At 34.0% G+C, this 119,164-nt stretch overlaps 6 protein-coding genes and 1 non-coding gene across 10 annotated transcripts; 3 read left to right on the plus strand and 4 right to left on the minus strand.

Moving 5' to 3' along the window:
• The first annotated feature begins 756 nt into the window (after nucleotides 1-756).
• Nucleotides 757-22,211, plus strand: LOC149481886 (uncharacterized). Its single transcript, XM_089705100.1, has 3 exons — nucleotides 757-892; nucleotides 17,581-21,092; nucleotides 21,723-22,211. The coding sequence occupies exons 1-3, from the start codon at nucleotides 875-877 to the stop codon at nucleotides 22,060-22,062; spliced, it is 3,870 nt and encodes a 1,289-aa protein (XP_089561226.1). The 5' UTR covers nucleotides 757-874; the 3' UTR covers nucleotides 22,063-22,211.
• Nucleotides 22,212-23,021: 810 nt separating this feature from the next.
• LOC149481887 (oxysterol-binding protein-related protein 9) lies at nucleotides 23,022-91,720 on the plus strand. Of its 3 annotated transcripts, XM_089705063.1 has the most exons (18): nucleotides 23,022-23,233; nucleotides 40,934-41,062; nucleotides 45,176-45,355; nucleotides 45,743-45,820; nucleotides 46,580-46,630; nucleotides 47,804-47,873; nucleotides 48,579-48,665; nucleotides 49,754-49,865; nucleotides 78,099-78,193; nucleotides 80,337-80,443; nucleotides 83,900-83,985; nucleotides 84,384-84,564; nucleotides 85,028-85,287; nucleotides 85,534-85,753; nucleotides 86,503-86,734; nucleotides 86,857-86,976; nucleotides 87,099-87,214; nucleotides 88,653-91,720. In XM_089705063.1, exons 1-18 carry the CDS (start codon nucleotides 23,132-23,134, stop codon nucleotides 88,764-88,766), a joined length of 2,340 nt encoding a protein of 779 aa, XP_089561189.1. In that variant the 5' UTR covers nucleotides 23,022-23,131; the 3' UTR covers nucleotides 88,767-91,720. The 3 variants fall into 3 exon arrangements, with proteins under 3 accessions (XP_089561189.1, XP_089561187.1, XP_089561188.1); XM_089705061.1 differs by lacking the exons at nucleotides 87,099-87,214; nucleotides 88,653-91,720 and having other exon boundaries at nucleotides 78,099-78,220; nucleotides 86,503-86,883; XM_089705062.1 differs by lacking the exons at nucleotides 87,099-87,214; nucleotides 88,653-91,720 and having other exon boundaries at nucleotides 48,597-48,665; nucleotides 78,099-78,220; nucleotides 86,503-86,883.
• On the minus strand, nucleotides 23,550-38,711 carry LOC149481888 (very long chain fatty acid elongase 7-like). Its single transcript, XM_089705082.1, has 5 exons — nucleotides 38,663-38,711; nucleotides 35,072-35,262; nucleotides 30,433-30,676; nucleotides 24,624-24,766; nucleotides 23,550-23,758 (listed from the first exon to the last, which is right to left on the minus strand). The coding sequence occupies exons 1-5, from the start codon at nucleotides 38,709-38,711 to the stop codon at nucleotides 23,576-23,578; spliced, it is 810 nt and encodes a 269-aa protein (XP_089561208.1). The 3' UTR covers nucleotides 23,550-23,575.
• On the minus strand, nucleotides 40,127-40,203 carry TRNAP-CGG (transfer RNA proline (anticodon CGG)). The gene is given in 2 exon segments: nucleotides 40,127-40,162; nucleotides 40,167-40,203. It is a non-coding gene; the product is annotated as a tRNA-Pro (tRNA).
• Nucleotides 91,721-91,985: 265 nt separating the features above from the next.
• On the minus strand, nucleotides 91,986-97,077 carry LOC149481890 (dopaminechrome tautomerase-like). The gene is made up of 8 exons (XM_089705190.1): nucleotides 96,849-97,077; nucleotides 96,419-96,622; nucleotides 95,798-95,919; nucleotides 93,950-94,179; nucleotides 93,483-93,594; nucleotides 92,900-92,980; nucleotides 92,475-92,585; nucleotides 91,986-92,216 (listed from the first exon to the last, which is right to left on the minus strand). Exons 1-8 carry the CDS (start codon nucleotides 97,075-97,077, stop codon nucleotides 92,019-92,021), a joined length of 1,287 nt encoding a protein of 428 aa, XP_089561316.1. The 3' UTR covers nucleotides 91,986-92,018.
• Nucleotides 97,078-97,479: 402 nt separating this feature from the next.
• Nucleotides 97,480-105,755, plus strand: Rchy1 (Ring finger and CHY zinc finger domain containing 1). Of its 2 annotated transcripts, none has more exons than XM_089705077.1 (7): nucleotides 97,480-97,766; nucleotides 100,827-100,988; nucleotides 101,446-101,604; nucleotides 102,181-102,363; nucleotides 102,791-102,886; nucleotides 104,565-104,650; nucleotides 105,531-105,755. In XM_089705077.1, the coding sequence occupies exons 1-7, from the start codon at nucleotides 97,644-97,646 to the stop codon at nucleotides 105,697-105,699; spliced, it is 978 nt and encodes a 325-aa protein (XP_089561203.1). In that variant the 5' UTR covers nucleotides 97,480-97,643; the 3' UTR covers nucleotides 105,700-105,755. The 2 variants fall into 2 exon arrangements, with proteins under 2 accessions (XP_089561203.1, XP_089561204.1); XM_089705078.1 differs by having other exon boundaries at nucleotides 105,543-105,755.
• A 7,219-nt stretch (nucleotides 105,756-112,974) lies between these two features.
• Nucleotides 112,975-117,421, minus strand: LOC149481892 (ceramide-1-phosphate transfer protein). The gene is made up of 4 exons (XM_089705085.1): nucleotides 117,220-117,421; nucleotides 116,936-117,147; nucleotides 116,141-116,316; nucleotides 112,975-113,462 (listed from the first exon to the last, which is right to left on the minus strand). The coding sequence occupies exons 1-4, from the start codon at nucleotides 117,336-117,338 to the stop codon at nucleotides 113,334-113,336; spliced, it is 636 nt and encodes a 211-aa protein (XP_089561211.1). The 5' UTR covers nucleotides 117,339-117,421; the 3' UTR covers nucleotides 112,975-113,333.
• Nucleotides 117,422-119,164: the final 1,743 nt, after the last annotated feature.

The raw sequence follows: 119,164 nt of genomic DNA on the forward strand, positions 1-119,164 counted from the left end.
GGTCAAATAGAAGGTTGTATTGCCTCATAAGGTTTTGAAGCAGTTTATTTTTAAATTTTTAAATTTAATTATTGGCTATTGCTGTTAGAAAAAAGTTTATATATTGATGATTCAATTGAATGTGTTGCCATTTCGTAAAAACTCTATATTTTATGATAGAGTTATTTTTAATTTTTTGTACAATTTGTTATTTCGTTAATACACCAAGTCGGTATGTACTGTACCTATTCGTAAGTTGCCGAAAGTTTATAAGATGTATCTTATATTAATGTAAAATCATTAAAAGAGAATATCCTTTCAAAATTAATGAAATATTCTATTCACCTTTTTCCCATTAATAAAATTGATCAATAAGAATCACTTCTCTAATCTCGATGTCATTAATTTTTATGTAGATTGGTTTGAAACCAATGCATATTGCGATGTAAAAAGAAATTAATTACTATTAGCAAACATCATGTCAAATCCAACGCATTTGAAAGGCAATTTCTTCATTTCCACCAATTGCAAACAAATCTATTCTCACGCGAAAAACGAAGTGTCAGAAGGCATTTCTTATCTTTTTCCCGATCGACATTAATTATCCAAAGTTTTCGTAAGATGCAATTGTGAGAACGTTTTTAATCTCTTTTTACAATCGATTTTAAAACTGTTTGTATTCAAAACGACCTTATCCTATTTCCCTCTCGTTCATAATGTTCATTTTTTAAGCTTTACATAATCCGAATGTGAAGGTTGGATGGAACTTTCTTTGGGGGGGAGGCTGTATGCCGTGAGCCTTTGCCTCAGTTGTGAAGAAAGCGCGCGCGATCGCGCCAGTGTAGTGACAGTTATTTTTTTTTAATCCTCAACCCCGAAGTGCGTTTTGGATACAATGAGGCTTATATTTTGGGTACGTTCGATTTGTTTTTTTGTTTAATTTGTATTTTATCTGTGGAAGCTGAGCGTGTGTGGCTTTCTAGTAAAAGTTGACCGTGCTTAGGGCTTGTTTGTGACTTGTTTATTGGATTTGGAATTTATTATACTATTAATATTTATATGCATATATGATACGTCCGTAGGTTACCTACTTTCATTTTAATACTAGTGGTCTGCCCCGGCTTCGCCCGTGGTACATAATATTTACGTTTTCTCTACATAAGAACCATCCTCGTACTTCAAGGAATATAATAAAAAAAGAAGTATCGAAATCGGTTCAGCCGTTCTCGAGTTATGCGCTTACCAACACATTTTGCGATTCATTTTTATATATAAGATTATCACGCAAAATAACATACTTAACTTTTATTTTGGGTATTAGTTAATAAGTTTATAGGATATTATTGAAAGCTCTCCTTGATTATTTTTCTATAAAAAATTAATAAAGTCCATTATATAATATTTTATCATCATGATATCAATATTAATATCATTAAGGTTATAACTGATGCGGAGAAATAACAGATAATATAGTACAAAGTATCATGAAGAAATTAATTAACGCATGGTCGAAAGTTAATATTCAAGAGAACAATCAGCTTGACCGTTACTAAAAATGAATGTCAATTTTCTACAGTGACGTTTATTTTTATTTATTACTAGGTTTCCGCCCGCGGCTTCGCCCGCGCAGTCAAAGAAAAACCCGCAGTTCACGTTCCCGTGGGATTTCCGGAATTGCGTCATTTTCCCGGGATAAAAAGTAGCCTATGTCCTTTCTCGGGTATCAAAATATCTCCATACCAAATTTCATGAAAATTGGTTCAGTAGTTTAGGCGTGATTGAGTAACAGACAGACAGACAGAGTTACTTTCGCATTTATAATATTAGTAAAAGAATCCATTTCTTTATTTAAAATTTATTATTAAGTATAGCTAATACAACGATTCTTTTGAATAATATTTCACGCTTATCAAATTGAATAAAACGTAATTAAAATTAAATACAAAAATAAATTACATTATCTTTTTATTGTAAATATAAATCGTAGTTAATCAATCAAGATGCTATACATACTTATCTAATCTTATGTATAAAAATGAATCGCAAAATGTGTTGGTAGGCGCATAACTCGAGAACGGCTGAACCGATTTCAATAATTCTTTTTTTATTATATTCCTTGAAGTACGAGGATGGTTCTTATGTAGAGAATACGTAAACATGTACCACGGGCGAAGCCGGGGCGGACCGCTAGTTAAATATAAAATTTGAAAATATATAGAGGCTCTACGCACATGCAACTGAAAAAAAACATGATTCATGCTTCAATCAAAAGTTGAAATAATAATTATCACTGGCCAGTTGAAAGTTTGCATAAACGTGGATAATAATATGAGAAAAAAAATAGTTACCCAACGCGTCCTTTCTACATTGCGTCACGCAAGGAAGTGTGTCAAACTGTGATGAAGAATTCGCGACCGGAACTGCAGCACTGAGCACACCGGTTGATATGCTATACAAGATATTATAATATATATAATGTAATATACTAGCTTTTTATACTGGTTTCAAATTTATCATGACTTAATAATGATGTTTTGGAAGAATTATGTGGGTGTTTGAGTGAAAAAGTATATAAAATCGGTCAAATTAATGCTATAAATTGAGAATCATCAGAAAGGTCAGGGATTTTAAAATATCGGAAATATATAGCTAGCTACTTTTTTTATATATATTTTTCATTTCGTATCTTCTGTAATAAAATAACTCTCAAGCATGACTCTTAATAATAGACTTCATTGAACTGACCAGTCGTATGAAAGAGAGACCAAAGAAAGAAACCGTAGACTGATCTGAAATTATATTGTTTACGTTTATGTTAATCTTTATCAATACTTCATAGATACAATTTAATTATACCTACTCTGTGAAAATAAAAGCTAAAGTTGCATACACACGATAATCATAATAAAAAGAAAATACTACAATATAAATTAGTATTCCACACTGGACGACACGCTTTACAACTCGCCAAGAGACAACTTGCGAATCGTTTTCTCCAGCGTAAAGCCATAACAACACAAACATGTCTAAAACACAACATTTTATTGCATACAAAATGTAGAATCAGAACTTTATGAGTGATATTCTCATAAAGTCATAAATAACTTTTTTCTTTTTTTAATCGTGGTGTTAATGGCCAGCTTTATGTTTTGTGTAGGTAATTTTCCGCGATTCTATATTTTTGACAGATGTTATTACAAAATTATGGAAAGTTTTTTGAAAGTGCTACACGCAAAAGCTGCTTCATAGATTTTCATTTTGTTTTCAACAATATATAGCATGGTTCTCGACCAAAGGTTTAATATATAATTTTAAGTCCAAATCTAGTCTATCATAAAGAGACCAGCTGGGTTATCAACACCCACCCATAAAAAGACCGCATCTTGTGTTGTGAGCTATACCTACTCATTCATTGTGATGTGACATGTTAAATTGAACCCTAATTTTTTTTTAATTTTAATTGGAGCTTTGATCATTTACCTGTGTATCTAATAGCTTAATTGTCTATATACTAATCATCCTAATTGAAAAGGGACGGGCATAACATTTATTCATGAAGTAAGATATTATTACCTACTAAAGCCACATTACAGAGATGGGGCATCTTAGATCATTGCAAGTGCTAAATGCACGTAATACAGTCCGTTCCAACATGTCATAATAAGCTCATGCAACATCAATTTCGTTACTTCATCTCAAATTATACTCATTATTGTTACATCAGTGAATGTAAAGCTGCCCGGAAGAGGTTTTGTTTTACTTTTAATGTAGGAGACGTTAACCTAACTTGACCTTTGAAATCTGTGGTATTATATTATGCATTGTCGTTGAAATATATTTTTTTTTACTTTTTGAACTTAACGTGTGTTTTAAAATCGTCCAAATTACAATTTAACCTAATTTTGCTAAATTTTAATCGGATATTGTGTGTCAATCGTATAAATGTCTTGTAAATATTAAGAGAAAATATAAAAGAAAAATCGAAATAATACCTATTTAAATTTTATATAGCGATATGTAGACACAGTTTAAAATACAAAAATATAAAATAATTTACACTAACAAAATTATTTTGTCTTAATTATTCTTTGAACGGTAAATATTCATGACAACCAACTGAAAAGTAAATGTACAGAATTGCATAGCTTCGGGTCAAAAAGGTTAAGACTTCTGACACAAGTTTTATGTAATACAATCCATGTCACAATCTCTAGAATGGAGTTGAAATAACAACAGGTTTTCTTTCCTTTTTGTTATTATTTTTTAACATGTAGACTAATGTGAGATAATATGTATTAAAGTAAGTGAGTAATTGAAACTATAACTTAGTTTATTGATCCATAAATTATAGCAATATCCGACTTGAAAAAAATGTAGTTTCATGATGGGATGACGATAAAATTTGTAAAACGTGTTACCACAGAATATATAATATAATAGTGCTGTTACAATGTTTGTAGAAATATTATAATTATGACGATTTATGAATGTAATAATAAAATATTATATCAACAAAACGATAGGGTAGGTATGTTTTAGAACGATGGTTAAACTTAATAATAATATGATATAAATTAAAAAATCTCCAAAAAATCTGAAATATTTGTGGACAATTGAAATAAAACAATGGTTGTAAAATAAAAAATATTTATTTATCACTCACTCTTCTAATACTTACAGTAATATACATATTAAAGAGGTTTTACACGTATAGTAAAAAAAACAATACTGTGATGCCTTTTCCGTTTTAAAATGACGAAGATATAAGGACTACCTGTGGCAGGAAGCCGACAGGTGCGTGATAGGCATCCTTGATTCAATTTAACATGTTTTTGTGCTACTTTTTTGTAGAACAATTCTGTTTTTTAGAAATCGACCACCCGCGGTGTTTTAATTTTAATACTATAATTTTTTTTACAGTAATCCAAAATTGTTACTCGTTAATCTGATTGGTTACTCTTTGTTTTCTGTAAAGCTCCCCATGTCCTATTTTATAAGCACACGATAAATCAGTCACCTAGATATTCAATACTAATCTTTTCAAAACCCTTTACTTCCAAAGTAACCTTAACCCCAAAAATATCCAGTAGGTATGCAGTATATCAAATTTTAACACCATATACAAACCGCTTCAGTAAATATTATTCTATTTATCAGTAACCCATATTTATTGCTTCCCCATAGGTAACAAAATACTCTATGTATCTAGGCGAAAAGTGAAACAGTGTATTCCGAGTAGGTTACTGGTACCGTTAAATTGTCATTACATCGGTTATTGGCGATCCGCTCCACTTGGCACAAAGTCAAGGCCGAGAAGTTCAATGTAACAGTTTGCTGAGTTGACTATTGTTTGGGACCTTCTTTCTAGTATAGTTTATTATCTGTGCTTCTATGTGCATCTTAAGGTTCTCTCTTCTTAATGAATTATCACTATCTATACTAATATTATAAAGCTGAAAAGTGTTTGTTTGAACGCGCTAATCTCAGTAAATACTGGTCTGATTTGAAAAATTATTTTGGTGTTAGATAGCCCATTTATCGAGGAAGGCTATTAATAGGCTATATAATATCATCACGCTAAGACTAACAGTAACGAAGCTACGCGGGTGAAACCGCGGGGCGCAGCTAGTAAAGAATAAAACAAAGTCACAGTTCCCTGTCCCTATGTCCTCACGTATGCTAAAATCTTTAAAACTACGCAACGGATTTTGATGCGCTTTTTTTAATAGAAGGTTTCAGTATATAATTTATTAGGTTTGAACTTTGAGATAAAGCGGGCGAAGCCGAGGTGGAAAGCTAGTGAAAAATATTGCGTTAAATTGTAAACAGTACCCAAATATGTCCAACAGTTTGTCACTAGTTAAAATCCCTATGCATATAACATTCTCGTGTCACAATTACTTACCATACTCCTCCGAGACCTTTTAGTTCATAAAAAACGCACCTTTTTCACACAAACCCGTTGAAAAGCCTACTTTTAATATTATATTCCTCTATAATATGTTGTATAACACACAACATTAAACATTAACTGCTTGTAAATTAATTTAATATTACGAAATACTCCAATTTATTAGTTAATAGAAAATCGTGTCAAAGTATTAAAATCTCTTAATCACTAAATTAGCATTTTTTATTGAGATAGAAAGTGATTTGGCAAAAACCAGTCCACTTAATTAATTACTTCGAATCAAATTATGTTAGATAAGTTTTATCAAAGCCTACAATTTCTAATTACTTATAATGTTTATAATTCTACTAATATATAATGCGAAAGTTTGTGAGGACGGGTGTATGTGTATGTTTGTTACTCTTTCACGCAAATACTACAGAACCAATTACAATGAAATTAAGCACACATATAGAGGGTAACTTGGATTAACACATAGGATAGGTTTTATCCCGGATATCCCACGGGAACGGGAACTATGCGGGATTTTATTTGAAAACGCGGGCGAAGCGACGGGCGCGGCGGACGGCTAGTAATTACATAAGGTTTTAAATATTCAAAGCTATTGACAAAATAATATACATTTGTACAAAAAAATCACTGTTACCACTTTTTTACACCGTTTCACGATTCTTGATACCAAGATTTTTCAAAAGTTTTCGAATAAAAAAAGTGAATTAATGACCTAATGTTATAATAATACAGTTATTAATCTTTTAACTTTTATATGAATTAATTTGTACACATGGTTATTCTCATAATTAGGTAGAGATTACTGACTAGATAGAGCCCGTCGAGATATAGGTAGATATCTTATATGTTAAAATCAAACTAAAATTATACATAAAAAAAAAACATACCGGCCGAATTGATAACCTCCTCCTTTTTTTGAAGTCGGTTAAAAAACGTAATATTGAATAGGTACCATAACCACTTATCAGCCTAAGCTTGGCCTACACAATCAGCCCACCGCATCGTTAAGAAAGTTGTCAACTCACACCCTTATTGAATTTAAAATTCCTCATGAAAGTAACAATTAATTACTCAAATTACCACACACATAAACGCTCTATGACGTCACTACATACGATATAATCCCACTCATAATTATCACACATTAAGATAATCGCCATAATTATAAGACAATTATACAATTTTAATGTCACGTAAACGATACAAGAAAGCTTCAAGATGGCAAGACATCACACATTATTGTGAATTAGACGAAATTTAGCACACCATTATATGCCTTATGTAATTGGTAATACGATCCATGTTATCCTCTATGGTACCTACTTTTACTTTTTTAAGCGCTAACGAATAATATTCACTTTCCTTGGAATTCAATTTGTCTATTTGTTATGGTTCAATATGCTTGTATAATTCTTACGTAAGATGAACCTTTCTTTTTCTATTCGTGGGTAAATGAAATTTACGTATCGTCCATTCAATTGCTTAAAATAATAATTCGTTTCGCCTACAAGCTATTTGAATGCTTAGCAAAATATTAATTACGCTGTACCCAAAAATTGTTTTGTTCTAAACGATGGTTCACATATCGGAAGTACTAGTACGTAATGATAAAAATATAATATAATATTATATAAGAATGAAAATCAAAATCGGGATCATGGGTGGCCGAAAGGTCAGGCGGCAAGGCGAAAGACGCGGATTCGAATTCCGCTGTGATCGATATTTTTTATTCTTTCAAAATTAAAACAAAGTTAAAATTAAGTAAGTATTTTTTCATACTTAATTAAAAATAAAAATAAACTTTATTTAATAGATAATTATTATTCTTCACAAATGTCTTAGCCGTAGAAAGTAGATATTAAATGTAGATTATTTCTGAGAATATATTTTATGGATTTTTAGACGAATGCATAATCGGGACTGCATTAAAATCAATCCTATTACGTTCTACAGATTATAATAATAAGCATAAAAAGTGACAGTAATGTATCCCCAGTAAATTATAGGTTCAAGGTAGAAAGTTCATTAATTCAATGACTTTGTATGCATAATAAGATTTCGAGAGATATTCAAAACTGGCATGGCTAATGCTATTACACAATCCATATGGATTACTTGCAGTGGAATATTAATATAGTAATATAGGATCTCCATATTCATGCTGTATCTATTTAATCTGTGATTCGGAACTGTCATATTATATTCATAACTGATAATACAATAGATAATACATAGATAATACAATAATACTATACTAATTACTATTACAAGTGAGAACTTTTCATACTAAATTATGGACCTCATATACAATACTAGCTTTCGCGGTTTTACCCGCATTTCTCCGCTCCTGTTGGTCTTAGCGTGATGAAATATAGCCTTCCTCGATAAATGGGCTATCTAACATTGAAAGAATTTATCAAATATAACCAGTAGTTCCTGAGATTAGCGCGTTCAAACAAACAAACAAACTCTTCAGCTTTATATTATTAGTATAGATATGATTCAACATATGAATTATCCTAGTATTTTCGTAAAATAACAACCAAAATCTTTATAATATAAATTCTACGCCATACTAAATTTCCTATTACCTATTTACAATAGCTTAGACATAAACATTTCCTAAGCACAAGAAATAAAACTTTTGCAACTATTAGCCTTGTTTCTAAATGATTAGCAAACGTTTTACTGTTCTTAATTAGAATGTATGCTTTGTGAAATATGTTTAACCTATTCATTTCAAATTATCTTTTAAAGTAAATTGTACTATAATGTACTAGCTGCGCACCGCGGTTTCACCCGCGTGGCTCCAATTCTGTTGGTCTTAGCGATATATAAATAGCCTATAACCTTCCTCGATAAATGGGCTATCTAACACGGAAAGAATTTTTCAAATCGGACCAGTAGTTCCTGAGATTAGCGCGTTGAAACAAACAAACTCTTCAGCTTTATAATATTAGTATAGATTAGGTTTTAGACAAAGCGGGCGAAGCCGCGGGTGGTAAGCTAGTAATCTATAGAAAGGAGGTCAGTCATCTCAAATGAATTCCAATTTCCGCAGTTATTATGAAAATTATGATATGGAAAACTATGTCGGCTCTTCATTTTAATAATTGTTTTATTATGACGGAAGTGGCTCATGAGATCTTATTTAAATCCATACTAATATTATAAATGCGAAAGTAACTCTGTCTGTCCGTCTGTTACTCAATCACGCCATAGCTACTGAACCAATATGCATGAAATTTGGTATAGAGATATTTTGATACCCGAGAAAGGACATAGGCTACTTTTTACCCCGGGAAATAGGATAAGTTTTATCCCGGAAATCCCACGGGAACGGGAACTATGCGGGTTTTTCTTTGACTGCGCGGGTGAAGCTGCGGGTGGAAAGCTAGTATATAATATAATAAGGTTGTTAACCTGTGATTATTACGTACGAGGAGGCTCAGCAGATAACTAGTTGTCTTTCTAATTTCTATACAGTTTATTAAAGACCATCATTTTGAAAAATATTTTGTACTAGCTGTGCTCTGCGGTTACCCACATTGCTCCACTCCTGTTGGTCTTAGCGTGATGATAATATACCTATAGCCTTCATCGATAAATGGGCTATCTAACACCGAAATAATTTTTCAAATCGGACCAGTTAAATCGCAGTTCCTGAGATTAGCGCGTTCAAACAAACAAACAATTAACTCTTCAGCTTTATAATATTATAGCATAGATTTACCAAAGTGAATGTATTAAAAAGTAAGTATGTAAATAATCAATCAGTAAATAAATAAAATATAATGCATTGGCATTATATTTTATTTGCAAGTTAATCCTAATACAAAATTTCTCTTTTCCTGTTCCTATTTAAAAATCATAATTCGCCTTATGCTGAATTTCTTCGAAACCAGTTTAGATTTTCAATCAAAACACACTGACACACAAATCACAATGAACAATGAACATAGACAAAATTAAAATTAAAAATTACTTTTATCCCCCCAAAACTGGTGTCACATCTTCATACAGATGATCCATATGTCCAAAATTGCCCTGACCCATCACTGTGTTAGTATCAAAGTATAAATAAGTCAGCAGAGACGTAAGCGCGTAACTGTTGACCATTTTCACTCTCACTCCAAATCAGAACGGACTGGTCTGGCCGGAATGTAGTAGAAAGCACCGCATCTTAATGAATAAAGGCGTGTTTCGGCCAGACGGAAAGACGCGCGAAATTGTTGTAGATTAAAAAAAAATACCATAGATAAAAAAGTTGCATAGATTAAAAAAGTTTGGATAAGAGTGCGGTTCGTGAGAGGAACGTATAAAAAAAAAGAATAAAAATCAGTTATGATGTTAATTAATAGCGTTAATTTGGCGTTAATATGAGCGCCATAGATAATCGACAAAAGCTATATTGTATAAATAAGAAAAAATTGACAATTACGAAGCACCTTTGCAAAAGTAGCTAACTATTTATAGCTAAGCTTCCGCCCGCGGCTTCACCCGCGTGTTGTTTTGATAAAAGGTAGCCAGTAGCCTATGTTCTTTCTCAGGGTCTAAAGATTGTCTGTGCCAAATTTCATCAAAATCGGTTGAGAGGTTTAAGCGGGAAAGCGTAACAGACAGACAGACAGACAGAGTTACTTTCGCATTTATAATATTAGGTATATAGTAGGGTCTAGGGATTCCTTCTCGCTAATTTTCCGAATTAGCATATGTATCAATATTACTTGTTTATTTATTTCTTACCATAGGCTTATCAAGCTTTAAGAATACGCTAACTCTGATTATGATCTTACCGGATTATGTTTGTCGGTTGTTATTTTTTACTCTAACCGGATCGAACTTTCGATCAAGTCTTTCGAAAAACCTTGTAATGACAGACAGGCAATGGCCTGTCACCCTTGAAAAGCCGAAAAAAATACATTTGAATGTACATTAATATATGAATTGGGTCACAATGTCAGTAATAAATTAACAATATCAAGACAATTGTATATTATCAGCTAAATACAATAAAATTATACTTACATTCATTTTTCCACTATAAACATTGTATTTTTACATTATGTATAATATTCCGCTAACCCGCACTTGGCCAGCGTGGTGAATTATGGCCTGTACCCTCATAGGAGGCCCGTGTCCCAGCAGTGGGAACTTATATGGGCTAATGATGATGATACTGAATCTTATTAGTTATTTATTCTGATAACACCAATTTTAACAACTGCTGTCTAACCGCAATAAGAGCGAAAGCTCCATAACAATTAGCACGAAGGTTCCACCTATTATATCAGTGGTCACCCATCAAAAAACAGACCGCGCACTTAGCTGCTTAACCCACAGATTCAATCGAGCTAGTCACGATCGATGATCGCTCCTAACAAACCAATTTAACGAAACCCTGTTCTTAGAAGCATACATTTTAGATTCACTGGTCATTTTTTCAAGCAAATTAAACTAGTGATGAGGCTTTACCTTTTCGGTAGACACTAATAAAAAATGTAACCTTTTGATAGCGACTCTCACAGATACCATATAAGTTAGTCTATCATTAAATCCTCTAACAGCATTCCATAAATGTTTATCGATGTTTGGTTGCAATTTGGTTGCATATTTTCGAAGCAGGTGCTTATGTAGAGTAATTACTGATTACGCTTTCAACCATAGATAAAAAAAATTTTTCTTTAAAAAAATAAATCGCGTAATATTATTCTTTAAATGTGTAACTGTAACATAGGTACTAAAGAAATGTAACAATTGTGTTTTAATTGCTTTCCCACCTATTTGAAATATATACATTCCTTACTTATTGATCTAGGGGGGCGTCCATAAATTGAGGTATTTTTTTTTTATTTTTTGAAATTGTAAATACTCTATCAGTAGATATATTATTTTCTATTGTATCTAAATAATAAATATTTACTTCACCATATTATTTTCGTCTCACGTCGCGTCGTTAGAAAGCCATCCCTTAGTCACGATTTCCGATGCCTCCACATGATACTCTTTGAATTCAAAATGGCTGACATGCATGTAGACGCAATTGTTGCAAGGTGAAAGCCTAGATGATGTGTGGTTTAATGTAATTACGTACAATCTTTCACAATTTGCTAAATGACTAGCGATTCTGGTAGAAACATCATGAATCACGAAGCTTCTTTCCTTCTTTACTTAGTTTCCTAATCAATGTACTGAAAGCTATATTTTTATGACAAGTAAGTATACTATAATTTCATTGAATACAAACGACACTCATGTAGAATACTCATGATATAGGTACATATAGTGTTCATATACCATTGAATCAGATTTTTTACTAAAAGATTAATTGAATCTATTATATTCAAACTCTGTAGAAAAAAAAGCAGTAACATTTAATAAAACAATAAGTATGTATCTATCTGGGTTTAAACAAAAAAATAATGAAAGTTCTGAATCACAAATCCTTGAAAATATTGCATTATGTTGTAATAACTACAAAATGTGTTAAGTGAAGATGCCAAAATGTTACTCAATTATTTCAACCGCTGAAATAAACTTTTAAATAACTTGTAGAGAAGCGGCTCAAGGTCATGATTGATTAAACTATTTATGAAAAAGCTCTATAAACTTGATAGCTACGGAATATCTACACTAATAATAATTATTCTACTTCTATAGTTCTGTAATATATCTAACTACATACTATCAAAACATGAACATTTGTGAGGCTGTAAGGATGGATTATTAATTATTCGATGAATGTATTTTTTTGAATAGGAAAAAAGGCACCTCAGTTTTGAATAACTTTGTCTCACAGATAGTTAGATTATTATCATCCACATTAGCAAATAGCATAAAGACTACAAAGACTAGGTACCTACTTATAAACTGCATATCAGAAGGTGAAGTGCGTAAAGAAGCTTGTTTAATAATTCTATGATAAGATCATCGACTTATTTTCGAAGAGACAAAATATGGGGAAGTCTTATGCAGGCTACTCACATACCTGTCGTAGGCGCAATTTAGAGAACAGCTGAAATTGCTCCGACCTCAGTGCAACCGAGATTGTCCCTGCGGCAGGAGTGTGAGTAGCCCGCTTTACAGGACTTTTTAATTTTTTATACGTAAAAAAGCAGTTTTCTACACTTTAACCTTAAACTTGAAAGTAAATAATAAACATTAACGTCAGATAAAGCACGATATGATACACGCGAGAGTGTAATGGCATGCAATAATACTTTCATTACTGCTCATTATGTTTTTATGTGAGATAATAGGCCTATACGAAACATTCTTGAGAAATTTGACACTTGAAATCGTTTTGGAAAGTACCCAAAATAACTTGCATGTTTATATTTGGAAACTAGCGGTCCGCCCCGGCTTCGCCCGTGGTACATATTTCGCAATAAAAAGTAGCCTATGTTCTTTCTCAGGGTCTAAAGATTATCTGTGCCAAATTTCATCAAAATCGGTCCAGTAGTTTATGCGTGAAAACCATACATACATACATACAAACCTTTCCTCTTTATAATATTAGTATAGTTAAAGAAGGATGATAATAACATTTTTTCTACCTTTGTTCCGAAGATATTAAGTAAGTACTTACCTGCGCAAGCCCATTTTGGTAGTAGGTACTAAAAATGACATTGTACATAATATTATTAATTATTATTAATAGTACCTATAGGGTCACAAATCACAATTTCATCAAACAATTTTGGTCCAATAACACTCCTTAGGTACTCTAAACAATCTTTACAATGTTCCTAATTTCTTCTATTTTGCCTCTCTTTACAGTTTAATATGTTAAGTTTTACACCTCGTAGCTAAAAACGTATAACATATTTTACATAGCATAACATTAACTATCATTAATTTTATAACAAAACATGGAAAGACGCAGCCGTTTCCGCGGTTCGCACCTATTGTTACAGTTGTATAATTACCGCAAATCATCTTAACGTTCACTTTTAAGATGGGAATAGTTTTAGATTTAAAGAAACATTTGAAATAATACGATTCGCATATCAAGGGGCACGAAGTGGCCTTGAATATACGTATTTTTTTTGCATTATAATAAGCTATTTAGTCGGATTTAGAACTGATTGAACCATTTATATGAGTTCTTATTTTAATGAAATAAATGTACATTTATAAGAAACTAGAGGTCCGCCCCGGCTTCGCCCGTGGTACATATTTCGCAATAAAAGGTAGCCTATGTCCTTTCTCGGGCTTAGTTCTCGGGTATCAAAATATCTCCATACCAAATTTCATGCAAATTGGTTCAGTAGTTTAGGCGTGATTGAGAAACAGACAGACAGACAGAGTTACTTTCGCATTTATAAAATTAGTATGGATTTGATATTAGTACAAATCCGATTTGTATATTCACACATAGTCAGTAGGTACTTATATAATATAATTTCTACGCCAACTAAAAATAATAACAGAACGCACATTTTAATTTTTAACGTAACTAACTGAGTCACTTATTTCTTAATTTTGAATATTTTATTCTATAAATACGTCATATTTTTATTAAATATAGAGCCATTCTACAGCATAAATTTTTTTTATCTTTAAACCATAAAAGACACAGCATTAATATTGTAAATTAAAAACACCCCATTGCTCAAGAATAACGCAAAAGTGACGATATTTATTCTGAATTTCAATACACAACCTTGTATTAAAAATAACATTTTACGTTCTCTACATTTGATACTTTGAGGCTGTTCGAATGATGAATAAAAAGGTCTAATTATATGAAATTTGACAAGATTACCAAGGTCTACAGTGTCACATTCCATTCTGTATAAAAACTAACTACCTACATATACTAAGCCTAAGAAAAAAGGTGGTGAAGATAATAATTTCAACGTAACAAATAGTTAGTTACAACGCATCTTACATTTTATTTGCCATTCAAATCTTTACAGCAATTTTTCCTTATAAAAAGGCTAAAATTTAATTATTTTTTAACTAACGCAATTCCACGGAAGCAATAAACGCATTTGATAATTTCTACATCATAGGTACTTATATTTCAATCCATACTTAATATTATAAATGCGAAAGTAACTCTGTCTGTCTGTCTGTCTGTTACTCAATCACGCCTAAACTACTGAACCAATTTGCATGAAATTTGGTATGGAGATATTTTGATACCCGAGAAAGGACATAGGCTACCTTTTATTGCGAAATATGTACCACGGGCGAAGCCGGGGCGGACCTCTAGTACATAATATATTAACAAAAACCGCATGGAATTAACAATAACCTCATTCTGAAAGCTCTCATTACGTAGCTATAAATACACAAATAAGTAGTTATAATTTGTCATTAACTCAACATGCAAACCATGCTACCAAGCCGTGGGAACAAGGAAATTGATTGAGGTAGCTAATTAGCTATCACTTACACAGTTATCTGAAATTATAGCTTTCTAGAATTATCTAGACTACATTGAGACTAAAGATGGGTACTGAGATAATCTTTGAATCGATATTTATTTGATCTGATTTTAAAACTAAGAAGTACCTACTAAAATGTTTCGAATGAGCCATGAATTTTCACGAAAGTATCTGTGAAAAACCAGACCATTATTTAAAAAGACGTACACAGAGAATCAAACAATAAGTTAGCAAATGCATATTACATAACATTTAAATATTATTATTTGGGCTGTTATTTAAAATAACTAAGAGTAATATAAATTGCGTAAAATTATAATTAAAATATTTCAGTTATTCAGGTCAAACTGGAATTCCTTTTATATTGAACAGTTTTTAAAACATACCTTTCACAATAGCTTTTAAATACTTTTTATCAGTCGGATCGAATAAAAATAATTTATACAAACTTAAACTGTTTCGTTTAATCCAATATAATTTATTGGATTTATTTAATAAAGTGATAAATTGCACGTTTTTTTAGTCTGAGAATGTAATACCATTTATTGTTTATTGAAAAAAGAAACAATAGGCTTCACATAAATCATTTCTCAATTAGTCTCAACTAAGTGTTACTCTCATAATGTTTATGTAATAAGTTTGAAAGTATACGTAGTCCGCACAATTTTTTTTACGAGTAACCCTGATTACCAAAATATTTTTTGTTACGTGCAACCAGGGACCTATTAAAAAATATTATTATCCGCTTATTTTTAAAATCGAACCAGAGTAAATTAGCGGGAATAAATCTGCAGCATTTAATCAAAATCAAACAGTTTCTTTTTTGGATTTTCAGCTAAAGTCCCTTAACTTTAGACTTTAGGGAACTGAGAACTATTTTCATACCTTGTATAAAACTTATTCGTCGTATATCGTATTAGACATCTAGATACATATTTTAAAATTGTAATAAGTGCCCGTCTTTTATCATTTATATATAACATATAACTAGGTACAAGCACCTCGAAGCCGAAACTTACATAAAAACTTAACTAGGTAGTAGGTACCTAGGTACTTAAAAAGATCGTAAACTATAGATAACCATCTACTTTTCTCTCGTTACGCATACAGTTTTTTGCAATCATGTGTGAATAAACATAGTATTATATTAGCTGTGGTGAGACACTGTGAGACCTCCGAATGATTAGATAATGAAGTGAAATTAAATATTCGTGTAGATGATACTTGAAAAGCCTGAGAAATGTAAGAAATTGACAGGCGTTTACTGACGGTATAGTATGGTTAATTATCTTAAATTAGTAATAGCACAGACTAATAATAATATACTACGTATGTAATAGTAATTACGAAATAATCTAAAACTTCAGAGGACATAGGTATTAATTATATTAATATATGAAATTTAAAGATGTTTCGTTTTATAATTAAAACATTTTTTTTATATAGAGTAGGTACCTATTGATATTTAATTACTTAAGTATATTTAAATTACCAAACTTTAATAGTGGAGAGTAGTAAAAATAAATTAAACATAGGTACGGCAATCGATAACAAATCATCAATCAATCAAATATGTAATATAAAAAGTTTTTTAAGGCTCATAAAAACTATTCTTAAAAAAAAGAAAGTGATGGCGTATGGATTCCCGCCACCGGCTCAGCTATTGACCTCTCGTCAAATACCAAACTTAAACACGGTCTACTTTTATTTTTATTGGAATGCTGACGAACAGGTTTCCCATAAATATTTCGAGTGATTCAAGGAACAATATTTGGGATGGGAATATTTTTTAAAATAATATACCTACTCCAAATCACTTTTATTTGTTAATTAACAAACGTCAAAATAATATTATCAATTATCAATTGCCGTAAATATAAAAAAATACAGATAACGAAAAAAACAAATTTTCTACGACTTCCTGTCCGAAATGCACCTGCATATTTTGACATATTACGTCACACACCATTCCTCATCGTCTTTAGCTTTTACGACGTGTACCGAAACATATGTGCAAACATTACGATTTTCACAAACACTTTCACTTGCTTCGGTCACGTCGTATGTTAATGTAATAGTCACAAATATTGAACACTATTTTATAGTACCTATCGTTCAAGGGAGTTAACAAATGGAGAAGAGAATGACACCCAATAATATTACCTACAAGCTAACGTATTGTTATAGTTTTGTTTAGCAGTAACTACTCCTACTACGTGTCATGTTGTAATTATATGACATTTAAAGTTCGTACAAATCTAATTTGAGTTTTCTTTATTTCAGGTTACAGCCTTGGCTGTGCTCACCATATCACAAGCAAAGAACTCGACAGCGAAATCGAAGCCGAAAAGACAACTAGACAACATTCGAACGCCACAAAACCTGCAGTACTCCCTAGTTCTACCCCATTCAAGAGTAGCCCATTTCAGAGCTCTCTCCAGCAGCAGCCGTAAAATATCCAATGTCTCACCAAGAGGAGGAAAATTACCACCGTACGCAGTACAGATGGAACCGGTCGTTCAGTACTCGCAAAAAGATCCACTATATGACCCTAAGCAAGATCACTACGAAAATACCGGTTTAAACAAAAACGATATTGCACAATCAAAGATTTTGAATGTCAATGACCAAAGTGCTGAAGGCTCATATGGACTTTCTTACGGCAGCCTTCCAACTGCTCCTTTGTACAGCGATGATCATCAACACTATTACGAGGCTCCAGAACCGATTATTGAAATTATCATCAAGGAGTCCAATGAATCTTTACCCGCTCCACCACCTCAACCAATTCAAAAGAAGAAAAAGGAACCAGTACAAGTTTTTTACGTTAAATACAGCAAAGACCCGCATTCTAAAGACAAAGTGATCTATGAAAAACCTGTACCAGCCATAACACCTCCATCGAATGATGAAGATGATCACCATGAACACTACGTTACAGTAACACCTGAGCCTTATTATGTGCCAGCTCAAACAACTACTCTTAGAGCCATTATTAAACCTGAATCGGAAATTTATCATACTGATAGTAACGTTAAAGTAACTTTCGGAAATGAAGGTCGTCATTATGGTAATAGGCGTGAAGAAAGCCCTTCAGAAAATCATGAAGAAACTGCACCAAGACCAGTCATTGCTTTACCCAATTCGCAACCAACTCAAATTCCTCATGAAAGATCAGTGTCTCCAAATTCTCATTATCAGGACCAAAGACAAGTAGCGTCAGCACAACACAATTATCAAGCAGGGCATAATGCTCAGAACCGTATTCAATTCCAGCCACCGTATTTAAGCCAAGAACCGCAATTGCCAAGACAAAGACCACCATTGGTCCAATTCAAACAGGAATCACAAATACATAGACAAAGTCAGCAGTCCTTTGGATCCTCTCCGCCGAACCGCCCACCATCATTCTCAAGCTCATCGGCACCAGCTGGTCATTTTACGGGCTCTGGACCAACAATTCCAGGGCCAATAGGCCCTCTTCTTCCAACGATATCGAGACCTAACAATCCACCAGCATTCCAACCAAGGCCCAACAATGCTCCACCTTTTCCACCAAGGCAACATTTTAGTAATCCTTCCAGAACTAATTTCCGACCCACACAACAGAGACCATTCCACCCGCAGCCTCCAACATATTTTGACGAAGCTAAATATCTTCAAGAAAATTATCACACGATAACAACTGACCAAGTAGAAGCTCAAAAAACACAACCACAATCACAGTCTTTCAATATAGGTACTCAACAAGGCAATTCCAATCCAATAGTCTTCAATGATCGCCCACAACAACTCATTCCTTACAATCAGCAATTACCACAACAACGCCCACCTCAACATTTTGATACTTCAAGTAAACCAGGCTTTGCTGCTACTCCGACAAGATCTCCATTCTTCAACTTAAAGCCAGCTCCTCCACAGATTGAAAGTCATCGTCCCCCATTCCAACGTCAACCGCAACAACATTTCAGCTTCCATCAAGGTCCACAAACATTAAGACCATCACCACCGGGACCTTCTATTGATAATCAAAACACATTTTCTAGTCATAACGCCATTTCACCTTCCCCATCATCGATACCTCAAACTCAATTCCTTCCCCAACCATCATCTCCACCTCTATTTAGTTTCCACCCGCAACCATCTCCAAACCCTCAACAGGCTAGCTTTTCAGAGAGACCACAAGGATTACAAACTATCCACGATCAAAATGTAGCCCAATTTGTTCCGAAAGATAGCGAATTAGTTCCAGCTATATCTAAATACGAACAGCATATAACTGTGAATGATCCTACTACCCAACCTAACTACGGTGGATTTGTAGGAATAAATCAACCATCGCCGACATCAAACTATCCTCAACAACAATATTCTCAGCAACAAGTACATCAACAGGTACAAGTCCAGGAACAAAGCCATTTACAACAACAACAGCATGATCGACAACAATATCAGCAGCAACAGCAACAGCAAGAGCTGCGCCAACAACACGAGCAGCAAAGACAACAACTTCAGCACCAGCATCAACAAGAACAACAGCGACAGCATCAACAAGAACAACAGCACCAACAACAGCTTCAACATCAGCATCAACAGGAACAGCAGCATCAACAACAACAGGAACGCAACCAACAACAACAAGAACGCAACCAACAACAATACCTAAATGCTGAGCAAGAACAAGTGCGACAACAATTGGCTCAAAATGTGCGTAAGCAACAAGAGGAGATCCAACGTCTTCAAAATCAATTAGTATACCAACAACAACATCTGCAACAACAACAACAACAAGAACAGCAACAGAGAAATCAATATGAAAATAATTATAATCAATATAGTCAACAGCAACCTAGTTCCCCATCCCCTCAATATGTTCAAGAGAGAGCGCGGCCACAGCCATCATATGTTTCGAGTACATCTTCACCACCTTACTATCAATCAACTTCTAGAACCGTAGAGATTAAACCAACTACACAAAAATACGTATCAACCACAGCTAACAGTATAAGCCATGCCCATGAATCAAAGAAAGAAGAGAAGAAGAAGCCTGCTATAGAACTCCCTGATGAAGTTCCCGACGATCTACGTCAACAACTGCTATCATCCGGCATTTTAGATAATGCTGATATCAGTGTACTTGATTATGACAAAGTCGGAGAAACACCTTTAGAGTCTCTGCCACCAGACCAATTGGCTAACTTCTTTAGTGCCGGTGGTGGCCAACAACTTGCTGGCAGTGAACATAGACCAATAGTTGTAGCACCGAACGGAGATAAAATTGAATCAAGAATAGATGACTCCGAATTTGATGATGACCAAGATATAGCAGCATCTGAAAACGTAGAAACGATTGTCGCCGCACCATCCTCCAAAAGTCAAGTTGAAATGAAAGTTGTTCATTTCAATCCCAATACACCAGAGGGTCAAGAAATCGCCAATCAATATGTTAAAGAAGATGCGACTCAAGTTGATCCCGTTGCTTTAAATGACAAAAAATACAACAGATATTTGCCTTTAAAAGTGAGCGGAAATCAATTCCCATTACCAGATGTAATAAAAGGAAGAAAAGTAACCTCCGTGGTTGTACTAGCTCCGGTCGAAACTAAAGCTATTAACGATGACCACAGTCGAGCTGAACGTGCTGCAGGAGACAGCTTGAAAGGAATTCAATTTGTTGCTGGGGATAGTCTTCACAATCTTTTGAAACGACCAACAAGAGCCAATTTTGAAAAGTGGCTTGATGTGGAAAAGAAAACTGAAACCGACCAGCAGTCCGTCGTTCTTCTCGTAACTGAGTAAGTAAAACTTTGTAATGATGTGAGTATGTAGTTACTTTTCTGTTAAGCAGAATGTCACAATATTTTTTTACATATTATATAATATTACTAGCGGTCCGCCCCGGCTTCGCCCGTGGTACATATGAAAAATAGATGTTGGCCGATTCTCAGACTTACCCGATATGCACAGAAAATTTCATGAGAATCGGTCCACCCGTTTCGGAGGAGTATGCAGACTAACATTGTGACACGAGAATTTTATATATAAGATGTAGTTTATGGTTTATTTCTCTATTAACGGCTGCAGCATGTTTCTAGTATTTTGAAATTAACTTTTTATGTGACATGAATGAGCTTGAACAACAAGTTTTAATATTATTTAAGTTTTAAGCAACCTTTCAATGTTTTATTAATTATACTCAATCTTAACCTTACCAAAATTAGCCCTAATAAACCCCCTCAATATTTTAAAACAAGTCTAAACAAAATCGAAAAAGATATCTACAAAAACAGGGACATCCTTCAATTATACAAAAATTGAAGCAAAAAAAAAATTCCTCCATAGATTTTCCATGCCCATTCATGTAAAGATAAAAAGATAGGCATTTTGTTCTGAAAACACTCAATTATATTTTTCTTTAATTACAGGAGCGAAGACCCAAAAGAAGAGAAGGAAATCTTCATGTACGATATAGCATCAGGCAACATCAACAAGCTAAGTGGCGAGCTCTCCAACGCTTTCGTCGAAGCCGCAGAGAACAACTCTCTTAGCAAGGACATCGAAAAACTAGCCATCGAAGGGGAAGGCACACCCGAAGACTTCAAGAAAGATTCTAAAAGTGAATTAGTCGCTGAAGGTTCTGAAAATGTGCCATTGTTTGTAGATATTTCAGGGTTAAGTTTAGATCAAAAGAGAAACCAACTATCCATCTCATCTGGGTACAGCAAAACGAAAAGAGGAAGAGAATTGAGAAGACAAAGAACCTAACGCGTTACAGTCGAAGGGACTGATATTTGTAAATAGTATAGTGTTAGTATTACTAAATTATAACGACGTGATGTTTTGTACTTAGTCGTAACTTTTTTTTTACAAAAGTGATAATCGAGTTGTATTATATTAAAACAAACTTAATGACACTTTGGTTTTTATTTCCTATCTATATGATATTATGAACTGCTGCTACCTGATGACTACGTTAATTCATTAATTGACTTGACTATTAATTAACCACTCAAGTGCGGGACGCCATTTTGCAAGGCATCCCAAGGGTCGTCCCGCACTTGAGTGGTTAATTATTATTATGGAAATGGAAAAACAAAACACCTACCTGTCATTTTCTTTTAGAAAACCGTTTTTCCAAGATGGTGTATGGTGAAATTTATGAGTAATATTTTTCCATAATGCGTAGCGATTCAATTTAAAAAAATTAAAGCACATAATGTAATCAGTGTTAAATAATTATTAATAAGACAAAGCGTTGGACGATAAAGAATTTGATTTAAGTATTTAGGATGAATAAGGTAAAACTGTTATTGCACGAGAATACTTTTTATGCTAAAAGTGAAAAAACAACTTGCACAAATAATAATTTCATTTAATCTAGTAAGGATTTCAAAGCTACCGCCACTTCACATCCACATTCACATCACATCACTTCATAGTATTATATTATCTGTATCACTTCCCTCACAACAGCTGTGCTCACAACACAGGTTATCATTATGTTCTGTGAATCACAGAATAAAGTTTGTTGTATAAACAAATAGTTATAATTATTGATTAATTTATATTTTATAACCCTCTTTCTAGATGGTAATTTAAACGCATTTTGTATCATAAATATTACAAACAATCGTATCGAATCATTTTAATTATCTGTGCCCATAACAATGACAGATTGTGCCATGTTTATTTTTATTGTTATTTTTACACATTGGAACACTGACAGTAAACGTCAAACATATGGATTATTGTGGTGGTGGTGGGACAGTTGTCGCAGTGTAAAATTCTTCGTCTTTATTTTTCATGATTTTATAAGTTTATTTTTGTGTTAAACATGATGGAGGGATCATTGAGCAAATGGACAAATGTGATGAAGGGGTGGCAGTACCGGTGGTTTGTGCTGGACGAGAATGCTGGGTTGCTTTCATATTATACGGTTAGTGACGTTTATAGTATTATCTTTAGACGATTCGTATTACGAGCTATAAACCGATTTGATTCCAATAGCAAATATATTCCGATTTACACACCTCTGTCTTTGGACTGGAAAACGCTTATTTCTTTATTTGGTTTTGTTTACATAGGTGTGTGATAATCAAAAGGTTACATCTACAAGTTGTTAAAAACTTGTTCAAACTTATTTTAAGTTTTTATATCTTATTAATTTTATTCTTCTATGCTAAAAATTATTCTCGTTTTTTAAAATATTGAATAAATAAAACTCCCAAGTTGTTTTATAAATACATCCAATTAAAAATAACAATTTCTTCAATATTTATTAATTCACTATCTTATTATCATTATGCTTTTGTTTCTTGTTGTAGTTCTCTTTAAAGAACTTCAAGAACATGTAATATACAAAGAATACATTAGGGAAATACATAAGAGGGACTCCAAGGGACGCAGGACAACTTGGTAGAAATACTTGGGCGCTGTAGATCAGCATTATTGTGAATTGTACCTGTAATAAATACATAAATATTATAATTCAATCTTAATCTTCATATCTCATATAAACTTGAGATTAATTTCTGCATCAAATATAGAATCACAGAACTGGTTTCTAAGTGCCAAAATTATTAGAAATTTTAGTGATTTCCTTGTAAGTTTGTATTAATTCATATTTGAAAACATATCAAAGCAATCATTGGACATTAGAAAAATTCTGCAGCTTATAATTTTATTTGCAGAAACTATTTTAAGCCTGCTTGGTGTTCAGATAAAAATAGCCTTTGTGGCTTTGCAGTACTTATGTAGCACATCATTATTGAAATAATGATACATTATCTATATCTCCAGTTATGAGGCAAAATAACGTTGAATTATTTCGTTTTGTTTCTAACTAGCTAACCATAACAGATGTTATTCAGTTTTTCTGCTTGTACTTAGTTAAAATTTTTGTTAAATTTTTCTAAATCTAAATGTAAACTTAAATTACATTAACCAACAAATATTGTTCAGTGGCACATGTTTGATGCCTTGACAAAGTAAGAAAGACGTAAATGTATGGCTGAGTAATTTATTTATAGTGCTACCACTAATTAATTACCAATACATTAATTTGTCTTGTAAAATTAAAGATACACGGTTGGACGGTTCTTAAATTTTGACATTATTTAACAGTAGCATGCACTACAGTTACACACTTCTCAACACTGAATTAGGTATATAAGTGAAAAAACGTTGAGCAACAGCTAAGAAGAGTTCTTAAATTTAACAGACTGTATGCAGCATATAATTATATGCTGTATGTTTAAGTAAGGCTTTAAGTGTATCACCAAAATTAATAAGACACAACACTAAAAAGATTATAGTTCAATACTCACCATTTGCATTATGGTAATCCATTTTTTATACTTAATAAGATAAGCCTTGACTGTGTGGCTTCCCTCCAGCGAGAGTAAATAATATGTGTACATTACTACATGTACTGCGTTGTTGAGCATCGGAGAGAATGATGTTATACCACCTGTAACAAAATATAATATTATAAAACTGGAAGAGTTTGTTTGTTTGAACACGCTAATCTCAGGAACTACTGGTCCGATTTGAAAAATTATTTCGTTGTTAGATAGCCCATTCATCAAGGAAGGCTATTTATAGGCTATATATCATCACGCTAAGACCAAAAGGAGCGGAGCCACGCGGGTGAAACCGCGGAGCGCAGCTAGTAATATAATATAAGGCGAGAATCTATGAAACAAAGTTGCTTCCCACTGTCCGTCTGTATGTCTTTAAAGGTATACAGCAGATTTTGAAGCAGATTTTTTAATATAGAAGAATCGGGCTGAAATTTGGCATGCAGGTAGATGTTAGGAAGTAGGTATCCACAAAAGATTTTGTTCAATACTACCCCCAAGGCTATAAAATAGGGAATGAAAGTTTGTACTTTGTACCATGAAAATTTTAACTTTTCCATGTAGGCGAACAGGCGGCAGGAAGCTGCGGGCAACAGCTAGTACATACATAATATATTATCAACATATACACATGCAAATGTATAGTACAAAATAAGTCCCATCCCTCTTAGTGAAAGAGCATCACACATCTTCACAACCAACATTAATAGGATACACTATACAGCCTCTAACACAAACCTTTGTAGATGAGGCTCTTTCACATCTTTCTTTATAGATTGATTTACAAATAGCGATAGAACACGTTATGCAAGCCTGTTATTAATGCCGTTAATTAGCCGGCATTTGTGCATAGACTTTGTATGCGACATGATGTCGTCATAATGCACTAGCGGCCCGCCCCGGTTTCGTCTCTGGTACATGTATAGTCTATAGCACGCGACATGATAACTTTAAATACTAGTAGGTGAACCCTGGCTTCGCTTTTGGTACTTATATAGCCTATAACATTTAAGCAACACGTACTTATCCAACGGTGAAATAATTTTTCAAATTGGTGAATTTGTTCCTTAGAATTACGCATTCAAACTCTTCAGCTTTATGTTATTTGTATAGAAGTATAGCAAAAGCTTTATGAACTTGATGCGACATATTTGTAGCTTAATAGGGCTGTCAATAGCTGACCAAAATGGAACTGGGCCAACTATATCCATTAGTTACCAGCAGGCCGATATCTGACATGTATTGACTAGCCGTCGTATAGCAGTTAATTTAGTAGACCGAAACAATGGACCGAAATGCTCGATTGTATGAAAAGTTTTGTTTTATCGTGTTATATAGGTTTATTGTAATAAATATTACGTGGATAATACATAGATAATATGAAATATCGAGCTTAAGTACTTAGGGATAGTAAAAAATGAATTTATTATGAAAGTTTGAAAAGTTCAGAACAGGCGAAGCTATAGATCCAATGTTGATGCATAATTTTTTTTGAGATGAACGTGTCGATTGCATCGTGTCGGTGATAAATTGCTTATGTTGTGTGATGTGTCATACTGATGAAACTGATTAATGTCACTTTTTTACATAAAATTAACCCGGGATAAAAAATAACCTGTATTTTCCTCCGTAAAGAAATAGTTTCATAATGATAGATTTCATAATAATTGTATACTAGGTACTCATATTATATGTATGTGTCGTGGTCATATCGTAGATTTGCTCATTTCATGAAATGGCCAATTTAGTTTGGCCAGATCGTTTAATCGTCAACGTTTCACGATTTGGTGAAGATCTGGCCAAACGTGGATGGCATAATTTAATAACTTATACCGCACCCAAATACCACGGAAATAATATTATAACCATATGAATTCAGTATGAACTGATTCTTTAATAAAGATCAAGGAAAAGTAAGGTGTTTTATACTTATAATTAACCTTTCGTTTACAATGTACGTGATACAATGATTAAACTAATGAAATATCATGTTTATGGCTCATAAAGTGATAAATATGAACAGCTTTATGACTAGTCTCGTCTTCGATAATGGATAGTGTGAGATTTTTGCTTGTAAATTCTTTGAAAATAGCCGTTTTTTCTTCCTTTCCAAATTGTAGATTGCTGGCTGAATTGCTTTTAAATGCATAATTAGGATTCAAATATATCAATGTACATAAAAAAAAGACGTGTGGCACTCGGGGACTGCCGCGGTAAAGCTATTGCATAGCATGCCTTCAAGTCACACCTCCGTGTCCGTCGGAGTGGGGAGCGTGAGGTTTTTTCGTTACGAAATTTCTGGATTCGTTCCCCGCGCTCAAGGCCCGCGATAGAAGCTATGCAATAGCTTAATAAATCCAGTAGCAAATTATTGTTAAACATTTCGTCTGTAATAACAAAAATTAGTAAACAACTTTCCTTTTAATAGTTTTTTCAATGCATTCACGACGTTGTGGTTTACAAGTAATCGTAGCGAAACTAACGTATGCTAGACGTAATTATGTTAATGGCTGATTTATTTCCGTTTATAATGTTTCATATAAATGTTATGTACGTGAATACTTACAGGATGTTATATCTTGTAATGCTTAATGTTGAATAAACTTAATTTATGAGCAATTCTGAATAATTACTATCTGTATAGCATAGCTAGGTAGTAACTGGTATACTTAAATTCATAATTAAACTGATTTTTAACATTTTCAGCTAACTCTATTCAGTTGTTTTGACGTGATGAAATAACGAACACCCAGCTTTGCTACCTTTTGAATCATTGAAAAGATAATAATTAATTTATTCCGTCTTTAAAACAATTTTACCTAATACTAACAAATCATCTAAAATGCAGTTTATCATCCCGTTCATTAAAAAAAAATACTTAATAAAAAATAAATATGACAAAAGATACTCCACAGTTTTTTGTGTCTATCGAATAATTCAGTAAGTCTTTCTTTTATTGCGAACAAAGGGGATAATCTATCATTTTAATCTAGCCGAGACCACCTGTCTAGCCTTTATCGAAGAACTATTGTTAGACTAATAGTTGCATTGTACAAGAGTTATTACGTAGCTGTAGTGAGTACAGTAAAGTTCCGTATGCAGTATTATTGGTGATTATAAAATATGCAATTTAGTCAATTTTTGTACGATTAAACTATGGAGTTTAGGTTTTACGAAATAGGTATATAGTTTGTTGGAGACAAATGAAATCTTATATTTACACTAGAGGTCCGCCCCGGCTTCGCCCGTGGTACATATTTCGCAATAAAAGGTAGCCTATGTCCTTTCTCGGGTATCAAAATATCTCCATACCAAATTTCATGCAAATTGGTTCAGTAGTTTAGGCGTGATTCAGTAACAGACAGACAGACAGAGTTACTTTCGCATTTATAATATTAGTATGGATTTACTAATACTAATCTACTAATCTTATATTTATATTTACATTTTAAAGAACAAAAGTTTTGTGAGAAATGATAGCTATACCCGATTTAATTTTTATGCTTCTATTCGAGAAATGATAAAAAATCAAACTTACTACTAAAGTATTTCTTTCCACGGCTCCATATTAATAGTTTCTTTTTTGTTAGATACTTTTTTAACTTTTTCCTTTCAGAAAAATGGCAAATAAAAATACATCGTCCAGTTTTATTACCAAAGAATACATAATGACTCTATTTCTAAACTTGTTGAAACTTTTCAACGATTTTATTTTAAAACATTCCAGAAGGTTGGATTTAGAGGCATACAATTCTGAAGTCTTATATGTTGCACCTACCTAAATAAACAAACGTTCCCCAAATTGTTCAATCAATGCAATCTAAACCTAATAATCGAAAAAATTTAGCAAAAAATCTACCAAAATGTATAGGATTTACAAGACATCTACAGGATTTCTAGCAGTCTCGAGTCTCGACTTAAGGAACTTGTTCTAGACCTTCCAAACTGATGGTACTTTCTATTTAAAAAAATTCTTCTTCTAAATGAAATGGTCCGTGGTCGTATGGACTGCAGTTATTTATTCATCGTGCTCCATATGAAACGCCGTTGAATAGGCGTTTGTTTCTGACGTCACGGCTTTATTTGCTAACGCGTATTGTACACCTACGTCATTCGTGTAAAAGTACTGGAAGAAATGGACTTTCCGAATTCAATGGGACGAGGAAATGTTGGTTTTTCTGAATTTAGGGTACGGTGGTGTCGATGTGGCGTATAGGAACTGTACCTTATGCTGTTTATTGTTGTATATATTACGAGGAGATAAAAATAATGTAGGGGTTCGATGTTGTATTGATTTAGTAGAAACGGATGACTTATGTTGTGTTACTAATTTAATATTTATCCTATATGTTAATCTTCTTGGATACATTAGATTTATTTAAATATTTTTTTCACTTATTTCGATGACATTTTAATGATTTTGAAATAAAAAGTTGCGTCTGGCACCTATTTAACAACTAAAAAAACGTCTTGCAATAAAAAATTTATGTCTGATGGATCTATCTAAAGGCAAAATTACGCGTTAATAAATGACTTTAAATTACGGATATTTTCCTGTGCAGATAAGATGCGCACTAATAAACGCAACCACTGCGGTCAGCCAGACAGCCCGGACTCTAACCGAAATAGGAAGAGAAACAGTATATCAAAGAACCAACTATACTAAAATTCTCTCTTGTCAACGTTGGTAGCTCCTTTACGATTAAATCAAGTGCTATGAAAGAAAAAGTTGTTACATTTTAAAATCTGAAAACGTCAAATTTCTTTTATATCCGAGCCAAGATGCCAAAGTTCAAACGCTGTAATTAATTTGTAAAAACAGCTCTATTTAGCGTTTAATTAAAAGTACTCCATTAAGCCAAAGTTGAATATAAAAACACGAACAAAATTTAACTTATATAAAATACAGTTTGTCTTTTAATTTTGCTAAAATTATACACTGTAACAACTCTCATGCTGTTTTGAATGTACTCAAAGGTGCCATTATTTCAATTAATTTTTAACATTATCTTTGAATGATTTTTTTATACAGGTGACCTTTTCGTTCCGACATTATTAATGGATTGCGCCGTGACCTGTACGTAAAGAAATATTTTTTTGTCGGGATTTATATTTGGATTAAAATTTTCCCGTCAACGGTTTGACGCAGTGGTATGGGAATGGGATAGGTTCGGTCAAAATGTTCCTGAAATACAATTAATTACCCATATAATTACCTAAATTAATTACTTATAGTTACACGGTGTACAAATTTTGCGTATCATTATGAAAGAATTGTTGCTGCAAGTCATTTTCATTTCAAGACATATGAAATACATATATGGGGAAATACTAGTTAAAATGTGTACCATTATTTTCAAGAATTGGCACCTGACTCTAAGAATTCAACTTTACTTCGAGATGTGACAGAAAATTACACAATGCATCATAATATTGACTGACTTATGGAGTAATAGCGGTCAGTACTCCCGGCGTTCAATAAACATTAAACATTAACATGTTTCTTACTATGACTAGACGCTTCATTCATTTATTACTGTGTCTATTAGCTTGAGGAGAAAGACAAAGACACTGACTCAAGTATAAAATGAAGAAGGAAAAGTACAATATGTAATTGTACAATGTAATTCTCATAAAGACCCCCTTAACGAAGGGATTCTTAGATTTCTCAATTAGATGGCAATAATGTTGTCTGCGCAATTTTTAGGACATAATAAGAAACCACGTAGAACCTTAAAAATTCAGTTATTAATGAAAATAAAAGTAAAATCCTTACCTCCCACATACTTCACACCGGACCATATGATGATGAGCGTGCTGACATGATGGTACACATGCAAGAAGGACGCCTGACGTTCCCTCTTCCTCAGTATAAAGAACACAGTGTCGAACAGCTCTATTATCTTCAAGATGATCGTCCACCACAGATAGCGGAGCATCCGCACGGCCTCCGGATTCATGGAGTAGTCGGGTAACATGCACCCGAAGTGATTGGTAGTGGTCCAGCCTGATGTCATTATCTGGGAAAATGGAAAATCAAGTTAAACAAAATTCCTTGTTGGTTTGAATGATCAAGAATCTTAGTAGGTAACAAACAACTCGAACTCCCTTGTGCATCACTGTTTATCTGTGAAAATCTGATGAAAATCTGTTTAGTCGATTTAAGTGTATCGCAAGCAGACAGAGGTTGACTATATTATATGAATAGCTTACAATTCCAATCCATACTTCCATACTAATATTATAAATGCGAAAGTAACTCTGTCTGTCTGTCTGTTACTCAATCACGCCTGAACTACTGAACCAATTTGCATGAAATTTGGTATAGATATATTTTGATACCCGAGAAAGGACATAGGATAGGTTTTATCCCGGAAATCCTACGGGAACAGGTTTTTCTCTGAAAACGCGGGCGAAGCTGCGGGCGGAAAGCTAGTAATATATATATCCTTCTTATGAAACGATTTGGTTTTTGTTTTTCCTTGAAAATATAGGTCATTTATGCCATTTCATCGATATATTGGTCACCAGATATTGGTCACAATATCAATTCCTCGTAGCAAATGCGTAATGATTGGCATGTCAAGCAGCATGACATGTCGTGTCCATAACTCAATAAATATTCAAAAAGACAATAGGGAAAATCTAATAGAATCCCTTCGAGATATCCTTCAAGATATTATAGGACAAATATTATCAAGGGACCCTTACGATATAGAAATGAAATTTCCTTGTTTTCTACGTTGATGTTTTATGACTTAAAAATATTTTTGCCTCATCGTCAGTATTATGAATTATCTTCCTTAAAATAATTTGTAGGTAAGACTTAAACAAATACACTCAATAGTGATACCACTTAATCTCAGTGTAATAATGAATGATAATGAAAAAACAAAAAAGAACACGAGGAAAAAAAACTGGAAAATAGAACGTCCTCTTTCCTTAAATCGGTTAAAAGGACATGAAATTAAATCAATCGGAAAGCACTAAAATGGTTCTTATGCGTCATAAAAACCAGATCTTATTTGGGAAATGTATAACAGGCATATGACACAGAAGTTCAACTGAAATTGTGCCCATTGGAGCATCCCGAATAGAGAATCCAATCCCGCATCAAAATCGCGATCCCGCAAGCCTGCGGGATTAAGATCATCAATCCCGCGGATCCCGCGGGATTTGCGGGATTGATTTTAATTATTATTATTTTTGTTTCATGTAACTAATTTAAAGAAAGAAAATACACACAAATATTTTTTTATGATTATTCTTATCAACATGAAGCAAAGTTATCACTTATATTATAAATTAAATATAATGATGATGTTTAAGACTAGAGATGCACTGAATATTCGGTTGCTATCCGGTATCCGGCTTATCCGGCCCTTTTTAACTATCCGGCCGGATACCGGATGGTAATGTATTATCAGGCCTGATACCGGATAGTAAACTTGGTAGATTTTATAAATAGAATCTAAATAAAGACACAGTTGTAATTGAAGCTTTTTATTATTTTTAACGAAATTGTTTCGTGCTGACTGACACGATAAAAGTGTCTCTACCAAGAACTGTGACCGCGCGAACGTTCACTACGAAACAAGTCAAAACCTGCACGGCGCGGGCGGCCGCGGCGTGCCGGTGCGCGACACGCACCTACGAAACTCAAAATGCCGCCGGCCGAATATTCGGCGGCCGGATACCGAACATTCGGCTGGTGGTCAGGCCGAACATCCGGTATCCGGCCAAACAACTATTCGTTGCATCTCTATTTAAGACAATACAATATTCACAATATTTCACGATTCATATTTAGATTTTTATTTGAAATAGAACATATTCATTGGTTTTAGAGGCATTTTAAATCAGCTTATTTTTTTTTGAAAATACTTTCGAAGAAATGATAAAGTATCTAACGTTTCATCATTTAGATATTTTGATCTTATGTTGTTGCATAAATAACCAGCGGCGGAAAAAGCACGCTCGGCTTCCACACTTGTAGGCGGAATTGACTTTACATAAGTATAAACAGCTTCCAAATACTTCCCCCTATTCCCTCCACATTCAAAAAGTGTCAATATGAAATCAGTTGAATTATCTCGAGTGGGTACACGCACAGCAGCTCTAGACTCTGCCACCCATTCAGTACGCGCAAAGTTAAATCCCCGTGCGCCGTAGGGGAATCCCCAGTCATAGAGTACCTACTGGAACTGACATTGATTACGTTCCGTTCCGTCCGATAATAGTTCAGATCATCGTCTGAGCCTATTTTTCTTACTTTTTTTCAATCCCGCGAACGTGCGGGATCCCGCATTTTTGATCCCGCAAAAAAGGTGCGGGATCCCGCATTAGCGGGATCCCGCGTTTGCGGGATTGGATTCCCTAATCCCGAATAATAACTCTCAACTCAGATACGATTTTTACGTACTGTCTGCCCTAATATTTGTCTGAGTATAATAAAAAAAAACTATGCCAGTCTAATCAAATAGCTGAAAATAACAGTAAAATCTGTTGTCATTTTCGAGAGCAAAGAGAAACATGTTGACAAAATTAAAGAAAATGTTATGTAAACAAAAACTACAATTACAATAATTATATTAAACGTGTTTATTAGTTATTACATTTTAGTATCTCCATATCCGAGTTCGTCATTACATTTTGCATGCCCATATCCGTATTCGTATCTCTCATCTAACGGTGCTTTTACATCAAACGAACATAGAGCTAGAGCAAGAGCATTCTTTCGTGATCTTTTAGTGTAAACGAAAACTCGTATTCAGTGTTGTTCAGTATTAGAACATTGCAGAATCTTTTCAAACGCACTAAGAACAAGGAAATAATGCTTTACGCCTGTTTAGACTATTTTTTTTTTTTTTTTTTTTTTATCGCTTAAGCAGGCACACGAGCTGGCGGGTCACCTGATGGAAAGTGATGCCCGCCGCCCATAAGAATTCGCGATGTTAGGGCCACCGCGAATGTGTTGCCGGCCTTTGAGGTGTAAATATGCCCTTTTTTTGAAGGTCTCCGTGTCGAATCCGTTTGGGAACACTGAGGATGGTAAGTCGTTCCACAAGGTTGTCGTTCTTGGTAGAAAGTGTCGAGAAAAGCGCACTGTGGTGGACCGCCATGCATCCAGATGGTGGGGGTGAAACTTTAATTTGTGGCGAGAGGTGCGATTGTGAAATTCAGCAGCTGGAATGAGTTCAAAAAGTTCCACAGAACAATCCCCGCTATAAATCCGGTAGAACACGCATAGAGACTAAAACAATTTGACATGGTGAGGTTAGAATGAGCATTAGCTCGGTTGATGTAAATGCACCGTAACAGCTTACGATAATCATCTAACATAAAGTGCGTAAAACTTTTCTAAAGTATCAATTAACGCAAATTAACGCAGGCCCAGTTATCAGCGATCGTGTGAACTGCAAACAAGTGGGCTGTGACGTAACTAAATGTTTTACAGCCCATTTCCTCTAGAGAGACGAAAGTTTAATGTCCCATTGAGAAAGCCTTGAGTTTTTATCTGATGATGATTTTGGAAGGTATAGTGAACTAAATAGATCAAGGATAAGAGATAATTAATCTTATTAATATATATAAATCTCGTGTCACAATGTTTGTCCTCAATGGACTCCTAAACCACTTAACCGATTATAATAAAATTCGCACACCATGTGCAGTTTGATCCAACTTGAGAGATAGGATAGTTTAAACATGTAGGTACCACGGGCGAAGCCGGGGCGGACCACTAGTTGAATTTTAAATTCGTACGACGCGTGCTCAAAATGTGAATGTACGTGAGGTACAGTTTGTTAATTTAAAGTGGAAAATAATTCTGAAAATATTTGAGAATTTTCTACAAAATAAATTTTCGCGTAAGGGACTTATGACTAGTTAATTGGCTACGTAGAATATTATGACGTGGGAACCAACAAGAAAGTAAAAATAGTGCTGAAAATTTAAGCATCGAGAATTTCGAGGAAATGAATTTTACGTTGGTAGGTATAGGAGACTTATCATGAGTTGTTTGGCTTCGTAGAATATTAAGTGTGAACCAACAAGTCTCCAAAGCTGTAATAATATAGATATAAGTCTTTTTTTTACAAGGGGTAGGTTTGTGGCATTAAAATATAAAGAATCTGCAAGTAATACAGCAAAACAAATGAAAATTAATTTATTAATACAATTCACGACCAAATGACGAAAAATGTGCGGTGACAATGATGAATAACAAATACTTAAGTATAAAAATGTTAACGACTTTTTTCGTACATTCCTAATTATTCATTCAGTTTTGGTTTTTTCCAAAAAAAAGTAGGAGTCATCGACTTTTTTCGATTGCCTTGATATAAAATCACATGTATCGGTGACGATTAAAGAAAAAAATGTTCCTAATAATATAGTATAGGTTTAAGACTTACCCCCCAAGTGACAATAGCATTAGCAACGATCTGTAGCACGTTATACCACTTTATGACCGTCCGAAGTTCGAATGCCTTCCTATTCTTCATGTAAATAGGCAGGATCAGCTTCACTATCAGCAAGTACGTACTGATAATGAAGAACACCGGCCATGGTGAGGTCATAAGCAGCCAGTCTTTGACGCGTGGATCTGGGAAAATGAATCGTTTTTTAACTATTTTTTTCAGTTTTAACTGATGAAACTATCTCCAGTATTAGGTTTAACGCCTGCGAAGGTGATATATGTATATTTTGTAATTTTTAATAACCGACATTTACATTATGTTTAGGCCTGGCGATTGTATTGTGCAATGGTTATCAGACTCAAATAAGTTTAACATTTTTTCGATTTATATGACCCATATTTTACCATTTATTATTATTATTTAACCAGGATTTGGAAACAAATACATATCTACAAAAGTTCCCACATCAAGAAGGTCTCTGTTACAAACTCGATCATGCACCATTGTTCCTCGTTAACCAACGATCCGCACCCTTAACGAGAGATTGTTTATCAACAGAATCGATACCGACGGTCAGCCTACGTTCCGGTACGCGTGATCGCACATAACTTATCGTCAATATACTATACGGACCAGTTCCAAACGTGACTGATCATGTCCGGTATAATGGGTATTGTTGACAATGGTTACATGTTTGAAAGTAAGACGTACTATCTAACAAGATGAAGATTTGATTAGTTAGTTCGGCCATAAGGTATAATGACATAATTGTCAAATTTATTGATAGGTCTGAAATTGGTCTGGATTAAAAAGCTTAAAAAAGGCAACAAATTCTTTATCTACCCTGATTTTTTATCTTGTGTTTGGTATAGTGTACGATTTAAGATCTCCAAACATGAGAGAATTTATTCATCGCACGTTTTTACACGTGTTCAATTTAGCTAGCAGTGTATTGCAGTGTATTGGGAATTCATTGTGTGTCATTTGACATGAGTAGCTTCCATATAAGTGTACCTACATAGGCACCCTATTCAGATCGATACTCCATATAGTGGCTGACTGATTTGCAACATTGATCGTCGTAGGAAAGTATTTTATGAGACGGCTAAGTATTTTTAAGTATCTAGTATCTGTATGATCTGACAAATAACGTTAGAAATAAAAATAGGGGGTTGCAGGTTAAATTTTTGAGCTAATTAAGCACAGAAAATGTATCTTCAAAGCTTCGTCAATCTTAAAAATTTATCGGATTGGTTCAAACTTAGGAAGAGGTTTGCTTGACAATATTATTAACAACACATCTTTTATCCTAAAACAAATTGAATTATAAATCTGCTACATTTTCTAGTAGCACATAGAGCCAGGATTACCTTTGAAGGTACATAGATGCCTCTCAAACGAGTACCTCGTTGAAATACGAGATACTATTTGAAAGGACTCGGAAGTGCTCGTTAGCGCTGGCTCAGAAAATGGCATTGAATTTTGATTCCGAACTCAGCTAAGGCTTAGAACGAGGTAAAAGGTGTAGCTTTAGAGAGGGTCATTTAAATCATCTTTAATGATCAAACTTTTAGAGGCTTTTGACCTTCATTAGTTGGAATGATAGGCAAAATTTAATTGTCAGATTTTGTAATGATTTTACGAATTGCGATATTAATATTCACCTAAATTTACCTATATAAATTGTTCTTTGTGTATTAACGCGAAATTTTACATGAGCACTTAAATATTTGGCACCTATTTGAACTAGGAAAAATCTGATCAAAGAGAACATATCTACGTAAATAGAAGCAGCCATGTACAACCAGGTACTTCATCATTATAATAATATCTAGTAGGTAAATAATATTTGGTTTCAACTACATATAATGCGAGAGACGTCGCGGAAAAGTAGGTAATTCACTTTGTTTTGATACTATCTCGAAGTTTTTTTTTTCTTTTTCTAAGCGTGTTTCTGTACGTAATCTAATTTTTATTTAACCGATAGTTAATCCTGTATCCAAAAAACTTATTTTCCACTAGTCAAGCAAACTCACGGGTCTCAACTAGTATTCCACATAACAAAGGTCACTCGTCTTCGCCATTAGCATATTCAATGACGGTATAGTGCAAGCAAGAGTGCAAGTATTGACGGCCTCCAGACAGCGTACATTTTAATTTTAATACGACATTTCGCCATATACGTATTATTTTAAGTAAATAAATTGCAACTCATCTATGCGTCTATGGTATTAGGTTTGTGTCTAATAGAAGAACATATATCTGGATATGGTCTAACCATCTGAACTAGCATTGTCTTCTGGCTTCACTTTGATTAAGTATATTTTCTGGTTTCAGTTATCTTTGAATCAAATTACTTCTAAATATCGTCTGTTTTGGCATCAATGAATACAAAAGTCCAAACTGTTTTATGTTAGTGTTAAATTACACATTCAATTTATAAAAAAATTGTAAATAAAATAAAATTCTTGTTGCTACAGAAGAAGTATTTCCTTTTAGGTCTGATCAAAAATTTGATATATTTCTTAATATAGAAAAGCACGCAGAGATGATCTCTGCGTTCTTTACATAGAATATAGACTGCCTTTAGATTCCACTAATTTCAGCAACATTTCTTATTAAAATTTTGCTGGAAAATGTTTAACTCCAAACAAAGAACTTCATTGTTATTAAATTTGACACATTGTAAATGAAAATTTAGTTTGAAATTTAACGACTTGTTGCTTAAATCCAGGCTGGCTTAATAAATAAGCGATAAATTTGTGCCGAAAATATTGCGTAAATTGCCAATTTTCTATAAATTTTTCACTCCGACAAAGTGACCTGAATATTCTAGGGCCTATAATTTAATCACAAAGATGAAAATCAATGATGGAATTATTCGTGGTAATTTCGTGTTTACCAATTTTATCATAACAAAAATACCACCACGATATTTAAAAGTTATTATTTATATTTAGCACATGGAACATGAAATGTTTTCAAGCTGGGAAATCTTTAGAACTTGGAAAAATGTTTCGCTTAAATAAGCTAATTTAGTTTAAAAGGTCCAAATGTAGAGTTTAGAAATACTTTGTCACGCGTGAGACCTTTGAAAATGTCAAATAGTCTCCGAAACCAGCGCTGTGTGATAGAATTCCCTTACTCAATACATTTGAAATGATTTAATCTATACTAAGAGTATTTTATTTGTCGTATCTCTGAAACTTTTCAAAGACTATCAGCCATGTCTAGAACATGTGGCGTGGCATTTTGAGCTCATTTTGAATTGGTGTTATAATAAAAGGAGTATAACATTAATAATATCTTCTAAAATACAATGATAACTTAATAGGTAGTTTCTGATTTCATTATAATTAGATATCTGTTTTAAGACAGGCACTCAATTTATTCTGAAAATATTTGTTTTAGTTTGTTTTCAATAGTAGGCAAGGCACACACTATCTAACACAAAATCAAAAAGGCTTCTAAATATATGGGAAAGAGCTAAATAACTAAATACAATACCGAAAGTTCACTTCGATCCGCAACACACTGAACTTCGACATTTTCGCAACACAAGCAATCACACCAATATTTTATTACCTGCTTTTTCAAAGAACAGAACATGGTAGGCTCTACTTATCGCTTCCATTATGTAACTATCACACTACCACACTAGCACACAATGCTTAAAATTTGTTAATATTTATGCCTGATGTTAACCCGCGTACACACTGTCTTCAAAGAATATAAACTATGAATAAAACTCTATATAATTTATAGGTCATATAGAAGCGTTTCATGTAACATTTTTGGATATTTCTCGTTTTATTTTTAAAAAGTTATTTATTTTCATTTTACTTCTTAGGTATAGTACTTTCAATATCAGTTTAAAGTTTTTTGATATCTGTTATAGTTACGGAATAATCGCCTGTGCACACTTAACGATTACACCCTGTACAAATTATTTTAGTGTTTAAGACATAATGCTACATACAGAATACAGATAGACATAAAGATAAACTCTCTATACTTTTTATTTATTATTATAATATTTTGATCGACAAGGATATCGAAGGGATTATTTAGCAAGCAAAGCAAAACAAAAAGTGTTCTGTTGTATTTTTACGAAACAATAAAATTGTCCAAATTCACATTAATAGATACAAATATCTATCTCTAATATAACTGATTTTAAATAGTTAATTTGAAAATTTAAATTGCTGAATTTGATATTGCACGCCTCATAAGCGAAGCGTTGAGGTGGGTACTACTGTCACTTCGCGCAAAACATCTGATTTTTCAAACTTAAAATGTCTTTATGTATCATACATTGCACTTGTAAGATAATACATACACACACATATTAAGAAAAAACACTATTTTTAACGTTCATGATATTTTTGATGTCATTTTTGTTATTTAAACTAGTTAAAAAACAGTTTAAAAAAGTTCTGTCTTGGACGTCCGTGTGTCTGTATGTGCGGATCCTTTTTCTTGTTAACACGATAGCGACCGAAATACTTTACTAATCGAGTCTTTTTTTTTCTCTTACGCTTGAGTATGCTCAGGAATAGAACCCTTTCATTTTTCAGGGTCTGATTCGATGTGGTTTAATTGTTATTAAATAAACAAAAATAATAATTAATAAATATTTATTAAAAAAAAATTATGAGGCGTGCACTTTTGGATTTTCCAAATTATTTCTTTATTTTTGGTTCTAAGGCATTCAAATGCTTTTTATAAATATAAATTTACAATTTCAATTGTGTACAACGTCCTTACTTATTTAAATATTAATCCACATTATAAATTATAAACAGTTCATCGCAAATTCAAGTATATTGGTGTGTAACTGAAAATAAATGCTGAAACTCTAATTTTAAAATGAAAATCGCGTTTATCTTTTTATAAGTATTATTTATCGTTTATTTATAAAATCATTGATATATATATATTTATGAATTAATCGCTAGTAAGTCTAGTTTTTCTATATTAAAATTGATATTTTTGGTTGGCATTCAAATGCTTTATAAATATGAATTTATAAAGTATAGAAAAAATTCGATCACGAGGCGGGACTCGAACCCGCATCCTTTCGCGCCATTCCGGGGCGGATGCCTGACCAACTCGGCCACTCGTGAGTCGTGACCCGCCAGAGCGATCGAATTTAACTATTCTATTCTTTATAAATTTATATTTTCTATATTATTCAACAAGGAAGTAAAAACACTGGTATTATATTATCATTAAAGTATTTATTTAATTGTTACATGTTGCCAAATTTTATTTTAGGTTAGGTTTGGGTTTTATAATATGTATGTAAGAGTGTTTATTGAAAGCGTTGACCCCTTACGTAAGACCTATTTCTTCACGCTATATCTCATTAATTACGATAATTATAAAATGAACGCAATAATAAGGTAAATATGTATTTTTCGAACGGCAGGAGTGGAATGGAATAAGGAAGGCATTCATAATTAAATTTTGATTGTACATTAATGAGATTTTTTGGGTCAGGAAAGTCGAGGACATTTTTTTGCTCACAGTTTTTCGATTACTTTTGTAAGTGTGAAATCTGAGCATTTTTTAAGAATGATTTTTTAATCTAAGTGTTTCATCTGGGATTCGCATATTAAAAATAAGGAATTTATTTTGTCTTAATCTAGAAGTATTGCTATTGTTCGTTCTGGTAATATTGGAAATTAATTCAATAAACTAACGAAAAACTTTGTTTCCATACATAGTGCATAAAAGGTATCACTTAAAATACATTCATAGTAGAATTAATTAACCCAAGCTGTCTTAAACTCTCTTCTTTGCTTTACCATTCAATAATTCCATATTTTAACAGAATATTTAATAAATTTCCAGTCAAAAGAGAAGATGACGCGCGGCGTGCGGCGCGGCTGCGTGCGTCTCCGCGCCGCCGTCATCGGCATCGACGATGAGGACGACTCCACCTTCACCATCACAGTCGACCACAAGACGTTCCATTTTCAGGTAAATGTCATAATTACTATAATGTATTAAAGTATGTAGTATTATTTCCACGCGCCCTTTTATTGAAGTCTTCTTGAATAGCTTCAAAAAATATGTACGTTAAAATAATCGTTTCTTTTGACGAATGCAAGTCTATATCTATCTAGTTGGAACGTTCTTTGTAGAAAACTAAACTATTGTAAATAATTTTATCCATCCATATGTATCTAAGGGTATCGACATAAGGAAGACTGGTCAATTACTTGTCAATAAAGAAAGATCGATAGCTGAAACAGATGTGAAATGCATCTGCCCTATACATGAGGACACGTGATGAGGATAAATGTCAAATTTGTTGGAGCAGCCCTTCCAGATAGAAGGGGGGAATTCTCAAAAGGACTATTACTTAAAGCCATTCTTAGCTCTGTGTCTTAGCTAATAGTAATCCGTGCGTAGTTCATTTGCTCACCTATTTATTTATATTCGATAGCAAGAGCAATTAACATCTCAATTAGTATAGTTAATTTGAATTTGGTATCTCATGAGGATTCATAGGTCATGATAATTAAAGTTTGTTATAGCATTTCGAATTGAGTGGATAACTGGTATCAACAAAACAGGTTATCTTATTATCCTATCTGAAATATTCGGTATTTTTTTTGTCTCTATTATTTGCCACTTTATCATTTTTTATATATTTTTTTCATAACTGCAAGAAGTATCATGCAAGACATCTCCAGTTACATCGTCACATATGTAATTAATCGATTCAATACCGAGCGATCTGTGATATATCCAGATATAATCAGTCACAGTTACAAACTATTCGTGTACTTATTATACAGGGTGTACCAAAAAGTAGTGATGAACGGAAGCTGAGAGGTAGAGGACCTAAAGGGCTATCCAAATCACCCCCATGTATGTTATGCGATTTTTCGTATTTTCGGAGTTATGACGTTTTTTTCAATTTTTCACCTATCGCCGAGTACGATGATATTTTCACTCATGCTGACGTCAATGATTGCGGAAGATGCTTGATTTTTTTTGTGTGCTAAGCTGAAAGATAGGCCAATTCAGTATGGTAACATTTACTATCGTTAGATCTTTGAATGGAATAAAAAAAAGAATTAAATGGCAAGAAAGGTAAAATTTCCCGGTATGTTCACCACTTCAAGGGCCCGTAAAAAAATAAAATCACATAAAAAAAGTTTTCCGTTTGACTTTTAAAAACTTGCTCTATCTATCAGATAGCTACCCTGAAAATTTCATTTAATTATTCAGAAGGCTTCAATCGAAAAATTTAAATCTAAATGTGGTAAGTGCAAAAATTGAATTAACATGATGATCATTAAAACCAATAAATAGGTGTTTAATTACCAGAAATTTTTAAAATAACCCCGCTGTTGCTCAATGCAAGTGCGACATCACCGTAAAAAGTTGTCTTTTAAATGTCTGAATACCCTTTTATCATTTTTAATGGTTTCTTCTGCTACTATGAATTTCCGGGTTATTTCGTCCAAATTGTGGCAGTCTCTCGTCTTTGTAGTATCCCCACGAAAAAAAATCAATAGGGTTTATGTCCGGGGACCGTGCAGGCCAGGCTAAAGGGCAAAGATACCCTGAAAGATGGATTGGTCGTTGCAGCCTGCGCATGCGCCGGTGACGGCTGCCTTAAAGCCTGGCCTCCAGGGTCCCTCGACCTAAACCCTATTGAATTTTTTCCGTGGGGATACTACAAAGACGAGAGACTGCCACAATTTGGACGAAATAACCCGGAAATTCATAGTAGCAGAAGAAACCATTAAAAATGATAAAAGGGTATTCAGACATTTAAAAGACAACTTTTTACGGTGATGTCGCACTTGCATTGAGCAACAGCGGGGTTATTTTAAAAATTTCTGGTAATTAAACACCTATTTATTGGTTTTAATGATCATCATGTTAATTCAATTTTTGCACTTACCACATTTAGATTTAAATTTTTCGATTGAAGCCTTCTGAATAATTAAATGAAATTTTCAGGGTAGCTATCTGATAGATAGAGCAAGTTTTTAAAAGTCAAACGGAAAACTTTTTTTATTTGATTTTATTTTTTTACGGGCCCTTGAAGTGGTGAACATACCGGGAAATTTTACCTTTCTTGCCATTTAATTCTTTTTTTTATTCCATTCAAAGATCTAACGATAGTAAATGTTACCATACTGAATTGGCCTATCTTTCAGCTTAGCATACAAAAAAAATCAAGCATCTTCCGCAATCATTGACGTCAGCATGAGTGAAAATATCATCGTACTCGGCGATAGGTGAAAAATTGAAAAAAACGTCATAACTCCGAAAATACGAAATATCGCATAACATACATGGGGGTGATTCGGATAGCCCTCTAGGTCCTCTATCTCTCAGCTTCCGTTCATCACTACTTTTTGGTACACCCTGTATATTATTATATAAACATTTTATACCAATCCAGTTAGTGGCTTTGTGAATTTGCATCTTGATTTTGCCCAAACTCTTATTTCTATTAACATTTGTGCTAATATTATAAATCTGAGGCGTATGTTTGGTTGCACGCGCTAATCACTGAAAGATTTGAAAAATTTTGTAGTGTTAGATAGCCTATTTATCCAGGAAAGCTAAGGCTATATATCATCACGTTAGAACCAATGGAAGCGGATCAATACGGGTAAAACTGTGGGGAGCAGCTCATAAGCGAGAAAGAATTACATCAAAGGCATTTAAAGAATGTTTTGGCATATCATCTACACATGACGAGCCGCATGGAAAGTTGGGCGTGTACGGAACAACCGCCGTCGCCCCTGACCCCATTTCCTCGTGAATCATCCCATCTCCTTTCTCTCGGATGTCCGCGTCGCGACAAACAGAATAACAGATACGTTGGACGCAGTGAATACTAATTATCTCATGTTCATCAGAATGGAGACGCTCGATAAATCTTGCCGGTTAATGGTCAATGGTTAACATTCCGCGCCAGCTTCACTGCTCATTTTTTGAGTGGAATTTTCGGAATTGTGTAATGAAATCGCTTGAAAAGTATGCGAATTCATTTATATTTTACATGCTGTGTTATTGTGGATTACGGACTAATTTAGTTTTTAATTTCATCGTTAGGAGCAAGAAATTTCAATAATTTCCTCATTGTCTTGTCATAAAGAATGTTTGTAAAATTCTTGTCATGAAAAAACTACTAATTCGTTGCCGTGTTAATTGTTCAACGTTTTGATTATATCCTTCATATCATCATGTTGTACATTGACTTGTATCTCTGCTTTTACCACACCTACCTACCTGTCTGTCTACTATTTGTGTATTCATATGCATATTGCTGAGCCGCGATGGTAGTGTTAACCATTCCTAACAGAGCCATAGCTTGTATTAAAAAGTAGATGTCAGGCTCGTCTACATTCCGTCCCATATATTATAATCATAGCATGTCCTTTCTCATGCACCGATAAATGAGAATCATGCTTAATGTTTAGTATTAAGTTTTGTAACCTTTTAATGTTATGTGAACGAAATAAAGACGATTTTATTAAGCTATTGCATAGCTTCTATCGCGGGCCTTGAGCGCGGGGACCGAATCGAGAAATTCCGTAACGAAAAAACCTCACGCTCCCCACTCCGACGGGCGCGGAGGTGTGGCTTGAAGGCATAGCATGCAATAGCTTTACCGCGGCAGTCCCCTAGTGCCACGTATTTTTTTAACGTGATAAGTCTGATAACATTTTTAAAATCGTTTTAGTCGGGTGACATGTTCAGAAACTTGTGTCACACCAAAACCTCACGAGCGCGATCGCAGGTATAACGAGAGAGAGACGCGCGGACCGATCTCCCGTCTCATCTCGAGCGCTGCCACCAATAAGACGTTATCACTTAAACATCTCGATCGGTAACCTACTTTACAAACAACCAATTTTTTTTATTATTATTTATTACTAGCGGTCCGCCCCGGCTTCGCCCGTGGTACATATTTAAGTTTTCTCTACATAAGAACCATCCTCGTACTTCAAGGAATATAATAAAAAAAGAATTATCGAAATCGGTTCAGCCGTTCTCGAGTTATGCGCTTACCAACACATTTTGCGATTCATTTTTATATATAAGATTATGTATCAGGCCCGCGATGGCTCCGAGCGCGAGCGCTGGGTGCGCGCTCTAGAAGACACGATAGCGCGTCACGGGCGCCGCGAGCGCTGGTCGCGCTGCGTGCCCGCGCCCGCGCACCGCCACGGCGACCTCGAGCGGCGCATCTCTGAGGCTGATGCGTACTTGCAGATCATGATTGAGCTGGTCAACGTGAGTGCACACACATACACACACACATACAAGCATATAAATACACACACGCAGAGCGCGTCACGGGCGCCGCGAGCACACATTACATGCACACTATTGCTTGATCCGCATAGATATAAACATGTATAAATGTACACACGCACGTTTAAACATATTAACGCACATTATGTCAGCTTCCCAATACTCATATTAGGTATTAAAACATTTCCAGTAAGACAAGCTTCGTTATAAAACAATCTACAAACGACAAAGAAATGAAACAGTTACACTAGTCTAAAATAATAACGGAAACTCTAAAGTATACCGACACTTTTAATAATTGGTGAATTCATTGAAATAAGAAAAATTGAACAGTATATTAATCTCCTGAAATTTGTTTCCTTTCAGAAATTGAACATACGAGTGTCAGACTTAACGGAACCGCACGAAAAAAGCAGAGCTCAAGTTATATTGGACCATGCGAACGTAAGTAATACATATAATACATATAACGTCATATAGAATAATAGTTTTTTTTATTGTGCTATACCTATATAGAGATTATTTATTTTTAGTTTTAAAATATTCAAGAGCTTAAAAATTTAATGCGTAGAAAAAGATCGAATACGTTCTGTTTAGCGTATTAAAATATAAATTAGTAATAGATCCCGCCGCAGGATTAGTGCGTTCATAGTTTTTTTGATGAAACCAAAATTTTATGTATGTATATTTATAATTAGGAGAATATATATCGACTAGGTTGCCAGTCAAAATTTGGCCGCAAGCATAAACTATAGTGCGTTTCACGAGAGAGTTCCCCTGCCGTTATGTTGGCATACCTGACTGTCAAAAACGTCAAAGAGCTTAGAAGCGTTACAGAGCCATTTCTCTTTCACCACTTCTAAGCGTATGCGGCATGATGCCAATCTCTAAAACATTTATAAATTTCGGAAAACCTCGACAACTCTGTAACGCTTCTTAGCTCTTTGACGTTTTTGACAGTCAGGTATGCCAACATAACGGCAGGGGAACTCTCTCGTGAAACGCACAATATATCAAGAATTAATAAATAGAATATCAGTGACTTTAAAACAATTGGTGAAACTACACCGTTAAATAAAATCTAGAACTGAAATAGTTGACTTATTTATGACAATTATGTTTTTGAAGGTACTTTGTGTGTAAACGTTTTTCATCTACCGTACGATCCGTATATATTTTATACAAAATAATCGTTTGTTACAGGCAATGTTGGACAATATTAAGCATTCCATAGTACTCCTTCAAATAGCTAAGGTGAGTTCAACTTCAGAAACAAATAATATTTAGTCTCTCTTGAAACTCAAGAACTTACAAAATGATTAGAATATATAACATGGACTAAAAAAATCGTTTTTCGCCATATTCTGAACGAATTAGTAAATATATTTAAAAATGGCTTTCATTTTTAATTTCAATTTAAATGCAAGACTTTAAATGCAAAACTTGTAATACCTATTCAACGACTAACATTCTTAACAGCTTCATTTAATTGAAACTAGATGGCGTTGAATTCCTACTTCCTACTAATATTATAAATGCGAAAGATTGTGAGGATGGATGTGTATCATTGTATGTGTATGTTTGTTACTCTTTCACGCAAATACTACTAAACCAATTACAATTAAATTTAGCACACATATAGAGGGTAACTTGGATTAACACATAGGATAGGTTTTATCCCGGAAATCTCACGGGCTCGGGAACTATGCGGGTTTTTCTTTAAAAACCCGCATAGTTCCCGCATAGCTAGTTGATCATAAAAGAAGCCATATCTTAATATGTACCTAAATAAATTACAATGATTATTAAAATTGATTTGTACAGAATATGAAGAGATTCTTTTGGCAAATCGTCGTGGAAAATAAGAAATCGTTACACTAAACAATAATTTGAAAACTATTTTAAAGGTAATCATTGTAACTTATTTGCGTACATACATACTTTTAGGTATGAAAGTTTATTAGTTGTGCCGCGCGGTTTCACCTGCAGATAAAACCACGGGCAAAACATTTATATCCTGTTTTAACATTTTGTGGGCACTTTCTTTAGCTTTTTTCATTTAATATTTTCAACGAAATCGTTGCTGTGGTTTAGCCGTGAGAGTGTTATAGACAGATAGATCTTCTTTTTTAGTATAATATTTTCTAGAGAAATGAGTAATAAGTAAAACCTAAGGACGTAATGCTTATAATGGATCTTAAACTGAACTAGATTTCCGCCGACGGCTTCGCCCGCTGTGTCTTAAACTTTATAAGTTATACATTTTAACGTTCCTCTTCAATCACCCTATCTATTAAAAAAAACGCATCAAAATCCGTTGCGTAGTTTTAAAGATTTAAGCATATATAGGGACGCAGTGACACAGAAAGCGACCTTATCTTATAATATGTAGTGATAAAATTTATTACAGTAAATTATTTGTTACAGAATACGGTAAATCCAGTAAATGGCGTGTATCAAGGACCAACGAATCCATCGCAAGCACATATCAAAGAAGGTAAATAACTCATATTACTTACCTTAATAAAAGCTTAAAAAAGAATAAGTATATAGAAAGTCAAAAGGGTCGACTTGGAATGGCGTAATATGCGGGTTCGAATCCCGCCTCGTGATCGAATTTTTTCTATGTATATTTATCAAGCATTTAAATGCTACAAAACTAAAATATCAAAAAGAATAGGTGAGATTTATATTATTACTAGCGGTCCGCCCCGGCTTCGCCCGTGGTACATATGAAAAATAGATGTTGGCCGATTCTCAGACTTACCCGATATGCACAGAAAATTTCATGAGAATCGGTCCACCCGTTTCGGAGGAGTATGCAGACTAACATTGTGACACGATAATTTTATATATAAGATTTATATTTCCGGCTCAACGGATTATCCGTTGTTTTAATGTATAACTTGGCAAAATACTTGAATTCGAATCCCGCCTCGTGATCAACTTTTTTCTTTTCTTTACAAATTTAATCATATATTCACTTTGATGCTATAATTTTAATATCACTTGAATGAAAGGTTTTATGCAAGAAAATAGATTAAACTCAAACTAAGTCTAATGAGTATCCTGCCTGTCTTTCGACTAAAACCTCCTCCAAACTAATATTTAATATTATTAGTTTGGAGGAGTTTACTCATTTACTAATAAATATAATACACAATATCTAATAAATATTATAAACAAAGCACATTGTACATAGACTTGTCCCCCCGCGTAGAGCTCGGCGCGGAGTGCCGCGAGCTGCCGCCGCTGCCGATGACGCCGCTCGACCATATCGACGCGCCAAGTATGTATTATAATATTTTTTATTTTATTTGTATAAGAACATAATAGGCATACATGATTTAATATAAAAAAGTTCTAAAATTCACTACGACCACACAACATGTTCTATTATTAAAAAAGAAGAAATTATTCATTATAAATATTCTGTTATACTAGCTTAAGGCCGTAATCAGAAAGAAAGCTGGAAACTTATAAGCGCTTACCGGCGCTTGTCAGCGCGGCTGTAACGCGGCTATGTTCCCGTGAGATTTCCGGGATAAAACCTATCCTATGTGTTAATCCAAGTTACCTTCTATATGTGTGATTAATTTCATTGTAATCGGTTCAGTAGTATTTGCGTGAAAGAGTAACAAACATACACATACACATCCATCCTGACAAATTTTCGCATTTATAAATTAGTAGGAAGGATATATGCCGTATACTAATAAATTTTATTAATATATACTTATATAATATACTTATATAATATTGTAAAGCTGAAGAGTTTGTTTGAACGCGCTAATCTCAGGAACTACTGGTCCGATTTGGAAAATTCTTTCAATGTTTGATAGCCCATTTATCGAGGAAGGCTATAAGCTATATATCATCACGCTAAGACCAATAGGAGCGGGGCAATTCGGGTAAATCCGGGGCACAGCTAGTTTCTAAATAAAATCTTGGGACATTCGAGTTGGTTTTATTTAAAGATACTTTTAGCGCTCGATACGATTGATTATTTACGATCACATTCCTCGCTACATATTCTCGCACATTATTGGTGAAAAAGCACCCTTAATCGTGTATTTTAGTTTGTTTTTTGACGTGACAACGTCTTATAATTCGATAGAGCCGGCTGCACGCACGAAAAAACATGACTCATGCGGCGTTACCTCGCTCTGAGGCGTTCCATGTAAGGCTTGAAGTGCGGAACGAGCGACAAAGAAGCACAATAGAACGTTGTCACGTTCAACTATCGTCAGTAAACCGACTTTACAGACAACCAATTTCTTTTTTTAACTATTAAGATGTATGAAACGGAATAAATAAAAAAAATATTTTTAATATCGACCCGAAGGAGCAGTATAAAATAAATATACTTATCACCAGGGCAAGCGATGTCACTCCTAGTGCCTGATACTTCATATTCATCATCGGAGGGTGAAGACGATTTCTATGACGCTGATGAAGAACCAGAATCGCAGACTGATCCTGGACCTAGGTGAGTGCTTATGATGATTGAATTTTAATATTTTATTGTACAAAGTAATAAAAACATAAGTGGACAGTTGGGATTGGATAGCAAGGTTATTTCGTTTTTGGAATGTTTTCGACAAATTTTATAATTCTGATATAATTATATACTCTATCTCTTTTTAATTAAAATAAAGTCCGAGCACTTTAACCTGCTTCTTCTCTCTTTCCACCGTCGTTAGACTTAATGAAATGTGTAAGTATGTTTGATATAATTTAGTATGATTGTAAACAGCAGCAATTGTTTTATTTAGAGAGGATATCTATTTGAACGCAATAGTAATTCAGCAAGAACGTTAAAGAATGAACACCTACATATAAAGTGCTGCCATCCATTAGAAATTAGTTAAACTACTACCAACTGCTTTATTTCAATACGTTTCATGTTTTAATGTTGTTTTGTCACGTAAACAACCTTAAAACAATCCCATGGTAGGTGAAAATTTATAGAATCAACTACTAATATATTATGATAACATAAATTGCACGGAAGCAAAGCCACGAAGGAAAACTAGTATAAGAAATAAGAATGCACATAGTTAATATAATGTTTTTATTATGCCCACTTGAGACACGACCTCAACAAAATCCGAAACTATCAATTTGGGATCTTTTTATGGAGCACATAAAAGTTACGGGAAAGGGTCGGAAAGGTTCAAACTTACAGCGATCGGTGAAACAGCGGAAAAAGGGTTTTATATTAGATACTAGATAGGAAATAGGAGAATTCGTTTTGTTATAAAGACAAGTAGGCAAAATAGTGATAACCATAGTAGTTGCTTAGCCAAGTTTACAAAATGGAATGGTGTAAAGATTTAACCCCATTAAATTTCACTTTAACACTTTAAACTTGTGATTTATTTCTGTTGTTCTTGTTGCTGCTCGATTAGCTGACGATATATTGATTAGATGCTAACGTATGGTAATATTAATTAGTTTTTTGTTTCTAAACACCGTTGAAATTGCGGTACACAGAATACTGACAAAATTTTTAAAATTATTTGTATAGGTAAGTACTATATTTTTTTCATGCTGGAGCATGCATACAGTAGAAAATGGATTTTTAATAAAACTTACGGTCGATTACCGTCTTACTAGTTAGTATCTACTAGTTCTCTTATTTCATTAATAATACTAATTGTTTCACTTATAAAAATTCCTCTCCTGCACTATCAAAATTCCTTCCTTATTGTATTTTTTATTCATTAATGAATGCATAAACTTGTGTTTTCTCTAATCTTCTCTATAATTTCTTTCATTCCCTTCTTCTTAAGTTTATAAATTGGCAAGTCTATCCGCGCTCGCTCAACCTTTATTCCTGAATCCTAGTGTATAGTAAAGGGTCGATGACCAAGCCGGTCAAAGCCTTCAGGATTCCGCACAATAAAACTGATATCATGAATGCTTTTATCAGAAGATTATCGACTAACTGATTATTTAATTGGTTTATGTTGATATGAAGTAACTGAATAGGTGTGGAAATATCGTTTCAGGAACAATTTTTGATAATTCTTCCTGTGGCCGTTATATCTCACTCTCGTAAAATTTAATAATCTATTTAATAATAAATATGCCAAGTTTTAAGCTATTGCATAGCTTCTATCGCGGGCCTTGAGCGCGGGGACCGAATCGAGAAATTCCGTAACGAAAAAACCTCACGCTCCCCACCCCGACGGGCTCGGAGGTGTGGCTTGAAGGCATGCTATGCAATAGCTTTACCGCGGCAGTCCCCGAGTGCCACACGTCTTTTTTTATGTATTTGGGTACCTATAAAATATTGTGACAATGTAACAAACAAAGAGCTGCTGTTGACTTAAATCACCACTATGAAACGGTTTCTGGAACGCAGTTTTCTAATGTTAAGGATTTTTATGTATATTAGAAACGTAAATGTGTGTATGGCAATATATTTACGCAACAGAATTCCCAATTCAGGGTCGAGGTTTTCTATTCTTTAAAAATTTTCTCTCTTTTTGGACTCTTACACCAGTCCACCACAACAACATCGAGAAAAAGCCTTATTCTTTGCAGCCATTTCAAATAAAATAAATACTAAAAAAAAATTATCATGCTACTATAGCATTACTGGTATATCTTCATTCGTATGTGTTAATGTATGTATTTGAATACAATTAATAGTATTGAAACTACATTGACCAAAATTTAGCAGCTATACCTATTACCATATCTCTCGATATAATAACGGCCGCGAATCTATTTCCGATATCGACCGATTCCGTTTCTAGGCTACTGTCCACGTCCGAATTTGGGCTAATCGCTGCAATGGGTCTATTTCGGAATGTCGAACGGTTTCTAAATTAGCCGACTTTGTATAATCTAACGGGTACGGATTGTTAGCTTTATTCTTAATGTATTTTTTATTAACTACTAGCTTTCCGCCCGCGGCTTCGCCCGCGTTTTCAAAGAAAAACCTGTTCCCGTAGGATTTCCGGGATAAAACCTATCCTATGTCCTTTCTCGGGTATCAAAATATCTCCATACCAAATTTCATGAAAATTGGTTCAGTAGTTTAGGCGTGATTGAGTAACAGACAGACAGACAGAGTTACTTTCGCATTTATAATATTAGCATAGACAAATATATATTTATTAGTCCATGATATTAGTATGGTTTCATCAAATAAATAGTTATTATAATTATTGTTATACATAGATAAGGTATCCAATTAAAATTTGTAAATTTGCATGCTGTGTCTACATCCAGAAGGTTATAAATCAACTGCATGATAGTACATAGTTAATAGAATAAATCACAAACATTTGTAACCAGTTTTGTAGACCAATAAAAAAAAAAAAAATGGATTGAGTGAGTGACGTCATCACTCGATGCGTATGTTAAAATTGCACACAATAATAATTATTGGTGTATGTGCCCTTATCAGACGAGCTATGAAACCTACAAATTCATGAAAGAAGACAAAATAATATCTAGATGTATATTTGTTTTACTTGCTTACTCGAGGAATTAATGAAATTGTAAGGGCATATAATTTCCACATCTGCAATTGGAAATGCAAGCGTATTTTATTAAATTGAATTAGGATTATTAGTATTTCTATATTAATTCTGACATTGGCACACAGGGTAAATATATCTAGTTCCTATTAAAATAGGGTTAGTATTATTGATAACATAAATTTATAATAACTTCATAGCAAACCCGTTTTCTGTCCCAATTTCTTGCGACTGAATTGAATATATGAATGCTAAAAAGTTGTTGTTCTGTATGTTCATCACTGATATGACCCTATAACCTATATGATCAATTACCTCTATCTATAAAAAGGCATCTGATCAAAATCGCTTTAAAAACAAGTCTAGTGAAACAAATGTTTCAGTTTAAGTATTAGTTACTAACGAGATATGTATAACTAAATATAAGTGAGACCTAGCCCCTAAGCGTCAAAGATTTTCATTCAAACCAATAAATAAGGTAACTTAATTGTATGTAAGAGTTAGGCAATATAAAATAAATCAGCGTAAAGGACTTAGTAAATCGTTCTTTCGAAATGACATTTCACACACCAAGTCTCTCCTATTCTTAGGCCGCATATTTGAATAGTAATTTGGACTTCAGTTTATCGATTCTAACGAAGCCAGTGTACAAACTACAACGTCAAAGTAACCAATTCTCCGATAACTTAATTTCTGCTCAGCAATCTCGATGCGATCTATTTGACCTTTGACCGTTCACGTCAATTTCCTCAGGACAGTATTGAATCGGTAACAATAAATAAATAAATAAATAAATAAATATTATAGGACATTATTACACAAATCGACCTAGTCCCACAGTAAGCTCAATTAAGGCTTGTGTTGTGGGTACTAGGCGACGATAAATATAATATTATAAATACATATATAGATAATAAGTAATAACACCCAGACCCAAGAACAAATAATTGAGTTCATCACACAAATATTTGCCCTGACCGGGGATCGAACCCGGGACCGTCGGCTCAGTAGGCAGTTACTTTACCACTGCGCCAACCGCGTCGTCAAATGGCAAAAAAAATGGCTGTTGTCTTTATCTCAGTTTTAAAAGCATCTTGATGCGTCAATGTTTTGTCTTTTAATGCATACTTCCACGTAATGGGTGTAGAAATAGGTTGGTAAGAGTTAAGACTGATTTTAAGGCACGTGTAATAAAGAATAGGCTAAAGAAGTAGGTTAGTAAGATTAAAGTTGGTGGTACAAAGTGGGAGATGGTGTTTAATATCTTTTACTCTGACTAAGTGTAAATATATTGCAAAGTATGAAAAGATGTATTTTTCATATCTTCCACATAGTAACACATCAAAAATTATAAGAATCGTTATAGGATTTTTATCACATTTCACGCGTTTATGGTGTGATCATAAAGTTGGTTGGATCATTGAAAAAACTTTATGATTGAGCATTAAAGTTCGCTCGCAAGGATTCAACTGCTTAACCGACGTTCTCGATCCATATCGTATTGAAAAAGTTGTAAAAGTTCGAATTATATAAGTCGATTTATATTCTAGATTATTATTTATTAAGACTACTAGTGGTCCGCCCCGGCTTCGCCCGTGGTACCTACATGTTTAAACTATCCTATCTCTCAAGTTGGATCGAACTGCACATGGTGTGCGAATTTTATTATAATTGGTTAAGTGGTTTAGGAGTCCATTGAGGACAAACATTGTGGCACGAGATTTATACAGGGTGTCCCACTATCGGTATACTAAGCGCGAAGGGACTTGTAGTTTTGCATACACTGATCACGTAAAAAATACTTAAACAAAAAAATTACGTCAAAAATTTTTTGCTAAATTTTTCCTTAAAATCCATGGTTTCTTCTCTCACTTCGCGCAACCGGCATATACCGCTTCGCTACTGTGAGCATTTTATTAATGAAAAAATAATCTTAAAAGAAAGCTCACGTGCGGGCGGCATAGTTGGGCGGGTTGCTTGTTAGGGGTGTACATATAGAGTTTTAAGAATTCATCTATTTGAAAATAAAATGCGTCTGGAATTTTATAAGTATTTTTTACGTACTCAGCGTATGCAAAACTATAACCTCCTTTGAGCTTAGTATACCAACGGTGGGACACCCTGTATATATTAAGGTTTCAGCATAAGCATGTTAACAAACAATTAATATTTTCGTACAAGAATTACTTCCTATTCACTTTCGTAAATATCCCCTTATTTTTCCACGTTTCTCGATAAATATCATTACGGCATTTAGTGTAGTTCAAGGTCGCAATTAACGGGCTTCGAGCTTCATGACTAATGATAAAATGACATGTAACGACTTTAAATGTGCTAGATACATCATACAGTGACATCTGGTGTCCAAAAATTGAACTGCTGAATAGTTTTTACCTCACATCAGAACTTTCCTAAGTATGGGTTGGAGAATGTTGCGTGAGCTGTGTAATATGGCATACCAGTTTGCGGATTTTCTATTCTAGTACTATAGACTCTATATTACTACAACAGCTATAGTCGGTATTATACATATTATGACGTTGAAAGTTCTTACGGCTATCTTATCCTTCAACGCTTTGTCATCTATCTTGGTGAAATGTTTGAACCGATCCGAATTAAAATATAATCTTTTTTGGAATTTGTTCACAAGATTTGTCATATCAGAAAGTTTTGAATAACCAAAATAATGATATACAAACGGGAATCACCCCAACATTGATTTTACGTCCCGTTTACGATTTACGACATTAACAAAATCTGGCGACATCGGGTCTACCACGAAGCCTTCGCTATCTTCTAATGTAAACCAGTTTATTTAACTAAAGGAATTACTGGATCGGGGCTAGGCGGGTCTTAACCTTACTGGAAATTTTAACTATGCACTTAATTGTGTTAAATATTAACTACTAGCGGTCCGCCCCGGCTTCGCCCGTGGTACATGTTTACGTTTTCTCTACATAAGATCCATCCTCGTACTTCAAGGAATATAATAAAAAAATAATTATCGAAATCGGTTCAGCCGTTCTCGAGTTATGCGCTTACCAACACATTTTGCGATTCATTTTTATATATAAGAAGAAGAAGAAGATAAGATAGCAGTATGTACATTGTACACATAAAAGAAGCAGCATATGAATATTTCCTTTTACCCGTTCCTCACGTTATATAATTTTGCATTCGTTACCAACATATTTGCACCTTTTATTTTCAATTTCCAACGATTGTAACTTCGGTTGTTGTTACCAAAAATTCATTTTATTACCTTTTTTATTCACTAAACTTTAACATGAATAAAAATCACAAACCATGGTTTTTAAATGTCTGATCATTATTACTGTTGTAAGCACTGTTGCATTATGATCGTTAACTTAAAATGTATCAGATTTAAATAAAACGCTATTATTCTCATATGTTCTTTTTAAGAAAGTTATGTCAAAACTATTTTATTGCCAAGATGCACAAACATGATAATTTTGTACAAACATGATAATTTGCTCTACAAACGTATTTTCTAGACAATATATTAGTTACGCAAAGTAAAAAAGGAAGTATGAACAAATTACTTGGCTCTAACAAATGGGATGCGTGCTCTGGGAAATATTTTTACTTAATTGGGTATCTACTTAGAAGATAAATGGTAATGTTTAAAATTAAGGTAGGCCGGAATATTGAGCTCCCAAGTTATGTTAGAATTTTGTTCAAAATTGTACAAAAAAATAGCACCATCAAAATCAAGACTTGTAAATATTGGTAAAGTTATATTTGTGCGCGGTAAGAAAGGTTGTACATACATGAAAATTGGTAAAAAATTATTTGTGCGTAGATCGTAAGGTAGGTAGTAACATCGTTGGTTTCCAAAATGGTAACTGCTGTAGTAGAATCTATTTTCCGAAACGATAGTAAATTAAATTATGTATTTTGACAATACCTCTAGTTTGGTAGTTTATCAGACAATAATAAAGAGTGTCGTTCAAAAAAATTTCATGCGTAAAAACCCTACAAACATGCATATCTATACTAATATTATAAAGCTGAAGAGTTTTTTTTTGTTTATTAACATATCTTTCAATAACAAATGAAAAATTCACCTCTACATAAACAAGCAGATGCTCTATAAATCTTCAAACACATACAGGGTGTACCAAAAAGTAGTGATGAACGGAAGCTGAGAGGTAGAGGACCTAGAGGGCTATCCGAATCACCCCCATGTGTGTTATGCGATTTTTCGTATTTTCGGAGTTATGACGTTTTTTTTCAATTTTTCACCTATCGCCGAGTACGATGATATTTTCACTCATGCTGACGTCAATGATTGCGGAAGATTGTTGATTTTTTTTTGTGTGCTAAGCTGAAAGATAGGCCAATTCAGTATGGTAACATTTACTAACGTTAGATCTTTGAATGGAATAAAAAAAAGAATTAAATGGCAAGAAAGATAAAATTACCCAGTATGTTCACCACTTCAAGGGCCCGTAAAAAAATAAAATCACATAAAAAAAGTTTTCCGTTTGACTTTTAAAAACTTGCTCTATCTATCAGTTAGCTACCCTGAAAATTTCATTTAATTATTGAGAAGGCTTCAATCGAAAAATTTAAATCTAAATGTGGTAAGTGCAAAAATTGAATTAACATGATGATCATTAAAACCAATAAATAGGTGTTTAATTACCAGAAATTTTTAAAATAACCCCGCTGTTGCTCAATGCAAGTGCGACATCACCGTAAAAAGTTGTCTTTTAAATGTCTGAATACCCTTTTATCATTTTTAATGGTTTCTTCTGCTACTATGAATTTCCGGGTTATTTCGTCCAAATTGTGGCAGTCTCTCGTCTTTGTAGTATCCCCACGGAAAAAAATCAATAGGGTTTATGTCCGGGGACCGTGCAGGCCAGGCTAAAGGGCAAAGATACCCTGAAAGATGGATTGGTCGTTGCAGCCTGCGCATGCGCCGGTGACGCCTGCCTTAAAGCCTGGCCTCCACGGTCCCTCGACCTAAACCCTATTGATTTTTTTCCGTGGGGATACTACAAAGACGAGAGACTGCCACAATTTGGACGAAATAACCCGGAAATTCATAGTAGCAGAAGAAACCATTAAAAATGATAAAAGGGTATTCAGACATTTAAAAGACAACTTTTTACGGTGATGTCGCACTTGCATTGAGCAACAGCGGGGTTATTTTAAAAATTTCTGGTAATTAAACACCTATTTATTGGTTTTAATGATCATCATGTTAATTCAATTTTTTCACTTACCACATTTAGATTTAAATTTTTCGATTGAAGCCTTCTCAATAATTAAATGAAATTTTTAGGGTAGCTATCTGATAGATAGAGCAAGTTTTTAAAAGTCAAACGGAATACTTTTTTTATGTGATTTTATTTTTTTACGGGCCCTTGAAGTGGTGAACATACTGGGTAATTTTATCTTTCGTGCCATTTAATTCTTTTTTTTATTCCATTCAAAGATCTAACGATAGTAAATGTTACCATATTAAATTGGCCTATCTTTCAGCTTAGCACACAAAAAAAAATCAAGCATCTTCCGCAATCATTGACGTCAGCATGAGTGAAAATATCATCGTACTCGGCGATAGGTGAAAAATTGAAAAAAACGTAATAACTCCGAAAATACGAAAAATCGCATAACATACATGGGGGTGATTCGGATAGCCCTCTAGGTCCTCTACCTCTCAGCTTCCGTTCATCACTACTTTTTGGTACACCCTGTATAACGCATATTCGCCTAAACTAACATCGATTATCTCAAGATTGGTGATGCTTTATTTATAAACAACGCTGGATGCACGTACGTCTGTCGATTTAGCGCTCTGCTAAATAGTAATCTATTGTCATAGATTACGCTATTGTGCAGATGCGGTAATGCATATTTCACGGTATAAATAATGATTGCAGGAACTTGATGAATTAGAATAGATCACAAATACGTTGAATAGAAATGAGATAAGTAGGTAACCCACTTTGAGTATATAATTTAATAACTTCAAAAATAATAAGTTTGTCTTGTAAAATGTAGAGCAAAAACGAAAACGAGAAAAAATTTCATGATTTTAGAGGAAACTCGTACTCAACGTCAGAAAATAACCCATATTTTTTTACAAATCTTGCTGAACTTCTCAGTAACGATCATGAAATTATCACATAGCCACATCGTTAAAATTACTCATCTAACCTACATGCGTCCAACCCTGACCTACCGCGATTTGACAGCTCCAAGACGTTTGTGTATCATCGCTAATTACAGTAAATTCATACCGACCTCCGCATCTGTATACCAAATCATTGACCATTTTTCTACGCGTGTCTCAGTGCGCCACGGACCGCGGTGCAGGACGCACGTACCGTGTTAGCGCTGCGGATCGATAGAATACATCGCGTTACAGTGCGTAATAAGGACACAACGTTCGTGAACTAGCCCTTATTGTAGAGGAAATTTGGATTTTTTATTACAAATTGTTGGTGCATGTGCTGATATGAAATTCGGGTTGGTAGCTGTTTGGCTAGCGATTGAGGAATACTGTTTTGCTATAGGGAATTTTTTACATGTTATTTAGTTTCGTTGATTTATCTTATGGCGTGTAAACGACAGTGTTTACCTATGTATGCTATTGTACATTGGATTTGCAAAATATACGCAACTGATATAACGTTGAAACAATGTAGAGTTTATTATTTTGTAAGCACGTTTTAAAAATTGATTATTATAGTTTTGTTTTTCTGTTTTCATTTGTTTGAGTTATTTTTATTGAATTTTGTATTCTTATTATTTAGACTCATCACAATCCCGTGTAAAATTTTTAGTTATAAAAAGCAAAATGCAAAAAAATTGTCGCTCTCGTGAAAAAGCGTATTATTTTTTTATAAATCGACATTCTATAAAAATAAATTATCAATACAATTTTGCAAAGCTCGTAAATAACTTGCGAATGTATTGATTAAGCCTATATTGTTATTTAATTTCACGTTAGTTGAAAATACGCAGTAAGCCGCATATGCGTGGGCTTTGGTTTCGAATGAGCGGGTTGCTTCGTTTGATCTGCGGAAAATTCGATTTTATTTACTTTTTATTATAGATAACATGTTTTTTATAGGATGAATAAGTAATAATATTGGTATTGTAGATGTTTTTCTACTATTTAATAAATCAATTAGGTAGAAACGCATAAAGGGTTTATAAAGGGTTAAAATTAATGAAATGATTACTATCGTAGTATCGGACTATTTGTTTTTGTAGATAAATAAATATACAAAATATTTTTTTATCATTAGAGTAAAAAATCAACGCTCAGAGAACGAGAAAAAAATATTAGAAAAATTATTTTCTCAATCTCATTTAAATATGTATTAAATTACAATCTGGTAATAAGTTAATATACTTCTTTATAACAAAAATCAATGAATAACATTTCTAATCTTTATACATATTAGGATTTTATTAGGTTTCGAGAACTCATCAGGCAAATCCATGCTCTTATACCTATTATTACTAGATTTCCGCCCGCGGCTTCGCCCGCGTTTGCTAAGGAAAACCCGCATAGTTTCCCTTCCCGTGGGATTTCCGGGATAAAAACAGCATTAATCCTCATTGGTTAAGGATTAATGCTGTATTGGTTAAAATCGCTTCGAAAATTAGCCATTCTTTGTCGTAAAAAGTAAATGACAAAAAAAGTTATTGTGGGTTATCCATAAGAGATAGACATATACCATCGCGGACTTTTCTGTAGACCTTTTCAATGTGTATAATACTTAGTACATTATTTTGATAAAACTCGTAGGGTTCAGCCTGCGTTTGCAATGTAAGCGGAAAAAAATGTAATTATTTACGACATCACATTAGAAACCTCAAAAATAACAGTACTTCTCCACTATTTAATGGATTTTATTATACATATAAACCTTCCTCTTGAATCACTCTATCTATTAAAAAAAACCGCATCAAAATCCGTTGCGTAGTTTCAAAGATTTAAGCGTACAAAGGGACATAGGGACAGGGAAAGCGACTTTGTTTTATACTATGTAGTGATAGTGATATATTAGAATATAGAATATTAGATATACTAGTTCGAGCAATATGCCAAATCATTTCTATAATACCTATGCTTTTTTTTAATTAAAATATACTAGCTGTGCCTTGTGGTTTTACCTGCATTGCTCCTATTGGTCTTAGCCAGAGGATAAGCTTTTCTCGATAAATGGACTATCAAAAGTGAAATAATTCTCAAATCGGTCCCGTGGCCGTGGTTCCTGATATTTGCGCGTTCAAGTAAACAAAGTCTTCAGCATAGAGATCTAGAGAGATGCCAATCGCTTGCGCTGAGTACGAAACCTGTGTCTCATAACAAATTTACGCACACAACAGTAAACAAAATAAAAACAATACTTCGCGTTGTGTGCGTGTCATCACACAAAAATTTGAGAGCGACTATTCGTTCGCACACTAGATTGTAAGTGACGTACGTATACAGCACCGCACAGCCGCAAGATATGCGTTTACGATAGGGATTGCTTGTCGATAAAATGAGAAACGTTAAAATTAAAACAATTTATAGGCAATACAGTAACTACGTAGAAAATAGAAATGGACACCTTGATGGTAGCATTCATGGTGATGAAGTACATAAAGCATTGCCTATTGACTTATTGTAAAGTAATATAAGTATGAAATAAGTGACTTCTTTTTTTAATCCATGTATAACAATTTACTGTCTGTGATGTTAAGAAGAACATTATGTCTATAGCGTCGAAAGCCGTCGGTAATGACAGCATTGGCCGTGACATGATTATTCCAATCCTAGATATTATTGCTCCTGTGTTAACTCATATTCTCAATGAATCCTTATCCTCTCATGAGTTTCCCATGGCCTGGAAAGAAGCTTTTGTCATTCCTCTACCAAAAAAAGTCAATCCATCCATATTCTCCGATTTTCGTCCCATCTGTGTCCTACCCTTTCTTTCTAAAACCCTTGAACGACTTGTCCAACAACAGTTATGTTTATTTTTAAATAAACATAACCTGTTTAATCCTTTCCAATCCGGATTCCGTCCTGGTCATGGCACGACCTCTGCTCTTATTAAAATTACTGATGACATTCGTTACGCAATGGATAACAAGCAACTCACTCTACTCACACTGTTAGATTTCAGTAACGCATTTAATACCGTCGACCACGACATATTGTTGAGTTTGCTTTGTTCTCTTAACATATCTCCAGAAGTAATTGAATGGTTTCGGAGCTATCTCCAAGGACGTCGACAGAGGATCAAAATCGATGATCACCTATCATCATGGTGTAATATCACTGTTGGCGTTCCTCAAGGTAGCGTGTTGTCTCCAATCCTTTTTTCCATCTTCATCAATTCTATCTCAGACAATTTATCTTCTCCCTACCATATGTACGCAGACGATTTGCAGATTTATACGCACGTTTCACTTTCTCAACTTCCTGAAGCTATTGAGCAGGTTAATAATGATTTAGAACATATCAACCAGTGGTCTAAAAACTTCGGTCTCTTAGTAAACCCGGCAAAAACGCAATGTATTATTATAGGGAGCTCTAAATTGACTGCTAAGATTGACTGGAACACTATTCCGAATAATTTAACTTTGGATGGAACGTCAATACCTTTCAGTGACTCTGTTAAGAACCTTGGCATTCACTTTGACGCAAATATGACTTGGAAGGTTCACCTCGAAGTCGTTCGCAAAAAGTTGTTTGGCGCTGCAGGCTCAATACGCAGGCTGCGCAATTTCCTGCCCATACCAACTAGGATTTCCCTTGCAGAGTCCTTACTCTTCCCCATCCTTGATTACGCCGACTCCTGTTATCCCGATTTAACCGAGAAACAACTCGATTCTCTAGAGCGCCTTCAAAATCTGTGCATCCGATTCGTATTTGGTCTCCGCAAATACGATCACGTATCCAATTTCCGCAAAAAACTTGAATGGCTTCCTATACGTTTTCGCCGGTATACTCATATGCTGCATTTATTATACGGTATCTTATTCGATCCTAAGACCCCCTCCTATCTTAAAGAAAATTTCAAGTTTCTCAACGAACATTCCTTAACTCTCCGTTCCTCTAACCTTTTAACCTTAAGTATTCCTTCCCACCGTTCTAATTTCTTTCACTCCTCCTTCACTGTCTCCGTCATTAACCTCTGGAATTCGTTACCCGAAGAAATAAGACGTGCTGAATCGATTTTTACTTTCAAAAATAAAGTTAAAAACTATTATAGTAAACTGTCGCAGGCCAATTGTTAACCCTCTTGTTTATTGTATATGCTTATATGTATGTATGTATATTTATGTATGTATATGTATGTATATATATATGTATGTGTCCTTATATATATATTATATATTATATACATTATATTATCTGTGCAAGTATATAATATTTATAATACAGGTATATATGTATGTATTTACTATGTAGTTATAGTATATAAATATTATTCTGATTCATGCACTTTTATTTATTATGCACCACCATGATTAAGTTAACTATTTTCCTCGACTTTTTTGGGTTGCCTGGTAGAGATCGCTGCCAGCGATAAGGCCGCCTACTGTACATTGATTAATTTATTGTTAAGTTTATAAAATGTATCATATCTGGTGTACAATAAAGTATTTTTCATTCATTCATTCATTCATTCAATAATTACTATAAAATTATTGCTCGAGTACCTATCAAATAATAATAATACAATCAGATATTAAGCTAATAGTAATACATTATGATATAAAAATAAGGTAGTAAAATAATACATAATACGATAAAAAATCCGAATCTTATCGACATGGACACACTCGACGCGCATCCTCAACTAACGACCGCGAGCAGCGGCCTGTACTACACGATCGAACGTTTTGTTAGCTTTATTATGTTCATTATACATTGCGGTATTCGAACTTCGCGTTTGAATAGAGTCACGTACAGAAGAAGCATTGTAAACTATTTACATAAATTATTGTGACTGTTTTTCTGTCACATAATGAAGACAAGAAATCACTCTACGTAATATTGTTTTTGAAATTTTAGTAAGAAAATCGTATAATTTTCAGTACTTACCGATGGTATGTGATTCCATTTGACTTAAAGTTGCTGGTTTCACTTCGGTTTTTACAAACTTTAACGGAACAACACGGCATTGTCAAATAATACCCGGCCGACGGTCGAACGTCAACTGAATGGAACAAACAGCATGTGTTCTTTTTTTGGGCATATTGCTGCGACACCGGCCCCGCCCCCTAACCATATCTCCCTTTAGTTTCTTTGATCTGTGGTCTTCAGCTAAGTTTAGATTATGAGTATTTAAACTAGATTCTAAAATAACGGGTTCAAGGTTTAATTTCGGATAATAAATAAAGAAAATATAGAATAACCTTCAATATTAATGCAGATGTGTCGTTTCAATTAAATTGTATCTAGGACATCCATTAGCATTAGCTTATTTTTGGATAATATTATTTAAATTGATTTTTTATTTGATTAAGAACTCAAGGCTCTTTGAAAAATTATATTTAAATTAGTTATCTGTATATTAATTCGTGATTCAGAAAATAGAAAACGTATTTTCTGTATGTCTTCCAAACATAGACGAACGCACGCAAATGTTAGTAGATAAATATAGTATTATTAATTTCGGTCAAGTAGTTTTTTTTTTCAGATAAAATGTTACAAACAAACTTACAGACAAATCTTTGCTCTTTTTAATATGTATTAGTATACTCCGCGTATAAACGAAATGGATTTGTTATACCTAGGTATCTGTTACAAATCTTCGTTGAGATTAGCTAACGAGGTCCAGTGTATTAATATCTATATAATATATATTAAAAAATGAAACCCGTATCGTGTTGTCACGGCATCACGTGTGAACGGCTGAACCGATTTCGATCATTCTTTTTTTATTATATTCCTTGAAGTACGAGGATGGTTCTTATGTAGAGAAAACTTAAATATTATGTACCACGGGCGGAGCCGGGGCGGACCGCTAGTATATATAAAAAAATGAAACCCGTTTCGCGTTGTCACGGCATCACGTGTGAACGGCTGAACCGATTTCGATAATTCTTTTTTTATTATATTCCTTGAAGAACGAGGATGGTTCTTATGTGGAGAAAACGTAAATATGTACCACAAAAGGTAGCCTATTCTTTCTCTGGGTCTAAATATTGTCTGTGCCAAATTTTATCAAAATCGGTTAAGAGGTTTAGGCGTGAAAACAATACATACATACTTACATACATACAAACTTTTCCTCTTTATAATATTAGTATAGATTGGATTGTAGAAAACTGTGTAGCATATTATGTAAAAGATATTCCTCCTTTTAGTGGCTAGAAAAATAATTCATTACACCTTGAACGTATTGAAATACTCGATATCTTACGTTATTGAAAGTTTCAGCGTAAGCGTATTACGAAAAAAACCTTCACGACTGAAGTTATTAGGTAATCGTGTAACGTGTAACGAGGTGTGGTATGCGGACAAGTGAACGATCGAGATTGTGCGGCTTCTATCGGATTTATTCATTCATTAGCTACGTACAGACAGGTTGATGGACGGAGCTTTGTATCAGAATAAGGATATTTGCTAACAGGATTTGGTCTGGGATGGAAAATTTCAGAAGTAACGTCCTTATTCCTGAAACTATATAATATACTATATTCGGTTTTGTTTTGATATGAAGTAACTTGTACGCGTGAAGTGGTTGTTGGATTTATTGAGTAGCATTTGTAATATAAGACGCCATGTCTAATTAGAAAAAATATCAAAGGCCTGAATTTTCAAACTTCAGATAATAATTATAAAGAAGGCAGTTGTGTCTCTATCCTTCTTTTACATTTTAATTATTCAAGTTTTCTTAGTATTTTTCTGTGACTTTCATATTTAAAACCACCAATCAAATAATGAGGTCATATAGCTATGTAAATAATTAGCTTTGTGTAAAAAAAGTTAATTACATAGTTTTGAAGTTCGTATGCTGAAAATACCATTCTTATATATAAAAATGAATCGCAAAATGTGTTGGTAAGCGCATAACTCGAGAACGGCTGAACCGATTTCGATAATTCTTTTTTTATTATATTCCTTGAAGTACGAGGATGGTTTTTATGTAGAGAAAACGTAAATATGTACCACGGGCGAAGCCGGGGCGGACCGCTAGTTTCTTATAAAGAACAGACTAACCAGCTAAAATCGTGGCTTTCCCAGAGAAATCGTAGCCAAGAAGCCAGTTAATTGCTTCCATGTTTCGTAATTTGTGGGTTTCCATCTCGTTTTCTCGCCATTTGCTCTAATTGCATGTGTATTTCTTGTCTGCGTATTTTCCGCTACTTTTGCGGGTACTTGCGAATTAATGAAGGAATTAGGTACTATTTACACGATAACACGATTACAAAGATATTGAAGAAGCAGTAGTATACCCAAGTGAGGTTAGAAAAACTCCGTGTAAAAAATTGTTCAGGTATGCAAATCCACGTTATTAATTATCTGTCCAAGTTTGACCTAAATTAATTCCACCATCGCGTGATAAAGTAACAAAACATGCAAAATATTACACGTGTAATAAAAGTGAAATTGTAGAAGGGAAGCGAATGCAAGCATATTACAGAGAGCGTCATAATCGATTAGCGGCGGATGTTGGCAAGCGCGGTGGAGCTGATCTGAATAAGATTGTCGGATATAATGACGAAGGAAAGAAATAAAATAATATATTAATGCCAAAAACTTCTTATGCACACTACTTACGACTAAAATCTTAATAATTGTGGGTGCGTGAGAACGGCAGAAGTGTTTTTATGACAGTATAAGTAAAGGAGCAGGTGGAACACCTGATGTTAAGTGCTCATAAACACTATTACCTAACACTGATGGTACTAATTTATAAACCTTATCTGTACAATCTCTGCTACCTCTGAAATTTCTCACTCCAAACCATATTTATGAGAAGGGTCTTTAATAATTATGTTAAACCTAACGTCGATAAAGTGACGTCTGACCCCTGACATTTCCGCGGTGAAGTTAACCTTTTGGTTGATAATTTAATGGTTTTGGCCGGACGGGAGCAGGTGAAACTATTAATATCATGAATATTTAATATCAAACATTTAGGTACCTATTTTGTATTAAAACTGCAGTAAGCCTGTTTTTTTTTTTCAATTTGAAAGGATTATTTGTTTTATATGGTGGTAATAGCTTCTTTGCATAAACTTGAAAAGAAACAAGAACATTGACAAAGCTCCTCTTTACATTTAAATCCGTATTTTTGGATTGCCCTAAGCTGATTTGGGTAAACACCCCGTTTGACGTTCCATTTCAACAAATCGAGAAAAAATTCGGCTACTTTATCCATTTGTTCTCTTTCTTGTTCTTTTTCTTCTATTTCATTAATGATATCCTATTATATGATAACTGACAAACTGAACAGAACTTTGGAAATATGTACTTGTAAAATTGGTTAGAAGTTCCAAAAATGCTTGATAAAAACGGAACTCGCACACAGACTCACTCTTCATTTTTTTAATATAAACAATGAGCATAGATAACGCGTGTATCGATTGTACTATCAGCTGTCGCAGTCGATTAGCATCAATTCTATCACCCTTTCGCAGTATACATCTTTACTTTCACATAAAAAGGTGACATGTGCTAAATTGTTGTGAAACTGCAAAACAAGGAACAAAAATCGTAACCCTACCAAGAGGACAAAACCATAAACCTTGGCAGACCGTTAGAAGTTTCTAGACTGTGTCGGTGTCGCCCATTGTATGCGACCATACTGCGAATTCTCACATTGCATTAATAATAACATGATAATGTTTTAGCGGCAAGCTGGTTCGCCGCGTTATAGTTTTATCTTTGAGCTTGAAGTTTTTCAATTAACCTCCCTTTGTTGGATCGTTCTAGTACTTGCTAGTTCTTTATAGGTAGTTTAGTATTACGTTGTATGGTGTGTGTTTTTTTTTGTTTATGTTTTTTTGTGTGTGATTGCTGTTTTTGAAGTGAAACTTCTGTATCGGGGTTGGAAAAAAATTTAGTGTAACATTTTATCGTTACGCGTGACATTTTTCCGTTACGCGCCATCTTGATTCGACGTATTTCTGTAAAATTGCATATAGTAAATTATTTTTTGAAAAATAAGGTCATAAAGAAGTTTCACTTCTTACGTGTGTACACTAGTACACGCACACATTTTTTTTCTAGTTTGAGTTTGTGTTTGTTTTTAATTGAAGTTGTATTTAAATAATCGAATCGTAAATATTGGTACCTAATAGATACAACTTAAACATAATTAAGAAAAAAGCATTTTACGTTACGTTTTTCTATAGAAAAACGTAACGGTATTATAATACCCGAGATAATTCTCAATTTTAAAGCACTTGAAAGATTTGTAGAGTCACCAGTAATAGCTGAAGATTTTGAAAATAACTTGCCTTTTATTTATATAGCAGACTCCCGCGCAGAACTGATTTGACTCTTTATATATATATATATATATATATATATATATATATATATATATATATATTATTTTTCAATTATTTTCCTTACTCGTCGATATCTAAATGGATTAATCAGTATGAGTATTGAGTAGGATTATAAGTGGATCTACGTCCGTTATCTCTTACGTTATTAATGTAAACATAACTGTTTTTCCAGTGTAAATAGAAATATAAACAACATTTATTAGGATTCAGGCTCTTAATAATTTTTCAATAGTGTTAAGATTGTCGACCCGTATACAGAGTACAAAAAATAGGTCAAGAGTATTCCTTTCATCGCAGTCTCTTAAAAAATGAGACGCGGCTATTGATATACATAAACGAATAATTTCTTCACTTTCATAGAAATACTTAAACTACCCGCATTTACCTTAAAATGGATTAGCTCAAAACATGAACAAATAAAGTGATACTAACTCGAGTGAGTGTGTGTCAGTGATTAAGTGTGCACAGTTATGTGAAAAGGTGAATAATGATTCGCGCTTGGACATCGAGGCGCTGGTCATTGAGGCGGGATAGCGGAAGGTGAGGATTCATTGATAAAAAGTCATAAGTATTTAAACGTGATTTATTCATTATTGCACGCCTCATAAGCGAAGCGCTGAGGTGGGTACTACTGTCACTTCGCGCAAAACATCTGATTTTTCAAACTTAAAATGTCTTTATGTCATATACATTGCACTTGTAAGATAATACATACACACACATATTAAGAAAAAACACTATTTTTAACGTTCATGATATTTTTGATGTCATTTTTGTTATTTAAACTAGTTAAAAAACAGTTTAAAAAAGTTCTGTCTTGGACGTCCGTGTGTCTGTATGTGCGGATCCTTTTTCTTGTTAACACGATAGCGACCGAAATACTTTACTAATCGAGTCTTTTTTTTTCTCTTACGCTTGAGTATGCTCAGGAATAGAACCCTTTCATTTTTCAGGGTCTGATTCGATGTGGTTTAATTATTATTAAATAAACAAAAATAATAATTAATAAATATTTATTAAAAAAAAATTATGAGGCGTGCACTTTTGGATTTTCCAAATTATTTATTTCTAGTCTTGCAGGTGATATCACCATCAATTATTACATCTCAGTCTTCTCGTGACCACGCTCGTTGTTGAATGTTTAAAATCCATTAAGTCTTAAATTTTTAAACAAGACTGTTTTTGACTACGACGCGGACGTCTTCTAGTGGTGAAACGTGTGAAGCTTTGTACGTGACGTACTCATATAAATTTTTATCGAGAATTTTATACTAAGTAGAAACATAAATAGACGACATTGTACACCAAGTTTTATTCAAAAGCCAATTAGTACGGTTTGATTCAGCGCATTTTTCATCTCGCTCGCAAATCTCTTGCTGATGTTAAATATTATCCGACCCAAATACGCCTGTCAGGCTACAGTCGGTATACAGTGTTATGTAATTATTTTGTTAATAATTCATCGACTTCAGGCTCGGCTGGTCTGTTTCTTTAATGGGATTAGGGAACCAACAATTAGGAATTTAATGACTTCTCTGAAAATGGTACTTTCAATTTTAGACGCTGAGTTGCGTTTGTTATTGCTTTATCTGGTACATTTGCCATCTTTGTTATTATTGAAATTATATTGAAACTAGCTTACCGCCCGCGGCTTCGCCCGCGTTTTCAAAGAAAAACCCGTTCCCGTAGGATTTCCGGGATAAAACCTATCCTATGTCCTTTCTCGGGTATCAAAATATCTCTATACCAAATTTCATGCAAATTGGTTCAGTAGTTAAGGCGTGATTGAGTAACAGACAGACAGACAGAGTTACTTTCGCATTTATAATATTAGTATGGATATCTAATGAATCAAAAAGTTCAGAAAGCTTCGTCTTATTGATTATATTGTTTGGTTTTTAGCTATTACTTTCAATTAGAAGCTCAGCATGTTTCAGCTCAAATTGATTTTCGCGTAGCGAGGAGGTTATTAGTACATAATTATATTAGATTTCGTAGCCTGTACGTTGAGTGAAAATTTCGGATCTTACGTCTTATTCTTATAGATATAGACTATATTATCTTTATAAAATTCTTCATGAAGTAGATGTTTCATTGACTTCTACAATTAGCATTATCTGAAATATTCAAGTACCTATGCTAAATCTAGCAATCCCAATCCAGAGAAAGAAAATACGAAATATGAATCTAATCATAAATACATATTGCTATATAACCTTGAAACCATACGATAGAACGAATTACCATAATATTATACTGTTCCTTCCACGAGACCAAGATTTTTTGTTCTGTTGACCTTCATATATCACAGTTTCGCCTTGCAAAAGTCACGTAAACTTTCATTTGTTATATTAGTTTGGTATATCGGGTGCAAAGGTTGAGGGGAAACTTGGCACGGTCAATATATTATCTCCGACTATCTCAGAATTAAACTTGTCTCTACAATCATCATCATCAGGCCCTATTTTGGATTTCATAAGTCGTCGAACTTTGAAATTTTAAAATCTTTATCTTCCCTGACTATGTGTTCCTTATTTGTAAGGTGTGGATAATGTGCAGATAAATTGCAAAAAATCTTGTTTTCGAGTTCCTCGCGTACCTATTTAAAAATATATATCTACCTATTGAGAATTACAAAAAATTAAACCATTGCCACACACATTGCAAATTATTTCTATAATAAAGTTATTATGTGCTAATCGTCAACGTTTCCTCTCCTTGATGTAATTAGCTTACAAAGTGTTTACACTCACAAACGTTAATTCGATACTAATTCCATATAAATGCTTATCTCACGTCCTCCCTATATTATTATCGAAACCTTATAAATAGTTCATTATAAATTTATCAGTATCTGCAGTTCATATAATTAACGAATATAAATGCCTATTGGGCTACTAACTGTTATTTCCAATCCTTTACAAGAATCGTGTTCAGATGAATATGAGAAAGAAAATAGACTTCATATGACAATTTTGTTTTATGTAAAAAAAATCTATCTCTAACGCAGTAATGCTAGACAGCTAAGCAGGAAACACTTTACCATGGAGTAACAAATGTTATCTAATTGGTCTGTAATATGACGATTCAAAGGCGTTTCTAGAAGAAATTTAAATGGACAAAGAATTGTTAGAGTTTATGCATAGTGCAATTATTAAAATAAAAACCAGTCCATAGAACACCCAACGTGTCCAAAGAAGCTCTGATAGTCTTAATAATTATTCTGCAGGTGTTTTTAGAAACAAAACTAATAACAAACCTTTTAGTGAATTTACATTATTCATATGTAAATTCAATGTTTTTTCCTTATCCGTATGATATAATATATGTTTTCGATTCTGTAATTCTAGACGCTCGAAATTGGTCCAAGATCTTGTTTACTATGGGTCGTTTATAGACGTTGTTCATAGTCGCAAAAACGTGGGTAATTTGCAAATATTTTTATAAGAACCTTTCTTGGACATATTGATCTTATAAAACGCACGTTACTATGATGAAGGACCACATTTCGTAGAATATAGTCAATATAAGCCTTTTAGGTAAGAATATTCTACAAATCAGGTAAAAATCTAATTATCTTTATCTAACAAATGGTTTTTATTTGTCTTCAAGTATTTTTCGTTGATTTTGAGTTTACTATTAAGTATAACTTCACAAATATTATCATTGAAAGTTCATCATCATCATCATCAGCCATTTATTCGCAAAACAAGAATCTATTTACACCAGTTTACTCCACCATCCTGCCCAATCCAAACTTCACTTATGAGCAAAAGTTATTCGTCAGTAAAACGCGCCTCCCGGCTAGGCATTATACGCAGTATTAAAACCTGAATATTCGGTTAGCGCCTGTTGAATTAGCATCATGAATATTATTAAGTGCTTTAACCTTTATTGTGTATCCTTTATCGCGGCCACGCGTCGACATGCTCGCACGCGATGCAAATAGCTGGCTTATGGAATAATAACCTTTTTGTATTAAAATTTCACATGTATCTAATCATAAATTTAAATAAAGTTGAAGGTTTTGTATATTTAATTAAATATAAAAAGCTAAGTCGCTGGGCTAAGCTGAAAATAGACTGCTGAAAATCAGCGCTGTCAACCCTTCTCAGCTTTTGCTGAGACGGCTACCATTTGGGAAACTAAGGTAATATTCTTTATTTCCATTTATTGACCGCCTCTTGGTACAGTGGTCGACGCGTGAGCGTAACACCCAGGGGTCCTGGGTTCGATTCCCGGTGGTGACGAAGAAAAAAAAATGTCTCGGTCTTACCAGACCGTGTGTCCTACCGGACACAGAAGGCTGATCACCTACTTGTCCCTAAAAAAAATCGATCAGTGAAACAGATGTATAATGTATCTGCCCCTTACCCCACTAGGGGACATGGGACCTTACACTATTTCCATTTATGTACGTATAGAAAAAAGAAACTAAATAATGTCTCCCCTGTATCCAATAGATATTGTATTTAAGACCTAGATAGGGTTACCAGAACTGAATTATTCTAGTCTAGTTCGGAAGTACAGGCTAACGACCTACTTACCTCTAAAGAAAAATCGATCAGTGAAACTGTGTTGCATCAACTCACTTAGGTAATGTTATTTTATTGGGATAGAAAAACGTTGTAACGGAAAAGGGTATTTTTTGAGAACGTCTTACTAGATATTTTACTTACCGTAATATGAAATGGGTAGGTAGATAAACAATTCGATTTCGGGAAGAGAAACATGTAGAGTTTTGGAAGTGATAGAAAATTATAGATTGGGAATAAAAGACAGATCAGAATGGCAATATTTAGCATAATATGTATGAAATAGACACTTGTACAGTTCTGAAAAACTAGATGCAACTAGCAAATAGCATTTTGTAAGCGTTAGAGAAGGACGGATTGAAAACAAATGCAACTTCGAGAGCAAATGTTTGACGTCAGTTTTTAATAATAGGGAACGAAGTTCGGGTAAAATGTAGCGTTTATTTCTCGAATACAAGACAACCGCGGCCGTAAAGATTATTAAGTTTTCGAGAGTCAAATTCAAATTACATTTATTTGCAAGAATGCAGTTACAAATTATATATTATATACATATATATAGGTGTTGTTATTACTTATTACAGTAGAGTACGTATGAATTGATTTTTTTTCGATTTGAAATAGGTAGATATCAGTTAGAACATTGATATAAATATCAAAATATTTACATACTTAGATGTATGTGTATGAAAATGTATGTTCAGAGTTTGTATAAACACTAGATTCATATTATGCGCTTGCACTTAAAAAAAAAGGTGCACGTATTACTCTTAGCTGCTTTACTGTATTCAATTAATAAATATATTCTAGTACCTATTATATATTTTACAAAGTAACGATGTTGGTTCCCATATCCATGGATTTCGTTATATAAAAATCTCTGAACTTTCAAATGTATAATTCTAAAAAGATAAAGTTGCTGGAATATAGGGGAGCACAGCAAACGACCAAAACATAGGTACACTACCTACAAGAAAAAAACTTGTATGTTCATAAAAAATGCACCTGGAAAGCCTATCTTGCCAATGTTTATGAGTAATTGTCGCCTTTGCTTATATTACTGTGACATTAAAAAGTGTTTATAATCGAACGTACAGTGCCACAAACTTATCTGACCCGGTGAAAAAAACTGGAACTACGTGCCGCCAGTAGTAAAAATCGACATCAGTGACACCGTCACCGGGTCAGTTAAGTTTGTGGCACTATAGGAATTCAATTCAATCAATGCTAATCAAACAAACGTGTCCCTTTCAAGGCTTTCTTTCAATAATTAAAATGAATCAATACTACTGAATAAATCAGAGGTAACTACAGACCTACGTATACTTCAAAACCTTGATAAATACAAGCCATTCTGTGCTACAAAGCGATTCAAATTAAGCTATACTGTAATAAAGTCTATATAAGTAGTTATTTCCCGTCCACGGCTAGACATGTAAACAACAACTTGTGCCAAATGGGCCCAGATGAATTCGTATAATGTGTGACGTCATCAACTATTCATATCTTCTAATCTATGTATGAATGAATGTTGCTATTATGGCATTAAGCATTCACATTTTAGCGAAATGCTTGATCCATATCATATGGGTTAAAAATATGGTATAAATTGGGCATTTTCAAATTAGGGAATGTAAAAGATTATTTTGCAGTTAAAACGATTTTGCATTGTTGTTTGCTTGTATAGGGACACATTCTGTGCGAATTACTTTTCCTTAAATACGCAAATATCATCATGAAATGATATAATTAGTAGTTCATTAAAGTAACCAAAACGGGTAAGTATTAAAATAATATAGTTTTTTGCGCAATATATTTTTATTATTCTATAATGTAACTTTAGATGAATTAAAAAAGCCTCTACCAAGCTCTCTCTTAAGCTACAGCACTGACAAGTATTATCAAAATCCGTTCAGTGGTTTTCACGTGAAAGAGTAACAAACATCCAACCATACTCACAAACTTTCACATTTATAATATGTATTACTAGATTTCCGTCCGCGGCTTCGCCCGCGTTTTCAAAGGAAAACCCGCATAGTTCCTGTTCCCGTGGGATTTCCGGGATAAAACCTATCCTATGTGTTAATCGAAGTTACCCTCTATATGTGTGCTAAATTTCATTGTAATCGGTAGTTTTTACGTGCAAGAGTAACAAACATCCATACATCCATACTTACAAACTATCGCCTTTATAATAGTATTAAGATTAGTATTATAAAATATTTACTTAAGGTAATAGTCACACCTAGCGCGAAACCAAAACGCATATATCTAGGTAAGGCCGTAGTCACACCTAGCGCTAAACCATAATACATACATCTAGATTAGGCTATAGTCACACCTATCAGAAAAACTGTGACTTCACACGATTGCAATCAAAGTTGACCTTGACATTGTCCGCTCTTTGTGTGAAAGAGGGCGTTCGATTTTTCAGGGCTATTTTATTGAAGCTTTGATGCTATTGAAAGGTTGCTTTTTATTTTACATGAATAAAGAATAGATGTTAATGTAGTTTTAAAGTGTATTGATGTTTTGGATTGGACGTGATTCTGTCTACTGAAAATAAGCGTAGGATCTGAGTATAAATTCGTAATAAGATTTTAGTTGCAGTCTAATCTATACTTGCTAATAGTTATTATTTTGTGTCTATACTAATATTATAAAGCTGAAAAGTTTGTATGTTGGCTTGTTTGTTTGTTTGAACGCGCTAATCTCAGGAACTACCTACTTATGCTATAATATCATCACGGTAAGACCAACAAGAGCTGAGCACTGCAGATAAAACCGCGGTGAACAGCTAGTGTTAAATTATGATGTAAAATTTGTAAATAACTAACTCCAAGCTGTTAAATCCTATCTTATTTTGTTTTTAAATACGTAAATTAATTAGGAATATAGTAAAAGACATTTTCATTAAATAATGAAACAAGCAAGATTCAATAGTAGGGGAGCCCAGGATGCTAAATGTGGATTTACTCGAGCGTCACGGGAACCTAGTAGAATTGGTAGATTAGACCATAGCTAGAAAAAAAGGTCCTATAATGTTTTCACTTTTAGCGGTGGGGAAGGGTTTTTTTGATTTTTTTTAATTTAAAAAAGAAAAAAAATGGCTTGGAAATACTCAAGCGCGTTAGATATTGATATTTTGCATGCTCCAGGACGTCACTGAAAAAAAGTATACGTTAATCTGACGATTTAAGTGGCGATTTAATCGCTATGAAGAAAGGGTAAAAAATTAAAGTAATATTATTCGAGCGCGTCAGATTAATATATGGGGGGGTTAATTACAATATAAGAAGTCCCCATTTCGCTAATCTGACGATTCGAGCTCAACCTTAGGGAATTATGGATTATTCAAATTTTCCAGCGGGGCCCCTGAGCGCACCCACCAACCATAACTGCTCATATTGACTAGAGGTACTAATGAATAGCTAAGGTACCGTCCCTTATAGTAATCTGACGCGCTCGAGTAAATCCCAAAATCCCCTCTTGGCCTCCCCTACTACAATTAAGAGATCCAGAGTGTAGTGTCATTGTTAAAACAACAAATAATTCTTCCTTTTGTTTCAATTTTCGTTTATTATTTTATCAATTCACAAATAACCTTCATTGGCATAATTAATACTACACAAACCTTGTCCTTGAAAAACCTGAAATTATTCGCGTCCTTCCAAATTATAACTGTAATAAGGAAAAATTCAGAGCGTTGATAAGTATCCAGGGATTTTCCTAATCGAGTTTTTGACCTTGACAAAGCATTTTTATTTTAATACCGTTCCAGTGTTCGCGCTCCACTTAACAGTAATTAATTGAAAGTACTGAAATGGAATAAGCAATCGTTTTTACATCTGATTTTCAAATAATTGTATAGATTTCATCGAACCATCGAGAAGCCGATTAAAAGGTTGAATCAGAATGGTTTTATTTTTAAAATTGTTGCTGGAATTAAATGCGCTTTGTATGTATTTTTCCAATATTACTCTATTAATAGAGATAATAGATTTAAATTGCAATCGTTGTATTATTCTGCTGCCTTTGAACACATAATTTTTTTATTAACCCATTGACCACCGTAAGCCCCGATCGGGGCGCGACACAATAGATTTTCTATTGTGTCTGTGATTCCGAGGACTGATGGATTAATTGACAGATTGCGTTTTTTTATTAATTCAGGATTAAAAACTGTTTATGTTGCACTACTACAAATCCTCTTTCTTTGAGTTCGCTCTTTAAGTGTAGGTCATTTTCAATGGACTGAATGGATGGTATAATCACAGTATTACCATATTTTATTGTAATACTGTGGTATAATCGTACCCTAGGTTCTCTTATGTCTAGTGTAACAAATAACAATTCCTCAGTTGTATTAAAAGTATAAGGATCAACAAAAACCTTGGAACCTAATATAGATCTAAATGAACAAACATTCATTAATATATTCAAGACCCAAATCCATTTATATCCATTCCGATCCATTTTTATAGTTTTTTAATCCTCTTTATGAATTAATTAAGAATATTTTAAAGCCTCTGGGTATAATTAAAAGAACGTCGGTTAATAATGTTTCATAAGCAAGTCCACCCTTAATATTTTAACTAGTTTCATATAACGTTCCTTTATGGTTTCGTGAAACTGTATATTCTATAGGGTGATTAGGAAATGCAGTCTACCAAAGTCTAAAAACTAGATATTATAGTTGCATTTAGGTACTAGATTTTCACGATAGAAAATCCGCTTGTCGGGATTTATTGAAAATTATTACAGTTATTATTTACAAATATAGACAACAACAAATATAGACCTAGAAAAAATTCGGTCATATGCGTCTTTCGTCATACCATGCCTTAGCACTGGAAATCGAATTTACTCTGATCTTTTATGTGCTCTTTTCTGAGACCCACGCCATCTTTTCTCTATCATCTCAACCAATATTAAAAATTACTTCAATGACTACAATAACGCCTCCTGCCTATCGATCTATGATAAAAAAATCTATGTGCTTGAGGCCTTGAGGAACACACCACGCCATCTATTAGCAAAAGATAATTAATAACCATCTCCGTTCTTCACCAACCTGAAATACTATCACGATTTCAAATATACCATTTGATTAATATTATTTCAATGTCTTCTATTCAGTTATATAGGTTATTCAAATGTAATTGTTTGTTGCAGCGCCAGCCGTACATGCGGCGCGGAAGGTGCGGCCGAGCAGGACGCGTCGCCGGTGGACCTGCCGCGCACGCGAGATGGCGAGATCGACTACGATGGTAATACCATTGTCAGCTCGTTGTCGTGTTAGTGTGACACTGTCGTTTGCGTTATTGTCATCTGCTACGCTTTGAGTGGAGCTTTCTGTATGATCATATGCTTTTGAGTCTCTTATTATTGGTGCTGTTTTATTTTCGTTTGCTGTATTGTCGTCTGCTATGCTTTGGGTTTTGTGGATTATCATTTAATAACCATCTTCTGTATTATCATTTGTCATCTTCTGTGCTTTCTTGCGTTATACCAATGCAGCTTTCCTTCTAATCATTTTGTATGTAGAATTGCTAGTATTCCTGTTTCCCCTTACCTTGGTTTTAATACAAGGTGGGCCAAAAGAAATCACCCTATTGGAAGATGCTCTCATTTTTGCAAATGGCCGCCAGTGTCAAATCTGTTTTGACATTTGTGTACTGGACAGATGTAGAATACAAGTGAACAAGCCATGGAGCGATACAGTACCCAATAACGCGGAATAATCGTGTCAACTTTTTTGCGTAACAATTCGTCACCGATTCCCCGGCCGTCCGACACTGACTGCGCAAACACTGCGCCGTTTGGCCACCAACCTTGAAGAGTATGGGACCACACGAGACGTTGCCATGAGTGGCCGGCCCCGGAGCGCCCGTTCTGCCGAGAATATCGCCGCGGTTGCCGAGGATGTCGAGCTGTCGCCGGAAACATGCTACGGGAACGGTGCACGCTATAGGGCCATGTTGACTGAGTTTTTTTCTGCCGCAATTGGACGAATTAGGACTGGAGAATATGTGGTTCCAACAGGACGGAGCAACGGCACACACTGCGCGAGCCACAACCGATATTCTGAGGGCGGCTTTCCCGGGTCGCCTCATCTCTCGTTTTAGCGATTTGCACTGGCCCGAAAGATCGCCCGATTTAACCGTTCCAGACTTTTTTGTGGGGTTTTTTTGAAGTCCCGTGTTTACATGAACAAGGCTGAGACCTTGGAAGCCCTCAAGGACAACATTAGACACGAGTGCGAGAATTTGTCGCCCGAAGTTCTCGCTTAAGTGATGAGAAATGCCATAAAACGAGCCCGTATGGCAATCAATTGTGACGGCGCCCATTTGGCCGATATCATCTTCTCGACTTAACCAATAAAATTTTAAAGGTTCAAATAAACATAATCAAAAAACAGAATCGAAGTTTTTCATTTAGAAAAAAAATGAGAGCCAAACAACATCGGATGACTTCTTTTGGTCCACCTTGTATTATTAGCTCGTTGTCGTTTTACTGTGACACTGTCGTTTGCTTTGTGTCATCTGCAGCTATGCTTTAGGTGTTTTGCTTTTCTGTATCATCATATGCTATATTCCGTGCCTTCTTGCGTTACTATTGATGCTGTTTTCCTTCTAATCATTTTGTATTATTGTACCCTCGTTTCCGATTACCTTTATACAACCTTTATTGGGCATCTGCTTTGCATTCTCTGTCTACTGCTTCTTATCGTTTCAATTTTCAATCTACTGGCGCAAGTTTAGTTGTTTCTTTAACATTTTGAATTAAAATCTTCTCTGGCTTTCTATTCTAATTTCATAGTATTAATATTTATCGTGCTAATAAATCATACATTGCACTGCATGTTATATCTAAAATTAAATCTTTTTATATACAGTTTTGTTTATATGTTTGTAAAAGATATACGAAGAAACTCTCGAAAAAGAAACACAAATTTCATCGAAATCCTGAGTCACATGTAGGGACGTGACATGAATGGACGAATGTGCTTGCTTTGTCAGCGGGTATTGACTATTGTTTAAGTTTAATGTGTACTTGTGGCTGGTTTATTGTTAAATTTAATAATTGTAATACGTGAATTCTATTGATTATATATACTATTTTATGTAAGAGTTAGGTACTTTGTACCATTTAGTTATTAAATTAATATTTCATAAAGCCACAGTTAAATTTACGTAAGAAAGAAGAATAGTTTTTGGAAGAAAAAAATGAGACAAAATAAATTGGAATGTTAAATATGGTAACATCTTTACAAATAATAATTCTAATTGACATTACATATTTTTTGTAACTTGCCATAAAGTTACGTAATCCAGAGTCATCCCCACATATGATCCTTGAAAGCATATCAAAAACAAATAAATAATCCACAAAAAAACAAACAAATTCCAGCCCTCTACGAGGACGATTCGGACAGCGACCTCGGCTCGATGGAGAACCACGGGTCCGTGGTCACGCACCTGCTGTCGCAAGTCAAGATCGGCATGGACCTTACTAAGGTATATTACTTATATGTTTTTAATAAAACTTATAAAACTGTGTGCCTAGCACACGTGTCAGAAGTGAAACTTCTTCTGCAAGATTCAAATATATACCAAATTCGTCGCCTCCATCACGTGATGATATTGCCATGACCTGATCTTGAAATTTTACTGTCAACGCCTAAAAAAGTTTCACTTCAAAAACGAAAAAATTCTATAATTTTTTTTTGTCTTCAATTATAATTTACAAATTCATCATGTTTAAGCGAAGGAAGGTTAGAAGACCGCCCCATGTCCCATTATTTTTGTAGTCTTTAAAAAAATTTAATGTTTGTAAGAATAGCATATTAGCACACTCAGGGATAGGGTATCTTTCAAGTAGCGAATGAATTTTCATAGAGAGACTAGTAATTTCAGTAATCCTATTTGAAATATTTCTATCATAAACTAGCCGCTTGCATTGGCTGTGGTTAAGTTTTCAAGTTCGTGCATTAAAAAAAAATTACCAATCTTACAAACAATCAAGTCATTCTCCTTAGGAATATATACAGGGTGTCACACTGTTGGTATACTAAGCTCAAAGGAGGTTATAGTTTTGCATACGCTGAGTACGTAAAAAATAATTTAAAAAATCCAGACGCATTTTTTTTTCAAATAGATGAATTCTTAAAACTTTATGTGTACACCCAAAACAAGCAACCTGCCCAACTTTGCCACCAGCACGTGAGCTATCGTTTAAGATTATGTTTTCATAGACAAAATGCTCATATTAGAGAAGCAGTATATGCCGGCTGTGCGAAGCTAGAGAAGAAAACATGGATTTTCAGGAAAAATTTAGCAAAAAATTTTGGACCCAATTTTTTTTTTTAAGTATTTTTTACGTGATCAGTGTATGCAAAACTACAAGTTCCTTCGCGCTTAGTATACCAATAGTGGGACACCCTGTATATACGTACTAACAAATAAAGTTATCTTTACAAGTTGATAAAGTTTTTGAAAGTTTATATCCTGTATAGAATATGTAATCTTCATTTAAGACGTTAAGTTTTAAATACAAATCAGTGCCGGATTAGCCACGTAGCAAGAGTAGCAAATGCTACGGGCCCCGCGACTCGGGGGGCCCCGCGGTCATACCTGTCTGACCGTAAAAAAATATCAATTTATAATACACGTACCGTAAAAAAAATACACGTACCTTCCCTATATAAATATAGATATATATATAAATATATACGAGAAACGTTGGTATCAAAATCTACAACAATAATTTAAAATTTTACCACGTTTCTAGAATTGAGCGCTGGCTACACCAAAAGTTGTGTTGTAATGCTTGCACTACGCTACACGCAAGTTGGTAGCACGGCAAAACTAACAGGGGAATCCCCTGATAATGTCATCGAACGAGCTAGTCGTAACAACCCGATCAAATAAAATAGTATTCTATCGACTATCAAACCTTAGATTACAAAATAAAAGGCAGATGGAGCATGACAATCATCCATCGCCCTTGTCAAAGAAAATACGAAAGAAAAAAACGAATACGAACCTCCGCCAGTGCTATAGCGATTATAGTGTCATGCAATACGTCAAAAGGGGTTTGCTATTTTAGTAAAAAAATGCTGTCTTGTTCCCGAAAACAAACAAAAAGATAAAACATCGTTTTACAGGTTCTCTGTAGATTATTTGGCTTATTTAATTTTGTATACAAATAATAATTTTACATATACGAAGGAATACAAAACTTCAACGTATGACGTATGCTGCCAGTATTTTGAAAATGAATTTGCCATTTTTATGGGTAAAACGGTAAAATGGTTAAAAGATCTTCGAGGTAGTGCTGTTGGATTTATATATCAGATCTGACCGACTGTGAAGAGTATCAGCAACAGACTTCAAGACGAAGAAAGCGGAATACAAAGTACGACCATTTCACCGGCTCTACTACACTCGACAACTTTGTTGAAAATCAAACACCTGGACAACGTTTTGAAATTCAGGTGTTTATTGTCATTATTGATAACGTACTGTCTGCTTTAACTAAACGTATGGAAGCATATCATGAAATTACTGGTGTTTTTGGAATATTTCGACAGCTAAAATCCCTTACAACAGAAGAGATTTTGGAAAACGCCTCACGTATGGTCAGTGCTTACGAAGATGATTTGGAAAGTAGCCTAGGCGACGAATTAGTGCAGTTCGCTGAACTGCTAAAAACAGACGTGGCTACTGTTATTGATAGCAAGAAACAAGAGTCTCTGGAACTGCAATTTTATAAACTTTTACTAAATAATTCCTTAGAATCGTGTTTCCCAAACGTAGAAATTGCCTTGCGCATTTACTTGTCTCTCATGATCACTAACTGCAGTGGCGAACGTTCTTTTTCAACGTTAAAACGTATTAAAAACGAGTTAAGAAACACGATGGGCCAAGAACGTCTTAATCACCTTACTTTGATGAATATAGAGTATAATTTGCTTAAAGAAGTCGATAGTGAAAGTGTTATCTCTAAATTTGCCCATATTAAATGCAGAAAAGTTTATTTGTAATAGTTTTGTTTTATTTAATACCCTTTAACTTGAGAAACTATAGCAAACGAAGGGCCTCTTGACAGAATTTGCTACAGGCCCCGCGCTGGCTTAATCCGGCACTGATACAAATATGTGGTCAGTAAGGTTTATAGTTTATACTATAATAGGGAAGATATGGAAATTTGTTTGTGTTTGTGTTATATAAACTCTAAAGCATATACTAAGAGGGCAGATTAGATTTCGAATCATTTTATATAACTTATTCATTCCATGTATTTTTGATTGAATCCTAAAATCAAGTTTTTTTTTTTTTATTGAGTACAAACTGAGCAAAAGCGACCCACTTAATATGAATTAAAAAAAACTGCTAAATTGATTTTAATAAACCTCACGCCAATGTAAAGATTCATTATGTTTGGTAAATGTATTTGATTTTCAAATTGAATTTACGATCAGCTAATAGTTATTATACATATACCTATATAGTGACAATTCATAAAATAATATTTATTAATTATGTCAGATAAGATAAATTATCTAAGTTACGAGCGTAAATATTATGAGTCTGTGTAATTAGAAACTGTAAATATGTACTTAACGCAATGCACGTATCACTATGTGAGATAGATAACTTTTGTATTAAATAGAACTCTGTAATTCTGGCATTCTTATAAATCTATATTACTCGTTAAATCTATTATTTAAAAAAAACCCGTCTAAAAGGGTTTTAACTCCCAATGCACAATTAGATGAGTTTTATAAAACATAAAAAAAATTACTTAAATAAATCTCCACAATCAATTAATTCTATGTATAATAGAAAATGCTGAAATTTTCTAATACAAAACGTCATATAAACGCTATAGGATAAAAATCAATGTTAAAACATGTTGTAATTTTTTTAATTTCCACAAAATTTATTTATATTAAAAACTATCTCTTCCAGGTCGTCTTACCCACGTTTATATTGGAACGGCGATCACTACTCGAAATGTATGCTGATTCTTTCGCACACCCCGACCAATTCGTCAAGTGAGTATTATAATAAATTTTACCTTTCAGGTATAATTTATCTTCTACTATTTTCATAGTATAATCTTAGATTACTCATAGATGAATTTGCATCAATAAGAGCTGGTTTCATCGATTACTGATTTTGTTCCTGATTAGAGTTTATTTGGCACTTTTATACATAATTTTCATACATCGTTTGTCAGTCAATTGATAGACAAGATTACACACATACATATTTTAATAGTAACACTTTAATTTGTTAATGCTTCTTATGCCCCCATTGTACCCTTATTTTGTTAGTCTCTTAAAAAAATGATCGCCAAAATGACCTGTAATAATTTGGTGTTAAAAAAATGATTGTGAAAGAGGAAAAAAATGTTACCTAAAATTGCTTTAATTTTTATATTAATTCGCAGGATAGTAGACCAGCCAACGCCTCGTGAACGCATGGTGCAAGTTGTCCGCTGGTACCTGAGCTCATACCACGCGGGCCGCAAGTCGCAAGTTGCCAAGAAACCGTATAACCCCATACTTGGGGAGGTTTTTAGGTGCCACTGGGACTTGGACGGCGTGGAACCACCCAGTAATGGGGATAAAGTGAGTATAAATAGGAAAAATGCGTTTTTTAAAGGAAAAAGTCGCAGGGGTTTAGCAGTAATGGGGATAAAGTGAGTAAATAGATAGAAAAATGTATTAAAAAGTCGTGTTAGTTGCATTCATGTCACATGAACTGATCTAAATGATTTTTCGTTCGTTGTATTTCCCTCCGCATGGATTAGGACAATAAATTTTTAAATTTTGATAAAAATACCCGTGTGGCGCACTTTTTAATCCGACCAGACAATCTATTCGCATTGTTATATTCTTAGTTTAAGTCTAACACATGTGTTGATTCCTAAAACAATCTGCCTTCAATAATTATCAATTATTGCCTGGTTATCTGGTAAAAATCGCTCGTTAGAACCCGCCTTTTTAATAAAATAATATTTCTACTGTTTTTTTTTTCTGTTTATCTGTGCGTTAAATAAACTGTACTATATTGTAAAATTAATTATTTCAGCAAGAAGTAGGCGACGGTCCCGTACCCTGGTGCTCACCAGACCAACTTTCCTTCGTCGCGGAACAAGTATCCCACCACCCGCCTATATCCGCTTTCTACGCGGAACACGTGAACAAGCGCATACAGTTCGAAGCGTGGGTCTGGACCAAAAGCAAGTTCCTGGGCCTATCTATAGGGGTACATAACATTGGCAAGGGCACTGTGACCCTTTTGGACTTGGGCGAGGAGTATACGCTCACTTTTCCTAATGGATACGGCAGGTTGGTATTTAAGATTCTATGCAATTCAATTTAGAAAAGTTTCGATTCAGCGCCATTTTGTGACCACAAAGGTCGAATTCATAATATGATTAATAACTTATTTATTTAAACTTGATATTTATTCGACAAGCATCAATTCTATTTCTTTTTCATATTGCCCAAGTTTACCACCATCTTTTTTTCCTGTAACATTTTATGTGTACATGTTTTGTTTTTTTTTTCATATTTAAATATTTTTTCTTTCAGATCGATACTAACAGTGCCGTGGATAGAGCTCGGTGGTTCGGTAGTGATAGAGTGCGTGCAGACCGGTCACAAGGCTAACGTGGAGTTCCTCACCAAACCTTTCTACGGCGGGAAGAAGCATCGAGTGACTTGTGAAGTGTTCGCGGGAGATAAGAAGCCGTATTATACTGCGCAAGGGGAGTGGAATACGAGAATGGACGGACGTTGGACTGAGTCTGGGGTGAGGATTTGTGTTTCTAATTTAATAATTAATGGGATATGATGTTGTGAGTGCATACACGTGGATTTGTGTGTGTGTGTGTGATAGGATGGAGACAGAGGATGATGTGGAATAGATTTGTGACTATTCATGATGAAAATGGTATGTGAATTGTGAACGCTTAAAAATTCATACGTCGGGAGTGGCACGTCTACGTGTTTATTTTCGTTTATAATTATTATTGAATCATGCTATATCACTTTTTCGTCTAATGGCATGTGAGTTAATGTGCCGTTTTTGAAAATCGAATGTTGTTTTAGTAACCTATCTATACAGGGTGTCTCACCATCGGTATACTAAGCTCAAAGGAGTATATAGTTTTGCATGTGCTGAGTACGTAAAAGAAACTTATAAAATTCCAGGCGCATTTTTTTTTTTTTCAAATTGATGAATTATTAAAACTCTATGTGTACACCCCAACAAAGCAACTCGCACGTGAGTTGTCGTTTTTAAGATTAGGTTTTCATAGACAAAATGCTCACATTAGCGAAGCCGGTTATGCCGGCTGCGCGAAACTAGAGAAGGAAACATGGATTTGGAGCAAAAAAATAGGAAAAAATTTTTGACTCAATTTTGTTGTTTAAGTATTTTTTACGTGATCAGTGTATGCAAAACTACAAGCCCCTTCGAGCTTAGTATACCAATAGTGGGACACCCTGTATAGTTTTACTTGTATCATCGGTTCACATGTTCTATATCCGCGTCCGTAGCGCACGGAGGTGGTGTTCGACGTGTCGACGATGAAGCCTTGTCGCAAGCGCGTGGCGCCGGTGCGCGGGCAGGCGGCGCACGAGTCGCGGCGCGTGTGGCGCCACGTGACCGCCGCGCTGCGGGCCGCCGACACGGACGGGGCCACCGCCGCCAAGCGCCGGCTCGAGCAGGCGCAGCGGGACGCCGCCAAGCGCCGCGCGGACGGCTCCGAGCAGTGGCTCACACAGGTGAGTGCGCCACGTGACCGCCGACACGGACGGGGCCACCGCCGCCAAGCGCCGGCTCGAGCAGGCGCAGCGGGACGCCGCCAAGCGCCGCGCGGACGGCTCCGAGCAGTGGCTCACACAGGTGAGTGCGCCACGTGACCGCCGACACGGACGGGGCCACCGCCGCCAAGCGCCGGCTCGAGCAGGCGCAGCGGGACGCCGCCAAGCGCCGCGCGGACGGCTCCGAGCAGTGGCTCACACAGGTGAGTGCGCCACGTGACCGCCGACACGGACGGGGCCACCGCCGCCAAGCGCCGGCTCGAGCAGGCGCAGCGGGACGCCGCCAAGCGCCGCGCGGACGGCTCCGAGCAGTGGCTCACACAGGTGAGTGCGCCACGTGACCGCCGACACGGACGGGGCCACCGCCGCCAAGCGCCGGCTCGAGCAGGCGCAGCGGGACGCCGCCAAGCGCCGCGCGGACGGCTCCGAGCAGTGGCTCACACAGGTGAGTGCGCCACGTGACCGCCGACACGGACGGGGCCACCGCCGCCAAGCGCCGGCTCGAGCAGGCGCAGCGGGACGCCGCCAAGCGCCGCGCGGACGGCTCCGAGCAGTGGCTCACACAGGTGAGTGCGCCACGTGACCGCCGACACGGACGGGGCCACCGCCGCCAAGCGCCGGCTCGAGCAGGCGCAGCGGGACGCCGCCAAGCGCCGCGCGGACGGCTCCGAGCAGTGGCTCACACAGGTGAGTGCGCCACGTGACCGCCGACACGGACGGGGCCACCGCCGCCAAGCGCCGGCTCGAGCAGGCGCAGCGGGACGCCGCCAAGCGCCGCGCGGACGGCTCCGAGCAGTGGCTCACACAGGTGAGTGCGCCACGTGACCGCCGACACGGACGGGGCCACCGCCGCCAAGCGCCGGCTCGAGCAGGCGCAGCGGGACGCCGCCAAGCGCCGCGCGGACGGCTCCGAGCAGTGGCTCACACAGGTGAGTGCGCCACGTGACCGCCGCGATATGTTATTCTAGAACCTACGGTGGACAGTAGCCTTATTTTGTTAAGCTATTGCATAGCTTCTATCGCGGGCCTTGAGCGCGAGGACCGAATCCGGAAATTCCGTAACGAAAAAACCTCACGCTCCCCACTCCGACGGGCACGGAGGTGTGGCTTGAAGGCATAGCATGTGTAGATACGAGTTCACACTCGTATACGCAGGGGATGGGATTGGCTCGTTACGTCGCCAGTAACTAGGGTAAACACACGTCCGCTCACGCCTGAGGCTGCTGCGTGACTGTGCTCCCACTACCCGCGAACCCGAGACATCCGGTTATATAGTACCTAACTTAACTCAAACACTACAGAACCTACGGTAGACCATAGTCTTATTTTGTTTTATTTGTACGAAAAACAGTCCTGTATGCGTTATATTTTTTTTTATTCTAAACGGCCACTTGACATGTTCTATTACTAAGAAAACAACAGAAAACAACAAGCTTCACGCAAATGAATTACTATTATATCTAGCTAATAAGATAAATCAAGCCCAACTTCATTAAAACTAGCTGTGCTCCGCGGTTTCACCCGCGTTGCTCCGCTCCTGTTGATCTTAGCGTGATGAAATATAGCTTATAGCCTTCATCGATAAATGGGCTATCTAACACGGAAAGAATTTTTCAAATCGGACCAGTAGTTCCTGAGATTTGCGCGTTCAAACAAACTCTTCAGCTTTATAATATTAGAATAGATAGTAAAATTTCGAATTTAGTTTACTAATTCAAAAGAACATTACAAAATCCATACCTTTTAAAAGACAGTAATTAACACATTCTTTAAGTGGTTGCCCACTACGATATTTGATTGATAAATTTTAACCAATGATTAAAAAATCTGCCCTTAGATAAATCCTAACAATTCATTTCTAAATCTAAACCTTATTTTTTCAGCTATTTAGTCCAAAGGCAGAAGAGGGCTGGGAGTACAACACACCACTCAAGAAGCGGATCGACGCCAACAAGCCGTCCCCGCAGCGGCAACCAGAAAACGCAGAAACAAGATAATGCATCGAAATATAATTAATATTGATTTAAAACAGGTTCGCAATCAATTACATTCGGTTTAGTTCGGAAATACAAACTCAAACTCAAACATTTATTTATTCAATTAGACTTCTTCTAGAAGCACTTTTGAAACGTACAGTTAATTTAGGTGCTTTTTTTTTGAGGGTAGTAGTGAATAGTGAAAAATTTGATAAGCAATGTTTGGATTAAGTGAAAGGGATTTAGAATGACGTAGAGGTCGTTAATACAGGCGTAAAATACGATTTGATATTTATAGAATGAAGTAGGAATCTTGAGAAATTTGGCGTCCTATTGTTAAATGTTTCAAAAATAATACCAACTTATTTAAGAAAAATCAGTCTTTAATTTTTTAAGTTATCGTAACGTAACCCGAGGAAACTTTCGAACCACGAAAATAATCGTTTTTTACTTATAAAATTATTTATACTTATACTTATTTTGCTTAAAATTTCAAAAAAATACTTGAATGTATTGTCATTGCGAACCAACACGTTAGGTAGACGTTATCTACTGTCGAATTTAGGTATATCTAGATAATTTTGACGCACTACGTTTTAGTCGCTTAGACGATTTTGAGACTTGCGTGTATGGAATACGGTCTGTTGTTGATTGCTGTGTGTGCGTTTTCAATGGCATCTTGTTTTATATTATATTTGTTTATCATTTTTTTTCTTAAATAAATAAATTAAACTGATTTACGATTTTTAACTTTAGCACCAACAAAATAGGGTTTAATTTTCTTTATTTTTACCCGATGGCCGTGAAAACGCACGCACAATACGTTTGTGAAACATAAATTTTCACATTTAAAAATCCATAGATTTACAGTTTTCTCTATTAAGTCGCTAAGGAGTCAATTGTGAATAAACTAAATAAATATGATGTGTACTGGACCATGGGAATGATTGCACAAATTGCGATGTTTTATAACACTCAATACTAGTAGTCGCCCGCGACTTTGTCGCTATTCATACCAATATAACAACGTGTACATAATAAACCTATGAAATTCCTTTAAAAACGGGAATTCTAAATTGAAATAGTTCCATAAATAATCGAAAATTAAAAACTTCGCTTCTATAAGATAGAATAGATGAAAATTAATAAATATAAGGGAACCAATAGGTCAAAACTCTATGAAAAAGTAGCAATAATTAAACGACCGATAACTTTTTTATTAAATTTAATAAATCCAACGTACGTATCGTTGGAAATATAAATATTAATAAATAAAATTTTCTTTTTAAAACCACGTTTAAATCGACGGATTTTTTATCAAAACTACGACCCTTTCGCCGCTAGAATACGTTCTTCACGAAATATACATAGTATTACAATTTAGTAAATCGTTACTCTCAAAAATGAACCGTATTTATAACTAATAAAGTTCAATTTAAGGTTTTGGTCTTTATCATATGGCCTATAAGCAATATATTGTAAATAAACACGCTTCCACATTATTTCTTTGACACGATTTTACATGGATCACAATAATTTTGAACGCAATAAATTAAATATATGAAGCAGTATAATTTTTACTATAAATAAATACATTATAAATGGTAGTATGTTGAAAATCCATAAGAAAATTGGAATGTCATTAACCGGAATGTAGGAAAAGGATAGCAAATACGTCCATATAAAACGGCGAATGTTAAAAAGAGATAAACGAAGTAACACAAAAGGAGTAAAAAATATAAAGATTTCTTATAGTACCGTTTCGTATGTATGAATCAATTGTTATGATTTTTATTTTTTATTTATACATATATTATTCATCCATACATTTGTTGTATGAAAACACAACTGTTATCTTTGAGAAATTGTCTTTATTATGTACATAAAAACATTGATTTACATCATATCAAATTACTTTTTAATTTTCCACCAATTGCCACTATTGGTTAGAACTCACGATAAAATATTAATTTTCGTAATATTTTAGGCATTAATAAAATGCGCTTGATACATTGAAATATATGAATTATGATAAAAGCTGATTTGTGTTGTGCAAATGTATTTTTTTATTAATTTTATAGCGATTTATTTTATAATTGTAAATTTTTCGTTCTATTATAATAATAATGTGATTGCGAAAGACATTAAAATTGTATACTTGTAATGTAATTCTGTTGTTAACGAAAATTTCTCGTGCGTAAAAAATAAATTTGGAATTTACGTTATTGTTACGAAATATAAAATAATCGAATTAAATTATGTAATAGAGCACGAGAATTTGAGTGACAACATAATTATATTTATGATAAAATAAGTGCAGTCGTAACATTGAATACTCTTGAGAATGATTTGAATCTATTTGACATAGCACTTTAAAGTATCACTAGAGAAACATATGGGAAAATTAAGACAAATTTGCACGCAGATATAAAATTGTCTATGGTTTTTAGCTGTTTACATGATAACGACACGACTTAAGTATATTTACTTCGATATATCAAAAATTTGTTATCTTTACTGCAAGTAAATTGTGATTTATTGACATTTAACTGTCTGACTCTTATAAGTTTTATTAGGTAAGAATATTTACCGACTTACTATTTTCCATACTCGTTTTTCTTATTTTGAACTAGATAGCGTGTAAAAGATGTTGGAAATATTAAGTTCATTGCGCCTCTATTATAATTTCTTAAAGTTTACTTCATCATACGACATACATTAAAAGTTAATTAAGTAGGTATCATTTATTTAGTGTCGTATGTGTCGTACCCATACGTTGGTATCAATAATGTCGTGTCGTTGTCGTGTGAACGTGTCGCGTGGTTTGTTTTCAATGAAACGTACCTTTAGTGAAAAGACTGAATATTACGAACGAAAACACATGTGCAGCGGACACACGGAATTATGAATTATCCTTATGGATTTGTATAGCTATAGCTACCATGTTGTATATTTAAATAAAAATTTAAATTATTTTTACGGGTTTTATTTTATTGCCTTTTCACACCATTACCTATGAAAAATTAGTATTTAGAATTGAATCAGAATATTCTTATTTTAAGTCGGGTATGTACCTACTGTATAATTTACTAGTTATTCATAAGTTTACAAAGTAATAGAATATATGCTTGATAGAAATGAACACAAAAATATCTTTATAAAACATTTATTACACAAATTTTTATTTCAAAACATAAAATACAGAAATATGGTAAAATACAGAATTGACACACTGTTAATTCGAAAATATAATATATCGCTTCTTATTTTTTTTTATTTAGTTTTTGACTTTGGTCGTATCAAACTTAATGCTTTGTCTATGGTTGACATTTTTTCACATGGAGTCCCTTGTATTAGCTTTGTCGTGGGTGCTGTTAAAATTCGAAAATTAACTTCTCTGCTGTCTATGGATTCGTATAGAAATCTTGATTGTCTATTGCTTAATACCCATAGATTACCTTCTCGATCGACCTGTGTAAACGTAAAAAATATTTTTATAAGGACACTTAAAAATGTATTTCAATATTCTGTAAATAATTATCAGACTACAAAAATAACACTGTATTATTGAACAGATCGGTAAAAAAATGGGTGAAGAAAGAATTTTTAAACTCAATTATAATTTCTTGTCACTGACACCGATCTTTTTATCAGCCGAAATACACATATTTTTTAGCTATTTAATTATAAAATCTAAAAACTAACGCTGATCTCTGATGTTATTTTTACCTTTAAATCGTTAGGAAACTCAAGTACAGTACAGTCACTCAGAATGAGCGGAACATTTTCTTCCGTGAGAGGCCTCTCCATATTCCAGCAGCTTATTCCATTTTTATTTAACTGTATGGACCAGAATTATTAATTTGTTTATTATAGAACCAGTCACTCACATTTGCACAAATACACAAATGTTTTTTTCCATATATGTACTACATAAACTACATTGTACCAATATTTGCACGCAACTACACACAAAACGCGAGTAAATAATAATGAAAATATTTTCGACTCTTTCGAGTGAATTCTGTTTGTACTTTTACAAGCATCTACTGAGAAATATGCGAGGCTGATGCTCAGAACATGACTTTACAAATTTTTAGACTCTGCACATACATCGATTGCTTATAAATTATAATATTAAACGAGAAATTAACCTGGGCATAAAACATAACATTATTGTGAGGATCCAAGTCAGCTGCTGTCGCTTGAGATAGTGGACCTCTTTCTCCCAAAACCTGGAGTATTACGATTAGTTATCTATACAATATATACATGTTATAATGGTACTAAAATCGCAGGTACTACAAAATACAGGCACTTTAATAACAATTTTATGAATAAAATATTCTCTTATTTAATGTGGCTAAGTACTACGCCATAATTTACGCATATGGTAATTCTATACTCCATAGATTACACATCACTGGTAGGTGATTATAAATAGAAGCTTTCCGCCCGCGGCTTCGTTCGCGTTTTCAAAGAAAAACCCGCATAGTTCCCGTTTCCGTTTCCGGGATAAAACCTATCCTATGTGTTAATCCAAGTTACCATTTTTATGTGTGCTAAATTTCATTTTAATCACTTCAGTAGTATTTGCGTGAAAGAGTAACATACACATACATAGTTACTTACACATCCATTCTCACAAACTTTCGCATTTATAATATTAGTAGGATAGGATAGCTGATAACAATTTAATTTCATTATAATCAAAATACTTGCAGTGTTCTTACTTACTTCGGCTGCATTAAACAAAATCTCTTTCGGCACATATCTGTCTCTCAACAGTTTAGTCGACATGCGAAACTGTTTTGTGCTTGACGTTGGATGGAAGTATAAGTCGCGATACCTGAAAATTATTGTTGCCCCGCGCAAATGACAAAAAGCGCGGATTCGAAGCCTGCCTCGTCATAATTATTTTTTATTTTCTTCAAAAATGTAAAGATATCGTGTCTCTATAATGTAGAATGAACATTGAAAAAAATATACACACAAATGACATACTGCTCGTCTCGTCCGTAAGTAAAACAATAAAATTAAACTGTACATGGAATAAAAAAAATAAAAAAATAGGTATTAAGTACTTATGATGGAGCATTTAGCGTAATCACTGCATAATAGTGCAGATTTATTTAAATGTCTGTGAATGTTTTACGTAGTTACGTCTGTATCTGTAATCATATTTTAAAAAAAAACATATGTACCCAGAAGCTTTCTTCCCCGGCGCCAAAACAGCAGAAGAAACCCCATCACTCCAGTAAAACTCCACCCTCCCAACCCTGAACACGCTCGAGTGTGGATCAAAATGGAAGTAATGGTTCTCCACTCGCCAAGCGTCGTTCTGTTTCAAGTTATACACTATGAGGGAGTTGGAACCCATGTCCGGGATGTAGGCATATGTGTCAGCACAGCCTTTGCCTAATGTTTCTACCACCTGAAAGAGTAGGTGAATTTGTGGGTTTCGAAATAGAATGATATGACTGCACCACTCTAATTATTTAAATTTCTACAAATTCAGAATGTAAAAAGATAGCAAGGGCGTCGCCAGCCGATGGCGCAGGGGGGGGCAAGTTGACTTTACCTACTACAATTCATATTTTTCTAATTCTCTATGAATGAGAAAAGTAGGTATGAATTTTAGGTAAAGTCGACAGCCCATGAAGCTTTCCACTTGTACTACGAGCTTTACATCTACAGCGATTGTAATAACAACAGTATCTTAGTACTATATACATACAGGGTGTCCCAAGAACTATGGATATACTGAAGCTAGGAGGTAGAGGACCTAGAGGGCTATCCGAATCCCCCCCATGTATGTTATGCGATTTTTCGTAGTTTCGGAGTTGACTTTTTTTTTTCAATTTTTCACCTATCGCCGAGTACGTTGAGATTTTTACTCATGGTGACGTCAATTATTGCGGTAGATGCTTGATTTTTGAAGTGAAAACTTCTTTAGCGGCTTTTTCTGTAATGGGTATAAAATCTTAAACTCGCGTCAGGACACGTGACCTGATCGAAAAAGCGGAAGACGGATACCATACCAAAATATCAAACATGCTCAACGTTAATAATCAAGTTTTCACTTCTGCCGGCACTCCCGGAGTGCAACCCGTCTTTTTTTTTGTGTGCTAAGCTGAAAGATAGGCCAATTCAGTATGGACACATTTACTATCGTTAGATCTTTAAATGGAAAAAAAAAATTAAATGCCAAGAAAGATAAAATTACCCAGTATGTTACAACTTCAAGAGCCAAAGTTTTCCGTTTGATTTTTAAAAACTTGCTCTATCCTGTATATATTCTGTGACAGTACAGGGTCCAATGTGTAAAGCTACATGAGCACGAGCTCTTGACTATGCAATAAACTTGTAAATAAGTGTTATAATAACATATTTATTAGAAAAATAGAATAAAAAGGAGTTTGAATTTGAATAAATGTACAGCGTATTTTTTTTTTAATTACCAGATTTTAATATTATAGCTGTGGTCGTTGTTTGTTTATATAGGTTAATTAAAACGTAATTTTTGGGGATTCATTGTAAACTTCTCGACCACTTTATTATTAAAATCTTGTAAGTTTCCATGTATAAGTTTTCGGTGCACACTCATCATGGCCAAAACATTGAGGCGATTTCGACTCATATAGTGCTTCTTAGCCAGGTTTTTAGTCTCCTGAGGCTGCTAAACGATCGCTCTACCGTCGTGCATGGAAGAGCGATCAAAATTTTCAAAATTTTTAGAATCTCTAGGGGGGGGCAGCTGCCCCTCCCTGCCCCCCCTTGGCGACGCCCTTGAAAGATAGGAAATCAAAATAAATTTTATTTGGAAATCTCACATCTGCACTGATCAAATTTTATATACGGACCTATTCAAAAGGTAATTATTTGCCTCTGAGCTCTACCAGATCAAGACTATTAGTTTCGAAGCATCGAAACCATAATAATGTTTGATGTGTTGATTTTATACTTATGAGTTCAATGCAGGAAGCCATAGTCGAAAATAGGTAATACAAGGCAGGTAGGTATGTTCCTATAATATAATGTATGTTACTCACAATGCCGGTTAAAACTGACGAATCTCTAATCACATCATCCGGAAGTTCATATCGGTGAATTAAAGTGTTCGAATTCAGATCAAATATTACGATAGCTGGAGGCGTGACTTGTTTCACGTTACCTGGAAAATGAACCTTTTCGATATGATTTTGATTTCAACCCTGTAGATAAATTTAGGTTTACAGCTAAATATAAGATTTAATTTAATCATAAATATAATATTTAATTGTAAACAGACAAATATTTAATGCCATAAAATATTTTAAAACCGCAACGACCGTTTATGTAAGACTTTTTTTTTCTCCCACGCATAAAAAATTATATCTCTTTCGCTTGACTAAAAGAGTCATTCTAGTGCGTGTATATTTTTGAAGTGAAAACTTCTTTAGCGGCGTTGAGCACTTTTTCTGTAATGGGTATAAAATCTTAAACTCGCGTCAGGACACGTGACCTGATCGAAAAAGCGTAAGACAGATGGATATCAAACATGCTCAGCGTTAATAATCAAGTTTTCACTTCTGCCGGCACTCCCGGAGTGCAACCCGTCTTTTTTTTTAGAAACATCTTTCAGATTTACAAACTTAATGCAGAGACTGAAAAATTAAAAGCTCCCAACTAACTGAACATATCCGCCACGCCATTATCAACTACCCACAGTCTATCACAACTATCCACGTGCACCCTGAAAGCGGACACCACGGTACTGTTGGAGCTGACGCAACATGCTCTGTTAGATACAAACGCATCTTCCCAACTCGGGTACGGGTTTAAGGGCTGCGATTGGGTGCCGTTCACGAAAATGTAGTTCAGAGATGCGGGTACACCTGTGAATTAACATAAATTCTTTAAATTTATTTATTTGGAGAATTTTGCACCGTGCACGTAGCTGAAGCTACTGAAGCTGAAGATTTTGTTTGTTTGTTCGTTCGTTTGTTTGTTACAAGCTAGGCTATCAAGAAATATGACAGCAACGCTTGCTCTTCATTTTTATATGCGTACCTAACGGACATACGGACATACAGACAGAATAGAAATAATATTATACCGTACCTGTTTTCCAGCGTGGTATAGTTATAAATAATTTATCTTTCCATCTTGCTATACCCGCTGGCAAATTATTTTCAGGCACATATGCGCCTGTGTTCAAAGCAGCTTCGCGCGCAGAAGCTTCCCATGCAAAATCTAGAACTTTCCATTGAAATTTAGGAGGCAATAAACATGAAACTGTATTACAATAAAGCACATAAGTAATGAGGATCACTGTAACCATGAATTTCATTTTATTTGGTAATTAATATTTTGTTTTAATTTTTTAAATTCCACACATAAATATGTTACTTTGTATATATTTTTAATTCATTTTTGATAAGTCTTAAACATGCATTTGAACTTGAGTGCTTTTGAGGTGTTTTGAAATTTGAATTGTGATTTGAATATGATGCCAAATGTAGCTTTCTTTCAACATTCCTCTTTTCTCCTTGACCATTAAGAAACAGAAACAGGAAATTATAAAAATTATTTATATAATTTACTGTTTCATTGAAAATGCTCTCTTGTAAATTCACCAAATTTGTGTTTAGCCGATAATAAAATTTAAAATAATTTAATTTATGTGTAAAGAAAGCGTTAAACGGAATTCTTGACGTATTATTGACAAGTTTACACGTCACGTCAATGTCAGGTCAAATGTAAAGATTTTTCAGATGTTGTAAATTGTCACGTTAGTAAATTGTTGTTCATTATCGTCCAATAAAATATATTAATTGAAAGAGCATTTTCATCGATTGCCATTAACCTTGGTTTGGATAACTCAACAAAGATCTGGTACAATAAATGTGAGCCAAAATGTCAAGTTCCGACGATGAAAATGCAAGCGGTGAAACAACTACAGTAATTGACTTGACTGGAAGTGAAATAAGTGAAAAACGTATTGGATGCGCCCATTATAAACGACGAGCTAAGTTTGTGGTAAGCTTATCTACTTGAGATATTACAATAATTACAATACTGATGGAAATTTAACAACATACATACTTTGATCCGGGTTCAAAACATTGTAGTCTATATTTAAATCCTTCCAACGCAGTTTGCGAGTTCCGCTATGATACGCAGATTTAGGAAAAACAAAGCAAAGTCAACGAACCTGTAATATTTTTGGCACTTGAATCAATTCCTCATAGCATCATTCATCCAATGCATTTTATATGAACTTATTTACTATCATAATCTTATTAGAATTTCAACAAGTAATTTCTTGAAATAGACTACAAAATATTTACTTCAAAATCATTCATCTGTGGATCCACTAGAATAAATATTGTCTGTAATATGCTACAAAGATATATAATTGAACTGTAATCAAAAGATTTACATCTTATTGTACAATATATTGTGCAATAGAAGTGTTTTCCTAACATATTCTTTCCCTGCACACATTTAATACTAGCTTTTATTCCTATATTCTATATTTATCTAACATTACAAATATAGTTTTTTTGTGTACCAACAATGAATACCCTTGATCTGCATTGTCAAGGTTTATATGAAAACTATTATGATTCTTAGTTAAAAAAATATATATTTACTAAATTTTTTCATCTGTATTAGTATGTAAATTGCATTTTCATCTTTTTTGCTATCAAATAATTATTTTTTGTAGGTGAAAATATTTTTTTTATAAATAAGTAGTTTTTTTAAATATGTTTCTGAAACTTAAAAGATAAAAAAAGAAATTTGAAAAAGTTTTACACATTTTTGTTCAGTGCTGGCAAAATTTATCATTTGCATGTTTTTTAAACATAAAATTGATTAATATCAAGCTCTTACATTCAAAGCCATTAAAATATTATTTAATATGTCTATATTACTAAAATAACATAAAGCCTAAAGTATTACTATTGACCTTGGTGTGTTATCAGTTGTAGTAAAGAAAATGTTCTGTGTACAAGTTTTATCTGTGACTCTTTAACTTGACATTGAATTTTTTTATTAAAATTATGGATAAATTTAACTTTATGAATAAATAAAAGCTTGTGAAATGCATCAACTGTCAAATATGCATTGTTAGAGCTAGCGCGCAAGATCAACTTTTGTCTCCGCAACTATTTTGTCTCTCCCATCAACTCTATGGGCTTGAAAGTGCGCGCACGTAGCGACGCAACTCCCCATAGAGTTGATGGGAGAGACAATATAGTTACGGAGACAAAAGTTGATCTTGCGCGCTAGCTCTAACAGAGAATATAAACAATTTTCATGTAAAAAATGGATTACACCACTGTATACATTTTATGTTTATAATTGATATACAGTGTAAACTCTATATAACGACACCGAAGGGACTGTGCATTTTATGGCGTTATATAGAGTTGTCGTTAAATAGAGAGAAGAGAGTCTCTTTAATTTTTTGGAAGATTTTCCCTCGCCCTCAGCTTGGAGGATTTTTTCCTTGTTTTTCCATATTGTGGACACGGTAGAGCGACTAAATCCAAAGCGTTTGCCAACATCACTTATCTTCTCTCCCGTTTCTATTGCGCGTATCAATAAAACTTTTTCGTCAATACACAATGATTTTCTTTTACTAGCCATGTTTACAGTTTGAAAGTTTGTGAGCAACTAAGAATATGATAATGTATAGATAATCCAAGACTCATACTTATTAGTCATGGTCAAAAACAGTCTACATGTGCAAGAAATCCCAATTTGTAAACAAAAGAACGAATTTCTTAGAAAGTTCGGTATGCATGACGTCGAGTTTATTACTTAATTGTTGTCGTTATTGAGAGTGGGTGTGATGCTATGTAGAGTGTATCATTGTATGGTAGATAAGCTAAACCAACCAAAGGCAATTGATTTTGACGCTTTAGAGAGTTTGTCGTTAAATCGAGTGTCGTTATATAGAGTTTACACTGTACTTATTGTATACTAGCGGTCCGCCCCGGCTTCGCCCGTGGTATATATTTACGTTTTCTCTACATAAGAACCATCCTCGTACTTCAAGGAATATAATAGAAAAGAATTATCGAAATCGGTTCAGCCGTTCACACGTGATGCCGTGACAACGCGAAACGGGTGCGGACCCGCCGCCTTTTTATAGCTCCCGCCGCGAAGCGCGTCGAACGCGGCAACTGATACACAAAAATAATCCTTATGGCATGTAATTCACGCGCGATGACTTATAGCGTATTTCATGTATAACTTTGGTGTTTCTACACCGATTTACATGATTCTTTTACTATAACCTGCCCAGGAGTATGAAGAATAATTGTGCCAAATTTCGTTAAAATCCGTCGTGTAGTTTTTGTTTCTATAACGAATATACAGACAGACAGACAGACAGACAGACAAAAATTTTACTGATTGCATTTTTGGCATCAGTAGCGATCCCTTATCACCCCTTCATAGTTTTTTTTTAAATATATTTCATGTACAGAATTGGCCTCTCTACAGATTTATTATAAGTATAGATTATTTTATATTTTTTTCTCCTTATTATTCTCTATCACTACATTTTCCATGATTGCTCTGATCCACAGTATAGTCTGATCTCTCTTTCTGTTGTTGATTTTGATTTTAAATTCTACTCATCTTATATATAAAAATGAATCGCAAAATGTGTTGGTAAGCGCATAACTCGAGAACGGCTGAACCGATTTCGATAATTCTTTTTTTATTATATTCCTTGAAGTACGAGGATGGTTCTTATATAGAGAAAACGTAAATATTATGTACCACGGGCGAAGCCGGGGCGGACCGCTAGTATAGAATAAAATTTTCTAGTACTTACCTCTATTTTAGCCAACATTCCCATACAATTTATACTATATTTTTAAATAGCCATTCGCCCGCGGTTTTGCCCGCTTTCTCTAAATCTAATAAATTATATTATACTCAAACCTTGAATCATTCTACCTTTAAAAAAAGCACACCAATATCCGTTGCGTAGTTTTAAAGATTTAAGCATACATGGGTATAAAGGGACAGAGAATGCGACTTTGTTTCATACAATGTAGTGATAATCATACCCACCAGACGCCATGCTGCAACAAGTTCTACATGTGCCGCTACTGTCACGACGAGAACGAGGAGCACTACTTCAACAGGAAGTCGGTGACCGAGCTGATATGTACGGAGTGCGACACGAGGCAGAAAGTGCAGGCGGAATGCGAGAGCTGCGGAGTTAGGTTCGGAAAGGTTGGTGTTTTGGCGGGATGGGGAGTGTATTTGCATGTGACACTACTTTTTTAAAATACATCGATTTTTATTGGATCAGCAAATTGCGATATTTATATAGCTTTGAAATAGCACAGGTACCTGTAAATTGCAGTGATTGTATTGCTATAAATTATTTACGATTTTTTTATAATAAGTCCATTATTCTTGCAAGTTATGGCGACTACACAAAAAAAAAGACGGGTTGCACTCCGGGAGTGCCGGCAGAAGTGAAAACTTGGTTATTAACGTTGAGCATGTTTGATATCCATCCGTTTTACGCTTTTTCGATTGTCCTGACGCGAGTTTAAGATTTTATACCCATTACAGAAAAAAGTGCTCAACGCCGCTAAAGAAGTTTTCACTTCAAAAAAATTATTAAAAGTTTTATAATTTTTGTAATTTTTTGTATTTATTATAATTTTTTCCAACATTTCAGTACACATGCCTGATCTGCAACCTGTTCGACGACGAGGACAAGAGGCAGTACCACTGCGATGGCTGCGGTATATGCCGTGTTGGTGGTCGGGACAGATTCTTCCACTGCGAGCGGTGTAACATGTGCCTGCCTGTGCAGTTGCAGCGGGTTGGACATCGGGTAAGATAAACTTCGAATCGTTTAAATATGGAAAGAAATTATTTACCTTCAGTTTACAAAGCGGTTTCTACAGAGAAGAGCGTGATAATATACAGTTAACTACATATTTTGTAAAATTAAATTGTAATACTGAAATGATTTAAAAGAGCAACTATGGAGTTTCTTGCCGGTTCTTCTGCATAGATACTGCTTTCCGAATCGGTGGTAAATGTTAAAAATATGTATTGACGTTTCAAAAGTGCTTCTCGAAGAAGTCTAATTGAATAAATAAATGTTTGATAATGGCAGAAAATGCGGATTAATATGCTCTGTGGTCCCGTGCGTAAAGAACGTCGCGCATCCTGCTGCACCGGCCCTGCTTCGAGCAGATGCTTACCTTTGTTCCTATAGAAATTTTCTTCTGAATAATAATTAATATATCATGACAAAATTTGTTTTCTTCTTGTCGCAGTGCTTAGAAATTGTGGTCTTCATTATCTCTATAGAGTATATATATATTTTTTTATATACTATAGACTGATATTGAAAAAAAAATTGTAATTTTTCCGACTTTTTGTCAATTTGCCCCTGCCCCAGTGCGTAGAGAACGTCTCGCGGGCAAATTGCCCCGTGTGCCTCGAGGACATACACACGTCGCGCATCCCGTGCCACATCCCGGACTGCGGGCACCTGCTGCACCGGCCCTGCTTCGAGCAGATGCTCAAGTCGGGCCACTACGCCTGCCCCACGTGCCAGACGAGCATGATCGATATGTCTAACGTGAGTTACTTGACATTTTTTGTGACAATATATACAGGGTGTCCCAGAAGTCGACAGGGTTTAGGATCACAGGTTACATAAAGCACTATTCGGGATGACGTAAGAGAAAAAAAATTGGCAAAAAGTAAATATTTGTAACAACAGGAATGAAAAAACTGTCACATGGTGTACATTTTCTGGAATTAAATAAAAAAATCCATAACTTCAAAAATACATGACTTTTTCAATTTTTCTGATAACTGGTGTGGCATAACCTGTCAGAAAATTTCGGCTTGACGTCGACTTCTGGGACACCCTGTATACTTGGCATATTTTGTAAAAATAGTGAAAACTAAAAATAAAAAATTGGTGAAAAAGTACTTGCTGCAACGATACGCGTGAAATTTAAAATGAATATTCTTTCTTTAATAATATTATATTTTATTAGCTATGGAAGTATCTAGATTCAGAAGTAGCCGCTACGCCCATGCCTCCAGAGTATGCTGACTACAAAACTACTATCCTGTGCAAGGATTGTCATAAGGTGTGTATTCCTTTTTTATTTCAAATTCAAATATATTTATTTGCTCGTATATTATGGTCATTAAGGGTGTTATCAGAGGCGGCTCGCCCTAAGGAGCGCTGGTGCAGTGAACTCCCATAAATAATTATAATAAAATCATACTTACTCCTAATTTAATTATTAACATTAATTATTACTATTTAAAATCAATCGTAATCGTTAAAACTACTGTTAATACCAATGAATATATCCATCATTCCATCATCCCATAAACCTGTATAATACCTACTGTATTATGTAACGCGCGAAGCGGAGCGCTCACGATTGCGCTCCAATGAAAAAAGATTTAGTACATTTCCTAATACGAAATCCAATAGGAGTGAAAGAGAGGGTTTTGCCAGAGCCCTGCGCGTGAAACAAAAGATTTTCTATGGAAAAGTAGCAAAATTCGGAGCGCCGCACCCGCAAACGTTGCCGGTTCGTTTTTACCGCCCGGCAGGACAGCGATTGCGCGCGAGGTTGCCATTTGCCACTTCTATAATATAAACAAACACTCGAGTCAACTTCAATGCACGCGCGCGATTCATGCAATTTTCTAATTAAAATTATAAAATACGTGTTGAAATAGCCTGTAGTTATCAGTATTACTTGTGAGTGTTAAAATGAACAATAATTATAATGTGGCGTTTATTAAAAAGCGTGATAAAACGTTACAAATTCGGCTTGAATGTACCTAAAGCTAAGGGACCGCCACGGCCTGAACTTGATCTTACGCAAAAATGTACGACAAAAACGAAAACATATACGCGTGTGTTTAAATCTGAACAATATGTGAAAACACCGTGGTTGTGTGGTTGTGATGAAAGCAACAAACTATTTTGTTTTCCGTGTCTTTTATTTAAAGCGGGCGCGGCCGGCGGAGGTGAGAGTGCTTGGACTGAAACGGGCGTTGACGACTTAGCTCATCTTTCAATCAAGATGAAAAAACATTCACAATCTCGGTACCATTTGTTGAATGAACTGCAATTGGCGTCTATCGGACGACAAGACATTCGTAAAGCACTAGATTCCGCGTACCGAAAGTCAATACGCGAGTTCAATGACCGTGTCGATGAAAACAGACATATTTTACGAAGGTTAATAGATTGTGTCGTATTTTGTGGTGCATTTCAAATTGCTTTATGATGAGTCTTCGGAATCCCTGAATCCCGGAATCTATATATATTTTTTTTTAATAAATTGTACTGATTTACACCATGTATTTTCAGTGTTTTATTTCAAGTGAACACCCATAAAATTTTGTCACGAGCCGCCTCTGGGTGTTATACAATATTTTTTCTCGCATATACTGCCATTTTAAATGGCGTGCAAAAATTTTTTTACCGGTTGAAATGTTCAATAAATATAGTCAAATTATAAAATACATTATTAAACAATTACATTATAAATATAATTTAATAAATTATATTATTATTTATATTATAATTTAAATAAATTATTTAGACTCATTTGAAGCACATATTAAAGCATATTTTTAAGGGCTTTCTTTTTTAAAAATTATTAAGATAAAACCTATCCTATCTGTTAAAATTGCACTAAAGCATACTAACAAACACTAAGTCAAAAGTAGTACTCAATTTTTTTTTTATATTTTTACAGTATAGGATTTTAAAAATTAATTGTATTTCTTTATTTCTAGCTTTCAACGGTGAAGTTTCACGTAGTTGGATTGAAGTGCCAACACTGCGGTGCTTACAACACATGCCAGACAAACGGATTTCATAAGTGAGCCTCTTTTTATATTATTCTTACTTGCTACTTACTACTGAAATTTTGTAATGTGTACACTAATATTGTAAACACAAAAATACTATACAGGGTGTCCCACTGTTGGTATACTAAGCTCAAAGGAGGTTATAGTTTTGCATACGCTGAGTACGTAAAAAATACTTATAAAATAGATGAATTCTTAAAACTCTATGTGTACACCCAAAACAAGCAACCCGCCCAACTTTGCCACCAGCACGTGAGCTATCGTTTAAGATTATCTTTTCATAGACAAAATGCTCACATTAGAGAAGCGGTATATGCCGGCTGCGCGAAGCTAGAGAAGAAAACATGGATTTTCAGGAAAAATTTAGCAAAAAATTTTTGATGTAATTTTGTTGTTTAAGTATTTTTTACGTGAACAGTGTATGCAAAACTACGTCTCTTCGCGCTTAGTATACCAATAGTGGGACACCCTGTATAGATTTTTACTTCTTTTTTATAATTACTTCACCACTAGAAACTTGATCTCGACCGATATGAGTATGTTAGTTATTAGCGTGTGTATGCTGATAAATTTGTGTCAGAAATACATGAATGTTTGTTTTGTACAATTCCATATTTTTGTACTAACCGTGTAGTAGGTAAATTATAACTAAATATAATCACCAAGAAGCTTATATCTAATACACTGGAGATTTCAGTATGAATATTAACTTGTAACAAGAAAATATGACCTTGAATGACGCCTGTATGTTTTTTTATCCCTTTCACACCTAACTAACTACCTAGGTGTGAAAGGGATAAAAAACATACATACATTGTGTATTAGATAATATAAGCTTCTTGATAATCACCAACCGCAAAGCCTCAACGCGATAGATAACAAAAACAACAGTCTCGATTCCAGAGACACGAGCGACGAGCAAGGCGACTCGTCGACGTCAACGTCAACGTCAACTTCGACGTCGACGTCAACGGCGCCATCCCGCAGCGCTTCGACATCGACGTTCGGAAGAGACGAACTTCCTCGAGCAAGCCCACTCGACGAACCGCCACAAGCCTGACGGTTAACACGCTCGCGCTATAGGCAACAGCGCGGGGACAGTTAAAAAGAGAATTATTAATAAAAATAAAAAAAACGAATCAAAATTACATGTTGTAAAAATAAATAAACGAATCAAAATTTTTGAGTGTTAATTTACTGTTATGTTTTTACTGTTCTGTGTGTGAAATGATAAAAATATAAACAAATCAAAATGGCGTTCATTCATTTAGTTTGACACATTGCGCGCGTTAACGTTGACGCCGCGACGAACTGCCGCGCGCCAGCCTGAACGAAAAAATAAATAAATAAACGAATCAAAATTTTGAGTGTAAGTATATTTACTGGAAAATGATAAAAAATATAATCAAATCAAAATACCTACATAAATAGTTTCAAAGTATTTATATACATAGGTACCTTGATTGCAACTCTATCCATGCAAAATAACATGGATATTTAGTAATGCCATGTAAACGGTGGATAAACTATATTGCTATATACTCAATTTTAATGTTGTAATTTTGTGGTATGTACCTACTATAAGCTTAAGAATTTAACTAAAATACACGTCGTGTTATGCTATTTATTAAATGCTTTAACACTAGATTTTGCAAGCCGCGATTTTGACTGTCAACAGTCCATCCATTTTTGCACATTTTATAAATTTTTATGCTGACGCTTCTATCGTTACAGCATAAATTTAAAACCTATAAATAAATAATTAAAAAACGGTTTTAGGATATTATGTATTATCGCCTTCATAAAACATTAATTTTGATTATTATATACTTAGCAGAACAACAGAATAGATCAAGAGCCCACGACGGCCAGACTTTCCTTTCTTTCGGAAAGTTGAAAGTTTCTCTGTATATGTCTCCTATACAGATAAGAACGACCAGCGACTATCAAGTTTGGGTTGTGGTTACTTTGGCAGGAAACAGGTAGTGAAGGTGTATAAAATAGTACCTAACTTTCATTATAGTTTAAAAGCTAAATTTTATATATGTTACTTGGGGACCTATAAAAAGACATTACCTTAAGAGCCAGACAGTTTTCATGGTTCTTACATCTAGCCAGACACATTTAAAAAATAACTAACATATCATCAAATTCGCATAACTACCTAAAAGCGTAACAAATATGAAATAACCCACTAAAAACATTAGTTAACTATAATTATTAAAAAAATAAAAGTATAATATATAAGTAATAAAGTTATTACTTATCTTTTACTTAGACTTATGTTGATGGAATTTCACGTATCCCGATGACTTTTTTATTGTGTCATCGAGATACGTGAAATTTCATCAACATAAACCCCCGTAAAAGATAAGTAATAACTTTATTACTTATAATATTATACTTTTTATTTTTAATAATTATAGTTAACTAATGTTTTAGTGCGTTATTTCATATTTGTTACGCTTTTAGGTAGTTATGTGAATTTGATGATATGTTAGTTATTACCCGACTGCCAAAGAAGGAGGGTAATGTTTTTCGAGTGTATGTAAGTATGTATGTATGTCTTTTCCTTTGTGACCACCTGTAGCCTAAACGGCTTGATGGGTTTTGATGTATGAGGTATCGTTAGATTTGTCTTGATTACGGGAGTGTCATAGGATACATTTTATCCTAAAAGTCCCACGGGATAAAGACATAATAATATTTTTTCTAAATTTCCCTTTATTTAGTGTGCAGTCGGGTATTTTGTTTTTTTAATTTTTTAAATGTGTCTGGCTAGATGTAAGAACCATGAAAACTGTCTGGCTCTTAAGGTAATGTCTTTTTATAGGTCCCCAAGTAACATATATAAAATTTAGCTTTTAAACTATAATGAAAGTTAGGTACTATTTTATACACCTTCACTACCTGTTTCCTGCCAAAGTAACCACAACCCAAACTTGATAGTCGCTGGTCGTTCTTATCTGTATAGGAGACATATACAGAGAAACTTTCAACTTTCCGAAAGAAAGGAAAGTCTGGCCGTCGTGGGCTCTTATATTAGAAGTATACATTCGGTTAATACGTCTTTGTATTATATTTAACATAATATGTATAATTCAACTGTATTTTATAACAATTATTATAATTACGCATTAAATAATGTAAATATTAAAACTTTATTATGGTATCTATGAAAATTTTCACTACATAACTACATAGTTAGTTTATACATATAAAAGCTAATAGAAATAAGTAAATTTATTGTAAAATAATAACATAAAACTTACGAGTAATTAATTCTTCACTGTATGTTATGTTTTAATGTTTAGGTCTTCTAAGTCTACAATTTGTACGTAGAGTAACATAAATTCATAAGGCTTTACATCCTAATTGTAAATGAAAGCTCAAATAATTATTGAGTACAGTAGAGATAAGAAGCATAATCGAAAATATTATGATGTGTTACATTCATAACAGTTATAAGTACATTACTAAAATAAGATATTACTTTAAGGGCTAATTTACCAAATGTCGGGTCATGTTAAATATTTTGCTTTGAAGAATACCTCGTCAAAATTAATTATAACTTTACTTGGATTGTGAAATAAGCCCTTTATACAAGAAATTTTTAGTTATGTATATAGTATATACTTACTGTACAAATGTAAAGTTGTACCTAGCATTAGTCTCATAATGTTGCATATTAAGAGATAGTCTTAATAATAAATTATGTGAGTCCTTCAATTCCTTCTCCCTTCAGGCGTATTGATAACTAATTATAATTATGTAGTTACTATAGTTTTAAATATGTAACCGTAAAGTAATAAAAAGCTTAGTACATAATATGTATGTTTAGATTAAAACGAATTTACAGCCAAGCCCTATGTTGGTATACGGCGGATTCTGATTCTGATTTTTTTTAACACAATCAACACTGATTCTATCGCATACTTACGAAATTGAGCGGGATATATTTTTGACATTTAGTAGGTGATGTCTATGGCTGTTTTCCAATTACAGTCTACAGAGAATAAATAATGCGACTCAGTGCCGAATTATGCTGATGCTTAATTGGAACGTGAAACGCACCAGCAGGTTGCGCTAAGTTCAGTGTTGAAAAAAAAAATATTCTGAATAGAGTTAGCAATAACCTCATTATTGTGTAAATAAAGTGGTATACATAATAATTGGTTGAAAAATATTTACGGTTATTTTAAGTAATTTGGATTTTGATTATTTCATTAACATTTTTTTCAATGTTTGTATCTTCATCCATACTTATATTTATTTATTAACACAATTTGAATTAACTGATTATTTCGAAAAAACTACAATGAAACGAAAGCTTTAAATTTTTTTCCAACAATTAATAATTACTAACGATAAATCGATTCACGCGCATTACTTTTAAGAGTGCTCGATTGTGCGAAGCGTTGCTGTAGTTGGAACATTCAACGTTAAGCATAATGCGCTCTAGTGCTGTAATTGGAAAACACGGTATGTCAGAGTTTGTGGGCGCGGCTGATACAATCGTTACTCGTAATTATCGAGATCATAAAATTATTTAGCTACCTAATCTCCCTATGCTCATTTTTATTAAACATTCAACAACATTCTGCTTTATGCATATTGATCTTATGAGCATAATAAAAACTGGGACTTATTTATTTTTAATTTAAGTGTAAAATTTGTTTCAAACATTGTTTTTCGTTTTTTTTCATTCGTTGATAAGTAACGTTTTAAAATAGGTCATCAGTGAGCTAATTGTATAAGATTATTGTTGGATATAAATATCCTATTGTAAGTTAATAAATGTGAGTACATTAAGCAAGCATTGTTTTATTTCACTTTAATTTCCTAGACTAAATATTCCTTATCCTTAATAATATTATAAATGAATGAGCTAGTTATTGTTCTCTATAATATACCAACTATTTGGAATATTGTTTACACCTGTAAACTACGTTTATTGCAATGCAACAGGACAGCTAACTAGGCATATTGATATAAATGAAAATTTCATTGCATTATCAAAAATAGAATTACATGCATTTTAGGTAATCTGTTTGTTTAAAATAGCGAAAAGGAAAAAAATAATAACACAGCATACAATTTAGCACAATTTATTGCAAATACAAAATATACTTATTTATATTTATTTCCCAATAATTAGGAATAAGTAGTTTGGGAATGATATTTAACAGTAAAACAATGGGATAAAGGTTTATCACTAGCGCCAATAAGCTTATTTTTATATGTAATAAAACTTATATGTAGGTATAATCATAAACAATAATTGAACTATTATCAAATAATATTTATACTTAGATTACAAAATAAAATACAGATGGAGCATGTCAATCATTCATCGACCTTGTCAAAGAAAATACGAAATCAAAAACGAATACGTTCCTCCGCTAGTGCTATAGCGATTCTAGTGTCATGCAATACGTCAAAAGGGGTTTGATATTTTAGTAAAAAAATGCTGTCTTGTGATATTAAAACGCTGTAAAACTTGTTCCCGAAAACAAACAAAAAGATAAAACATCGTTTTACAGATTTTCTGTAGATTATTTGGCTTATTTAATTTTGTATACAAATAATAATTTTACAAATACGAAGGAATTCAAAACTTCAACGTATGCTGCCAGTATTTTGAAAATGAATTTGCCATTTTTAGGGGTAAAATGGTTAAAAGATATTCGGGGTAGTGCTGTTGGATTTTTCGATCGTGAATGTGATTATTTGTATAGTGCAATAAAAGTTCATGGTCATTATTAGATTATTTTAAAAAGCATTATACATTTTTTTGTTACTTTTATAAAAAGCGTCGTTTTCGCTTGCGATTTAATTCATGTGAACACATGATGGATATGATGAAAATAAAATGTCCGGCATTCTCGACTAAAAACTACCGCTATTCGCATTCATATGTTTTGAAAAATAAAAACTTTTTTTAATGTAATTTATTTAATAAATTTAATGTAATTTATTTAATAAAAATTGAATAAAATTATTTTGTCCATGTATAGATAACTTTAGTAGATACTAGCTAGATAGGTGATAAAATAATTTTTACAATATTATAAAATAATATCAAAAACCCGAATTTATATTAAAATAAAAATTAAAACATGACTGCTAATAATTTATGTAGCCTACGTCACTACCACCACAGCTACCTTCATAATTCAGATGATTGCAATGACACCTCACAAGTCACAACTCAAAATCGATCCAACAGTTTATACTGCAGGGCGTGTCAAAGAAATATTATACATACATACCTACACTCGAAAAACATAACCCTCTTTCTTCCGTAGTCGGGCAAAAATTTGGGAAATTTTTCATTATCTGGTAACATAACACGCACACAGAAGCACCGTGTACGTACAGTGCAACGGCGAAATGACAGCACACATAGCTTTATGGAAATGACGATAAATTATTCGGTTTAGTTCGGCAACGCTCCATCTGTCTTTTATTTTGTAATCTAAGTATTTATAACAAAGTCTTTACAAAATTAATGTTATTCTTAAACGATAAGATTATGCGAAATAAAAACAATATACAGTAGGTATAATATTATGTGACACTAATCGCACTTGGCAATCACTTTTCTTTTTATGTTTCATCATATTATTTACATGACATTTGTTTAAGATGCTGGAAATTAGAACAATTGAAATGTCGGAGTATTTATGTTAGTGTGTTAGTAGGACCAAGATAGGGTTCTTAATTACCAGTAGGTATTTTACCATATTAAGTTAATACTGATTTTAAATGTAATGGCATATTAAAGTTTTTATTGTAAGATATTCTTCATGATTTAGCACGTTTGTTTTTATACCTTGCATTTTTCATAACTATACTTTTAACTTTTAAGCCTCCATACTTGTAACGTAAAACATAAGTTTAAAAATATTAATCACGTAACGCAGACCAATAAGTCCTTTTTTTAAGAAACTCTTTGATTTGTTTCATTAAAATTTCGTCGTTTTTTTATCTATATTACCTAATAGTAACTTCGTGCGACCGAAAAATATAAGAAGCATGAAAGAAACAAATAATTAGGCGCTTTTGTTATTATTTGAATATGTACACATTAAAATCTTATAATCCTACGTAATTTGTTATTTATCCAAACAATGAAGCTACACTGAGCTTTAATATGAGCAATTGTTGCATTTTGAGCTCGAAGAAAAGCCAAATAATTTAAACATTATTTTGAAACTGCAAAAGTTAGAAAATAGAGAATTTTTAATTTCTTTTATTTTTTTTTTAATTTCCCGCCTTTTCCATAGAGAATAGAATATTCGGCCACAGCATAAAAAATATTCCATATTTTTATAATTATTGTAATAAATGCGTATGTAAGATTAAAGATACATTGTAATTACTATTAATAACTGTTAAAAATATTTGGCTTGCTGACATTTTCGCTTAATTAAGCAATAGGTATACACTAAACATTATTTAAGTATTTTAAAGTGAAAGCATAAGCATGTAAAACTTCTATTAAAACACTGAAAGCATAATAATTGTGATCGCTAATTTCAAAGACATTTTAAAGCAAAATAATAAAAAGTTTTAAGATTGGCTAAGAAAGATAGATTACTATTTACATTGATTTAAATGTAAACTATTATATGAGATCACAGATGTACACATAATGTTTTTTATATCTATATTAACATTTATTTTATGTCTTCTATTTTGTAATTCATAACGCCAAGCTCATAATATTGTTCTTTAACATTGAACATATTGGAAAAATATTTATATTTTATTAAAAGGCAGAGTAAAGGCTTTTTTATTGATATATAACAAGACGATTTATGTTGTGTTTATTTGTTTCTCGTAGTTGGTGACTAGTTTCGCATTCTCAATTATACTTACTAAGTAAAGAATTATCCTAAAACTAAACTAACTTATTTAAGATAAAATGCACACGAATACCTATTTAATACTTAAGCTAATGCACCGCGGGATAACTACTAACTTAATGACATTAGAACTAAAAATACTACGAATATTAACTATAAAAATTATCGTACCGGGCAACACAGAAAGCAAGTCTGAAGCGTTCATGCGGTGTACAAGCAATTTTTTTATATGGCAATCATATCATATCATAATTCATAACATTTTTAATCTGTAACCAAAATATTGGTTTCTCTGTCATAATATGGGAAGAAAGAATGCGACAAAATAGCACACTTAGTTATTCTACCGGTTACCTAGTAATACATTTCACGATAATTGTTAAACAGAGCAGTTGTATAATTGCACATTTGTAAGTAATTTACATCAAAATACTTAGTATATTGAGCAAAACTTTTAAAAACAAATATTAGCTGCCTTTAAGAGCCTTTTCAAACGTGTCTCAACCTTTCAAACGAGAACTAAGAAAGGATAAAATTTCGTTAAATTAAGTTAAGTTACCTAAGCCAATAGCCAAGAGTGTTTTTAAATCTCAAAAACTGATAGAATTACGATCACAATACCCGAACAACATTCGTTAAAGACTAGGTATCATCATATCTTATTTCATATTATTGTCTTATTTTTAATGTATCTGTACCTGTCATTTGCCAGCATTTGACAGACGCGCATGAAAAGGCCCTATTAAAATAAATGTTGCCCACTCACGTCTTATGCACTATGGAGCAAATATTCACACTGGTAACCGTAAAAACGAATTATTGTCTATGGCAGCTCGTGGAACCCAAATTCCGTGTAAAGTTTATCCACACGCTGATATACTTCGTCGCAGGACTGTAATGTTTGCGGCAACACTGTTAATGCTTCTTTAAGTTCGTCTTCGGAACCGAATATCTGTAAAAAAAATAATTATTTTAGTTGTATGTAAAAAGAATAGTCACGAATATTGAATAGTAATAGTCCTTCTCATAAATGGCATTTTTTTTCAAATATGAATAAAAACAATCACACAATTTTGACCAACTACCTGTACAGTTTGCGTGTAAGGGTCCCAATTTCACTCCAAATTTGAAGAAAAGAAAATGTGGGTAGATGTTATTTTAGATTACAAATTGTACCCCGATGCAAACATTTACATTCATGGCAACGATTAACAACATTTTATTATGTAATTTCTTCTATAATATTGTACTAAATATATCCCTGCAAGAACTCCACTTTAAAAATTTATTAATAGAAATTAGACGATAAATTCTTAAATTTCTTTGAAATACAAAAGTGTAAACGTTCATTTACAACCTTGAAACTTTATCTTACTCTTAGTCTTCTTATTATACATAATAGCTGAACTCATATTAACCTGAATAGGATTTTGAAACATCATTGCGTAGCTATTACACGTAATTGCTTTCGCACGTAGATATACACAAATTTCAAACATTTCATCGACCTCCGGGCTTCCCGCGAAACTATGACGTCACAATATATTACTGTGAATTTATAATCGCCGCGCTCACGTAGATAAAAGAATACGTGATAATTGATACAATACCTACTTTTTAATGTTTTCTAGAATTTACTAAGATAAATACTTACTATGTAAGTATATAAATTACACTACAGATATATCATAATAATTTGTTGACACCTTATGTGATAATATTATAATGAAAACTTTTTCATTTACCCTATGTAACTTCTTTAACTTACACTTGCGATTCTTATTGATTTTCACAGACAATTATGTACAGTGATATCGATTTAAAGACACACGGTAATTAAATCAGTGCCGTAGTATTGTATCATTTATTATTCGTAGAGGTCATACCTACGAACTTAGCAAGCAAACGACTTAGCGGACTTTATTCTAGAATTTCTAGATTAATAGAAATGAACTTCTTACATCTTCAAAACGTATTTACTAGGTAGGTAGGCAGCTGTTATACACCGTATAAGAACGTAGGAGAATATATTATTATTTATTATCTCCTAAAAAAGTTAATAGAATTTTCATCTTATGGCCTTGTACGACTTTCTACATCTAGGCCATTTACGGGAATTAGAAAGAGAAGAATTTATGGTAAAACCAAGTGAGAATTCTAGCTACGATCGTATCGTGACTGATATAGGATATAGATATAGAAATCATACAGACAAACAAGAATTAAACAAAGCCCATAAACACGCAGAGAATTTCAAATCAGTTTTTTAATGGAAGAAAAATAGAGTAATTCAGTGTTCATATTATTTTTATCTATTCTATACCTACCATTCATAAAGTCGCCAATTACCATAGACAACATATCGATTCGTAACAACGGATCACGGCCATTCTTATTGAGCGGTCACGACTCACGACTGATAATAATTGATTTGCAAGATGTTCAAATCATTGCGTCTCTAACAGAACAATCAACATAATATAATTACATATCATTGTCTTCAATCCTCATAACTCTACAAGACCTAAGTTAGATAATTAACGTCTGTTCTATTTTCAATTTTGGCGCCAAATCTTTGGCTTTCCGTCGTATATGAATATTCAATACTTATTCATCTTACTGATTAATAAGTTTAAAAAAAAATCAGATTTCCTACAATTTCTGAATCCAACAAGATAATATAAACGACTGAGATTACTTATTTACAACAAACAATTTGTCTACATCCTTTCATTTCACGTGAAATCTTTTTATGTTTGAATTTGGTGTAATTTTTGGTAAATTTCGATACTGATTGTGCTAGTACTCAATTATTTTGGTAACATTTAATAAAAGATATGAAAATGGTACATACCAAAATAACAAGTATTGCAAAATTTTACAGAAATATATTTATTGACAAAAATAAATAATCATAAACAATTAATCAAAAGATAGCATTATCACTAACAAAGATGTAAATTTTATCGGGCTTACTTTATACAGCTGATAATATCGTATAAGATATATTAAAAGCTCAGACCACTTATAGATAAGATAACAAAGACAATAAAATATAATATAGAGTGTAACTGGCAATTCTTTTTGGAATCAAATGATTAGGAATTGCCAAAAATGTTTCCTATGATATATTTTTTTTTTCATATACAGTACATTTAGAATTTGATAAGTAAGGCCTTCATTTCTTAGTTTTAGTGGTCTTAGGCATAGCCAGTGTGAGGCAATGGAAATGGGTTAGAATTCCACCTTATGAATGTATTGTTTTTTATTCTTTAGAAAATTTCAAATATTTATAACTAGCATCCACCCACGACTTTGTACGTGCATCCCCGTTTTTCCCCGTTCTCGCAAGAATTTAGGGAAATCCTTTCTTAGCCTACGTCCTAACATCTATGTGCATGCCAAATTTCAGCCCGATACGTCCAGTGCTTTGAACTGTGCGTTGATAGATCACTATATCAGTCACCTTTGAGTTTTATATATATAGATTCTCAGTCAATGCTATAAAATAGCATAATAATGAAATTCAAATAGTTTCAAAACAACGCCTCACATAAAACGTCAAAGACAAATATAAGGTTTTATTTCTACCTACATTTTTCTACTTTTTTAAATATATATAAATCTTACCTTCTTCAATAGATCAGGCCGTGTTGGCAGAGCATGCATAGCTAACGTGGCAGCTTTTCTGATATACCAGGGATGGTACTCCGCTAAAGTCTCATTATATGAGCCTTGACAAGTTGTGCATGTATTTTCTGTTTCCTCTGCTTCACTGATGCGTTTTAAGAAAAGCCGGATGAAATCTGAAAATAAAACAAATGGAATGTTTTTTTAAAATTCGGCAACAGGTTTTTGAAGTTAACGGTTGAATATTGCTGAGATTGGTAAATAGAAAGATACATCTATCTAGCACTAAGGGATCAACAGGTCCTGAGATGAGAGCAATCAAACAAACAAACTTTTCAGCTTTATATTATAAGGAAAAGTATAGATATTTTAATAAGTAATACAAGAAGTATCTAAGCCTATAACAATTGGGCAGTATGTACACTGGTTTAAAATATAATGAAAGTTACAATAGTATTTTACTGTACTTAGTACATTTTTCAGTTTAAGGAAAATCTATGTTTATTTTAACTGCTGTAAGGAATGGAGAAAAGTTGAAAAATTCTTAATCCATTTACTCTACAGTGTTTGCATGAATTTTCCTTGTAATTTATGAGGTAAATTATGAAGTAATTGGCAGTTTTAATTTCATTTGAATTGCAGTACACATTGCAAAATATGAAACTCAAAATTTCCAAGGTAACTCAGTCTTACATATTACTAATTGCATTATGTCTTACAGAGATAATGAAGATAAAATTGAATGCTAATTTACAATAGCTGCAAAGTTATTATAGATTGTAAAACAATACACACCCAAACCTCGATGCAAACGCAGCATTGTACGAGATCCAGAAACAAAACCATTCTTTTCGTGTAGGCTCGTTTCTTTTTCGTACTTCATCATTTTTTTAAAAGACTCATAGTATATTGAGTCGTCGCCTGTTCTATGTTTCTCCATTACCTTAATTTTACTCTTCACATCACTACTTACAAACGAAAACACTGTTCCGATGAGGTTTAAGAACCTATACAAATAAATTTTATGTCAAAATAGTAAACATATGGGCGACAAACAGTAAAGGTAGAGATATACTTACTTCACCAATTCATTGTACCCATCTATGTATGCTTCTATAATAACATCATCGTCCTCTTTTAAACTCTTTTGAAAGCATTCGTGCACGTAATGTAAATCTAAAGTATTTTCATTCGACATTGTTTTAGAATTTTCGTTTTAAGCTCGAAATGAACACAACACCTCTCCACGGCTTATAATTGACAACTGATGATAAATGTCAAATTTTCATCAAATTTGACGCAATGTGACGTTGACAATTTACAACACAGCTGATGATTTGGAAGACGCACGTCTATTCGAAATGTTTTGAAAACTATATAAATTTCAATCTGGCTAGGTATTACCCACAGTATTACCCTTGGTATTACTCACGTATTACGTACTATCTTTTGAAAATGGTGAAAATCTTAGAGTATATATTATAGTATATAGAGTGCGAACAACCAAGTGGGAACAGTAGGCACAGGTGGGAACAACACGACGTTCCTGCCGCGCGCACTCGTAGTCGTGGTTGAGTGCTGACGAAGTGCGTTGCTCTGGAATTTTATTCATATTTACGAATAAACATGGTAAATATGCTGTTCTCTCTTGCAAAAATCTTATATATAAAATTCTCGTGTCACAATGTTAGTCTGCATACTCCTCCGAAACGGGTGGACCGATTCTCATGAAATTTTCTGTGCATATCGGGTAAGTCTGAGAATCGGCCAACATCTATTTTTCATATGTACCACGGGCGAAGCCGGGGCGGACCGCTAGTGATACTATAAAATACACAAAATTGAAATCCATTATCACATTTCATCAGTAAGTCGATTGTTATACTTATTTTTATGAAAATAAATCTAGCATCGCGGGGGTGAAGAGGAGGTGGGAGGCGGACACGCGTAGGCTCGCTCGCGCGCCTCACTGCCGCCACGTGATCGTAGTGATGTGACCTGACCAACGCTGTACTCGATATAAAGTTTACTAGAAGAACTATATTTTAACAAATTATTTATTTAACTTTAAAATTAAAACTCTTTTAAAAATGTATTATAAATAAATTTGTGGTGTGTTTTGTATGATACACTTTCTAATATTATGAATGCGAATGTATTACTTATAGTGTAAATGTAAAGTATGTAATGTTACGATATATTTTCTGAACCGCTAAATTGATTTTGAAGATTTTGATTGTAGAATGGATAAAATTAAATAAAAAAATTATTAATAAAGTGAAACTTTTATTACATCGTCTCAAACTTTTTGGTCTGTGTAGCGCATGTCGCGAGTAGGTATACCTACTCGGCAGCCGCGATACACGCGACATGCGCTACACAAAGCAGTGTTCGGAACCGTTCGAACAGTTTCACTTTTACCGTGGTTTCATAAAACAACACAACATTTTTTTTATTATATTATCAATTTAAATTATTAATTATTTCTCATTTTTATTTAACATTTTTAAAACATTATTATTATTTTTTGATTTATTATTAAGAATTATTTTATAGCACTAAACCCGATCTTTTATTTTATTAACTTTATTATTTAAAAAGTACTCACGTTTTTCTGATATTCATAAACATATACTTAAAATTAATACAAGAAATATTCAAATGGAATAAACAAACTTTATTCAGTTGGTAAACAAATTTAAAATTACATATTTATACTTTATTCATATATTTTTCCTTTAATAACTTATTGAACATAAAATTTACTTATGATACATATTTATTTACATAACTTATCGATAGTTCAACACGCAATTATTGATACCTACCCATACCTATTTGTCACACACACATCTATATAGTAGGTATCTATAGCTCATCTGCCTACGATGCGCACTGAGCAATTTGTGCAATATACTCTAAGGTGAAAATACACGTTTGTCTTATCTAAAACTACAGAAAGTGGGTAACTGTGGGGTAACTCAAACCTAAAATATATATTTATACTTACGTAGTAAACTTTCA

The sequence above is a fragment of the Colias philodice genome, chromosome 16 (assembly GCF_061535455.1).
Source record: "Colias philodice isolate Cphi_HAF_F1 chromosome 16, ilColPhil1 Martin Lab GWU primary, whole genome shotgun sequence".
Lineage (NCBI taxonomy): Eukaryota > Metazoa > Arthropoda > Insecta > Lepidoptera > Pieridae > Colias > Colias philodice.

Excerpts from the sequence above, each read along its gene's own strand:
- LOC149481888 (XM_089705082.1), bottom strand. The coding sequence starts at position 38,711 with ATGGAAGCGATAAGTAGAGCCTACCATGTTCTGTTCTTTGAAAAAGCA. Across the intron at positions 35,263-38,662 it reads TCTGTTCTTTGAAAAAGCAG|ATCCACGCGTCAAAGACTGG; the intron begins GTAATAAAATAT and ends TCATTTTCCCAG. Across the intron at positions 23,759-24,623 it reads GGATTACCATAATGCAAATG|GTACAATTCACAATAATGCT; the intron begins GTGAGTATTGAA and ends TATTTATTACAG.
- LOC149481892 (XM_089705085.1), bottom strand. The coding sequence starts at position 117,338 with ATGTCGAATGAAAATACTTTAGATTTACATTACGTGCACGAATGCTTT. Across the intron at positions 116,317-116,935 it reads GCGTTTGCATCGAGGTTTGG|ATTTCATCCGGCTTTTCTTA; the intron begins GTGTGTATTGTT and ends TTTTATTTTCAG. Across the intron at positions 113,463-116,140 it reads GGCCTGATCTATTGAAGAAG|ATATTCGGTTCCGAAGACGA; the intron begins GTAAGATTTATA and ends TTTTTTTTACAG.
- LOC149481887 (XM_089705063.1), top strand. The coding sequence starts at position 23,132 with ATGATGGAGGGATCATTGAGCAAATGGACAAATGTGATGAAGGGGTGG. Across the intron at positions 46,631-47,803 it reads TACTCCTTCAAATAGCTAAG|AATACGGTAAATCCAGTAAA; the intron begins GTGAGTTCAACT and ends TATTTGTTACAG. Across the intron at positions 83,986-84,383 it reads CACCCCGACCAATTCGTCAA|GATAGTAGACCAGCCAACGC; the intron begins GTGAGTATTATA and ends ATTAATTCGCAG.
- LOC149481890 (XM_089705190.1), bottom strand. The coding sequence starts at position 97,077 with ATGAAATTCATGGTTACAGTGATCCTCATTACTTATGTGCTTTATTGT. Across the intron at positions 94,180-95,797 it reads CGTCAGTTTTAACCGGCATT|GTGGTAGAAACATTAGGCAA; the intron begins GTGAGTAACATA and ends CTACTCTTTCAG. Across the intron at positions 92,217-92,474 it reads AGTTTCCTAACGATTTAAAG|GTCGATCGAGAAGGTAATCT; the intron begins GTAAAAATAACA and ends ACGTTTACACAG.
- Rchy1 (XM_089705077.1), top strand. The coding sequence starts at position 97,644 with ATGTCAAGTTCCGACGATGAAAATGCAAGCGGTGAAACAACTACAGTA. Across the intron at positions 97,767-100,826 it reads AACGACGAGCTAAGTTTGTG|ACGCCATGCTGCAACAAGTT; the intron begins GTAAGCTTATCT and ends CATACCCACCAG. Across the intron at positions 102,887-104,564 it reads TGTGCAAGGATTGTCATAAG|CTTTCAACGGTGAAGTTTCA; the intron begins GTGTGTATTCCT and ends CTTTATTTCTAG.
- LOC149481886 (XM_089705100.1), top strand. Across the intron at positions 21,093-21,722 it reads GTCGTTCTTCTCGTAACTGA|GAGCGAAGACCCAAAAGAAG; the intron begins GTAAGTAAAACT and ends CTTTAATTACAG.